Source organism: Eptesicus fuscus, chromosome 10, assembly GCF_027574615.1.
Source record: "Eptesicus fuscus isolate TK198812 chromosome 10, DD_ASM_mEF_20220401, whole genome shotgun sequence".
Classification (NCBI taxonomy): domain Eukaryota; kingdom Metazoa; phylum Chordata; class Mammalia; order Chiroptera; family Vespertilionidae; genus Eptesicus; species Eptesicus fuscus.
This window is the reverse complement of record NC_072482.1, coordinates 21329041-21473219: the sequence shown is the minus strand read 5'-3', so window position 1 is coordinate 21473219 and position 144179 is coordinate 21329041. Positions and strand designations below refer to the sequence as shown.

The 144179-nt window shown below is 44.5% G+C and overlaps 1 protein-coding gene across 6 annotated transcripts; it reads left to right on the top strand.

Moving 5' to 3' along the window:
• The first annotated feature begins 38426 nt into the window (after positions 1–38426).
• ELOVL5 (ELOVL fatty acid elongase 5) lies at positions 38427–139566 on the top strand. 6 transcript variants are annotated; one of them, XR_008557206.1, is made up of 12 exons: positions 38427–38646; positions 94800–94865; positions 98094–98281; positions 112689–112766; positions 113628–113799; positions 115532–115656; positions 117975–118109; positions 118958–119141; positions 127601–127927; positions 135276–135446; positions 135647–135871; positions 139189–139566. XR_008557206.1 is itself a non-coding variant. In XM_054721916.1 (9 exons), exons 2-8 carry the CDS (start codon positions 94808–94810, stop codon positions 119099–119101), a joined length of 900 nt encoding a protein of 299 aa, XP_054577891.1. In that variant the 5' UTR covers positions 38427–38646; positions 94800–94807; the 3' UTR covers positions 119102–119141; positions 121670–121741. The 6 variants fall into 6 exon arrangements, 4 of the variants coding, with proteins under 4 accessions (XP_054577891.1, XP_008138549.1, XP_054577890.1 ...); XR_008557207.1 differs by lacking the exon at positions 127601–127927 and having other exon boundaries at positions 139189–139564; XM_054721916.1 differs by lacking the exons at positions 127601–127927; positions 135276–135446; positions 135647–135871; positions 139189–139566 and adding an exon at positions 121670–121741.
• Positions 139567–144179: the final 4613 nt, after the last annotated feature.

Sequence of the window (144179 nt, the reverse complement as noted above, 5' to 3'; positions counted from 1 at the left end):
AAAGCAACTACCATTCTGAATGTTCCTATTGCTTCTAGTAACCTTTCAGTTGATTTTCTTGGGATAATACTACATTATCTACAAACAGTGATATTTTTCCTTATTCCAAAACAGAGCCACTTATTTCATCTGTCATTAATTCTTTCATTCAACAAGTAATTGAGTTTCTACTGTTTGCCAGACAAGGAGCTAGGCTATGTATGAAATACCTTTGGATATAATTTTCAGCACTGTGTTCCTAGTAGAGTGCAATAATATACATTCTTGTCTTTTTTAGTTAATTTTCATAGAAAAATTAATGTTCTTATGTTTCATTATTAAATGTTATATGGTGTTTTTTTGGAATATACAAATCTTTGTCAAGTGAAGGATACATTATAAATCTATACCTTATTAATTATCAAAAATGGATGTTGATTTTTTAAATGCCTTTTTAGCATTTATTATAATGATAATATGTTCCTTAATCTATTAGTATGGCTGATTGTATAATACTAATCTCATTTTACAATTATTTCTGAATTTCTTCTTTGTTGAATTGTGTTTCAAATTCCATTGCAATTTTTAAATTGATTTTAGAGAGAGAGGAAGGAAGGGGGGAGCGCATGAGAAAGAGAGACATTGATTTCTTGTATGCACCCTGCCCAGGGATTGAACCCCCAACTTTGGCATATCAGGGCAACTCTCTGACCAACTCAGCTCACTGTTCAGGGCCCATTGAAATTTTCATGTAGTCTTTTATTCTATGTACTAATATTTCATTTAGGATTTTAGCATACATGAGATTTATCTATACTATTTTTAAATTATTTAAATGATAATAAAAGTATGCACTCCCTGAAACTAAAGGACATCAATTTTTGTATTTTTGTGCCAGCAGAATCCCAAATTGAGAAGCAAACAGAATAACAGCAGGAGGAGGCTTACACCCTCTACTTGATCTTGACTTAGTGTTGCTCTACAAGATTTTCAATGAGCTTAGTAAAACAGCCTAGCCTTTGATTTACCAAGATGTAAGGGCTAATCACCAAGAAGTAATGCACAAAGCCTACAGCTGAACAGCATGTGTTTCTAGTCAAGCTGACCTGATTTTCAGTCTTAACACAGTCATTACTGGCTCCATGACCTTGAGAAAGCCATTAACCTCTCTGTGGTCTACAGAATGGAGACCATCACTCTAACCACCTTATAGGGCTCTGATGAAGGTGAAACACGATAACACATTCCAGTGGTTAACACAGCACCCAGTGTGTTGACATGCTCAATTAATTTAGCTACTACTATTGGTTAATAGTTTGTTATCGCCACTCTTCTTCAGAACCTTCTAAAGTTAAAGAGCTCTGGAATCCATATGCTGTAGGTTCTCCTAAACTGAAATGCTTACGCCTGCATCTTCTAAGCCCCCTTGGTTAACCATACCACAGGTCACAGGTCACAGCTTCAAACTCTAGTAAGGCATTCTGACTCAGAAAATTTACAAATTTAGAAAACATGGATATTTGCTATTCTTTATTACATCAGCTTTCTTTTTCAGAAATTGAAGCAGCTTTGAGTCAACACCACAGAAAAACAAAAGTGATTAAAACAAGAAATTTAAAACACATACCTAGGCTTCTCTGCCTAAATTAACTGTGAAAGTACATCATCTCTACAATTGGCAATTGAGTAGGCATGGGGTATAGATTTGGCAATGGTGGTAGCTGTTTCAGCCAGTTAGGCTGTTCTTAAGGACTAAGACAAAAAATTGAGTCTTTTCTGAATTTTCAGATACTTCAGATACAAGGTAGGTCTGTAATGACTAACCCATCTTGCTTAGTGAATTCCACAGAAAGTCAGCAGAGCTCAGAAACATTTCTCTCCTTCCAGCTGAACCTGGCAAGAGCTTATCATAGTGGCTGCTTTCAGATGGTTTCCAGAAACACAGTTGAGGTTTCAAGCCTGGGCTCCATTGAAGTGGCCGTGTGCAGTTTTAAAAAAGAAAAAAATATGGAGATGGTAGGCGATTCCCTTTCTTAATTTATGATTCCTAAATGCTTTTTACTTACAGCCAATCAGGACCCTAGAGACCACTGGGTTTGTAAAAATATGACTGCAGCAATTAGAAATGCTGAGCTTATTACCAAAGGAAGATAAATTCTCTTAAAATCATTTTTTAAGGTCTGCACAGATGATTGTATGGATATGTTTAAGGAAATGGCCGCAGTAGTAAGCAATGTAAGCCAGTCCCAGAAAGACAAGTATGAATTTTACACAGCTCCTGGCACAACCTAGGATTGCTCATTCCTATCCTGCTTTGCATAAGAGTAACCAAATTACATATACTAGGCTGTTAAAATAAAAGCATATGCACTGAGTTAGTCTAATCAGTATTGGGAAAGTGGTGCAATTCCCCCTCCTGTGCATTTGCTATTATTAATGAAACTAGAGGCCTGGTGCATGAAATTCGTGCACTGGGGTGGGGGTGTCCCTCAGCCCAGCCTGCACCCTCTCCAATATGGGACCCCTCAGTGGATGTCTGACTGCTGGTTTAGGCCCAATCCCTCAGGGGCATCCCTCTCACAATCTGAGACTGCTGGCTCCCAACCACTCACCTGCCTGCCAGCCTGATCACCCCCTAACCAATCCCCTGCTGGCCCGATCACCCCCAACTGCCCTCCCCTGCTGGCCCAGTAACCCCCAACTGCCCTTCCTTGCTGGCCTGGTTGCCCCTAACTGCCCTCCCCTGTAGGCCTGATCACCCACAACTACCCTTCCCTGCTGGCCATCTGTGGCAGCCATCTTTGACCACATGGGGACGGCTATCTTGTACAAGGACGTAAGGGTCAATTTGCATATTACCTCTTTATTATATAGGATGTGGCCAAAGGTCCCATGATGACCAGACACAAGTGTTTTTTTCTGTCCAGTAAATGTGTAACAGGGAAACAAAGACAACTCCAAAGGCAGTGACCTGGGTACAAAGGATTTGTTGTCCAAACACAAAAACCACAAAAGTTGTTAATCAAAATTAAAGTGAGAAACTATTATATATACATATATATGTATACATAGATGTGTGTATGTGTATGTATGTGTGTGTATATATACATATATATTCCTAACTAATGTATATATGTATAAATTGTGTTCTTATAAACAAAAAAGACAGGAAGGCAATAAAATAAAACATTAATAGTGAGTTGTGGCATAATGGGTAGTTTGAATTATTCTCTTCGAACTTTAGCATTCTACAATTCAAGTTTTTTGGTTTGTTTGTTTTTTTTAAATGTATTTTATTGATTTTTTACAGAGAGGAAGGGAGAGGGATAGAGAGTTAGAAACATCAATGAGAGAGAAACATTGATCAGCTGCCTCCTGCACGCCTCCTACTGGGGATGTGCCCACAACCAAGGTATGTGCACTTGACCAGAATCGAACCTGGGACCTTTCAGTTGGTCCTTTTTCTTTGTTGTAGATAATTAACCTGTTTTATTTTCAGAGTCTTTGTTTTATTTAATCACTGTGAGGCTGGCTTCAGGGGGTACTGATCCTTAAATGCAGACTGAGACAGATCCGGAGGTGTGATTCTGTGTTCTCTTACTAGAGAGAACAAGTCATTGTTTCCAGTTGGAGTGTTATCTGACCACCAGATAGGAACACCTGTACTTTCTTTGTTCAGGTGATAGAGCTGATGCTCTATCCACTGAGCCAAACTGGTTTTGGCTACAATTCAAGTTTTTTACAATAACTATATTATCTTTATAAGCAAAAACATAAAAGGACAGTGGGATTTATTTTTTTTAACTAAACAGACTGTCTACACAAACAGCTGGAACCACCGCACATTCAAAAGCAGACTTAACCTGGAGAGTAGTATGCTAAGCGATGTAAGACAGTCCCAGAAAGACAAGTATCACATGACATGTGGACTCTAATGAACAAAATAAACTGATGAATAAAATAGATCCAGAGACATAGAAGCATGGAATAGACTGAGGAATTTCAGAGGGAAGGGGAGGGCACTTAAGAATGTATATTCATGGAGAAACCAAGATGGCGGCATAGGTGAAACACCTAACCTGCAGCCGGGCACAACAATTTCAAAGGCACAACTAGAGGTCAGAATGGACATCGTCCAGAACCACAGGAGAGCTGGCGGACTGAAATGCCCACAGCTGGGGGGAAGGAGAAGGCCACGGGGACAATCGGGGGAGCCGTAAAAGCCTGAGGTATGGAGAAACTGGCGGAGACACGAGCACGCGCGCCTGCGGGGAGGATGGAGCCGGAGAGGAAGGGGCGGCTGACGGCCTGGCCGGCGTTCACTGGCAGGAAGGAGATAAAGGCTCCGGAGTGCGCTAAGCGCCGGCTCTGACTGCACTGAGCGCCAGTTCCGGGCGAAACCCTGGGAAGCCAGGCGCAGGCTGGGGGAATGAATCTGGGTTGTGGGGCGCAGGCACAGAGGAGCGGGGGAAGGCAGAGCTCCAGAGGCGCGCACGGGAAGGGGCGCAAAGGACGGACTGTTGCCTGCGCCACTGAACTGCCCTAGCGGGAAGGAGACATAAGCTCAGGACCGTGCTGAACCCCAGTTCCGACTGCACTGAACCCCAGTTCCGGGCGAAACCCTGGGAAGCCAGGCGCACGCTGGGGGAATGAATTTGGGCTGTGGTGGCGGAGGCACAGAGAAGCGGCGGCTCCAGACGTGCACACTGGAAGGTGCGCAGAGGACGGACTTTTGCCTGCGCCACTGGGTGGCCCTGCTGGGAAGGAGACAGGGACGCCAGACTGCGCTGAGACCCAGTTCCAACTGCACTGAAACCCAGTTCCAGGCGAGAATCTGGGAGTCCAGATTCATTAGGGGAGGGACTGGACTGTTTGGCAGTGGGCGAAACTCCAGGGCGCGTTTCTCTCAGAGGTGTTTGCAAGGAATACAGAGGGACACAGACACAGGAGCCTCATAGGGCGGGGCTGACAGGAAGCCAAGGTTGTAGGCTCCACCCTGTAGCTCCGCCCCAGCCAAGCTGAGCAGAAGCTTTTTCCTGCTGAGTGCCTCAGGTAGTGGCTGACCCACACTGCATTGGAGACCCAGAAACGAGGGCATCTAGTGGTTGGTGGGAGATGACACCAGATTTCAATCACTTGCATAAGGGAGGCATTCTAGAGGCAGACTCAGTGAGCGCCAAGGCATTGCTGCATCAAGACCCGGCCCACAAACATGTCTCCTGCACAGCAACTCTTCCTATATTGACAAAGAGGGTCCTCACGGCCAATTGGCCTGGAGGACAATTCCTCCCAGTGACACCAACAACAATCAAGACTTAACTGTACAAAGGAGGACCAAGATGGAGACATAGGGCGGCAGCCTGATCGTTGCCTACCACAACAATATTGAGACTACGACGGGAGAGCAGAGCAGACACCAGCCAGAAAGACCGGGGGGCTGGCTGAGCAGATGCTCTACAACTAGAATAAAAGAGAGGGGTACGCAGGATGATGCTGATGCCGGTGACCCAAAGTCCACACTTTAAGAACTATGGCTCAGGCGACACAAGGGTGGCCAGGAACGTGCTCGGCGCAGTTTCCCCGGCGGTCTCCGGCTGAGGGGACGGCTCCACTCGCTGCCGAGCACGGACAGACGAGCCCCTGGGAGACATGGGGTGGGAGACTCCGTGCTTGCTGACCTCCGAGTCCTTCAAGAATCTCAATGCCCCGAAGTGGCCAGGTGCGCACGCTCAGCGACTGGCCACCGTTGCAGACCCAAGGGCCGACGCAGCGACACCGGACCAGCCCACCGCCGGGCACCGGGCACACCGGAGCCTTGCCGAGCCCGCCGCCCAACGAGTTCTGCGGCAGCCGCCCTGGAGCTCTGAGAAAATGACCGAAGGAATTGCTGAGAGGGAATTGACCAACAGGAATTGGGATCAAGAAGACGAAACCCCACTGAGACCCGAGTCCAGGCGAGCCTGCGAGCCTCTGGGCTCAGATGTGGTCACACGCCTCTGGGTCTAGGTGAGGCCTCATGCCCCTGGGTTTGGGTGAGGCCACGCGCCCCTAGGTCCAGGTGAAGCTGGATTCCGGGTTCGGGTGAGGCCATGTGCCCCTGGGTCCGGGCGAATCTGAACCCTGGGTCCGGGTGAGGCCGTGGGCCCCTGGATCCGGGTAAGGCTGGGTCCCGAGTACGGGTGAGGCCGTGAGCCCCTGGATCCGGGTGAGACCACGCGACCAGGGGTCTGAGAGAGGTAACGCGCCCCTGGGTCCGGGTGGCTTCGTGCACCTAGGTCCAGGTGAGGCCACGTGCCCCTGGGTCTGAGAGAGGCCACGCACCCCTAGGTCCGGGCGAGACCATGTGTCCCTGGATCCGGGTGGGGCCTCGTGCACCTAGGCCCGGGTGGGGCCGCGTGCCCCTGGGTCTGGGGGAGGCCAGGCGTCCCTGGGTCCGGGTGAGACCGTGTGTCCCTGGATCCGGGTGAGGCCTCGTGCGCCTAGGCCCGGGTGAGGCCACGTGCCCCTGGGTCTGGGGGAGGCCAGGCGTCCCTGGGTCCGGGTGAGGCCTCGTGCGCCTAGGCCCGGGTGAGGCCACGTGCCCCTGGGTCTGGGGGAGGCCAAGCGTCCCTGGGTCCGGGTGAGACCATGTGTCCCTGGATCCGGATGAGGCCTCGTGCACCTAGGCCCGGGTGAGCCCAAGTGGCCCTGGGTCTGGGAGAGGCCAAGCGTCCCTGGGTCCGGGTGAGACCATGTGTCCCAGGATCCGGGTGAGGCCGCGTGCACCTAGGCCCGGGTGAGCCCAAGTGGCCCTGGGTCTGGGAGAGGCCAAGCGTCCCTGGGTCCGGGTGCGACCATGTGTCCCTGGATCCGGATGAGGCCTCGTGCACCTAGGCCCGGGTGAGCCCAAGTGGCCCTGGGTCTGGGAGAGGCCAAGCGTCCCTGGGTCCGGGTGCGACCATGTGTCCCTGGATCCGGGTGAGGCCTCGTGCACCTAGGCCCGGGTGAGCCCAAGTGGCCCTGGGTCTGGGAGAGGCCAAGCATCCCTGGGTCCGGGTGAGACCATGTGTCCCTGGATCCGGGTGAGGCCGCGTGCACCTAGGCCCGGGTGAGCCCAAGTGGCCCTGGGTCTGGGAGAGGCCAAGCGTCCCTGGGTCCGGGTGCGACCATGGGTCCCTGGATCCGGATGTGGCCTCGTGCACCTAGGCCCGGGTGAGCCCAAGTGGCCCTGGGTCTGGGAGAGGCCAAGCGTCCCTCGGTCCGGGTGAGACCATGTGGCCCTGGATCCGGGTGAGGCCTCGTGCACCTAGGCCCGGGTGAGCCCAAGTGGCCCTGGGTCTGGGAGAGGCCAAGCGTCCCTGGGTCCGGGTGCGACCATGTGTCCCTGGATCCGGATGAGGCCTCGTGCACCTAGGCCCGGGTGAGCCCAAGTGGCCCTGGGTCTGAGAGAGGCCAAGCGTCCCTGGGTCCGGGTGAGACCATGTGTCCCTGGATCCGGGCGAGGCCTCGTGCACCTAGGCCCGGGTGAGCCCAAGTGGCCCTGGGTCTGGGAGAGGCCAAGCATCCCTGGGTCCGGGTGAGACCATGTGTCCCTGGATCCGGGTGAGGCCGCGTGCACCTAGGCCCGGGTGAGCCCAAGTGGCCCTGGGTCTGGGAGAGGCCAAGCGTCCCTGGGTCCGGGTGAGACCATGTGTCCCTGGATCCGGATGAGGCCTCGTGCACCTAGGCCCGGGTGAGCCCAAGTGGCCCTGGGTCTGGGAGAGGCCAAGCGTCCCTGGGTCCGGGTGAGACCATGTGTCCCTGGATCCGGGTGAGGCCTCGTACACCTAGGCCCGGGTGAGCCCAAGTGGCCCTGGGTCTGGGAGAGGCCAAGCGTCCCTGGGTCCGGGTGCGACCATGTGTCCCTGGATCCGGATGAGGCCTCGTGCACCTAGGCCCGGGTGAGGCCACGTACCCCTGGGTCTGGGAGAGGCCAAGCGTCCCTGGGTACGGGTGAAGCCAGATCCTGGGTCCGGGTGAGGCCGTGCGCCCCTGGATCCATCCGGGTGAGGCTGGGTCCCAGGCCCGGATGAGACCACGCGCCCCTTGGGTAGGGGTGAGGCCACGTGCCCCTTAGTCTGGGTGACGCCATGCCCCTGGGTTCGGCCGAGACCAAACCAGAGGGAGTCGGACCTCCATTACCACCATTTGTCCACCATCCAGAGCTGAGGGGTCAGTGCTGACATGTACACATAAGGAACTACTGGACATTGAAATTGGGTCTCAAAAGAACTGTTGGTCCAGGGGGAAGCTCGCTACAGATTGATTCATTTGCCTGTCAGCATAACTATTATTGCTCGTCTCACATTCAGTTCTTATTAGTATATAGCTAGTGACATATGATCTCGCTCATCTAGGGGAAATGATGAACAACATAGACTGAGGAACAAGAACAGAACCAGAGGCAAGGAGGCATCGATCGGACTATCGGGCCTCAGAGGGAGGATAGGGGAGGGTAGGGGGGGGGTGGGGGGAGGGGGAGAGTTCAACCAAAGGACCTGTATGCATGCATATAAGCCTATCCAACGGTTAAGTTCAACAGGGGATTGGGGCATGCGTGGGGAGAGGGGTGGGATGGGAAGGGGGGGATGAGGACAAATATGTGACACCTTAATCAATAAAGAAATTAAAAAAAAAAAAAAAAAAAAGATAGTTTGTCTGCTACTGGAATTGCCTGCCTGACTAAAGGCAATATGTGTATCTAAAATTGAATAAAATATTGGCAGGGCCTGGGCACCAGCGAAGTCTTTTTTCTTGAGAAAGACTCTCTGCCTGGCCCCCCATATTTCCAAATTAAAAAAAAAAAAAAAATAAGAATGTATATTCATAGATGCATAACCTATGGACACAGGCAATAGTGCGGTGAAGGCCTGGGGGGAAGGCAGGTGCAGGTGGAGGGGATCAATGGGGGAAAAAGGGAGGACATCTATAATCCTTTCAACAATAAAGATACATTTTTTTAAAGCTGACATAACCAGCACTCCCTGCTGAAGAGACCTGAGCGTGATCCTCAGCTGAGGCCACCTCTAGCACCCTACCTGAGACCAGCAAAGCCTTTGGCTGAGAGATGCTGGCAGTCTGCGGGTGGTTCCAATAACTCTCCCAGTCCTGAGACAAAAGGCAAGAAAGTACAGGTGTTCCTATTTGGTGGTCAGATAACACTCCAACTGGAAACAATGACTTGTTCTCTCTAGTAAGAGAACACAGAATCACACCTCCGGATCTGTCTCACTCTGCATTTAAGGATCAGTACCCCCTGAAGCCAGCCTCACAGTGATTAAATAAAACAAAGACTCTGAAAATAAAACAGGTTCATTATCTACAACAAAGAAAAAGGGCCAATGGAATCATGCACAATACTCCTAACTCTTCTGATACTAGAGATGTGGAAAAATATTGCCCAGCTGGAAGACCAGAAGCAACTTGTTACTATGCCAAGAAAAGGGGAACGTCTACAAAAGGACAAGGAGAAGAAAGCGCATACTTTGAAACACATTCCTGCTCAGAAAGAGCAAGAGCTGATGTAATACTTGATAAGCACTGAAGTGTTTGCCTCCTCTGAGGCAATGGTTGAATTTTTATTGTTGCTGTTGTTAATCCTCATCAGAGGATATTTTTGCATTGATTTTTAGAGAGAGTGGAAGGGAGTGGGGGAGACAGAGAGATAGAAACATCGATGTGGGAGAGACACATCGATTGGTTGCCTCCCACACACAACCCGACCAGGGCCTGGATCGAACCTGCAACTAAGGTACGTGCCTTGACCAGAATTGAACCCAGGACCCCCAGTCCTCTGGCTGACACTCTATACACTGAGCCAAACCGGCTAGGGCATGGTTGAATATTTTAAGGAAAATTTAAAAAGACACTATTTGCAACTGTACCAGACTCAACCAGGCATGAACTTCCAGAGACACCCACGCATGGGGAAAGAGACAGTTACCAACCAGTTTGTGGCACAACCTGGTTTTCACATACCCCTTACTGAAGGATTTACTACTGACAGTTTTGGAAGAAAAGGCATATTTGTTTTTATCAAATAAACTCAGGAAAGTAGTACTGAAAAATCTGTGAGCTTCAAAAGAGGTTCACCCAAGTATTTACAAAGTCCACTACTGGGCCTAAGGAAGCTGTCCTCATTGGCCAAGTCGCCTGGGAACAGACTGGCTGAAAGAAAGCCTAGACACTCATACTTCAATCAAAGTGTCTGGGAGCAGTAGCAAAAACTTGTCAAAGTGTGCATAGCTCCAGTCTATAGATACATACTACATTAAGTTGAAATATCCCAAACCATCTTTACCAATCTTTTTCTTAGCCCCGTGGTCGGCAAACTGCGGCTCGCGAGCCACATGCGGCTCTTTGGCCCCTTGAGTGTGGCTCTTCCACAAAATACCATGGCCTGGGCGAGTCTATTTTGAAGAAGTGGTGTTAGAAGAAGTTTAAAAAATTTGGCTCTCAAAAGAAATTTCAATCGTTGTACTGTTGATATTTGGCTCTGTTGACTAATGAGTTTGCCGACCACTGTCTTAGCCGATTACAAGATTGGATTTTCACTCATGAATTTTGTGCCATCTACTTAGAAGAAATTCACTATGATTTTCATAGTACATTCACTACACTTGAGAGCACATTGAGTCTATATTTATTAGATGTTTCAGAATTTAATTATTTTAACCCTTAGCACTCGCTTGCTTTTTTCTCGATTCCTTTATTCTAATGGTAACCGTGACAAGTCACACTCGACATCCGAGTGCAAAAAGTTAATGGATATTTTTGGCATTCACAAATACTTGTAATTTAAAAAATAGTTTTCCTATCGTATTCTAACCATTCCAGCTATCCCCTAAAGGACTATATTCTTTTCATTCTTTGGGTCTTGATGGCTTTTGTACCCCTCTTACAGAATACTGTATTTTGCCTTTTATTATTGTTAGTGTTTGTATTTATTTCCTTCATGAGGCTGAAAGCTATTTAAGGCAGGATTTATCTTACCCATCTTTGTTTGATCTCTAACACTTGGGAAGTGGTAGAAACTCTGGAAATATGTATTGAGTTGAATTGAGTATAATTACTTGGCATAAACAATATGCTGTTCTAGATAAGTGATGCAACATATCAAAAATTGCATTAATCATAACATGCACTTCCATCACTCAAAAGCCTGCTCATTGCCCCGCATTTTAACATCACCAGCAGTCTCCCAGATACCTCTCTATTATCTTCACGAATTCTCTCCTTCATTGACCAATGCAGATCTGTTGTTTCTACTCCTGAAGTTTCACTTTCCTCTTCTTGTTTTTTCTATCTTACTATAGGTTCATTATTTTGCAACAGGTTCTGTGTAAGTCCCTCCTAACTTGTCTTTCCCCCATCTGGTGCATCCTCACTACTACCAGGGGAACCTTCCTAATACAGGTAAGATGTTAATTGTTTTCTTCCTCAAAAACCTCAAAATATTCTCAGTTACCCAAAAACTAACTGGCTTCTCCCAAGGCCCTCTACCCTAATCTCGAGCCAACTCTCTGCCTAATTTCTAGCTAACCAGGTCCACAAGCCCCACATTCTAGCTGCATGGGCCATTCACCAGCTCCCAGCATTTTACACACTTTCATCACTCTGTGTCTTTGCCTTGACAGTTCCCTAAAATTTCAAAAATTCTATTTGAAGCTCAGATTTATGCAGAATTTTCAACTGAAATATTCAAGCACAAGTCTAGTGTAACCGAAAAGGGTAAAAGAAAGGCACCTGAAAGTTCTTTACCTATCAGCAATCATGCATTTATTTAGCAGTAAGAGTACAGAAGAACGAAACCCAGAAGCAGACACGCTCAACATTACCCTAATATATACCTATACCATATAGGTATCCAACTCCTCGAATGTGAAAATGTGATTATACACTTTTAACTCTGGAAGGGCAGGGATTTTTTTTTTTTTGTCTATTTTGTTCCCTGGTTTCTCAAGTGCCTAGAACAGTGCCTGCCACATAGTAGAAACTAAATAAATATCAGTTAAGATTCACTTAATGTGTGCCCACTCTGTATCTGAAGTTTCTCTTTCCTCTTCTCACTTTTATCCATGTAACACAAAACCTGGGGACATCGACAGACATAGAAAGCTGTGCCCTGCTCTTGAGGAGCTCATAGTCCAGCACAGAGGGATTATTTGAAATAACTTGAGTGGGGAATCCTCGGTGCTAGGCCTCAGTTTCCCCAACCATCATGGAGGAAAGTAGACTAAATCCTCTACAACTCCTGGCCTCTTCTTATCTTAAACTTGAAAGTTCCTAGAGGCCTTGTGCCCTCACATATCTATATTCCCCACAGTATCTGATGCAGTAATAACTTACAACTAAGTGTTGCTTATTGCTGTTTTATAAATTGACCTGGTTGGGCTACAATCGTCTAACTTTTAAAAGAGAAACAAAATTAGATAGAGAAGAAAACCTCCCTGAGTGTTATATTAAGAAAAGTGCCCCGATAAATAGATCCCAGGGTATGACGTGAGGCAGCACAAAACAGAAGAGGCAGCAAACCTTCCACCCTCAGTGACTAGCTGCTTTGGGCAAATTGCTTAGCCACCTTGAGTCTTGGTTTCCTCGTGAATACAGGGAGAATAATCATACCTAGTCACAGGGTTGAGAGACCCTAATCAGATAATGAATGTGAAGTTGTCTCTAAGTATAAAGAACGTTCACTAACATTAGTCAAGACCTGTGGTCAACAAACTGCGACTCGCAAGCCACATGCGGCTCTTGGGCCCCTTGAGTGTGGCTCTTCCACAAAATACCACGGCCTGGGCGAGTCTATTTTGAAGAAGTGGCGTTAGAAGAAGTTTAAGTTTAAAAAATTTGGCTCTCAAAAGAAATTTCAATCGTTGTACTGTTGATATTTGGCTCTGTTGACTAATGAGTTTGCCGGCCACTGGTCAAGACTAGTCCACTGGTCAGCTCCCCAAGTGTGGCTACAGATCCACCTCATACCCCCACAGCCTTCTTCCCTGGCCTAGTCAACCAGGTAGAGTACGGGAGAAGTTTATCTTTTATCTGTTAACTTCCCTAGATTTAAACTATTAGCTGTCTCACATCTAGAATTTAAAATGTAGCTAAAATCAGGTCTACAATGGTTGGAACTATTTGTTGATTAACACGGGAAGAGAATATAAATATAAGAAAGTCAGGAAAGTATATTACAATTAGGCATATTTGGTTCATTCCACTTAGGATTATGACATAACTGCTGCAGCAGTGGGATCAAGGCAGCCACTAGGGCTGCGAAGGCCTACTCTTGCACAAATTTCGTGCATCAGGCCTCTAGTAATAATAATAAAAAACTATTCAAAGAGGAGGGAAAAAATACATTTGTGTTCACGAAGATATCCATTGCAACATGCTTTACCGTGGGAAATCATGACATTCCTATCTAGAAGTGGAGGAGCTCCAAAGTTATGCAATGTCCTGGGACCTCAGGGAGGCTGCTCGTGGTGAAGCAGAACTTATTCAATGGAAGTTCCTGAGCATTAGATTCAAGGCCTTGAAATTTGTGTTGAGCACCAATGCCTTAGGCAATGGCTGTGGTGCAATCATTTAACAGATATTTTAAAAAAGATACTGTAGCTGATTGGGGGTTGAAGGAGGGTATAGGGAGGATAAATGTGATGGAAGGAGACTTGGGGTGGTGAACACACAATACAGTACACAGATGATGTGTTGTGGAATTGTGCACCTGAGACCTGTATAATTTTGTTAACCAGTGTCACCCCAATAAATTCAATAAAAAGGAAGAAAAAGCATAATGTAACAACATGGAGAAACATTATAATTAACTATTAAAAACAGCAGAACCCAAACTGCACAACTGTGTAAAAGATGTATATTCAAGTGGACAAGAAAGCTGCAAAATAAGTGTGAAGGAGTAGTCTAATTTGCTCATCAGAATATGGAGAGTGAATTATTGTCTCCCTCTTATTTGGAGGGCTGTAATGTTGCTTAGATGATTTTAACCCATTATATACCATAAGCGTCTGTAGATGCAAGCGGCGGACCTTCCCCACACACCACGTGCATCTATAAAACAAATTAAAAAAAAATGTTTTCCCTAAGTGGCAGCCCTGACCAACTTTAAAATCATTTTTCATGAGAATTTTCAACTGAAATATTCAAGAACACCCGAATTGTAATATATTTATTTTTATAATATTCATTGCAAATTGATTTTTTAAATTAAATTCAAAATATCATGGCGTGTGGGGATGGTTTCCATTTTGGACATGTGGTAGTTAACTGGTTAAAATCTGTACTCATTCAGGCAAAGCAATATGTGGACTTGGGAGTTGCTGAACTCTTCAGAAAACAGAAAAAGCTCAAGGGAGAGGTTTCTGTCCTTCCCACAAAGACTTCTAATTAATGTTAGTGCATAAACACCTGCGTGGCTTTAGGGAAATAGCTTAGATTTGTCAGAGGACAAGGGGACAAGACATAATACAGAACCATAACCATTAAACTCTCTCATAAAAAAAAAAAGAAAAAAAACCTACAGTAATTGCTACCACAAATTTAGAACCCAGAAATATTCACACCACGACAATTTAGCGGGCAGACATCATAATCGCATTACGTATAACCCCCATGTGGTTCTCCCAGAGCCATCCGGAAGATTAAAGAACTTGGATATGTATGTGACATAGGTGTTGCTAGATTACAATATTTAGGTATCTCTTAATCCCTTAGCACCTGTAGCTGAAATGCATTCACTGGCATTACAGGCAAGAAGAAATGAGTCAAGGGGCTTGCTAATTTATAAAATAGTAGTTTTTTAAAGGTCTCCTCTTTGGAGACTTTTAGTCTCCATGTCTTAATAGTTCATCTTGGGCAATTAAAGCATTTCTTAGGTGAGTACTTCTTCCCCATACCGCTTCCTTTCCTGGGAATCTGTGCAATGCTCGCATTTCCCAGTGAAGAGGGAAGTTGTGGATACTAGGATCATTATCAAGTCAAGTTAAATCAATTGTTACTTAAGAGATTCAGGCCTAAGTGGATCTTTTTTACTCTCAGAAAACTATCTCTAATTCTTACTTTGTCAATAGCAAACATAGCCATGGAAGCCTTAGATACTATGGAACCCAGAAATCGCTTTCTTCTCAGAACTGACAAAAATGAACAGTTTACTAACTCAATTACTTGTGATTTCTGAAACGTTATGCAGTCCTAGCCGTGATGTGGCCATCACAGGAGGAGCTAAGGGGAAAGCCGCACCGAAGATACTGTTTACACCAAGACTAGGATGAAGGAACTTAGATGGTATTTAAAATCCCAGACTCCTTCATCCCACACCAGCAACAATGCTGTAGACAGCTGGTCCAGGAACTGATTTTGATAACTATTGGAAGGGTTAGAGCTCAGGCTTTATGGGGATCTTTTTAAAAAACACCAAGCCACACTAATCGAAAATAGCAATAAACAGAAATAGACTAAAAACTTATTTGGTGCAAACTTTTTAGCAGTTCTGTGCTTCTGATTTCATTTGGGCAGAGAATGTCCCTGCATTTTTTGTAGACTATTAAACATATTCTGAGTATATATATATATATATATATATATATATATATTCCCCCCCCCCCTCTGGTGAAGTTTTAATTATGGAGAAGCATAATCTTTCTGAGTAGGGTGGACCTGGTTTTCTGGTTCCAGCCTTGACCATTCTTAATCTGGGACAAGGCCAAAGACATGTTCGTTACCTAGACTGTGTGGAGGGCAGTAAGGATGTGCTGGTTGGGGGCAGGTGCCCAGTGGGGCTCAAATCCCCGAGAACCCACAAGATCAGCCCTGTATCACATATCTCACGCTGGCTTCCCTGAGCGACAGGCTAAGTTGAATTTGTCTCTCGCCATTGTCCCCGCACCTTCTCACATACCTTAGTCCTTGGGCCCAGCGCACATTTCTGAGGTTGAGTCAGTACCAGCTTGGCCTCTGGCTGGTGGAAAACCTCACAAATAGCAAGACGGTGCTGAACACGTGAAGACAATCGTTCTCCAAGAGCAAGATTCTTAAAGCGATAACGGTGCAATTTTGGAGAAGTGGGTTTCTATAGTTGGATCGGGGAGTCATAATGGATGAGCCTTCTCACTGTTCTATATAAAAGATAAAATGTGTGGCACTGGTAGAAAACTTCCCAAAGCTAGAGCTTCTGATGGAAAGTATCGCCACGAACACACTGGAAAATCCCGTACTTGTGATCAAGGTTACCTGTGCCTCACCTGTGCCTCTCACCAACCTGTGCCTCTCATCTCAGATTAGCAGGCTCTTTCACACATGGTACTCATTTGATCCCACAACAATTAAGGAACACCGTGCTGGGCTTACCGCCAAAGTATCCCATTACAGCAGGGAACACACTATCTCTAGAACATTCTCACTTCAGATGAAAATAAAGCCCTTCCCAGATTGAATGTTACTGTGCATTCGCCCCTCCCACCCAGGCTTTTCCTCACATGCCTCTTTCTCCAAAACATATCCCACCGAATCCTAAATTCTTGGGTTTACCACCATCTGCTACCCTCTTGCCCTCCCGGTGCCACAGACATTATGGAAACCTTCATCACAGACAATTCCTCACCCTCTCTCAGGGTTCCCAGTTGCCCAAACCAGTGCTGTCCAATAGAAATAGAATGAAAAAGCCACATGTATAATTTTAAAGTTTTCAGTAGACACAATGAAAAAAAATCGAAGATAGTAAGTGGAATTAATTTCTTAAAAAGACGTATTCTGGCCCTGGCCAGTGAGGCTCAATGGTTGGATCCTCCGCTTGCATACCGAAGGGTCTCAGGTTTGATTCCCAGTCAACGGCATGTACCTGGGTTGTAGGTTCTATCCTCCGGCCTGATCAGGGTGCGTGCAGGGGGCAATCAATTGACATGTCTCTTTCACATCAATAGTTCTCTCTCTCTCTCTCTCTCTCTCTCTCTGTCTCTCTCTCTCCCCCCCCCCCCTCAAAATCAATGAAAAATATATTCTTGATCTTGAGTGAAAAACAAACAAACATATTGTGGTAAAATTTACATAAAATTCACATTTTAACCATTTTTAAGTGTACAGTTCAGTGGCATTTAGTACATTCCGTGCAAGCATCACCATTATCCATTTCCAGAGCTTTTTATCATCCCACACAGAAACTCTGTGCCTATTAAACAGTAACTCCCCATTCCTCTCCACTCCCACCGGCTCCTGGTAACCTCTATTCTATTTTCCAGTTCTATGAATTTGCCTATACTAGATATTTCATATAAGTGAAATTATCAATTATTTGTCCTTTTGTGACTGGCTTATATTTCACTTAGCATAATGTTTTCAAGGTTCATCTATGCTATAGCATGTCAGAATTTCATTCCTTTTTAAGGCTAAATAATGTTTCATTTTTATACACACATACCACATTTTGTTGATTGATTCATCTGTTGATGGATACTTGGGTGTTACCACCTTTTGGTTATTGTGAATAATGCTGCTGTGAACATTGGTGTACAAGCATCTGTTTTAGTCCCTGCTTTCAATTCTTTGGGTATAAACCTAGAATTAGTCAAATTATTTCTAAAAATATATTTTACTTAACCCAATATATCCAAAATATTATCATTACAACATGTGATCAATAGAAAAAAAGAGATATGTTACAGACTTTACAATCCATTGTACATACAGTACTTCTCAATTCAAACGATATTCACCAAAATTCTTGATCTGTATTTAGATTTCATAAAATTTATAGTTGGGAAAGTAAATTTACATATCATGTTCCAAATATACTTTAAAATGTGTAAATTAATTAAAATTAAATCACATTTAAAATTCAGCTCCCTAGTTACATTTCAAGTGCTCATTGCCCCCATGTGGTTAGAGGCTTCCAATATTGACCAGTGCAGGGCTAACCGACTGGGTAGAAATGTCTCTCTCTGGCCCTCCACAGTCAGGCTCCATCCTCCCTTACTCAGCCTGCCTCCCACTATTCCCCAACATCTATTCTAGATCAACTGATCCCGACCATCAATTCACCACATCTGTATGGAGCGCTGGCAATGTGCCAAGCATTGTGCTACCCCTGGATGTAATGGCGGGCAAAATTATGTTTGTGTGGAGCTCCAAAACGGTGGGGCCAGCAGACTAAAAACAGGTAACTGCACGAGTAAAATATACTGTAGACTGTTATAAGCCCGGTGGCGGGAAAGGGTGCAATAACAGGACAGATGGGTATGAAAAAGATGACCACACAAACGGTGTCTCATAGATACAAGGGTAAGTGTGTGGGGGGGAGGAAAGGGTCCGATGAGAGTTCTGGAAGTGGGCTTTGTTTAGGAGGGAAGCTTCCCAGAGGGAGCAACTGAAGCTGAAGGACAGGTGAACTGGGGAAAGGGGGACCGAAGGGGGCAGACATGGTAGTGAAAGGACAAGGAGGCGGAAGGGTGAGAAAGCGTTTACCTCTGAGAAGCGAAGAGAGAGCAGTAAATGCCAGTGTAGTCGGTGCTGCCGCAGAGGAGGTAAGCAGGTCAGCAGGACCGGCTCTTGTAGCTCTTCACATCTTACTAAGGATTTGGGATTGTAGCAAGTGCCATGGGAAAGCTATTAAAAGATGTTTAAGGTGTCGGGTTGGCATTTCTTTTTAAAGACCACTCTGGCTGCTCGGCAGAGAAAAGCCCTGACTCCTCAGCTTGGAGTCTGAAGGGACCTCCTGTCCTGCCTCTGCCTCTGGACCAGTGGTTCCCAGCCATTGTTTTGGCCATGCCCCACCTAAGCATCTCTAAAATCCTGATCCCCCTCCCCCCCAACCCCATCCCCGTGACTTATAATTCTTATTATTCAAAAAGTGAACTGTTCGTGTGGAGGAAGCCTAAAAGGCCATTAACTTGGTCTAAACAAGCTTCCAAAGAACATGGCATCCACGAAAGAGAAAAACAAAAGAATGAAAGGACAGTTGAAGTACTGAGGAAGGAATCACTAAGAAATTGTTTAAAAAATAATAATAATATGGAGTGATATGAAAAATACCAAATAAAGTTTCAAAACATAATAAAGAACTGAAATGTATGAATATGTCACAATATATGTATTTATATACTGTATATGAGGCCCCTAGGACCATAAGAAATGCAAAAAAAAATCACTGTTAATAACTTATTTTCGAATTGCCCCCCTTAAAAATCAAATTGCCCCCTTGTGGGGTATGTGCCCCACCGTGGGAACCACTGATCTAGACCCACACTGCTGAGTCAAAGTTCATCACATCCACCATCACTCTTGCCTTCTATTTATTGTCATTTTAGGTGCTGCCTTCCTTTACTGTTCTTCCTATACTTGACTCACTAATGCACTTCACCCCAACTGCAATCTTTTCCAGTGGGCAGGAACAATTTCTCACCTATCCTTACGTGCCCACAGCCTGGAACAGATATTCTGGGCCAATCTGTTCAATCGGATTAAGCCTGCTTACAGTTTGCTACTTTCTCTCCCCCCCAAAGCATTCTGTGACCTAATTAACTCTGTCTTTGATCCAACTTTTCTGTGCTCCGCTGGCCACAAAGGCTGAAGTCCTTGAACAAGCCTTGGGCAGCCCTCCAGCACGTGGGCTGGTAATACTGAATTACGAAAAGGGGTTTTGTTTCAGGTCAGGCTAGGGCTATGAAAGGCATCAGCCCATAAGTGACCTAGCTTTTCAGAGCTTCAAGGAACCCTCCTCCTACCCTTCAAAGTCCTGGCATGAAAACTATGCACTTAACAGAGTTCTCAAGAAATTCAAACCCATCTCCAAGAGGTGCTTGCACTTGGCTACTCACCATCCTTAGCTAAGGACCGAAAAAGCATTGGATTCCTTTCCACCTTCCATTTACAGTGGATTGAAATTTCATTATCTGGGGGAGGGGGAAGAAGGGTGGAAAGGGCCCAAAGTTTGTCACTTACAAATTGTGACCTCTGAGCCTGTTTTGACATCCAAAACGGGTGATAATGCCTACATCTGCAGACTGGGTTGGGAGGATTATAGGAGAAGTGAAAATATCTAGCCTGAGTTGTGGTCAAACTGCTTTCTGTGCCTTTAGGGCTTTGTGGGGGGTGTGGGAGGGTGGGAGGAAGTGGGGAGTGACCTTTGCAGCCAATAGAAAAGCTACTAGGTTTCCTCTTATTCTTCCTGGTGAATAAGACATTATGAAAAATATCTCGGAAGGGGGGGGGGGATTCCATTTATGAAACATACTAAGATAAATATTTTCAATATCACACAATTTATGATACAAAAAGTAAATATAATTTTAACATCAACAAGAGCAGCCTTTTATTTTACCCTCACTCTCGGCAGCCTGGATGAGCATTCACAAAATATACAGTGCAGGGCTAATTCACGAATTATAAACGAAGACTGTGAAAGCTGAGTAAGGATTTAAGGCTCCTCTCCGGAGGCCCTTCCCGAGCAGCAGACTTGGGCCGGGCTGCCCACGGAGACATCATTTCTTGCTGCCTCATCTCCACGCGCGCGGCCCGGGACTGACAAAGTCCTACGCGCGGATCTGGCTGCTCTGACCTCTGGACCCGACGGGCGTGGGACCACGGCGAGTCAAGGCCACTTCCAGTCTCTCCCCAAGGCCGCGGCCACCCTCCGATCCCAGGACTCCGCAATCGGGTTCGCGCAGCTCTCCTCTCCCTCGCTGAGCGCCTCCCCCATCCCCATCTCTAGTCCCCCGGCGGGGTCAGCGCGAGGACGAGGGCCGGTCAATGCCCGGGAGTAACCCTGCCCCGCAGCGAGCTCCGGGCGGGGAAGGGGCGAGCGAGCCCGCGAGGCCCCGCCCCATCGCCAGATGCCGCGTCGCTCGAGCGTGGTGATTGGCGGGTGCGGCCGCGGGATGAATGGGGTGACCGCGGCGGGGGAGGAGACGGGGGGCGGGGGGGGAGGACGCCGAGGGCGCAGGCCTGGGGGGAACGCCCGAGGGCCGGGGGAGGCGGCTCCGCCCTGCGGCGCAAGCGGTAAATGGTCCCCGAGCCCCGCTAGTGCGGGAGGGGGGTCGCGGGTGTGGAGGCCGGGAAGTGCTGTGGGCGCTGGAGGGGCATCTGTCCAGACGCAGGGTGGGAGCGGCCGGGAGGCGAAAGCAAGCCTCGCCCATCTCTGAGGATCCCTACTGGGTGCTCGGAGTGCAAAGATGGCCCCGCTCATTGGAGAGCTAGTATTGGAATCCGCGTCTGGACATTCACGTTTGGACACCCAGCTTTTTTTTTTCATCCCTGCACCAAGTACTCTTTTATGACTTAACATTTTATATTCGGTCATTCAAGAAATAGCTATTGCACGTAGACTTTATGCCTGCACACCCAGTGAACAAGGCAGACTTGTTTGTGCAATCCTGAAGTTTAGATGATTGGGGAAGTAGGGATAAAAATAAGTAAGACAATTACAGATTGTGAGAAGTGCTGTAAAATAAGTATAAACTAGTGGCTGAGGAAGGGGAAGTTAGAGAGGAGAAACTGCTTTAAGCGAGCATGATATATTGGAAAGACCAAAATGAAAAGGTGACTTTTAAGTTGAGGCTCAAAAAGAGAGAGATGAGCAGTTTTCTGTAGAGCTCTATCCTTGGCAAAGGCCCTGCTACTCCAATCCCCCTTTCTCATCCTTTATATCTGAATTCCCATAGCACTTTGTTTTTTTGGGGGGGAGGGGGGAATGGAGCACTTTTTACGCCAAGTACTATAGTTTTATTATCTCAATACCTAGCACATAACAGGTCTCCAAAGAATATTCAGTAAATATATACTTAGCATCCACTGACTTCTAGATTTTCCCCGTCCTGCGGGGTCTTCTAACGGGGGTACCGAGGCGGCGCACCTAAGAGAATGAGAAACAGACAAGGGACGCAAAGAATGGAGGCAAGACAAAGGGGTTTCTGATCAAGCCTCAAAATTTTATTTTTACAGCGTTCCTTATATGTGATTTCTAGAAGGGTGGATGCCTAGGAGGGGTGGGGGCTGACCTAGATAATCGGCTAAAGTCGTAACTACAGATAAAGGGTGTGGCGGTTGAAGTGCGGCTACAGAAGGAATGCTTTGTCCTCAGGCAAGAGGAAGTGGGCCTAGTTTCAGTAACTTACTGAAGGTCAGAGTTAATCCTTTGACCGACTCTTGGTTCCTGACACTAGATACCCTGCTAGGTGCCCAGGATAATAAAAAAAGAAAAAGTGAATGGCCCGGCCTAGTGTGGCTCGGCTGTTGAGCATCCACCCAGGAACCAAGAGGTCACCAGTTCGATTCCTGGTCAGGGCACATGCCCAGGTTGCAGGCTCAATCCCCAGTAGTGGGCGTACAGGAGGCAGACAATCAATCATTGATGTTTCCCTCTCCCTTCTCTGAAATCAATAAAAATGTATTTTAAAAAAATAATTAAAAAGTGAATATAGAGTGTTCATGAATGTTTCCCAAATATTTTGTCCTTTTATGCTTATCCTATACACCCACTGTGTCACCCTTTATCCCCAGTCTTTGGGAATTTTTCTTTATTATATAACCACAGCCCAACTTTCCAGGCTTTTATGCTCTCCGAGCTTAGTTACTTCTTAACTGGCTTATGTAGTAAACTAATTGTGCCTACCCATCAGTGAATAAAAGTACAATGCATTATTCTTCCCGTGTAATGTTTGTGTTCATTTTTGTTTGTGATTTAATGGTAACCTGCAGTGCCTTGATTTAAAGGAATAAATGAAATGAAAATTTGAGGTAATTGACTAGCTCTTTGAGTTGAGAAAATGTTTATTGATGGGTTGGAAATAAGGGTCCCTTCCCACTAAACCTTCATTCAATTAAACAGAATCTTAATTTGTTTACAAAATGGCCTGCCTTCTTATCTACTGCCTCCTTTTCAAATTTGACAACTTACCTCATATGTGTAAATGTTTTTCTGTGATATGAGAAAACTATACTGGGAAAAACAAATTCTGTAGCTGAAATATTGACATAGTTATCAAAATACTAGGCCTATCTTGATTGTTCTGACAAGTAAAGTAAATAAACTATTTCAATTCTTCTGTCACTGATTCTGTGTTTAAAAGTAAAACTATCGATGCCATTTGTGTTAGTTATGTATTGCTTCGTAACAAATTATCCCAAAACGTAGTGGCTTGGAACAACATTCTTTATCTCAAATTTCCTGTATTTGAGGAATCCTGGCATTGCTTCGCCGTTTCTCAGAGACTGCAATCAAAATAATGACTGGGCTTGTAGTCATCTCAAGGCTTTATTGGGAAGTTCACCTCCAAGTTCACCTATGTGGTCATTTGCAAGATTTAGTTCCTTATGGCTGTCATATTACTAGTTGTCTATTAGCCAGAGGCCACCCATCGTTATATGAGCATCTCCAATACGGCACCTTGCTTCATCAAAGTATGGAAGCCAAGAAGCTATACAGAGAGTGCCAGTAAGATAGAAATCACTTCTTTTCTACTGAATCTTGGGAAAAAAATCATTCCATTATTTTTGTCAGATTCTTTCTATCCTTTATGAGCAAGTCACTAGGTCCAGTGCATCTGCATGAGTATCAGGCATCAGAGATCACTTTCAGAAGCTACCTACCCTATTATCAAAACCTTAACTAATTAAATAAATTTGAGATTCCAACAGTCTTTCTTGTATATCCTGAAACAGTCTATGTCTCAATTTGCTTTCTTTATCATAAAGAAAATAGTCTTTTGAGAGTCTAGTTCAATAAATATTTGTTGACTTCCTACTATGTAACTGGCATAGCACAATGTTAAAGGAGCAAAAATAAATGATACACTTTCCAGCCTTGAGTTGGGGAAAAGTTTAAGCCAATAATTATAATATTAATATTATAAATGATAAAACAAAGTGCTCTGGTTATGGAGAGAATAGGAAAGAAACGTTCTGTTCTAGGTCACATTTAGAGAAGTAAAAAGTGTAGGGAGAGATGGAAAGAAAAATGAAATATTAGGTAGATTAAGACTATGTAGAAGCAAGGCACTTTATGACACAGTATGCATATAACTAAAACATTCCATGACCAAGAATGACTAAATCTCTACAGCTAATATTTGGAAAGCTTGTTTCATAAATAATAGAATTAGCCAAAGTATATCCTGTATTATATCATCTTCTCCAAAATCATATAGAACATACTTCTCAACAACAAAAACCACAATACTACTCTGCCTTTCACATACTTTTTGTTAGAAGTTTGGTTTCTACTTCCTAGAAATCTTTAGCCTTTTATTTTATTTTTTTATTCCTCACATGCTTAGGGAGAGGTAGGGAGAGAAAGAGAAAGAAACATCAAGGTGAGAGAGAAACATTGATCAGTTGCCTTTCATACATGCCCCAACTGGGAATCAAGCCTAAAACCCAGGCATGTGCCCTGACCAGGAATCAAATCAACAAGCTTTCATTGATTTGTTGAGCCACTCTGGCTGGGCTTTAACTCTTTAATATGTTATAGGATTAAGTCAATTATGAAATTTATCTTTTGATAATCAGCAAAGTAAGACACATTGAGAATCTGTCCTGGTTTAATATCTTGCATTTAACATAGCTAAGCTCTGGAGAAGTTGAGAACTGAGACTTGAATTCAATCGTAATTCTGCACTAACTGGCTCTGCAACCTTGGGCATGCCACTTAACTCTTGTCATCTCATTATGTTGCTGAAAGCATAAAGTTAGAATGTATTGGGAAAGGCCTTAGAAATTTCTGAGTAATAAAAAAAGAAAAAATTAGTACTAAATTTGATTCATCTTGAAATAAATATCATGACAGTTTCTATTGCAAGAGAAAGTGCTTAATATTCAAGATAACTGCTACATTTATAGAAGAGTAAGATATCCCACAATCATACCAATTTAAGACAACTATTTCTCCTTCATGACAACTGTACTTATAGTCTTGCTTCCTGCATAGCACTTTTAAACTGTTAACTATTCTTTGGACCACATTAATTTTTTAAATGTTTACATTTCAGAAAAGTGGCAGAAAAAAACATATTATCTTGACTTTAATGGGGTACAGAAAAATAATACCCATAAATAATAATTTTTTAAATTATTGTAATTGGTATTTTCTTTCTCTTAGACTGAATTTGTGGCTAAGTGGTTCCTAGTAAAAGCACATCTTACTGATTTGCATTTCAATTTTTCCATTCATGTGTTCATTTTTTTTAGCCTTTGGATAAATATTTATTGAGCTTTTCCAGGTGCCAGGCAATGTTGCAAGTGCTGAGGTGGAGGGGGTGCCAGTGTTGCAAAGCCTGTGCCCTCAATGAGCTTAAGTTAGAGGGGGGGTGATAAGCAAAAGTAAACAAACCTATAGGATGTCAGGCAGTGATAAATGCTAAGGAGTAAAATAAAGCAAAGTAAAAAGTTTCCAGAATGTGGGAGGCAAGAAAGGAGATATTGCAAATTTAGAGAATGATCAAGGAGAACTCCCTAAGAGGATGACATTTATGGACATCAAAATGAACCACAGGTATAAGCCTTGGAGCTTTCTGGATTGACTAATCTATGCATTGGGGAAGATTAAGCGCAAAGGCCCTGAAACAAGTCTAGTGCTTGGTGTACTCAAGGAATAAAAGGAGGCCATTGTGGGTGGAAGACCGAACAGCTTTAGAAGGTCAGAGAAATGGTGAGGTGCTAAGCCATGAGGACCTTGTAGGCCACTGTAAGGGTTTTGATTTGTGCTCTTACTGAGATGAGAGGTTGATAGATGGCTTTAAGCCAACAAGTGACATGATCTGGCTTTGCTTTTAAGAGGACCACTCCGGCTGCTGGGTTGGAGGCAAAAGCAGAAGTAAAGGTTGAGGAAGAGGGCTATTACAAAATTCTGGACAACTGATAGTGACTCAAACTCATGGTTTGGAAAGAACTGTGAAAAGTTAACGGATTCTGGATATGTTTTGAAGATTGAGCAGGCAGGATTTGGCGGATGCATGGATGTAGGACATGAGAGAAAGAGGGGAGCTAAACCTAACTCTAAGGTGTTTGCTTTGGGAAACTGGATGAATGTAGTTGTCATTTACAGAGCTGGGAAGACTATGAACGGAGCAGGTGTGGGGGAAATTCAAGAGTTTGTGTTTTATTATTCTCATCTTGAGATGCCTTTTGGACACCCAAGAAAAGGAGTCATTAATAGGCAGTAAAGTACAAGTCTGGAATTCAGGAGGAAGGTCTGAGTTGGAGAAATACATTTGGGAATCAGCAGAGTATAGATGGAATCCAAAGCCATGAAAGGGGGTTGATGATATCACCTAGCAAGTAAATTAAAATAGAGAGCACTGAGGACACGGATTCCTCTTATAGCCCAGAGGTTCCTGGATAGAGTACTAAAGACTGCCAAAGAAAAGACTAGAGAATGCAGGAATAGTTCAAACTGTTCATTCATTCAGCTGATATTGATGAGCCCCCGCTATTTGGCAGAGGTTCTGCTGGCCATAGGGAAAACAACATGGCAGACCAGGCATGCGCAGTGCCTCAAGTAGTTCACATCCACCGACATGAACACCTAAGGACAGCTGTAGAGATAAACCTCAGTACATACTACTAAATAGCAATGGAGAGGAGTAGCAGCAAAGTTACCAGGGGAGTGTGGAATTGACTCCAAGGTCTGAGGAGGAAAGGACTACCTTTACTCTCTTATCTGTCTCCAGCAAAGACAAGCCAGCCCATGGGAACCCCTGGCAACAAGATAACAAAAAATACAAACTAGAAAATGAGAAAAAAAGCAAGATCACAGGAAAGGGAAAAAGAAACCAACGGTGGCTGCATAGTAGCATTCTTAGCATACACTAGATTATACTTGCTCAGCTGCAGTAGCTCAGATGGAGGTACACTGAAGAGTCGTAGTTTGGTTCTGGTCAGGGCACATGCCTGGGTTGTGGGTTTGATCCTAGGAAGGATCAATGTTTCTCTCTCTCCCTTCCTCTCTCTAAGCATGTCCTCAGGTGAGGATTAAACGAACAAACAAAAATATTCAACAGTTTATCCTTTATATCAGGCGTCCTCCAAACTACGGCCTGAGGGCCACATGTGGATGTTTTTGCCGTTTTGTTTTTTTACTTCAAAATAAGATATATGCAGTGTGCATAGGAATTTGTTGATAGTTTTTGTTTTAAACTATAGTGCGGCCCTCCAACGATCTGAGGGACAGTGAACTGGCCCCCCGTTTAAAAAGTTTGAGAACCCCTGCTTTATATGTTAAGTCAACTTTCAAATGTTCAGAGGTAAACACAGGCCTATATCTTCCCTTTTTCAGTTTTTAAATTTTCCTTTTCTAAATTTATTTTTTATTGACAGTATTACAGATGTCCCTCATACCTTTCCGGTTTGTCCCCTTCCACCTAGCCCCTGCTGCACCCCAGGCCTTCACAATACTATTGTCTGTGTCCATGGGCTATGCATATATGCATATAAATTCGTTAGTTAATCTCTTCTTGTCCACTCTCCCCTCTGAGATCTGTCAGTCAACACAAGCATATATCTTATCACAAGAGATAGGTTTCATCATGTCATGCAAATACTTCTTAAGCACATACAGTATTTCATCCTTAAATGAAACAATAGTCACTAATTAGATTACATTCCAATGAAACTTTCGATTGTATTTCTTAATCCACCTACAAATGCAATAGCAATAGAATAAATTTCCCAGGATGTTACATACTTTCTTTCTCAAGAGTGACAGTGAAGCAACCTTCTAATATACTTGGAAGTATGTGGTGGGAGGACATTTGGGACCATTGATAAAAACTAAGAGCAGAAGGACAAACGCTACCAGGGTTTAAATAAAGGACATCAAGAGGAGGAACAGAAGTAGGAAGAAAATGAAGATGATTCAACAATCACTTCTAGGGGGGCTCTACCATATGGATGCTATAAAGAAATGGACAAGAGTTACAGGGTTTTGTTACTGCACCCTAACTGGGTTCATTTTCGATAGGGTGGTTATAAGGACTGAGATGACTCCAGCACAGTGTCTAGACCCCAAAAGGCCAAGAATCTGATTCTGATGCCAACTAAAACACTTTCCTTGAACACTGGCATTGAGTCCTAGGCATTCTTTTGATTTATTACGAGTTAAGTTGAGGAGTCATTTCAGTTCTACTGCTTCTCTTGCAGCTTTATCATGAACGTAATGGTGCTATGATAAGGAGCAATTCATCCAGTGGTCACGATAATTAGTTTACACTGTTGGCTATAAGATGAGTTGGAGAGGGGTGATTCCTCCTAACATATATGTATTGGGAACCCTACGTCTTTTGTTGGGGGAGAATGAGAACATGATCTTACTAATTTAGGTTTGAGAGGAGTCAATAGTCCTGGGACATGATTATCATGAGAGGGTTGGAATTCTGGAGCAGAAAATGGAAGCACCAGAATGATGATGGTAATGGGGAGGGGAAGTAAGAGTTCACTTATTCAAAACATATTTACTAAGCTCTTATTATAAACCAGGGTCTGCACTAAGATCTACAGATAAATAACCAGCAAAATATAACATATGCCCCTCCAATGCTTTACAATCTAAAGCAGTGGTCTTTAAAGTGAGGTACAAGCACTCCATTGATTGAACAAGAGGTACAGTCAGGAAATAACTACAGTGCTGAGTGGAAAACGCTATAATGGAAACCAAAATACATAGATCAACTAAGAGCTATCTATCACGGGATATGTGAAAATGCAACCCTTGGGGGACAGGAATAAAATATTAGAACTTTATATTTACTTTTGTTTTATTTTTTAATTTTTTTAAAATATATTTTATTGATTTTTTTACAGAGAGGAAGGGAGAGGGATAGAGAGCTAGAAACATCGATGAGAGAGAAACATCCATCAGCTGCCTCCTGCACACCCCACACTGGGGATGTTCCCGCAACCAAGGTACATGCCCTTGACTGGAATCGAAATTGGGACCTTTCAGTCCGAAGGCTGACGCTCTATCCACTGAGCCAAACCGGTTTTGGCTTTACTTTTCTTTCCCCGACCTGCGGGGTCTTCTAACGGGGGTACCGAGGCGGCGCACCTAAGAGAATGAGAAACAGACAAGGGATGCAAAGAATGGAGGCAAGACAAAAGGGATTCTGATCAAGCCTCAAAACTTTATTTTTACAGCGTTCCTTATATGTGATTTCTAGAAGGGTGGATGCCTAGGAGGGGTGGGAGCTGACCTAGATAATTGGCTAAAGTCATAACTATAGATAAAGGGTGTGGCGGTTGAAGGGTGGCTACAGAAGAAATGCTTTGTCCTCAGGCAAGAGGAAGTGGGCCTAGTTTCAGTAACTTACTGAAGGTCAGAGTTAATCCTTTGACCGACTCTTGGTTCCTGACATCTCCTCCCTCTCTGTTTAAGAAACGGGAGTGGGCATTAATTGACCGAGGAGACATTGACCTGGTTCCTCCCGTGGGCTTTGCATACCCACCGTGTATGGCTCTTGACATCTTTTGGGGAGGAGAGGCAGAGCCATTATTTTTATCGATGTCAACCTCTATGCAAACCAGGTATACTCTCAGGGAAATCCAGAGGAGGTTGGAAAAATATCCCAACCTTCCCTTGCAATGCTTTGCTCTGCACCCGGTTCGATACCCATACCTCTGGCTCTGGCTAGAGCGTAGGTAAGCATCCCTCTGGTTAAGATGCTGTCCCCGTAGGGAAGGAGCGAGTCTTGGTCCGGAGGTGCTCGTGCTCTTGGTAAACCGAGCCCCACCTATCAGCCATTTCCAGGCGTTGATAATGAATCTGAATGGGTTTTGCTAAAGCTGAATCTATTTGCTGATTTACGAGGTCGGTTATTTTTCTAAATGCCCAAGGGCCAAATGTAAGAATGAGGAGAAAACCAACAAGGGGACCAAGGATGGGGAGGAGGTAGGGGAGTCCATTAAGTCCACTCCAGAGCGGGTTCTTGTAGCTTCTTGATCTTGTCTTGGACAATGCCAGACTTGTTGGCGTAGAAGCAGCATCGTTCCTGTAGAGCCAAACATATCCCTCCCTGTTCTGCCGTGAGCAAATCTAACCCTCAAATGCTTTCCTTGGGGGCCTTCCACACAGTGGAAGGGATTACTTATAAATTGCTGCCAAACATTCAAAGAATTAATTTGTAAGTTTGGGATAACTGTACAATATGCTGTTGTAAAATATCAAAAATTATAATGAAATTGTAAAATACCATGTAAGAATATTCTTTGTTCTAGGCCATGGCAATTCAATCTCAAACTGGCTATCAATTTCTTTTTGTATAGAAAAGGTTTTAACCAGTTAAAGTCTCCTAATAATTTCTAAAAGTCATTTAATCTTTTCTTATCTACACCTTCTGAGGCCTAATGCATTGGTTATCAATTACAATCTGTAAGATATTTGAAGGAAGCCTCTTTATTTCCTTCCAAAATAATTTTCAGGTTACAGAGTTTCATTTAAGATTTTTTGTCTTTCTTTTTATAACAAGCAAGCAGTATGGTTACAGCTTGAAAGGCAAGCCTCAAGCGACTAGCTAGCTACATTACAAGTACTCTTACAGTAAGGCTGACTACTAATTTACTTTCAGATTTAACATTTTAACAATAAATCTTAGTTTACACTGTAAATACTAGTGAAAGAGAATTTAAAATTTTAAATTTCTCTTTTTTATTAAATTCATAATTATATTTTTAAAGTATCCTCTTAGGCTTATTTGCATATACAGAGGGATCATGGGAAGACTTCAGTAACTTCTTAGAAGATTTATTTAAATTGCTTACAAAGATATTGGCTTATTTAAAGAAAGGGGTTGGCCTTTGTTATTTCAAGATGGCAGGCAGTAACCACGTGGCCAGAGGGGCAGGCAAGATGGTGGCTGCCTCACAAGCTGCAAATGTTGCCCGCCTCTAGCTTAATTAAAAATGCAGGCGGCTACGAGTCAGGATTCAATTACTTATAAAAACATTGGCTTCTCATGTAACTTAATTTATATGAGACATTGATTATATTTTAAAAATCCAATTTATAAGGTAACCTAAGTAGGTATCTTTAATTTAAAAAAGGAAAGAAGCCCTGACCTGTTTGGCTCAGTGGATAGAGCATCAGCCTGCGGACTGAAGGGTCCCAGGTTCGATTCCTGTCAAGGGCATGTACCTTGGTTGCGGGCACATCCTCAGTAGGGGGTGTGCAGGAAGCAGCTGATTGATGTTTCTCTCTCATCAATGTTTCTAACTCTCTATCCCTCTCTCTTCCTCTCTGTAAAAAATCAATAAAATATATATTAAAAAAAATAATAATAAAATAAAAAAATAAAAAAGGAAAGAAACATTCATTAAACTTATTTGATACTTTATTGGTCTGACCCAAAAGTATAAACACTGTTCCACCTCCAGCCGATTCAAAAATGCAGGCTACGTGAGGCTTTTGTCTTTCTATGAAATTCTACTGTTGTTGAAAATTTTGGCTATATTTAAGAAATATATATTGTTTCCGCCTTTCTTACAGGTGAAAACTTTCATAACACTTAATATATATGTATGTAAGTAAAATATATCAATTAATTTTTATTTGATAAAGCTTTCCATGCAATTTCAAGTACTTAAATTATCTTAAAGAATATCAATTAAATTTAAACTATATCACAGAATTCCCTTTTTAAAATCAGACCAAGAAGTAACATATTTTGAATTTCTAATTATTTAAGAGAAAACATTTTATTTTCTCAAAAATACGTTTTTATATTTTAGGTATTATTACCACATTTATATAATTTCTCTCAATTTAATTTGCACTCTAAATTTTCAGAGCTTGCAAGTCAAATATTAGCAGTTCTTTGATTAACAGCTCTTTTATATTTTTAATAATAAATTTCTAAAACACAAGACATAATCAAATAGATTCAATTCTGTCTTCTAAATCTTTCATGAAGCAAATTTAGATTAATATCTTAGCACTTTTCCATTTCAAAATATCTAGATATTTAATAAACTTTTATTATTTATATAATTAAGCAAACTTTTAAGATTTTAAGCGCCAAAGCCAAACCTATTTAAAGATGGCGGAACAGGTTTGGTCTATTCAAATGTAAATGACATTCTTAAAAATGGCTATTGGCGGGAACTTGCCTTCCTGAATGCTGGGGGAAGGGCGACTACACCTTCCTGCATTAACAAGGGCATAGCCAGTCTTTATCTGGGCTACTTTAGTTTCAAATCCAATTCCAATTGTTTTAAGGCATTTACTTTGGATAAATTTTGACTTGAAGACCTTAAGGTTAAATTTTTAACACTTTCCATTAGCATTTTAAAAACTACTCTTGATTATGGAAATGCCAATCAGCTGCTGAACTAGCCTGTTTTTTCCTTTTGGTCAAATCCGCCATTTTTCTTAGGAAAAAAGGTTCTGGGTTTTTCATTTTTGTAGCCTTTTCATGGTTAGAAAAAAGACTTAAACTTTCAGAGCTTACTTGGTATTTCTCAAATCAATAAAACTTTTACATTTTTAAGGATACATTTCAAATAAAATATAAGGCATATTTAATTAACTTATATCATCTAGACTTCATACTAGGCATACTCAGATCAACATTTCATTATTTTAAATTTCAATACATTTAGATCATTTAAACTTAAAAGTTTTAAATTTCCAGCCAATAGGCCTGGCACAGCTGCTAAATTTTTAAAAGAATTTTTCCTGCTGAGGAAGTCAAGAAACAAACCCATAGCTATTCACATGTAAACTTGCTTTCTACTTCCTGGTGGTTACCTGCCTCTGGGTGGGAAATTTCAAGAGAGCCTTGGGAAGCCTGCCTATATCTCTTTCCCCGGTTCATCTCCGCCATTTTTAAGGCCAAAACAGTCTCGGGTTTTTATTCTGTACACAGCAAAAGGTCAAGTTCCAGCTCAAAACTATGCGCACTCATTTTTAAACTGGACTTTTCCCCTTACATGTGCACAGAAATCCCGGATGCATTTATGAATTCGTAAAAGCTTTAAGTCATTAGCTGGAAAATAAATAAAGATGGCGAAGAGGAGGCCTTTCAAAGTGGCTTTCTTGGGGAGTGGCGTCCATATTGGATCGCCACGTGTCTCCCTTCCCCCACCTCCTTCTTAGGGGGAATATTCAGTAATGGTCTGGCATCTGTTTTTATTTTCTGATCTTCCGGGGAGAATTTATCATCTAAGGGGGTCTTTTTAAACCTTTAGGGATTTTCTCTGGGTCAAAAGTCTACTCTTTTCCATCGCTTTGAATCGATGGTGCCCACTAGTGGAAACCAGGGACATGCCTTTCTTTTTACCCTTACTCCTTGCGTCCTGAGGGACTCCTTGAGCCCACCGAGGAATACCTTGTGAGAACAGAGAGGTGCCCATGTTGATGTGGGAGCTTCTCAATTTTTTGCCTCCTCCGAGTAAGCCTCTGGGACGTATAAACCCCGTGCCAGGTCAGCCCTGAGTTTCCGATGCCTAGGACAGTTGTCTCGTCAACGATCTCTGTTTGCCCAAAGGCCCCTGCTCACGTATCATAGGTCGGGATGTATAAGCCCCATGCCAGGTTAGCGACCACTAAGACAGAGTGAGCTCAGGGTTTGCGAGAGACATGACGAGGAACCAACCAGAGACAAGTTACTCCTCAGGGTGATTCAGAGTTCTCGCTCAGCCAGATCGCGGTACCCTTAACACTTCCCGGATCGGCGAGACGAGTGCTTATTAGCGGACTGGAGGTTGAATCGAGAAGCTCAAAGTGTAGGAAATCCGTCAAAGGGCACAAAAACTCATCCTCACAAGGAATTCACTCTTAAATCTTGTCTGAAAAAATCATCTGCAAAACTCAACGGCAATCAGATCATACTCACAGACGGGTAGCTCCGCGGCGATCAAGGGACAGAGTCTTCACTCGCGGTGTTCCGCGGCGACTCAAGAGGCGAGTCTTCACTCACGGGAGTTCCGTGGCGACTCAAGAGGCGAGTCTTCACTCACGGGAGTTCCGTGGTGACTCAAGAGGCGAGTCTTCACTCGCGGCGTTCCGCGGCGACTCAAGAGGCGAGTCTTCACTCACGGGAGTTCCGTGGCGACTCAAGAGGCGAGTCTTCACTCACGGGAGTTCCGTGGCGACTCAAGAGGCGAGTCTTCACTCACGGGAGTTCCGTGGCGACTCAAGAGGCGAGTCTTCACTCACGGGAGTTCCGTGGTGACTCAAGAGGCGAGTCTTCACTCACGGGAGTTCTGTGGCGACTCAAGAGGCGAGTCTTCACTCACGGGAGTTCCGTGGCGACTCAAGAGGGTGTCCGGCCGGACCGATGTGCAGATGTTCCCCGGAGAGCTGACTCTCGTGCCCCACGTCTGGGCGCCATTATTTCCCCGACCTGCGGGGTCTTCTAACGGGGGTACCGAGGCGGCGCACCTAAGAGAATGAGAGACAGACAAGGGATGCAAAGAATGGAGGCAAGACAAAAGGGATTCTGATCAAGCCTCAAAACTTTATTTTTACAGCGTTCCTTATATGTGATTTCTAGAAGAGTGGATGCCTAGGAGGGGTGGGGGCTGACCTAGATAATCGGCTAAAGTCATAACTATAGATAAAGGGTGTGGCGGTTGAAGGGTGGCTACAGAAGAAATGCTTTGTCCTCAGGCAAGAGGAAGTGGGCCTAGTTTCAGTAACTTACTGAAGTAAGGTCAGAGTTAATCCTTTGACCGACTCTTGGTTCCCGACACTTTTCTTTTAAAATAAGAAAAATATTTAAAATTTAATGTATGACTTGACAGTTATGTAAGTCAGTGATTTTTTTTTTCAACCTCTTTCATCTCATGGTACACATTAACTAATTACTAAAATTCTGTGGCACAACAAAAAATATATTTTTTGCAGATCTGACAAAAATAGGTATAACTTTGATTGATTTACCAAAAAAAATTAATAGTAATTACCTACACTTATTGCTTCACAGTAACATTTTTTAGAGTGTTCAACTGTTCCACTTTATTGATTGATTGATTGATTTATCTTAATCCTTAGCCAGGATATTTTTCCATTGATTTTTATTTTTTAAAATTTTATTTATTTCTTTATTGATTAAGATATTACATATGTTTCCTTATCCCCCATTGTAGAAGGCCGCCTGGGAAGGCACATGGGCGTTTTCCTGAAATTGTCAGCTGAGTCTGAGACGACTGGCAGAGCCGAGGCTCGGATACACATTTCCCCCAGATGGCGGAAAGTGTAATCAGCTTGGCCTTCATATTAGCCCAGGTGTCGGCAGGGGCAGGACTAGATATGTAAATCCAGGCATTCTAGGGCCTACTTAAGAATGCAAATAAGTTGTGATACTTCCTGGTATCCTACCTAATAAAATAGTAATATGCAAATTGACCGCACCTTCGCTACGCCAAAACCACGCCCACCAACCAAAGCCACGCCCACCAGCCAATCAGGGCAAGTATGCAAATTACCCAACAAAGATGGCAGCTAATTTGCATACGCTGAGGGAGGGAGGAAGACAACTTAGAAGGAAGAGGGAGGAAAATCAGAAAGCAAGGTGGCTGCCAAAGGGAAAGCCCTGGCGGGGCGGAGTGGGGCGGGGCGGAGCTGGGCAGGCGGCAGTGGCGAGCGGGTGCAGGCGCAGCAGCTGCAAAGGCGGCGGCAGCGGCAGCGCACGGCCCCAACGGCCACTTGCAGGATTCTTCCTGCAAATGGGCTACTAGTTAAGGGTATAAAATAAATGCGCTGGGAGGGGTCAGAGTCGTATTTGCAGCCTCTCCATCAGAGAGGAAGGATGGCATTCCCACCCAGCTCCCAGCTTTATGAATCTATTTCTGCGTCTTGCTTTCTTTCTTTCTATTATTTCTCAATCCCTGGCCGCCTCCACTTAGAACCAGTTCATTCATCTCTTTCCGTGCTGGACACAGAAAAGGGAGATCCCTGCCATGTTTGGCCCCCGCACTCCATAGCCCCCCTCCCCGCTCATGCCCTCACCCCCTTAGTGTCTGTGTTCACTGGTTATGCTTATATGCATGCATACAAGTCCTTTGGTTGATCTCTCCCCCTTACTCCCACGCTCCCCTACCTTCCCTCTGAGGTTTGAGCATCTGATCGATGCTTCTCTGTCTCTGGATCTGTTTTTGTTCATCAGTTTATGTTGTTCATTGTATTCCACAAATGAGTGAGATCATGTGATATTTATCTTTCTCTGACTTACTTATTTTGCTTAGCAAAATGCTCTCCAGGACCATCCATGCTGTTGCAAATGGTAGAAGTTCCTTCCTTTTTACAGCAGCGTAGTATTCCATTGTGTAGATGTACCACAGTTTTCTAATCCACTCATCTGCTGATGAGCATTTAGGCTGTTTCCAAATCTTAGCTATTGTAAATTGTGCTGCTATGAACATAGGGGTGCATATATCCTTTCTGATTGGTGTTTCTAGTTTCTTGGGATATATTCCTAGAAGTGGGATCACTGGGTCAAATGGGAGTTCCATTTTTATTTTTTTGAGGAAACTCCATACTGTTCTCCACAGTGGCTGCACCAGTCTGCATTCCCACCAGCAGTGCACGAGGGTTCCTTTTTCTCCAAATTCTCTCCAGCATTTGTCATTTGTTGATGATAGCCATTCTGACAGGTTTGAGATGGTAACTCATTGTCGTTTTGATTTGCATCTCTTGTTGTTTTGTTGATGCTTTCTTTTGCTGTGCAGAAGCTTTTTATTTTGATGTAGTCCCATTTGTTTATTTCTCCTTAGTTTCCATTGCCCTTGGAGCTGTATTGGTGAAGATATTGCTTCGGCATATATCTACTATTTTGCTGCCTGTGGATTCCTCTAAGATTTTTATGGTTTCCCGTCTCCACAGTAACTTTTAAAACTATCAGGTGACTATCCTTGTATATAAAGATTTCTGGTACCAATAATTAACTAATCAGACACACCCTTATTATGCAATGTGACCGATAAGATGCAACTCTATTATATGACCTATATATTTATGGTTCAAGACACGGCATTCACACCCTGGCTGTTGTTGTGTTGCCTGTTGTCATTATTTTATTTGACAGTCTAAGGGAAATGAGGTCAGTGCCCCTAACTAAGTAGTCAGGTATTGCATGTTAAAAAAAAATTATTGCAACACATTGGCTGAAAATCACTGAGGTAAGTCCATAATTTGAAATATAGATATTTTGGTTGTAGTGGCTTAAAGTTTTGGATGGATGAGCACAATAAAAACAATTGAGTGTGACATAAAACTTGAGATTTTTGGAATATCAAGTTAAATTTGAAAATTTTAAAACCTGGACAGATAGAACTTGGAAGGGCAAAACAGAGCTGGCCTTGGGCTATTGGCAAAAAATTCTTAATCTGTGTGTACCTTGGCTTCCACTGTAGCATTTACCACTCTGCACAGTAATTGTTTCCTGACCATATCATTTTACAGGCAGAGGGGGGTCCTTGAGATTTTTTTATTTCTAACACCTAGCATAGTATCTAACAAACTAAAGTCACTCAGTGTTTGTGCAGTCAAATGGCAATTGTCTGCTAAAAATCTCATTTGTGTATGTTTAAATGATCTGATTTGTATATAGTCTGTACACCTGCTTTCCTACTGCAAAGGCCCAGTGTCTGAACCACAGCTGGCACACAATAAACATTACATTGTAAATGTAAAAAAAAAAAAATTGTCTACATTAAATGCTTAACTAAGTTGGATCCAAGGACATGGAGTAGTAGAAATATAGCAAGAGGGCACAAGGAGAAAGACTTTTATTTCTGGGACTTAATATGGCAAAAGTGTGGGATACTAGGATAATAAAAAAAACCTCAATTTTCCCAAATATCAGTGAAAACCAGCAAGGATCTGCTATTTGTGCCCTGAGCACAAAGCATTTTGTCTTAAGTGCTTAAATTTCTATAGCTGAAAAGATGTCACTTACTCCATCACGGTTCTTCCTTTTACAAACCTTTGGAATAATTCCTGGCGTAGAAATGGCATCAGAATCCCTGAGAAAAAATCAGGGTAAATCTATCCACGAGGGAGTGAAGCTATAAACACCAGTTCTGAGTGGTTTTTGTTATTGCCTTATCTTGTTCAACTGCAGACCTTACCTGCGGTGGTCTCCGCAGGCATTTAACCCTTTTTAGCTACAACCAAGGAGAACTAGATCCCTTTCAGAACCGTACAAGGGACGGCTCCGAGAGGGGGTTTCTGTCGTCCAAACGCGACCACACAACCACGCCACGCCTGGCACGGAGTGAATCAGAGTTCAGGGCATCGGGAACCTCACAGCCGCTATTGCGCAGGCTCTGCGTCCCACGCAGGCTTATTAGGAAGAAAAGGGACAACATTGCCTAGAGACACGTGAACCAAAGGGGACCGACCCGGGCCTGGGCTCCCCACGGCTTGCGAGTCTGGAATTTACAATCACGAAAGTTCTATTGTCTCGCGATTGGCTCCGGGGCCGCATGACATCATAGCGCTAGATTCAGCCTCGGGGCTCCGATTGGCTGGCCGCGCCATTGTGACGTCACGGTCAGCCCACGTTCTGATTGTAGATACCCGGCGCCTTCCTCTTCCCATCGCCGCGGTTCTGGGCGAGCGGTGCCTCCCTCCCACGTCGTCCTCGGCTCGGGCTGGCCACGGGCGCTCCCGCCGCCTCCTCGCCGCTTCTCCGAGCTGCTTGTGGCGCCTGGAGCGAAGAGGTAAGCCGGCAGCTCCTGGAAACTTCGCCTGGGGCCGCCTCTCGGCCATGACACTCGCGCGAGCTCGTGGCCGGGACGAGAGGGCTGCGAACCGCCGTTAGGTCCCGAACCTGGTGCGGAGGGACAGCTGCCGGCGCGGCCCGCGCTCCGCCGCGGAGGCTTAGGCGCCCGGGTGGCCCGCGGCCGGGGGGGGCCCCAGCCCGGCCCCCCAGGACGGACGGCGGGCGCGGCGAGAGCTGTGCGGGCGCCTCGGGGGGTTCCGTCGTGATTCTGGCTCACCTGCTCCGCGTGTGCAAGCAGCAGGCGTGTAGTTTTGTGCACTTAGAGGCGCCGCGGGAACACACACGGCGCCCAGCCCGGAGGCGGGATGGATGGGTCGGTGCGCTCAGATCCGCCCGCCCGGTCGGGATGAACTCGCGGGAGGGAGGTCCGGGGAGGCGCCTTCTGAAATAAGAGAGCTTCCTTTGGGAAGGACAAAACCTGGGTGAGTTCGGAGAGTCTTCAAGGATCGGGGATCGCTAGTCTGATCGGCCCCGAGACCCAGGGCGTGCCCGCCTCCGCCCCGCGCTGAGCGGGCAGTGCCGGTGCCGGGGACTCTCCCGTCTTGCCTCTGCCCCCACCCCCCAGGGAGGGAAGCCTGCTAGTCCCGGACCACTTCGGTGTTTATTAAAACCAGATCGTTCGGGGAGGGATGAGGCCGGTGCGAAAGCGAGGGGGCGGGGACTCGAGAGGGACCGGGCGGCCCTTTAAGGAGTTGGGGCGCTGGAGAGGCGGGAGCGGGCGGCAGAGAGGGTGGCGCGCGCGGCCCGGGAGTGGCTCTGGGCCGGGGGAAGCCCTTGGGTAACGTCTCTTGCGAATTGTAAGTAAGACTCACCCCTCTTGCTCCCCGGACTCCCCGAGTCCACCCGCCCTCCTTGGGGGTGGAGGGAGTCCTGCCTGGAGCAAGAGTTGTTCTTTCAAATTGTATCCTGCATCCGTTCTGTGCTATTGCACTTTAAGGGTGGTGGTTTCCCCTCCTCTCGGTCGTTTGTTAAGCTTATCTTCCAGCTTCTTGATTGCAGATTTAAAGAATGCATTTGGCCAACTTTGGGGTGGGGGTGCGTATGGATGAATACCGTGCATGACGTATTAGCTGGGCTGGGGAGCCGGCGGGAGAATTGTGCGGAGCCAGCAGCCTTAATTCTTTAATAGCGGGATCCGTGGCAGGAAGTGCTTTACAGAGTTGTACGGAAGAGCTGGTGTCGCTTGTTAGGCTTTGTAACTGTTCCCCTAATCGCTTGGTAGATAACCTGTTGGTTTGCCCTTGTTTTTTCTGGAACGTCTCAGCCAACAGCATTTGATGCAGAATCTACAGATACGCACATGCAGAATCTACAGATACGCACGCGGCCGGTTCTGCACTCCACGCCCGGGGAGGAACACTTTTACTTTCCATCTGTGGTGGGGTGGGGTGGGTGGGGGATAACTCTTTTGGTCAGCTTGGCACTGCCTCGGATTCTCCAGGAAAGCTCCACACATGAATGAGAAATATCACTCGTGTCCCTTTGAGATTCCTACCCCCAGGTTATAACTTGTCCTTGCCAGGAATTTTTCTGTAGTGTTTTCTCTTGCATTTCCTTTTCTTTTCCATTTCTAACTGAAGGCAGAAGGGAAAGTGGTTACAGATGACTAATTTTACAGAATATAGAGAACTTTGCCGAGAAATTTGATTGTCAGATTTTTAAGAAAAAACACCTCATAACTTCAGACTATCCTCATCCCCAATTCCGTTTCCTTCTCTGTCTCTAAATGGGGTGTCATGTTACAGAATTGTTGATTTCAAGAGATGATGCAAGTGAAAGAGCCTACCATGGGTCTGCCAAATGTTTCCTTCTCCACTTATTTTTTCTTCTTGGGGAAGGGGAAGTGGGGTTTAGGGGATGTGGCCAACAATGACAGCCGAGAATCTCAAATAACTGGGAAAATATTCAAAACTAGGTTTTCATGAACACTGATTTCATTATCGCTATGAAGTCACTTTTGGAAATGAGGTAAGTTATCTCATTCCCTGGGATGAATAGAGTTTTTGTTTTTTATTAGAGACCTTGATTTTTGGATGTTTGACATTTTCAAGGACCTTTCAGGAATTTTTTTTTTTTTTTCATCACCACCTGGTTTGCTCTCAGCATAATTATTGGTTGCCCTCTTGCTGCTATAGATGAGCATATCAGTCCTTGGGTGTCTTATTTCCCACTTGAATTATACAAGTCAAGGTAAACCTGGTAACCTTCCTTTAGGGTAACTCTGATGCCTAAGTAGATAGTAAAGAATTCGAGGAATGACTTTACTTCTTTCTTACTCCGCCACATTCTTCCTCCCCCCTGAGAAATTTTGTAATTATTTTGAATTTGAGTTCCTCTTCGTTGCCTACCAACTCTTCTGTTCCTGATGAGGTAATCTTTCCGTTACCCATAACTAAGTCTTTACATGCATTCAGTTTCAGATAATTTTGATGTGAGTACCTTCCTTTAAATAGTTGATTTCCATACATAATTCTTATGCCATCCTGTTAAAAGTGTTATCCCTACCTCCTTTTAAAGAATGAGAACTAAGGCCTAGAAGTGCCAAGTGATTTTTCCAAATTCACAATTCTCTCTCTCTCTCTCTCTCTCTCTCTCTCTCTCTCTCTCTCTCTCTCTCTCTCTCTGTATTATACCTACCTGCTCCTTTGTCTATCCTTGCACTCCTAGGATTTGTTCAGTGGGCTATGTGCCATTTATATAACTCTGTTACTCTGTAACTTACAAATCTAACCCCATGTTTAAAGGACCATCTTGAAGCCATCCAAGATTAACAATTTGTCATCATTCAAATCTGCCTAAAATCTATTCCCTTCCTTTTAGCCCATATTTTATTCATTCTTTTTACTCATTAACTTGTCAGTTACTGAATATGGTGTATATGTGTGTGTGTGAGAGAGAGATTGCGGGAGAGGTTGTATACAAGTTGACTTCAAAGGGCTTTCTGAATTAGTTTACACTTTAAGCCTGTTATACTCATACCTAATCTGCACCTTGGGCTGAAAGGAGGTCAGAAGCAGATTTCTGGAGGACTTGTCTAACTATACCTGATAAAGCGTTATGACAGAGCTATCCATATTAGACACATCAGTGCCTCATACTCTTGAATTGGTTAGGGTGGTTTTTGTGCAGGAGACAGAAAACTCAACTCAGATGGGCTTAAATGAGCACCTGACCCGGAAAGTCCTAATGGCAGAACTTTTTCTTATTTCTCTGAAGTGTTCTCCAGTGTTGTTATATTCATAGTCTGATTTTGCAAGGTGACTGTCAACAACAGTTTAGGCCCTCCTGTTACCATATTCTCATGTGGGAACTACCTTCCACTTTCAAAGAAGGTCCTTGGCCTACAGGTGATTGACTTAGGCCATGTTTACCTGAAGAAATTAATAACTAGAACAAGATAAATATGATAACCTGGGATCCATCCTAGAACTGAGGAAGTGGATTTAAATATCACCTCGCTGTAGGCATTTGGCTCAGTGGATAGCGCGTTGGCCTGCGGACTAAAGGGTCCCAAGTTCGATTCCGGCCAAGGGCTCATGCCTGGTTGCAGGCTTGATCTCCCCAGTGGGGAGTGTGCAGGAGGCAGCCAATCAGTGATTCTCTCTCATCATTGATGTTTCTCTCTCTTTATCTCTCTCCCTTCCTCTTTGAAATCAATAATATATATCTACCTGGCTGCTATTACATCTTAAGGAAGGGCCTGTGTCGACATGGGGGAAGTGAGCCACAGCGGTGGCAGTAAAGGCCTCAAAGAATGTCAGTAGTAAAGAAACGATTGGATTAAACTAAATAGAATTGAACCAACATTTGAATTTAGGCTTACATTTCATAGGAGGAATCTTAATTCTAGAGATAGAGGATAGGCATTTTTTGAGAGAGGGAGTTTGGAGAGTAAACAAGTGTAGAATTATTGAGCAAAAGGCAAGTAGTCCAGTTGGCAGAAACTGATAGGGCAGAAATGGAAGAAAAAATTAGAAAGGCAAGTTGTTGATGATAATAATAATGGTTAACTTTTACTGAGCTGCTATTATGTGTCAAACTCAGCACTGAGCACTTTTACATGGATTTTTCTCAATTACTAATGATTGTTACTATGAGCATTTCCACTTTACAGGTGAGGAAATGGAGGCTCAGAGAAGCGTAGACACCTGCTCAAGGTCACAAAGCATTCCAGCCAGGTGGTTGTATCTCCTAGCTTGCTGGGAGGGTCTGATAAAGTCCACTTTGAGCCCTGGCCATGAACACAGACTGGAGAGAGCTAACTGAACTAGCTTGTTGCTTGGATAAGATCTATGTGACTTGGAAACCAATTGGAATTCAGGGCCAACAAGAAGGGCACTCTTAAGATTGGGTGGCAGAAGAAACATGGTATCATAAAGGGAGGAGAGGAAGCTTTGTAATCAGGTGGAAATATCCCAACAGTCCAGATACATGTCCATACAAATCATTTCTTCTTCTTGAGTCTCAATTCCTCCTCTTTGCAGCCTCTCTTGGCTAACTTTTTTGTTGTTTCCCTTTTGCAAGTACATGTTTCCACCACATTTCATTCATTTTCAGACAGTTTTTCACATTTTAGCATATCTGGGTAGAGATGCAGCTTATAATCAGTGGCATCTTCAAATCACTACAAGCATTTTCCACATTTTAATATTACTAAATTAGGATGCTTAGTAATTAGTAATTAGGATGCTTCCCACCTTCTAATGAAGCATCACTAGTGAGAAAAGGCAGATCCCAGTATTGCTAACGCTCATGCAGCCAGTTGCTGGTGGATCCAAGAGTAAGAACCAAGTCTTTTGGGCTCCTTCCATCAGCTAGGTTACCTCAACTCACATAATAGGTGTTAAAATAAACGTTGCCTCATGATACAGGACTGTAATAAAGCACATGCACATTTATTTTTTGATTGCAACTAAGGTAATGTGAGAATTTTGGAAGGCATGGTTGTTTAAGGTAGGATGCCTCACCCTTGTATAGAACCTAGCTGCCATGGTTTCTTGTTCCAACTTGCCACCAACCATAAGAAAATCAACTCTGGGCATTGGCCTTTTGTTCTTTAAAAATACAAGATTTAAACTAAGGTGATTTCCAAGGCCCTTTCAGAAGTAAATTTTTTTCTTTTTCCTTTTTCCAAGAGCAAATCCTTTGTTTCTGTTTGACCAAGGACAGGGAATGAAAGTTGAGATCACTCAGGTCTTAGAAAGGTAGATGTCAGAATCACTACAGTTTTCTCTTTAAGTGATTAAACACAACCTCGGGAGATGTTTTGGCCTAGCAAAGTGAATTGTTTAGGAAGATAACCTGGCCTCATTTTGAGTTACTGTAATAGGAACTCCCATCCATCCATCCATGCCCCCAACCCCAATATCAACCCACAAATTTTATTATTACTAAACTATTTGTTTCCTACTGGCCTCCCGCTGGCATGTTTTGTCCATGGGAAAATTTTTATTTGACTTGTAGGCATTCACTTTTGGACTTGTGTGCCTGGGGTTAAAATATTCGTGCATGGTGAGTGTTCAGAAAAACACAATTCCCACCCTTCCTCGTCCTCCCCCGCCATTACTGTTTGAAGTACAGCTGTGTGTAATGTGTTTAGTAGTCCTTGTATCTTAAGTTAGACTTTTGTCGTCTTGCTGACTGGGATTTAGGAAATAGTTTTCTTTTCAGATTTTTAGTGCTGGTACTGTCACCTTTTCTCCTTTAGGGGAATAACCACTTCTTGAAACATAACTGTAATTTCTAACGATAATCCTTATACTGGGTTAGCACCCTATTGTTAGTACATGCTAGTTACAGGTTCCATCTCTATTAAGTTCTACCTTTGCCCTTTCCTTTCCCCACTGTCAACAACTTCACCCTGTCAGAAAGAATCTTTTATAAGCCGATACTGAACAGACCTCATAAAGTCATGTTGGAGAATTGGCCTTTATTTTATGAGTTATTCTGACCCCCAGATTACCTATTCCCCTTTTTCTTGGTCCAGCAAACAGTACTACAAAGTAATTGTTATGAATTTTTCTTTCCCCAAAGAATAGTTCTCATGATACCAAATTCAATAATTATTAATTTGCTTCCCTGGGAGGTTGGCAGTGTGGTGTCTGTCCCTAGGGGTAGTGTTCAGGGTACCTCTGCTTCAATCTTTGGCAGAAGAAAGAAATTACTTTAATATTTAAATTACCTAAATATTTAAATTTGACATCTCCATCTTCCCAATTTGTGAGCTGATACATGCCTCTGTAAAAATTTGAGTTTACTTCTTATGAAAATTCTGAATATTTATCTCTTCTGTGGATCTGAGGTTCATTGATAAGAGCATTTACTGTGCTATTTTTAATTTTTATTATTATTATTTTTTAATTTAAGCTGTAGGAAGCAGATTGAAGAAAGTACCTTTCAGGTTAGCAGCTACACATCTGGATAGGGTTCCAAATCTGCCACCTATGGCTCTGTTGGCTCTGGCAAGGAGTTATTCCGCCTCTTTGAGACTTCTTTGTAGAACTTGGAAGTGATTTTACCTGTGCCTACTATGAAGGGTATTCAAACCATCAGTATTATACATGAAAGTTATCTAGGGAACTGACTTAATTTGATGATCATGGTAAAAAGATCCCTCTATTGTATAGGATGTTCACTGAAGCATTGTCCATAACAATGCTTAAGATCAAGAGTAAACGTCCTAAAGAAGAGTAAATTATGCAACAGCTGGGCAATGGAATACTTGGCAATTTATGAGAAGAATGAGGCTGATCTGTGGGTACTGAATACAGCTGCTCAATACCCATACTGGGCACTTTTCTAAGGTCCTCTATATATATTTATTTTGGCCTCACAAACCCCCTAAGGTAGATGCCCCAGTTTTGCTGATGAGGGAACGAAGGCACAGAAAGGTTAAGTGAATTGTTCAAGGCTCCACAGCCAGCAGATAGCAGAGTCAGGATTCAAACTCAGGCAGGCTGGCTGCAGTCTGCTCTTTACCACCTTGGCATGCTGCACGCAGTTAGACCTAAACAGTAATCTTTGCATTTGCAGCTCTTGATACAGAACTAGAGGAAACAAAGCTGAGCTTCTTAGTCATCATTACATTCTGGAGGTTGACAATATATTCAATATGGAACTTTTGACAGTAACTAACCGTTAGGGAAAAGTAAGCTAATAGGGGAATAACCTTTATGATCAGTCCTTGAAAAGGTGACTGTTTTGTTTTTTTCCTGACTCCTTTTATAGAGATTTTGCACTTAAGCCCTTTTGGTATAATCAGAAGTGCAAACACAGAAGAGCTCTATAATTATTGGTGTAAGAAATCAGTGTTCAAAGCCCAGTTGCCAAATGGCTGGACTAGCATGACTGGCCAAGGACATCTGGCATCGGTTTCTTTCCCTGGCCTCACCTGGGTTTGATTTACAGAGTGGTAAAACCTGAAAGGTATGGCCTGGGAGGGACGGGCACCCAAATGCTCTAGGGAGCCTCTGTCTCCAGACCGTCTGATTTCCCTTGGGTGGAGGTGTAAGTCATGTATATGAAAACATCTACTAGGACCGTGGTCGGCAAACTGCGGCTCGCGAGCCACATGCGGCTCTTTGGCCCCTTGATTGTGGCTCTTCCACAAAATACCACGGCCCGGGCGAGTCTATTTTGAAGAAGCGGCATTAGAAGAAGTTTAAGTTTAAAAAATGTGGCTCTCAAAAGAAATTTCAATCATTGTACTGTTGATATTTGGCTCTGTTGACTAATGAGTTTGCCGACCACTGGCCTAGGTCATCTGACACAGGTGCCACTAAGGGCCACTTGTTCAGACTGAAGTTAGACATGTTTTCCACCACCTTCAGTTCTCTTGGGTTATTAGACTCTGTTAGAACATCTTTATTTTATTTCTGGGTGTGGTCACAGGTCTGACAGCATTATGTTGGCTATGAGTACCATAATTCCTGAAATAAGAGAATCACAAAATGCACAGAATGGCTAATATATTAACATGGAATATGACAGGTGATAAAACAACTTCTATAGACACATCTAGGAAAGAGATGAATAAATGATTATTAGATTGTGCTTGCTTTTTAAAATGCCACAGTGTAGCCTGGCCAGCATGGCTCAGTGGTTGAGCGTTGACCTATGAACCTGGAGATTGTGGTTCGATTCCCGGTCAGGCACATGCCCAGTTTGTCAGCTTGATCCCCAATGTGGAACGTGCAGGAGGCATCCGATCAGTGATTCTCATCGTTGATGTTTCTGTATCTCTCTCCCTCTCCCTTACTTTCTGAAATAAATAAAAACATTTTTTTAAAAATGCCACGTTGTAGCAGGCTTTTTCTTAAAAAAACACATTTAACTCTGCCTCTCCCTCTCCTCATTCACCCCACACTCAAACAACATTTATAAAATGTAGGTGTTTAGATTAAGTTTTTTTTTAAAAAAAATGTGTTTTTATGTCACATACCTTTATTTATATTCCACAGGTTTGAATTTATGTTTCTCCACCCTCTTTTAATTTCTACCAAGGCAACAACACTGCCTTTGTATATTTTGTACAAATGAGCCTGGAGAATATGATAATTTATTTTGAATATTCAAGTAATCACATCAGCTAAGAGATGGCAATCAGATAAGAATTACTAACTGCGTATAGCAGAAAATGTTGCTTAAAAGCCTCTTAAATGTTACTCTCCCAGCTATTTGTAATAACAGTCTAATTTAATGCTAGGAATATGATTGAAGTGGAGCTCAGCCTCTTTCAGGTCTTCAAGGGACCCGGGAGAGGCATGCTTGGGATCTTGAAGCCCATGGCCAGTGCTTTGGCATTGACTGTCTTCTCTGTACGTGTGCTTCAGCCAAGAAGGTGGTGGCCCTGTGAAACAGGTCAGAGTTTCTCCAAAGAACCCCCTGCAAGATAGTATCTCAGGACTTCCCTGTCCCCAAGAGAATGCTATAAATACTGTGCTTCATTTTCAGAGCAGCTCTTTTTTGTTTACTTGGCAAGGAATGGTGGGTTTGGAATAGGCTCAGTGACCCCAAAGGAAGATGAGTGCATTGCACAGTGGGGGAGATGCTTTTCACTGAGCCCTGGCACCGCGCTTCATGCTTGAGTTTCTCATCTTTTTAAGAAATAGGACTGGCATATTTTATTTTAGTTTTTTTCTTTTAATTTCTTTTCTTTTCTTTTCTTTTCTTTTTTCTTCTTCTTCTTCTTTTTTTTTTTTTTTTTAATTTTTCCTCTTTTTTCCAGGTCGGCGGGTGGGAGGTGGGGGCGGGAATGGGACTGGCATATTTTAAAGGGCTTTCCAGAATTTAAGATTTAGTTGAATAGTATCAAGGTACTGTTGGAAGACCTATTTCTTTCCCTTTTTTAAAAATTTAAATTCTTTATTGTTTAACATCTAATCTAATAATAGACAAATATGCAAATTGACCGCACCTTCGCTACACCTAAGCCACGCCCACCAGCCAAGCCACGCCCACCAACCAATCAGGACGAGTATGCAAATTGCCCCAACAAAGATGGCAGCTGATTTGCATATCAAGACAGTGTCGAAAGAAGCCAAGAGCTGCAAAGGGGAGTAAAGCTTCGAAGAAGCAAGCAAGCCAGGGGGGCGGGGGGAGGAGAAGGGAGGGGCGAAGTCAGGGCCGTGGGCGAAGGGAAATGAAGGCGGGCTGGAGGAGAAGGCGAGGTGGGCGGCAAGGGCGGGGCGGAGGCGGGGCCGGCTGGAGGAGAAGGCGGGGCCGGTGACAAGGGCGGGGCAGAGGTGGGGCCGGGGGCGAAGGGAAACGAAGGCGGGCTGGAGGAGAAGGCGAGGTGGGCGGCAAGGGCGGGGCGGAGGCGGGGCCGGGGGCGAAGGGAAACGTGGGCGGGCTGGAGAAGGCGAGGCGGGCGGCAAGGGCGGGGCGGAGGCGGGGCCGGGGGCGAAGGGAAACGCGGGCGGGCTGGAGGAGAAGGCGAGGTGGGCGGCAAGGGCGGGGCGGAGGCGGGGCCGGGGCCGAAGGGAAACGTGGGCGGGCTGGAGGAGAAGGCGGGGCCGGTGACAAGGGCGGGGCGGAGGCGGGGCCGGGGGCGAAGGGAAACGCAGGCGGGCTGGAGAAGGCGAGGCGGGCGGCAAGGGCGGGGCGGAGGCGGGGCCGGGGGCGGAGGGAAAAGCAGGCGGGCCGGAGGAGAAGGTGAGGCGGGCGGCAAGGGCGGGGCGGGGCGGAGGCGGGCGACAATGGCGGAGCAAAGGGAAATGCGGGTGAGCTGGAGGAGAAGGTGAGGCGGGTGATAAAGGCGGAGCGGAGGCGGGGCCGGAGGCGAAGGGAAATGCGGGAGGGCCGGAGGAGAAGGCGAGGCTGGCGGCAAGGGAGGAACGGAGGCGGGGTAGAGTGCAGCAGGAAATCCCATTGCAGGAATTTTCCTGCAACGGGAAAGCTAGTATTACATAAGTCTCCTCTTTCCCCCATTGACCACTCCCCGGCTGCCCCCACCCCCCAGCACATTCCCTCATTCCCCCCCCCCCCCCACTCCCGTCTGTATCCATTGGTTATGCTCATATGCATGCATACAAGTCCTTTGGTTGATCTCTTACCCCCTCACCCCCCGCCTTCCCTCATAAGTTGGACAGTCTGTTCAGTGCTTCTAAGACTCTGTTTCTATTTTTGTCTATCAGTTTATGTTGTTCCTTATATTCCACAAATGAGTGAGATCATGTGATATTTATATTTCTCTGACTGGCTTATTTCACTTAGCATAATGCTCTCCAGGACCATTCATGCTGTTGCAAATGGTAAGAATTCTTTCTTTTTTACAGCAGCATAGTATTCCATTGTGTAGATGTACCATAGTTTTCTAATCCACTCATCTGCTGATGGGCATTTAGGCTGTTTCCAAATCTTACCTACTGTAATTGTGCTGCTATGAACATAGGGGTGCATATGTCCTTCTGATTGGTGTTTCTAGTTTCTTGGGATATATTCCTAGAAGTGGGATTACTGGGTCAAATGGAAGTTCCATTTTTAATTTTTTTGAGGAAACACTGTACTGTTTTTCCACAGTGGCTGCACCAGTCTGCATTCCCATCAGCAGAGTAAGAGGGTTCCTTTTTCTCTGCATCTTCACCAGTGCTTGTCATTTGTTGATTTGTTGATGATAGCTATTCTGACAGGTGTGAGATGGCACCTCATTGTTGTTTTGATTTGCATCTCTTGGACAATTAGTGACTTTGAGCATGTTTTCATATGTCTCATGGCCTTTTGTATGTCTTCTTTCGAAAAGTGTCTACTTAGGTCCTTTGCCCATTTTTTTTATTGGATTGTTTATCTTTGTTTTGTTAAGTTGTATGAGTTCCCTATTAATGTTGGAGATTAAACCCTTATCGGAGATAGCATTGGCAAATATGTTCTCCTATGCAGTAGGATTTCTTGATGGTTTCTTTCACTGTGCAGAAACTTTTTATTTTGATATAGTTCCATTTGTTTATTTTCTCCTTAGTTTCCATTGCACTAGGACCATGGTCGGCAAACTGCGGCTCGAGAGCCAAATGTGGCTCTTTGGCCCCTTAAGTGTGGCTCTTCCACAAAATACCACGGCCTGGGCAAGTCTATTTTGAAGGAGTGGCGTTAGAAGAAGTTTAAGCTTAAAAAAATTGGCTCTCAAAAGAAATGTCAATCGTTGTACTGTTGATATTTGGCTCTGTTGACTAATGAGTTTACTGACCACTGCCCTAGGAGATGTATCAGTAAAGATACTGCTATAACATTTGTCTGATATTTTGCTGCCTATGGCTTCTTCTAGGATTTTTATGGTTTCCTGTCTTACATTTAAGTCCTTTATCCATTTTGAGTTTATTTTTGTGTATGGTGTAAGTTGGTGGTCTAGTTTCATTTTTTTTTTTTTGGCATGTATCCGTCCAATTTTCCCAACACCATTTATTGAAGAGACTGTCTTGACTCCATTGTATGCTCTTGCCTCCTTTGTCAAATATTACTAGTAATTGAGCATAATGGCTTGGGTTGAACTCTGGGTTCTCTGTTCTGTTCCATTGGTCTATATATCTGTTCTTGTGCCAGTACCAGGCAGTTTTGAGAACAGTGGCTTTGTAGTATAGCTTGATATCTAGTATTGTGATTCCTCCAACTTTCTCCTTCTTTCGCAGGATTGCTGCAGCTATTCGGGGTCTTTTTTTATTCCAGATAAATTTTTTGTAGAGTTTGTTCTAGATCTGTGAAATATACCGTTGGTATTTTAATGGGGATTGCATTGAGCCTATAGATTGCTTTGGGTAGTATGCACATTTTAATGATGTTGATTCTTCCAATCCATGAACATGGTATATTCTTCCATTTGTTTATGTGGAAGACCAATTTCAATGGGTGACCTAGTTGGATTCAAGTATCAACCCACCCACCCACCCATTACCCATCTTAGATATTTATTTCTAACGCTTCTTTCCTCTAAACTCCAGTCTCATAACTTTCATCAGTGAGGTTCACCTGGATGCCCTGCAAATCTCTCTCTCCTGTTGGCCAACATGGTCAGGAGCACCACCATCCACCAGTTTTCCCAAGCCATCAAGCCAGCAGCAGTACTCGGGTCCTTCTCTCTCCCATCAACCACATCCTTCTCCCACTCCCTCCACCTGTACTCACCACATATTGTCCATTCAGGCTTCTCTGTCCCTCTCTGTCACCCCCTTCCCCTTCCACTGTCTGCTCCTAGAGGCACATCAGTCCCTTCCTTGATGATAGCAGTTTCTCCCTGTCACCCTTCTGTTTCCCTGTGTTCTGGTCCCTAACCTGTTGTCACAGTGGTCTTCTGACAGGTTAATGGGATCATTTCACTCCGCCCTGTAAACTTCATTTACTCTCTCTTTGGGGCCATCCTTGATCCAGCTTCATTTCTTACCACTTTCCCGCCTGCACTTCTAACTGTGAGCACACCACAGACTTTATTTCCCCAAATGTACCTTGTCTTCTCCCATCTCTATTCCACATGTGTTTGGATGCTTCCTCATCAGTTGCTCCCACCAAAAACAAAAACACAAAAGCAAAGCAAACTTAATGGGAAAAGTCCTGTTCTTCATAGGTCAAACACTCACACCCTAGGACCTTTGATCCTTCTGACCAACTTAGATGTTCTCCCCCTTCCTACTTATGTAGCCTGGTTCAATACCTAACCTTCTTGTGCCTCAGTTTCATCCTTCTTAAAGTGAGAATAACTAGTACTTTTCTCTTTGCTCAGTGTCTGGCACATTAATCTTTGTATTCTTGGTACCTTTATACCATCTGGCATATAGTAGATATCTAGCAATTATTTGCATGTATATCTCTCTAAATATGTACCTTTGAAGTGTAATCCATTCAGTAATCTGTGCTAATGGCTCTGTGAAGGTGAGTGTACTTTGATAGCCTGAGAATATATAATATTTCATGAATGGGGAGTCCACCTGAGCCTGGGACTCTGGAGGGCCAGCTTTCCTGCCCAGTGTTGCAATTCTTCCCTCCAGAGTAGAGCAGCAACAGCCTTCAGGCCATACGCATTGCTAGACATCCCACATGCCCAGGAGCAAAGGTGACTCATACTTTTATTTTAAAGGCTCTTATTTGCATATTTCCTTGTAGAGCATTCAGGTAGAATATGCCAGTAGTACACCACACTGGTAGCACTTGCCCAAGCAAGGAAAATCATGAACTTTTCCATGATATTTTGGTTGGCCACAACATTAAGTCCAGTTGGAAACAGACCATATAGGTTGGACAGAGTCTACCTGCTTCATTAGACACGTGGTCACTAATTCATTGATCATTCACACTCACTCACTGTTAAGGGTTTCTGCTAAGGAGCACGGATCTTGCAGTGACAATACAACTATTGGCAAAGAGATTATAATCCAGTTGAAGAGGTGAGATGATATGTACTTGAGTCAACAGATAATTATTGGTACTGTGGATATGATCATGTGCATTGTACTTAGGTTTGGCTGCAAGTGATGGAGACCTCAAGGTAATAGTGGCTCCCATAATGGGATCTTAAAACAAGGTTGAAGTTTCTATCTCCTATAAAAGGCTAGGGTGGGGATGGTGGAAGGTCCAGAGCTGGTATGACCTACCATAGGCTCCTTCTAGCTCAATGTATGACAGGTTTAGAGTGTAGTGCCATCCTCCAGGCGTCAGGTGAGAGGAAGAGACAAAGTACAAAGGGCAGAGGATTCATTCGTGTTTTCTTTTAGGGGAAGTTCCCAGAAACTGCCCCTGTACAATCCTGTATGTCTCCTTGGTCAAGACTTAAACATGGAGCTGCAAAATAAGGCTGGGAAATCTCATCTTGATTCTGGGTGATTGTGGGCAACCGAAAAGCGCTGTTACAGAGTTCGGGCATCAGCCACCAGTTGTTGCTAATAGTCCCACCCACCACCCATGTGGAAGTTGGAGATCAGCTGCAAAAGCCCAGTTGCCAAGGAAGCACAGGGAGCACACCGAAATCAGATTGAGAGGTCAGGAAAGGTTGCCTGGAGAATAAGCAGGAATCTGGTGGAAAGAGGAAAGTTCAAGGAAAGGATCTGAGGTGAAGGGGGCAGGGAGCTGGGGGGTGGAAGGAGTATGTGAGGAACCAAAAGAAAGTCAATGAGGAAAAAAAAACAAAGGAGGAAAGAGACCCTGATCATGTGGGTTCTAGGGGTCACATTGAGGACTTTGGACATTTTCCTAAGAGCCTTTAACTGGCTTTGAGGAGGGGAGTAACCTAGAAAGATGCTTTTTAGGGGGTGGGGAGCAAGACAAGACCAGAGGCAGAGAAGATCCATTAGGAAGGGAGAGTATTTATTAGTTGACGTGAAAGTGGCCTTGGCTAGGTAGCAACTTTCGGGATCAAAAGAAGTGATTAAAAGTCCTCTCAGGCCCTGACCGGTTTGGCTCAGTGGATAGAGTGTTGGCCTGCGGACTCAAGGGTCCCAGGTTTGATTCCAGTCAAGGGCATGTACCTTGGTTGCGGGCACATCCCCAGTGGGGGGTGTGCGGGAGGCAGCTGATTGATGTTTCTCTCTCATCAATGTTTCTAACTCTCTCTCCCTCTCCTTTCTTCTCTGTAAAAACATCAATAAAGTATATTTAAAAAAAAAAAAATAAAAAAAAAAAAAAATAAAAGTCCTCTCAGTTTCAGAGAGCTTAAGACCTGGGGAAGAATTTAGCAATTGGTCAGCCTTTTCACTCAACAGATGATGAGACCAAGGCTGAGACGTGAAGTGGCTTGCCCAGGCTCACACAGCTGGCTGTAGAGCAGCACCAGAAACCGTTCTTCTGCCTAAACTCTTATCTTGTTACTGCTAAATGTGCCAGTTTGGGGGAACAGGGCATTGTGGGCACTCAGAGAAGGCAGAGAGATACTGAGGGTGGGTGGCGTTGGAGCTGGGCCTTAAAAGATATGTATAATTTGGACAGGGGAGTGGAGGGGCCTGCTAGATAGAGCAGGTTATGTGAGAATGGATGTGGAGGAGAAGCCCAGGCGGGCTCTGAGTTCTGCAGTTGGAGTACAGTAAGCACTAGGGCGCATCAAGGAAGATAATGCTACTGAAGGGAGAGCATCCTGGATTGTCCAGGTGGGCTCACTGTGATCACCAGGGTCCTGAAATGTGGAAGAGGGAGGCAGAAGAGACTAGAAAGAAGGCAGCATGAAGAGACTTGGCCCAGTGTTGCTGACTTTGAAGATGGACAGAGGGGCCATAAACCAAGGAAAGCAGGCAGCCTCCAGAAAAGGCAAGGAAGAGGATTTTCTTGCAGAGCCTGCAAATAGGAGCGCAGCCCCCTGGCATCTTGATTTTAGTCCAGTGAGACTTGTTTGGGAATTCTGATCTGAAAGGAAGATAAAGGTGTTGTTTTCAGCCACTGGCTTGTGGTAATTTGTTAGAGCAGCCTCAGAGAACTAATGCAGTGGTCAGTATTTGTTTGAAGAGAGTGAATAAGAGCTGTGCTTTGAGACATCAATATGGCATTCATTTATGAGTTGGATTGGATAGGAAGAAGTTCTGGAGGCCAAGCAGTGCCTAGAAGACAGTTCTGGCAAAGAGGTGATGAGGATGAGACTGGAGAGGGTTGGGTGGAGGTAGAAATGGGGGCCACTGACACTGCAGCACCATCAACAGGACTGGAAGCCTCAGTAGCCCCGTGTCCAGTACAGAGCGAGAGATGGAGCATGCGTGCTTTCAGGACTGGATTCCTGGGAAGGCTGTGGGGTGAGTCAGAGAAATAAGGGAGTCAGAAGGCAGAGAAGGTTGTGAAGGGAGTGTGCTGAATTCAGTTTTTGACTAGTTGAGCTTGAGTTCAGAAGGACCACATGTATGTAGGTGGAGAGAGATCAGATGGAAACGGGCCTTTGAGGTTGGGATTGGAGACACGGGATCAGGTGTCATTGCTCATGATGTGGCTGTACTCTTCAAATTTCTCCAGCAAAACGACTCAGCAACCCTTATCAGGAATACAAGATGCCACAGTCCTTAATATTAACAAGTTTTTCCTAGTGTCTCACCTAAATTACCTTTGCTGCCATTTGAATTCTGTATACTCTTTAAAAAAAAAAGAAATTTATCGATTGATTTTTGAGAGAGAAACATTGATTTTGTTGTTCCACTTATTTATGCATTTATTGATTTTTTTCTTGTATGTGCCTTGACCAGAGATCAAACCCAAAACCTTGGTGTATAGAGATAACACTCTAACCAAATGCGCTATCTGACCAGGGCAAATTCTGTATACTCTTAAAAATTATTTTAATGAATAATACTAAATAAATAGCATATTTAAATAAACTAAATAACATAATTCTGTAACCCCATCCCTCCTTTGCATATTTTATCTTGTGTTGCAGGTCCTGTTCCCAGAAGCCTGTCTGCCTCTGATTGGTCTCTGTCACCCAGCTGGCCACTCAGGGTCCTATGCCCCTCCCTCTCAGTCCTGACACTGTCAGGTCTCACCCAGTGAGTCAGAGAGGATGGAGCCCTAAACAAAACTTGGCTTGTGCTGGGAAAAGGGAAATGGATGCTGTTTGCTATAACACTTCCACATCTGTTTTTAAAATACCAATTTGCCATCAAACTATATATAGACTTGTTTTAGACATGGTTACATCCTGGAAGTTCTTGGTTTCTGAATTCCTTTGTTCTTCATAATAAACTTGGTTGTAATGATTGAAAGTCTAGCCTATTTCTTGAGAAATGGGAGAAACCATTTCAGAGCAACTGTGTAGAATGTATTGACTTCAGAGATTTTTTTTTTCTCCCTGTGGCACCACATTGCCAGTCTGTGATGTTGTTTTATCTCTCTTTAGTCACTGCCCTTCTACTGGGTGGCATTATTGAAACTTACAAGTGAAAAGATTATTTTTTTCTATTTTAATTCTCACATGCTTAGAAGGAGGGAGGGAGGGAGAGAGGGAAAGGTGGGGAGAGAGAGAGAAAGAGAGAGCTAGTGAGCTGCGAGAGAGAAACATTGTGCCTTCTGTTCGTGCCCCAACTGGAGATTGAACCCCTATCTCCCAACCCAGAATCGAACCAGCAACCTTTTGGTGCTCAGGACGATGCTCAATCAACTGAGTCACTTCGGCTGGGCTTGAAGAGATTTTTTAATGAAGACTATGTGGAATATACTTTAAATAATTTTAAAGCCAATAGAGATATGCAGTAGGACTAATAAAGTCATGACTTCCATAAACTACACCTTAAATTCACTTTCAGTTTCAATGAGTTGCTTATATTTCCTTCTCCAGGAAAGGAAATAAGACTGAAACAGGAGATCCCATTCATTCTAACTTGACCAGCTAAGCTTTCTGTTCTCCCTTCCCTTTGATTTGATTAAAATAAGATTCATGTGTGCAGAATTCTGGGTTGTCATTTACATCAATCAGTATGCCTGTAAGAAAGCCCCCTAAACATCCAGAAAGCATAAACTGAGTGCCACATGATTAAGCCATGTTAGAAGGAGAGGGAGGAGGTGTTAGCCCTGTACGTCAGTGCCCATTATTATATTTCAACTCGACTGTTTGTAGAGAGAACCCTGCAGATGCCTCCTCTGTGTGAGTGACCACAAGGTGAGTGCTCTGAGCTATGGTTTGAAAGCATTGAGTGTCTCCCTGACAGACAGGCCTGTGTAACGTACCTTTATAGTGAGTACATGTTAAGCTTCACACAGGATTTCTTCTCACTGACACAGCTCTCTTTCAAAGGAATTAGCTTCAAAACGATGGCAGTCATGCTCGGAGAGGTGAAATGTCACTTAGTTATTTGGGAGGAGGCGGGAGTGTCATGTAATTTTCTTTCTCGTATTCATATTCATTCTGTCTGTCTCTTTCGCTGTCGCTTTCGCTGACTTGATTTTCTTCCTCTGCTTTCCAGTGTCAGGGCCACACCAGCAGCAGGCACCCCATTTAGAGGAAGGAAGGAGTTGAACCCATAGGCCCCAGGCACTGATGCTGGGTGTAGATAGTGGCTGGGGCTGCAGCCTGCAGGGGAAGCTGGCTTTTCGTCAGAGGAGGCTACCTTAGGAATTTTTAAGAAACTTTCTACACATTGTTAATTAGCAAAATAAGTCAAAGAAACTGGGACTTGATGAAAATTGGACAACTGAGGCGATCGATGGCAAATGGAAAGTGTGGTTTCTAAGAGGTGCTTTGTTGTGGCAAGTTGAAATCAGGAATATGAATTTTTGACTTTGATTCTGAGCTAGCATGTTCTCTCTCTCTGTGTATTAGTAAGTAAGCACTTCAGCTTTTGTGTAGGTTTGATGAGAGTGAATACATTTTCTCTGAAGTTCTACCTAATGTGAGTTAGCCACAGGAAACTTGTGTCTCTCATTATTTATGACTTAAAATTTTAGTTTTTGGTGATTAAATGTTTCCACAAGGAGTAGCCTCATTTGGGAAGAGGGAAGTATCATGCTTTGACTAAAGGAGCTTTCAGAGTTTTTATGTTCATACTAGAGGCCCGATGCATGAAAATTCGTGCAAGAGTAGGCCTTCCTTCCCCCAGCTGCCAGCAACAGCTTCCCTCTGGCACTTAGGAACAGGGCTGCTTCTGTCCTTTGGCTGCCGGCAACCGGGATCCGGGCTGCTTCCCTCCTCCGTCTGCCCGCAGGCACCTGGGACCTGGGCTGGCTTCCCTCCGGCCCTGGCTTGGTCAGGAAGGATATCCGGAATGATGTCCGGTCTAATTAGCATATTACCCATTTTTTATTGTAGTCATGCGAACACAGCTCAAACTATTTCATCGTTATTGAGTTTCTCGTAATAACATACTACATATAAGTTGAGTTTGTGGGGAACCTGGAAGAACTTAATTATTTCATAGAGTAAAATATTTCTTGTAAGTTTTGTTTGTTATTGTTATCTTGCTTTCAAAATGACTATATATCAACACATTTCAAGGATTTAAGTGTTCGTTTTTTAAACTCTATACTCCAAGTTAAATTTAACTCCTAAAGTTAAGTATCAAGACACTCTCTTTTTGAAGTACTAGTATGTTTAGATATTTGCCTTTAAGTTGGGAAGCTAAATTTATAATGTATTTTTAGAAGTACAATCTTTTTTTAATGCAGCAGCTCTCAAACTTTTTAGTTTTAGGACAAAAATTGAGAACCTCAGCTTTTGTTTATGTGGATTGGTATTTTTACTCTATTAAAAATTACATTTACATTATTTTAAAATAAAAATTTAAATAATAATACATCTAAAAATAATAACTAGCCCATTATATGATAACACAACCTATATGTTTATGAAAAATATATTTTCTAAAACAAAAAAAAATTGTGAAAACAGACATTGATATTGTGACCAATCTATTATGTATCTGGCTTAATGAAAGACAATTGGATCCTCCTATCTGCTTCTGCATTCAATCTTTTGAGATCATATACCATGTAGCCTCTGGGACACTTTACAATGATGAGAGAGATGATACTGAAAAAGAAATCTCTTAGTAGTATTACGAAAATAGTGTTGATCTTATGGAACCTCTGAAAACAGTCCAAGGACCCCCCGGTTGTCAAGGCTACACTTTGAGAATCTCTGTTCTAACCATATTCTATTTATTGTATTTTTAAATAAGGACCACCATTCTGCTTAGCTATGAAATGATCTTTCTTCTTCTTCTCTTCTTCTTCTTCTTCTTTTTTTTCTTCTTTTGTCTTTATTCTTTTTTCTTCTTTCTTCTATTGCCTTTTGTTTTCTTCTGCCTGAGTAAATTTTTGATTTATGCCACAGGATCTCTAAATGCCACCTTCGTACTTGAAATTCATCAAGTGGCTGGTTTTACCATTGTGTCTAGTAAGTGTATCTGCAGGGTACCCTACATAGGTAGGATGATATTTAAAAATAAACTCATGTCTTCTAACAACACTGGTTGCTTGCCTGGATGTTCTATTGGAGGACTCTAGTGGTCTGTTTATAAAATAAAAATGCAAACCAGAAAGGAGTGAGTGAGTACCAGACTGAGGTCTCGGCGTAGCATAAACAGCATTTTAGATGTTCATTTCATTTTTTTTTTTTTTTATCCCATTCTCTTCGCTGGCTATCCATTCTCTTTGGGCCTTCAGAATGGCTGTTTTTAAGAATAGTTTTAAAAATAGCTGCTTCCTTTTTTGTTCATGCCTGTTTGGTAAATACTCCTTGACCTTTCTTTATTGTTGATTTTGGGCAGTGCTTTGCTTTAATAAAAATTTGCTGCATCCTGTCCCACTCTCTGCCTTGTTCTATTTAACTATTTAACCTTTATCATTTCACCATAGGCCTAGTGCATGAATTCGTGCACAGGTGGGGTCCCTTGGCCTGGCTGGCGATCAAGGCTGATCGGAGCTGTAGGAGGTTGGCTGGCTGCCCCAATCAGGGCCATCGGGGCCAGCCGGCTGGGGCGAGGGGCCATGGAGGTTGGCCGGCTGTGGGAGGTTGGCTGTGGTAGTGCACTAACCAGCAGGGGGCAGCTCCAGCGTTGAGCTTCTGCCCTCTGGTGGTCAGTGCGTGTCATAGCTACCAGTTGACCGGTCGTTCAGTCGGTTGGTTGCTTAGGCTTTTATATATATAGATATGTTACAAAAAGGTTCCTCTGGCCTTTTTTGTATAATGTCTGATCATATAGAGCTGTGCTTTAGAGATTAGTAAATACTCCCCTTTAGTTCACTCTAGGGAATTCTGTCAAGATGTTTAGGATCTCAGGTTCTGTTATCTGAGTCAGGAACTAATACGCACTGAGCTGCTGTGTTTCTAGATACTGAGATTTTTCTATGGGACACATTTTGCCCTGTCAAATATAATAGTCACTGGCCGTAGGTAGTTACTGGGCACTAGAAATATGGTTCCTGCAACTGAGATTTAGTTTAATTTTAATTAATTTACATTTCAATTAGCCTCATGTGGTTCCTGTCCCAGTTATTGGATACTGCAGCCCTAAGGGTTTCTGGCAGAGTCTAAAAGACTCATGCCTGTCTCATTCTTGGCCTGAATTTCATGCAGGTTCATCCATTCATTTTTACAAGAGTCTATCAATTTTAGAAGTGTAGCAGGTAGGTTTCACTATCTCTAGATTTCAGCTTATCACCAGAAATGGAACTAGAAAGGAATATTGGAGCTGGAAACGTGGAGGCTATTGATATTGGCTGCTTTTTATGACATAGCTCTTGAGACAGTTCTAGATGAGATTCGAGGGAAAAACAGGATTAAGGGAAGATATTTTAGGTTGGGGAGACTTGAATGGATTTGTTAGCAGAAAAAAAGCAGCCTAGCAGGGGTGGGGAACCTTTTTTCTGCCAGGGACCATTTGGATATTTATAACATCATTCACAGGCCATACAGAATTATCAACTTAAAAACTAGCCTGCTGTATTTGGTCAAACATTTAATTAACTCACCTCTAATGCCTTGGCTGGGCCAGACCAAATGATTTCGTTGGCCTTACACAGCTGGAGGGCTGGACGCTTCCCACCCCTGCAGAGAGAGGGAATTGAAGATAAATGGGGAAACGTTCCAGAGTGGGAGGATGGAAAGCTACTCTCTGAACTGGGAGGGAAAGGCTGACTTTTTAAAAAGTGTTTGAATTGTTTTGAAGTGAAAGTCACATGATATAAAATGTATTTTAAAGTGGTCCCTTCATTGACTCTTAGTTCATCCACAGTATTGTGCTTCTATTGCTTCTGTCTAATTCCAAAACATTTTCATCACACTGTGCCCATTCCCAGTTACTCTCTGTTCTCCTCTCCCCTGCAGCCTCCAGGCAACCACTGATCTTTCTGTCTATGGATTTGCCTATTCTGCATGTTTCATGTCAATAGAAGTATACAGTATGTAACTTTTGTATTTGGTTTCTTCCAATTAGTGTAATGTTTTCAAGGTTCACTGAGTTGTAGCATATAAAAGTAGCATATAAAAAGTGACGTGACATTTTAAGGAGAGGGAGTTTTAAGGCATTCATATTGGCAGCCTGAATCTCAGCAAAACTTTATCCAGCTGGATTTACCTTAGGCTAAGACTCCACAGAGGTGGAGTATTTGTGACATGGTCGACCAAGAGGTCTAGTCTGAGCATGGGAACATCCCCAGGAGCCAGAGCTGGGAAACTAGGGCAGTAAAGGTCTTGAGCTGATGCTGGTATCTCCAAGAGCAAATTGACTGCCAGTAGGGGCTTGGAGGGGAGGAGTGAGTGGGAGGGGAGGAACTTGTATTGAGAGGTGGAGGAATGTCCTATTTCAACATGGGGTAAATTGGGGTTCTCACGTTAGAGTTTGCATGTGGAAACATGAGCCCACCTGAAGCCCACGTGAGCCCATCGGTTCTGTTTGTAGATCAGGATCACCCATAGCTGCCCACTGCAGGTGGACAGACCAGGCTTCCAAGGAGGCAAGTGAGGTGGGAGACTGTAGTCTCACGCTGCTGGGTGGGTGATGCTGTGCTGCTCCTCTGAGGGCTCCTTACTCAGTTGGAAAGCAGACCTTGAGTTTCCTTTGGCTTCCTTTGATGAAAGCTGAGTCAGCCATTCTGGTTGATGCCAAGAGCAGTGATGGAGGCCAGCAGTGTCCACAGAAGGCCAATGCCGGAGCTGCCTTCTCCCGACTGCCTACAGAGTAAAGGTCAAAGGACTTGACTGGCTTTCAAGGTTTTCCCATTTTGTGCCTGATCCATTCTCCATTCATTCCTCTGATATGTAATGGGTACCTGTTGTGTGCCAAGGGCTGAGTAGGTGCTACATGACAAACTCGTCCTCAAGAGCTTAGACACCACCAAATGGCATTGTGTATTTGGGGTGTGATTAGAGTGTAAACAGAGAGACCTAACCTAGCCTGGGGCTTTGGGGGAGAAGTCAGGGAAAATTTCTCTGGAATAAGTAACCTTTCAGCAGAGGTTTACGACATAAATATGAGGTAAGTGGGAAGTGGGCAGGTGAGTAAGGGAGCTTTTCCTGCTTGGATCTTCCCCAGTACTGGGTGCAATGGAGAAGGTGGGAGGAAGCAGGTGTGGTTGGGGGACAGTGAGCAGGAGCGAGTGCAGAAGTTGGGCTGGAAGCAAGTGCAAGTCTGTACAAAGGGGGCTCTAGGCAAAGTAAGGGATTTTAAGTTGTATCCAAAGAGTAGGGGGACTTCGGGTAGGAGTGGCCCGATCACTCTGATGGGTTTAGAAAGATTACTGTGGTGCAGTATAGAGATAAATAGGAGGGGACAAGAGTGGCTGCTAGAAAGCCAGCTGGGAGTCCATGTGAAAGAAAATGGTGCCCTGGTCTGGGATGGTGGTAGGAAAAAGTGGATTTTTTAAAAATTTAATAAATCCTTATTGTTCAGATTATTACAATTGTTCCTCTTTTTTTTCCCCATAGCTCCCCTCCATCTGGTTCCCACCTCACCCTCTGCCCTTACCCCCCGCCCCCACTGTCCTCATCCATAGGTGTACGATTTTTGTTCAGTCTCTTCCCACACCCCCCACACCCCTTCCCCCCCCGAGAATTGTCAGTCCACTCCCTTTCTATGCCCCTGATTCAATTATATTCACCAGTTTATTCTGTTCATCAGATTTTTAATTCACTTGATTTTTAGATTTACTTGTTGATAGATATGTATTTGTTGTTCGTAATTTTTATCTTTACCTTTTTCTTCTTCTTTCTCTTCTTAAAGAATACCTTTCAGCATTTCATATAATACTGGTTTGGTGGTGATGAACTCCTTTAGCTTTTTCTTATTTGTGAAGCTCTTTATCTGACCTTCAATTCTAAATGATAGCTTTACTGGGTAGAGTAATCTTGGTTGTAGGTTCTTGCTATTCATCACTTTGAATATTTCTTGCCACTCCCATTTGGCCTGCATAGTTTCTCTTGAGAAATCAGCTGACAGTCGTATGGGTGCTCCCTTATAGGTAACTAACTGTTTTTCTCTTGTTGCTTTTAATATTCTCTCTTTGTCTTTTGCTCTTGGCATTTTAATTATGATGTGTCTTGGTGTGGTCCTCTTTGGATTCCTTTTGTTTGGGTTTCTGTGCGCTTCCTGGACTTGTAAGTCTATTTTTTTCACCAGGTGGGGGAAGTTTTCTGTCATTATTTCTTCAAATAGGTTTTCAGTATCTTGTTCTCTCTCTTATTCTGGGACCCCACATAATTCTGATGTTGTTACGCTTGAAGTTGTCCCAAAGGCTCCTTACACTATCTTCAACTTTTTGGATTCTTTTTTCTTTTTGCTTTTCCAGTTGGGTGTTTTTTGCTTCTTTGTATTTCAAATCTTTGACTTGATTCTTGTGTTCCTCTAGTCTGCTGTTAGATCTCTGTATAATGTTTTTTTATTTCAGTCAGTGTATGCTTAATTTCTAGTTGGTCCTTTTTCATATTCTTGAGGGTCTCGCTAAATTTATAGAAAATTATTGAAAAATCTTATAACCATGGTTTTGAACTCTATATCCAGTCGTTTGCTTTCCTCCATTTCTTTCATTTGTGATCTGTTTCTTTGTCTGCACATTTTGGCTGCTTCCCTGAGTTGATAGAGAGGCTTTGTGTGCTAGGTGTCCTATAGGGCCCAGTGGCTCAGCCTCCCCAGTTACCTGAGGTGGACACTCTTGGTGCACCCCTTTGTGGGCTGTGTGCACAGTCTTGTTGTAGTTAAGCCTTGATTGTTGTTGGTATCACTAGGAGGAATTGACCTCCAGGCCAATTGGCTGTGAGGATCAGCTGTGTCTATGCTGGGAGAACTTCTGTGCTGGAGACACCCTTATGAGACAAGACTTGCAAAAGCCTCTGTGCTCAGCTTGGGTGGGGTGGAGTCTCAGGGCGGAGCAGACAGCATTGGTTTCCTGTCAGCCCTGCCCTAAGGCCCCTGGGTCGCAGTGTCCCATGGTAATTGCTGCAAGCACCTCTGAGAGAAAGCTGCCCTCGAGTTCTGCCCACTGCCAGACAGTCCAGTTTCTCCCCGAATGAGTCCAGATCCCCAGAGTCTCGCCCGGAACTGGAGTTCAGAGCAGTCGGGAGCTTTTGTCTCCCTCCCGCTTGAGAAAGCCAGCTGCGTACTCAGTTGCCTGCCCTCTCTGCGCCCGCGCCTCGGTACCTCTTTCATCCGCAGTTCCTCTGCGTCTCAATGTGCTTTTCTCTTTCCTGACAGTCCAGTTTCACCCCGTATGAGTCTGGGTCCCCAGAATCTCACCTGGAACTGGAGTTCAGCGCAGTTGGGAGCTTTTGTCTCCCTCCTGCTTGAGAAAGTCAGCCGCGCACTCACTTGCCAGTCCTCTCCATGCGCGTGTCTCAGTACCTCTGCCTCCTGCAGCTCCTCTGAGTCTCAGTGTGCTTTTCTCTTTCCTTCTAGTTGTAGAATTTCCACTCAGCCAGCTTTCCTGTGCTTCTGGAATATGTCTGTTTTGTCTTTTAGTTGTAGTTTTTAAATTGTTGAGCGAGGCAGCCGTTTAGGTGTTTACCTATGCCGCCATCTTGGTTTCTCCCCAAGAAGTGGATATTTATAAGGTGCTCAGGAGATAGCATCAACAGACTAAGAGATGACTGCATTGCTCTGGTTCCCTGCTGTATCCTTTCATGCCTTCAAGACTTTTTTCATGCTGTACCTTCAGCTTGAAATATTCATCAACATTCCGCCTTGTAAAATCCTTAATAACCTGGCCAAATGTCACTTGTGCAAAGTCTTCCCTGGTCACTGCTCAGAATCAATTCATTTAACAAATATTTGCAGAGCTTTCGCGTGTTTTATTGTGCTTCAGATCATTGCTGACTTGGTTTTCTAGTGAAAGTGGAGTGGTAATCATGTGCCAATCGATTATATGGTTTCTTGATAAAGTTAAACGAGAATTTGAAACATTCTGCAGGCCCATCCACCCAGGATCTCAGTTCTTCACAGAGCACGGCAGCCCACTCCCACCTCCACTCCGAGGAATTGGGATACCCTTCCTGCACTCCTTGGCCTCCCCTTTCCCACTAGTCTTTTAGTGTCAGTTCAAGCTCTACTCCTCTGGGGAAGTCTCTGGATGCCCAGCTCTACATCTCTCCCTCCCTCCACAGCCCTCGCCCCTTTGGCTCCCCCTCACTTTTACTGGGTGCTATTATGGTATTGGTAACTTTCTGTTGTCAACAGAAATAACGTCTAAACCTGTAAAGAATTTTTGTAAGAGTTTTATTTGAGCCCAAACAGTTAACAAGATTATGTGCTCTTGATGGTGGTTATTTCAAAGTTGTGTCAACCACCCAGATGCACAGGAACAACGGACGGGGTTTGCTTAAGGCAAAGAAACCTGTTACTGAAGAAGTCATGCCTGGGGCATGACTACCCACCATGGCCTGCCCAGTTAGAAATGTATGATTAGGTCACCTTGTGAGGTTACCTTCCATAGGACTCCTTTTTTGTCCACACTATGTACTAGTATATGTGATTCCAATTATATTAGACAATTACAGACGCTCTCAGATCCAGTCCACTCCATCCGAAGAGTGCTTGTAAGTGGTTGGCATGCATAAATATCTACAGATGGCTCGTCATCTTCATAATTTCCCATAAATGACAGATAAGATATGGGCAACTTAAACAGCATTTGGATATGTGTCATAATTTGACTTGTGATATAGGAATGGGTATCATGAGAGTCCGGAACCAAGATGGCGGCATAGTTAAACAACTAATCTGCTGCCTCACACAACAATTTCAAAAACACAACTAAAAGACAAAAACGTCTACCACCCAGAACCACGGGAAAGCTGGCTGAGTGGAAGATTTACAGCTGAGAAGAGAAAGGAGCACAATCGCTGAAAAGCTGAGGTACGGAGGCACGCGAATCGGGCCGGCGGGCGGCTGGGTGCGCGGCTTTTCTTCAACCCGCAGGGAGACAAGCTCCCGATCACTCTGAAATCCAGTTTCTGGGGACACTCGGGGACCCAGACGCCTACGGGGAGAAGCTGGACTCTCGGCCATCGGGTCGGAAAGTGAGAGTGACTTTTTTGCAGAGGTGCGCCCAGCAATCATTGTTTACTGCGCTGGAGCGCGGGGCGCAGGGACTTGGAAACGTGGAAAGGCAGAGACGGCTGACGGCAGCCATTGCCGTTGGCCACGCCCCAGCCTAGTGACGCCCTGAGACCCCGCCCTGCCCTGAGGCCCCGCCCCGCACATCCTACAAACCCGCCCAGGCTCCACACAGCGGCTTTTGCATATAAATGGCCTGTTCTGTGGCAGCTTAACCAACTACAGCTCCAGACTGCTCCAAAACCGCCCAAGCAAAGGAGGAGAAAACTAGCCCTTGCTGTAGCTCCTGCTGGGGAACACACAGTACACAAGGGTACACCAAGAGTGTCCACCTCAAGTAACTGGGAGGCTGACCCGTTGAACCAATAGGACACCTAGTACACAAAACTACCCTACCAACCCAGGGAAGCAGAGAATATGAGAAGGCAAGGAAACAGATCACAAACCAAAGAAATGGAGGAGAATAAGCGACTGGACATAGAGTTCAAAACCACGGTTATAAGGTTTTTCAAGAATTTCATGGAAAAGGCCGATAAATTCAATGAGACCCTTGAGGATATGAAAAAGGACCAACTAGAAATTAAACATACACTGACTGAGATAAAAAATATTATACAGAGACCCAAAAGCAGACTAGAGGATTGCAAGAATCAACTCAAAGATTTGGAATACAAAGAGGCCAAGGACACTCCTCCAGAGAAGCATGAAGTGAAGAGAATTCAGAAAGTTGAAGATAGTGTAAGAAGTCTCTGGGACAACTTCAAGCGAACCAACATCAGAATTATGGGGTTACCAGAAGAAGAGAGAGAGCAAGATGCTGAAAACCTATTTGAAGAAATAATGAACGAAAACTTTCCCCACCTGATGAAAGAAATAGACTTACGAGTCCAGGAAGCGCACAGAACCCCAAACAAAAGGGATCCAAAGAGGACCACACCAAGACACATCATAATTAAAATGCCAAGAGCAAAAGACAAAGAGAGAATCTTACGAGCAGCAAGAGAAAAACAGTTAGTTACCTACAAGGGAGCTCCCATACGATTATCAGCTAATTTCTCAACAGAAACCATGCAGGCCAGACGGGAGTGGCAAGAAATATTCAAAGTGATGAATAGCAGGAACCTACAACCAAGACTACTCTACCCAGCAAAGTTATCATTCAGAATTGAAGGGCAGATAAAGAGCTTCACAGATAAGAAAAAGCTAAAGGAGTTCATCACCACCAAACCAGCATTATATGAAATGCTGAAAGGTATTCTTTAAAAAGAGGAAAAAGAAGAAGAAAGATAAAAATTATGAACAACAAATACATATATATCAACAAGTGAATCTAAAAGTCAAGTGAATTAAAAATCTGAGGAACAGAATAAACTGGTGAACTTAATAGAATCAGAGGCATAGAATGGGAGTGGATTGATAATTCTCAGGGGGAAAGGGGTGTCTGTGTGGGGAGTATGGGAAGAGACTGGACAAAAATCATACACCTATGGATAAGGACAGCGGGGGGGGGGGAGGTAAGGGAAGAGAGGGGTAGGAACTGGGTGGTGGGGAGATATGTGGGGAAAAAGGAGAAACAATTGTAATCTGAACAATAAAGATTCATTAAATTAAAAAAAAAGAAATAAAAAAAAAAAAAGGAATGGGTATCATAACCTACAATTTGTGTTTTAGATTGAAGAATAATATCCAGATGGTTCACAATGCCGTATCTATCCTTAAATTGCCCTTGGATAGGACATCTAAACATGAGAAGTTGGAACAAATGGCATTTTGGAGGATAAGTTGTGAGTTGACTACCTGACCGTAGGGTAGGATTTTCGCATTAGAAAGTAGGCCTGGAGAGTGGGGCAAAGTCAGGAGACTGGCTGACCTTTAACACAGTGCTTTTCTCCCTTTTTCAGTCTACGTGGCATAGGGTTATCAGTGTCCAAAAAGGTCCTTGGCCTCAGGTTAATCTGATCTTCCAGTCATTGAACAGGAGTGGGACTTATTTAGGCAGTGAGCCACAGGCCTTTTCTAGCCTTTGCCCATTTCTGAAAGTTCTGCCTTAAGTCACACCTCAAGCGAATACTTCTCCTTTGTGATCCTCTTTGGAGATGGGGAAATTCTTATTTTTTATGATAGCTCATTCCTCATCTTTTTGTTTTGATCTAGACTAGATAGTTATCCCAACTCATTACCAGAGGCCCACTTAAAAATATATTTTTTTAAATTTTACCTATCCATTTTTTTAATTGTGTATTTTAATTATATAAAATTATATAGTTAATATTGAGAGAGAGAGAGAGAGACAGACCTATAACTGATTTTAATATATGCTGCATATCTATGGTTTCAGGGGGTCTGGGAAAACTCATTACTCTATCCTGGCTCTGGAAACTGACCGGTACTGGACACAGTAGACATAGTTCTCATCCCATATCATGTTATCCTCCAGTACATGCAAACCAGAAGTTTCCCACTGAGGTGTTTTTCAGTCATAGCCTCACTGAAATCACTTTATCACTGTCAATTTCTTAGCAGGCCCGCTATCTGAGAATTAATATGGCCTCATTTATGCTGTTTACAGGACACCAAAGTCTATGTAATGGTTCATGTGAGTGGGGAAGAAAAACCAAATCACGTGTGTGTCACATAGACACTGTAACCACTGGCAACCATTGACTCACTGACACTCTATGTTGTACACGCGTTGTCTTGGTGTTAGGTTGCCTGGGGCATAACTTGTTCCTCAGGAAACCTGAGATGATTACTTAGGACCTAGAAGTGTATTACAGGTATTTGTAGGTTGCTAGTTTGATTCACTTTTTTATTTTCCTAGCAAAGTTAAGCTTAGTGTAATTTCACTACAAGAGGCAATTAGAGCCCAGGCTTTGGGGCTAGGCAGCCAAGGGTTTGAATCCCCGAGCACAGGCCGAGTGATTGTCTGTAGTAACTTCTAGTATGTGAGCCTTTATTTCCTCCATGAAGTGGAAAAAATAACTCTTTACAGGGTTCCCAAGAAGAATAAATAGTGTATGTGAAATACACAATATGATGCTTTAGCACATACTAAGTGTTCAATATTAGTTGTTGTTATGATTATTATCATTGTTGTGTTTTCTATTTTGAATGAGGTTATCTTGGAGCTGGGGACTCTGTAAAGGAAGAATACCATGGTTTCATAATGAAATCCTCTTAACTCGTTAGTGAGGCATTCTGCTATATAATGATGCGAGATTTGTTTGATGCTGGAACAGTTAGGCCAGAGTTAATGCCATTTTATCCTATTAGACCTTGGGTAGCTTATCCCAGTGCTGCCTCACATTGTGCTACTGGTTCCTTCCTGTGTGACTTAATTCACAGACAGTGGGCCACTTGTCATCATGAAGATTTTTATGACCCAAGTGGGAGTTGGTTGATTCTAAAGGGGAGCTGCTGGGTCCTATGTCACTGAGCTGGAAAGTGCAGGCAAGGGGACTCTGGGATTTCTCATTTGTGTGTCCTGTGAAATACATATAAAATTTCTCTGTGAACAAGTCAAATATTTTTCTAATGGCTCACTCAGTGCATCCACATGGGATTGGAAAAATCAAGCTGTTTTATGATGCTTTATTGACAATTATACTAACGACATAAACCAAATTTGGCTGACTCGGGCTACTGACTAGCAAAACTGACCTATCTTCTGCAAAATATTATGTACACAGTTAAAAAATCCAACTGAAAGAGTCTTCTTACTTCAAGTTCTAAAAGTCATAAAACATTTGTGTGTGTTTTAAGTTGGTTTTCGGAGCCTCTTTTAATAGAATTGAATTTACTTTTATAGGGCTTGTTTGTGGTTGGGTTTGTAGATTCGGTGTTTTAAAAAACAGCCCATGACCCTAGACCAGTGGTCAGCAAACTCATTAGTCAACAGAGCCAAATATCAATAGTACAACGATTGAAATTTCTTTTGAGAGCCAAATTTTTTAAACTTAAACTTCTTCTAACGCCACTTCTTCAAAATAGACTCGCCCAGGCCGTGGTATTTTGTGGAAGAGCCTCACTCAAGGGGCCAGAGAGCCGCATGTGGCTCGCGAGCCGCAGTTTGCCGACCACGGCCCTAGACAAAATAGGTACTTAGCAAATGCTTGAACTGTGCATTTGAAAATCATTGCTCTCAGGGACCATTATTATTTATGTAGAACGTAATGCTTCTGTTAAGTATTTAAAAATTTGTCACTAAACTTAGTTCCTTGGTTGGAGGGGGGATTTTTGTGGAATGCAGGCCGTTCCATTTACAGGTTTCCCTCGATATATGGAAGAGGAACATTCCTATGAAACCTTTGGTAGGCTGAGATGGTGTGGAGCAAAGAAGCAATCACTGATTTATATGGGGAAAAAAAAAAAAAATGGTTCCCAGACCCAACATTCAAAGCACACACAATGTCTTTATTTCATTCACCATCATGGAAACACTTAATTATGTCCAGTTTTACGCTAAACATAACACCCTTACGAGCTCTCTTAGGCTTCTCTTAGGACACATCTTGCTAACAGATGCACAAAGTGAATTGAGACACAGCACAGATGCTCACAGACACAGAGCAAAGCTTCTGCGCCTTGATGCTGAGATGCTGAGTGTGGTTCCTTTTGCTGCAAAACAAACCTGAACACTATTTTCACTTTACTGTAACTCCTCTTCATATTTCTCCCCATTAGTGAAATAGTTGTACTTTAAAGCCAAGTGGCAGAACGCAAACTTTTTAAAAGTGGGGAACACCTGTACTAATAACCCAAGTGAAAGAAATACTCTTAATATAAGTGATCAGTTAACAAATACCAGCTTATATTCATAAATTAATCCTTTAGAAAGTGGAAGATACACAGAATTTATTACTCATTTTTCTGTTCCGTGCATTAGCCACAAATGGTTTTTTATTTATATAAATTTTCTTTTTTTCGTAATTTTATTTTTCAATTACAGTTGACATTGAATATTGTTTTATATTAGTTTCAGGTGTGTAGCATAGTGGTTAGACAATTATATCATTTACAAAGTGATCCCTCCCCCAAAATTCAAGTACTCACCTGACACCATACATAGTTATTATCGTATTATTGACTATACTCCCAATGCTGAACTTTACATCCCTGTGACTGTTTTGTAACTACCAGTCGTACTTCTCAATCACTTCACCTTTTTCACCTACTCCCCTAACCCCCCAACTTCTACATATAATTGAAACCATATGGTATTTGTCTTTCTCTGACTTATTTCACTTAGCATAATACCCTCTAGGTCCATCGCTGTTGTGGCAAATGGTAAAATTTCATTCCTTTTTTATGGCCGAGTAATATTCCATTGTATATATGTACTGCAACTTCCTTATCCAATTGCCTGTTGATGGGTATTTGGGTTGTGTCCATATATTGGCTGTTGTAAATAATGCTATAATGAACATAGGGAAACATACATCTTTTCAAATTAGTGTTTTGGGTTTCTTGGGATATGTACCCAGAAGTAGAATTGCTGGGTCATAAGGCAGTTCCATTTTTAATTTTTTGTGACCTCTCCATACTGTTTTCCATAGTGGCTCACCAGTCTGCATCCCCACGAACAGTGCACGAGGGTTCCCTTTTGTTTACATCCTTGCCAACTCTTTTTGATTTATTGATGATAACCATTCTGACAAGTGTGAGGTAATACCTCATTGTGGTTTTAATTTGCATCTCTCTGATAATTAGTGATGTTGAGCATCTTTTCCATTGGCCATATTTGTATGTCCTGTTTGAAGAAATGTCTATTCAGGTCCTCTGCCCATTTTTTAATTGGATTGTTTGATTTTTTTTTGGTGTTGAGTTGTATGAGTTCTTTATAAATTTTGGATATTAACCCTGTATTTATACAGATTTTCAGTGTATATATTCAATGTTTGTTTATTCATCCATTGGGATTCCTGTATGATTTATATTTTTAATATACATACTTATAGAGCATTTTATATTAAACTAAATTAGTGGAAAACTTTTTTTTCCTTCATGAGATTACATAATCCTGGCCAGGGTGCAGTTATATTTGTTGCTTGTGTAGACCCTGCTGGTGGGAACATTAGTAGATAAAAATGTTGTGGAAGGAAATTTTGCAGTATATATTAAGACCCTTTGACCTAATTGCCCAGTTTCTGGGAATCTCATCCAAAGAAATAATTTAATACACAGAAATAACTTAATGAACATTTTTGTATGCAGAGATATTCAGTGCAGTATTATTTAAGATCTAGAGGCCCAGCGCACAAAATTCGTGCATGGGTACAGTCCCTAGGCCTGGCCTGAGATCAGAGCCATCTTCCCCAGCTGCTTCCCCCCCCCCACCACCCAGTTCCCCGTTCACCATCAGGTGATCAGAGCCTGCCGGCTGGGGGGAGGAACCAAGAGGTCAGCAGTTCCTGCCCGCTCACCGGCCCCGCCCCTGCCGCGGGTTACCCTCTATGTATGGGGCTACTGGCGGGGTGGGGCCCTTGGTCTGGTGCCACCCGCATCCCCCGCCACCCACCCCTGGCTCCCTGATAGCCATTGGACAATGGGAGCCTGCCGGCTGGGGAAAGGGACCAAGAGGTGGTCAGCGCTCCTCATAGTGACTGGTCGAGTGGTTGTTCTGGTCGTTCCGCCATTAGGGTCAATTTGCATATTACCCTTTTATTATATAGGATAGTAAAATCTTGGAAACAGATTAAATGACTAGTAATGGGGGAATAATTAAAGCATTTCTATAACTATTGCTCCAGAACTCAAATTATTGTCATTCCCATTTCAAGGTGAGGAATATTCCAGGTGAGGGGGAGACTGAGGCTTTCACAGCTTAACTTGCCCAAGAGCACACTGCTTGTACATGGTAGAAGGGGGAATGTGGATTCTGCCACATTCTCAGTTGCTTTTTGTTTTTACTTTAAAATGAAACTCACAACCCAGCCTATATGTTTTAGTGGTTGAGTATCAACCTATGAACCAGGAAGTCATGATTTGATTCCTGGTTAGGGCACATGCCTAGGTTGCAGGCTTGATCCCCAGTAGGGGGCATGCAGGAGACAGCCTACCAGTGATTCTCTGTCATCATTGATGTTTCTTTCTCTCTCTCTCCCTCTCCCTTTCTCTCTGAAATAAAAAAATAAAAAAATGAAACTAACCAAAAAAGCTTTTCTCTACATTCTAGATTTTTTTGTAATAGACATCTTTTTAAAATTTTTAGGGTAACATGGGGAAGCAAGTAGGTGTAGTGGTTTAAAGAGCAGGCTCTGGGTCACTCTGCATGCCATTGGTGTGACCTTGGATAAGTGACTTAGTTGCTCTCTGCCTCGGTGTACTTCTGTGTGAAAACGGGATGTGTAGCAGGACTGGCATGAGGATTAAGCAAGATTATCCTTGTAAATTTATAGCAGAAAGACTACTGGCATATATTAAGGACTGAGTGTTAGTTATCATTATAACCATTATGATCTTCAAAGAAAAGGTTTTGAAATTTTTAAATCATTTAAAATGGGTTAGGTGAGGTTCTAAACGGTTATTATATTCTCTTGGAGAGATATTAATCTGATAGAATGACTTTGGAGAGCTTCCCTATAGCACTCAGTCATTAGCAGCCCATTTAGTGAAGGGAAATAGGAATTTGTTAATAATTCAACCTCTCCAAGTATGTAATTCATGGTAGAGCATAGCTGGCTCCATGTTTTCTTAGGACAACAAAAGTATATAAATCCTAAATAAATATGTGGCTTAGGTCCCGGCTTAGGCTTGAACTTCTTATATTTAACAATTTTCTCCCTATAAGTGAGCATGTCAATACAGTGAATTTTCACTAATTTGCACTCCAATAATCCTATATAATAAGAGCCTAATATGCTAAGTGTCCGGTCATCTGGTCGTCCATTCAACCAAGCAAAGCATAATATGCTAATGATATGCTAAGACTACTCAACTGCTCACTATGACATGCACTGACCACCAGGGGGCAGATGCTGTGACTGGTAGGTTAGCTTGCTGCTGGGGTCCAGCCGATTGGAACTGAGCAAGATGGGCCGGACACACCCTGGAGCCCTCCCGTGGTCCCTCCCAGCTGGCCAACCTCCACATCCTTCCCTGGCCCTAATCGTGCACCGGTGGGGTCCCTTGGCATGGCCTGCACCCTCTCACAATCTGGGACCCCTCAGGGAATGTCGGAGAGCCGGTTTTGGCCTGATCCCGCAGGCCAGGTCAAGGGACCCCAGTGGTGCACAAATTCGTGCACTGGGCCTCTAGTTCAAAATATATGGCCTACCTCCTAACTCAACAGGCATATATGAAACTGTGTAACTGATCTATTATTGATAAGATTAATAGCAGAACAGTTCGTTTCTAGACACTCAGGACTTTCCTTGTTCCCTTATTCCAGCCCGCTTGCCCCTGTGCTCCCTGATTCATCGAATAGCACCCCATCCAGGGTGCAGAGTGAGAAGCCAGGAGCTTGGACTTCTGTCCCTCACCTGGCCCACCCCTCCCCTGCCATGGCCTTAAAGATGTTCTCCATCTTGCATGTGGGCTGTTGCAATAGTTCTCTGACTTGATCTGGTTCACACTTTCTCTCCGGCCTCCCCCACACCCCACTCTCAGGCCCCTCCCCTGTTTAAAATCGAACACTAGAGCCCTTACCCACTTCTCCAACATCATTTTTCTCTCCTGTCCAGCCCGCCCCCACTGGCCAGCCTTAACTCAAACATTACTCTGAAGCCCTACTTGAGTTGTCCTTATGTAAAATAGACTGTTCTTTTTTATCCCCCCATTTTCCCTGTACATACTTTACCAAGGCACCTCACTTTGTTGTAGTCATTTATCACTTCTCTCTCTCTTGATAGACTCTGTCTTGTGGATTTCAGTGCCCCAGTGCCTACCACAGTGGATTAAACTACAAACAGTTGCCGATATGTGCTGATGATAATTTGAAAAAGAGCAGCCACGAATTGAGGTGCTTATGCATTGTGCTAGGTGTGTCATAGACACACATTTAATCTTCACCACAACCCCATGTGGTGTAGGTATTATTATGCACATGATTACAGATCAGGAAACTGAGGTCTATACAAGTTTAGCAGCATACCAAAGATCATGTTACAGAGTTCTGTCAGAGCCCAGGGGAGTGTAGCCCAAATTATACATACAGTAGATTCTGTTTTCTCGTATAAAGAATGAGAATCTGTAATCCTATAGGTACCACTTCATTATAAATTAAGTAGTTTAGGGCTCACCTGGAGATCTATCAACCACATGTAGGTATAGTTCTTAATTTGAGGACTGAGGGGCTCTAGAATTTCGGGGACTCTAAATGTCAGTTTTAATCCGGCCTCTTTGTCATTTGGGGATAGAGAGGTCTCTTTTGTTTTAATCAATTTTTACAATTAGTGTAGAATCCCCAAGAGGTTAAGAACTAATATAACAATTTCTATAGAAAACAGAGTCAGAAAATAGAATTTTCCAAAGGCCAGATGACTAGTTTACACAGTAACATCTGGAAACACAACCCTTTTGTAAAGTAGAGATTATGTGTTTTGATAATTTGAATGACTGAATGAAAATGATTCACTTTACAGACAAGGTTTTTAAAAAGTAGCAATTTTCTCTAGACTATAAACAGGGAGTCATTCCCTTTATCTTTTAAATGGAGAACTACCTCTCTGTTATGGACCAAATGTTTGTACCTCCCCAAATTCATATGTTGGTTGAAACCCTGACCCCAGTGAGATGGTATTTGGAGGCGAGCCTTTGGGAGACAATTAGGTTTAGATAAGGTCATGAAAATGGGGCTCCCATGATGGGATTAGTGTCTTTCTGGGAGGAGGAAGAGACCAGAGCCCTCTCTTTTCACCTCATGAGGTTGAGGATACAGCAAGAAGGTGGCTGTCTGCAAGTCAGGAAGAGAGCCCTCACAAGGAACTGAATCTGCTGGCACTTTATCTTGGATTTCCCAGCCTTCAGAACTGTGAGAAATAAATTTCTGTTGAAACTGCCCAGTCCATGGTATTTTGGTATAGCAGTCTGAGCTGACTTAGGACACTCTCCCCTCCCTTCTCTCACCTAGTGGCATATATATTAATGGTCCATGTAGATGAAAAAGAATCACTGGAAAACCCATAATATTCTTTAAACATGTAGTCACATTAATTTTCTTCAAGTAGTTGTTTTCATTTTGCTTCTGTATAGGAAGCTTTTCCAAATCAAAGTAGGATAGGTTGTGTCATTTTGTATCTGTCTCCCTCCCCCACCAATAAAATATTCTTACCTTTCAGAGGGGGGATGTGTGTTGAGCTCTTAAGGATTTGTGCTGCATTTCTCTGTTTTAAAATGAGCTAAAAATATGGATTCCGACCCTGGCTGGATGGCTCAATGGGTTAGAGTGTCGTCCTGATATGCCAGGGTTGTGGGCCTGATCCCCGGTCAGGGCACAAATAAGAATCAACCAAGGAATAAGTGGGACAACAAAAATTGATATTTCTTTCTCTTCCTCTCTCCCAAATCAATAAATAACATTTAAAAAATTATTTTAAAAAGTATGGATTCCATCTGGATGACGACCTCCCATAATGCCTTAAACACACTTTTTGCTCAGTAAAAGCATGTTGTTAAACAATGATATATGCCATTTACAATCTAACTCTTTTCCCTAAGATTTTCACCTGATTGACTTCTCCAAGAAAGCATTTTTACAAGGCCTATACACAAATAGTTAATTTTCTTTTTGTCTCCTTAACTATGTCCTTCATTTTCATTTTGGGACCTGTCTCTCCGTTGGTGTTCTGGCTGTAGGTAGGCAGCTAATTGGCTTCATGTTAATTTGATCACTGGCTTCCCTTTCTTTACTTTGTTACAGCAAGGTGGCTTTCCTGACAGCTTGGAGTTGAATATTGGTACTTGGGGAGAATCGAAACGAAGGGAAAATCTTGTTATTTGCCAGTCAGAATATTCAGTTACATTAATATGACTTGCTAAAATACTTGCAGTTCCACTAAAATGTAATCACCTTAGGGCCTAATTCACCGTATTTCACTTTTAGTAGTTGTCAGGGGGTTAAACACAGTGGCACATTTGTTGAAAGTGGCACTTGGTGAAAAGAAGAAAAGCATTGCTAAGAGGAGATCTAATCTTGCTGGGCCATTTCCAGCGAGGGTTACAGAAGCCATCATCTCAGCCTTTTCTGGAAAATGTCCACTGTCATCTGCAGAGCCGTGGGAGCTGAGGGGCTCCTTCGTGCTGACAGGCAGCAAAGGCCACTGCAGACACACTGCTCGCCCCAGTAAACTGTGGGTCACATAACGACAGGACCCCTCCAGATCACAAAAGTGCTGCTTCAACCACTGTGTGTGGTTGTCCTAGCGGATTGACAAGAAAATGATCCAAAGGATAGAAGAAAGCACAGTTTTTATATTTCATAGTGCAAACAGCTTTTATTAATATTTTTATTATCAAAAACATCTCATGTGGTGAACAAAATGCATTATAGAATTGTACACATGAAACCTATATAATTTTATTAACCAATGTCACCCCCAATAAATTCAATTAAAAAAATCTCAAATCTCACAACCCAATACTATTTACCTAAAGTTTTCTAAGTGTCATTTATGAGAATGGAAAGTGGCAAGGGAACAACTGATTGCAGGAACTTATGATTTAAAGCATAGATCACAGATTTACAGATTTATCTCAATTATCTACGCCTAGTCATCCACAGTTCTGTAAAACAGGACTTGGCGTTCATAATTCTGACGCTGAAACCCTTCAAGATCCCAAAATGTCTCCAAATCATCAAAGATCAAATTTTATTCAGGAAGATGTTATTTGATATATTTAGTTATTTTTTTGCTCTACAAAGACTGGCCTGCGTAAGATATATGATCCCTTGAAGTGAATCAGAACATTAAATGGATCAAAACAGTATTCCCCATCGCTTGACTAGTCTGGATAACTGTTTACTGGGAAGCTAGATGGCTATGAAAATGTAAGCAGTGAAAACACCAACATGTAGGTGAAGGAAGGGTTAATGTTTCATGAATGGACTCATAGTTCAGATTGTTCCTTTCCAGCCCCAACCTGCTTCCTTTACAAGTATTTACAGATGCCCCAAAATCACAACCATGTATCATTGGGTCGGGGGAGGGGAGACTGATAGTTGAATTTTTTAAAAATCAAAGGCTTATTCGTGTTCATTGATTTGATTTCCTCAACTTTGTAGTTTTTTTTTTTAATGTAACTTCTCATTTTGAGATAATTCTATATTCATAAGCAGTAGTGAGAAGTAATACAGAGATCCCTAGCACCCTGGCCTAGTTTCTCCTGATGGTAACATTCTGCAGACCGAAGTTTGATATCGTCACTAGAATGTGGACATAGTTACAGCGAGATACAAGATACAGAGTGTTCTATCATCCCATGTGCCCTTATAAAAGCCACATCCACTTTCCTCCTGCCTTCATGCCATTGTTAACCCTGGCAAACACTAATCTCTTCTCCATCTCTATAATTTTACCTTTTTAAAAATGTTATCCTATATAATAAAAGCCTGATATGCTAAGTGCCTGACCGTTCGTTTGACTGTTCAACCAGTCACTATAATGTGCACTGACTATGAGGGGGCAGATGCTTCGACCGGTAGCTTGGCTTGCTGCTAGGGTCCGGCTGATCGGGACTGGGCGAGACGGGCCAGACACGCCCTGGAGCCAATCTCCCACAGTCCCTCCTCGGCCTCTAAAATATTTCTTCTAATTAATTTCCTTTCAATGTGCATGAATCCGTGCACTGGGCCTCTAGTCTACACTAATAAAAGAAATATGCAAATTGACCGTACCTCCACAACACCCACCAGCCAAACAGGTGTGAGTATGCAAATTAACCCAACAAAGATGGGTTAATTTGCATGCACAGGCACCAAGCGGCCAGGGCTGGGATGCAGGCGTTCTGCACAGCCCCAGCCGCTCCAGGCCTCTGGGCAGTGTGGGAAGGCAGAAAAGTGGCTCTGGGCCAGAGTGAAGGCAGAAAGGCAGCTCCGGGCCGGAGCAAAGGCAGAAAGGTGGCTCCAGCCAGAGTGAAGGCGGTGCTGGCAGCCAGGGGAAGGAAGGCCCATTCTTGCATGAATCTTTGTGCATCGGGCCTCCAGTGTTATATAAATGGATTGGCTTCTTTCACTCATCATAATTCTCAGGAGATTCATCCGTGTTGTTAAGTGTATAGTAGTGTGTTCTTTTCATTGCTGAGCCATGTTCCGTGGTATGGATGTACCACAGTTTAGTCATCACTGTTGGTGAACATCTTTGTTGTTTCCAGTTTGGGGCTATTACAAATAAAGCTGCTATGAGCATTCATGTACAAGTGTTTGTGTGAACATTTCTCTGGAATAAATGCCCAACAACTTTAATGATAGTATAATATTTAAGTATATGCCTGTACCATAATGTATTTTAGCAGATGACTTTTAGATAGCTATTTAAAGGTGCCTTTCCCCCTCACCATTTTTCAGCTATTGTACCCCCGATGACAATCTTATAGGTCAATTTTTAACGCACATCTGCTTTTTATCTTCTTAGTATAAGGATTTCTAGAAGTGGGCTTGAGCATGCAATATTTTAAAGCCTTTTAAAAAGTACTTTTTCATTTTTAAAGTTTATTTTTAAATTTTTTAAGTGGATCTAATTTCAGAACACTTTCATTACCTCAAAATTCCATACACGTCAGTAGTTACTTCCCATCGCCCCTCCCCCAACCTTTGGCAACCACTAATGTACTTGCAGTCTGTGTGGATCAGCCTGTTATGGACATTTCATATAAATGGAATCATACAATATGTGCTTTTTGTTTCTGGCTTCTTTTACTTAGCATAATCTTTTCAAGGTTCGTGCATGTCGTAGCATATACCCATACTTCATTCCTTTTTGTGGCTGAATAACATTCCATTGTATGGATGTACTACATTTTGTTTATTCATCCATCAGTTGATGGATAGTTGGTTCGTTTTCACTTTTTGGCAAAGTTTATTTTTCCCCATCACCATTGATCCCTCCTATACCCTTTTCCACCTCCACCCTCCAGCTTTGTTTCACTTTTTGAGACCCACCAAACTGTTTTCCATGGCATGTGTGCCATTTGGCAATCCCACCAGCAATGTTTGAGCATTCCAGTCCCTCCATATCCTTGCCAACAGTTGTTATTGTCTGTCCTCATGATTATCACCACCCTGGTGGGTATTGTGTGGGTCTTTTTAAAAGAGAAAGGGCCAGAGCTATCTGGGCTGTGCCAACTTGCTGATAGTTGGCCCTCCTGACCTAGCAGGTATGAAGGCCACTTGTGCACGCTAATGTTGGAGATCCCGGTGGCTTTAGCTGGCTGTCTCTAGGCTTCTGTAGAAGAAAAGACTGTGGACCTGTCTGCCTCTCCTGCCGGAACCCCTGACTTGGTGTGCAGTTCTGCGGGGAGCCACCCGATGGGCCGCAGCCCTTGGAGCCAGCTGTGCTGGGCAGGCCAGCAGTGGAGGCCCGGGGGAGTACCTGTCTGTGCTTTGTCACTGGATTACTGTTTTGAAACACAAGTTTGCAGAAATTCTTACACAGAAAAATGTCCGTGCTAGTTTGTGTCATAACAACAGCAATTGTTTTGCTCTTTCACAGAAAAACCAAAAAAAGTTTTTCTTGGATATTTGTGAGATAAAGACTAGAAAAGCTTGTGGTTTTCATTTTCATAGGTGACATTTCAAAATTGATTGCAGATGATAAACTGCCAAAATTATAGCTTTAAAATGTGCTTAAAAAAAAATCAACTGTGTGGTAAAAAAAAAAAAAAAATCAGCTATGTGGTGATTTTTAAAGAGCACAATATTTGGACATTGTAGGGTAACCAGTGTCCCCGGGACTTTCCTGATTTTTTATTTTCCTTGATTTTTTACATCCTGGGAAACTCCCAGATTCCAATAAACCAGGACGGTTGGTTTATATGTCATATAAACCTCCAGGTAACTCAATGGCTCCATTTGTTTGTTGTTTGACCAAGTTACTTAAAATCTCAACTTCAGTTTCCTCATCTATAAAATGAGGATAATTCCTTATTGAGCCTTTGAAAAGCTAGGTATACAATAGATGATAAATGTTAGCTCCCTTGTCTGCTAAGCTTCAGGCTAGTAATGTGTTGTGTTGTTTTCATAACCAAATTCTATACTTTAGATAACAGGCCTTTTTATTTCCTTCTCAGTTTCAATTAAATCAAAAGGGGAACATTTATTTTTTTAGGGCCATGCTTCTAATTGGTGCCTTGATTATGTGCAGTAACCAAAAGGAAAGCTAGCAAGGGAAAGGAAACTTGAGTTTTAAGAACCTCTTTCCCCACCCCCACTGACCTCATTAGTTTCTAAGTCTGTAATCCATGGCTGAGTAACAGATTACCGCAAATTTTTAGCAGCTTAAAACAGTAAACATTTATTATCTCACACAGGCTCTGGGGCTCAGGAAGTCCAGAGAGGTTTTGCGGGGGTGGTTCTGGCTCAGGGTCCTTGTTGAGGTTGCAGTTGTGGCCGAGGTCACCTGAAGCTGACTGCGGCCGAAGGATCTGCTTCTAGGTTCAATCAGGGGGTCATTGGCACAGGGCCTTCCCAGAGGGCCGATCACAACAGGTCAGCCAGCTTTCCCCAGAGCCCATGATCTGAGAAACAGAGAAACATACTGCTGACCAAGATGCAAGTCACAGTGTCTTTTTAAAAATATATATATTTTATTGATATTTTACAGAGAGGAAGGGAGAAGGATAGAGAGTTAGAAACATCGATGAGAGAGAAACATCAATCAGCTGCTTCCTGCACACCTCCTACTGGGGATGTGCCCGCAACCAAGGTACATGCCCTTGACCGGAATCGAACCTGGGACCTTTCAGTCCACAGGCCGACACTCTATCCACTGAGCCAAACCAGTTAGGGCCACAGTGTCTTTTATAACTTGATCCCAGAAGTGAGATACCATCCTTTGCTATATTCTGTTGGTTGCTCACGCAACCCTGGTTCAGTTTAGGAGAGGATCACTGGGGACCAGCTTAGAGGCTGGCTCCCACAGATACCAAATTCAGTTGAAACCTTGATCCTCTAATCCAGGTAATGAAGCTAGTAGAAAGTGGCTCAGTTTGGAACTGATGATAACGGGGCCTGAGCCAGAGTCCACCTCTCAGCCAGTGTCCAGATTTCTGCCCATTGCTCACCTTATCTCCTTCCAAGGAGTACCAGTATGTACAGTTGGCTATGGCCAAGTGTGTGCCTTGATTTCTGGAAGTGACACCTCACACCACACAGTTTATATGGATTTAATTAAATTCCTTCTGTGTACTAAGAACAGCTGCTGGGGGTCACACCGAACAAGATAGATATGTTCCCCGCCCTCACTCAGCTGTTGCAAACGTGGCCACTGACACCTGGTTTTGGAAGAGGCCGGTTAAGGATCTCTCCTGCCGCGACGTGGTATTCTTTCCAACAACATTCCAGAATGGAGAAAGAGCTTGCACTGCTTAATGCATACTGGTTATACTTGGTATGTATGGTGCAACATGGTGCTTGATAGATAGGAGAACTGGTCTCTAGCTTAATGGGGCTTTATTTCAGCTTGAGAGATGGTTTGAAAGGAAATGATAGTGGAGTTAACACAAGTGGAATTATAACTGAATTTGTAGGAATGAAATATTTTATCTTTGACCACCAACCCAGTCTAGACTCTGGGAGTGTAGTGCTATCAGTATACGATTACTGTCCAAGTGACATAACTTCAAGAACTGCAGGGGATTTTATTCGAGTCCCAAAGTGAAATTTACATCTACAGCAGCGGTTCCCAAAGAAGGCCGCTCATCTGCTTTACCCAAGGAACTTTGCAAAAAGACAAATGTCTCAGGCTCCAGACTGTTGAATCAGAATTTCTAGAAATCTGTTGTTTGAAGCGCCTCAGTGATTTGAGTTGCTGACAGATATGGAACTGAAAGGCACGAAGGCATGCATTCTTACACTCATTCATTCGTGGTTCCAACCAGTAATTGGCACCCTGCCAGGCCTGGATCCAGGCTCTGTGGAGATACAAATGGGAACATCAGAGGTTTTGCCCTAGAAGAATTGCTTAGAGCTTAATGGGGATTGTGAACAAATGAGCAGATAATTACAGCATAACTGATAATTATGACACTTACAAAATAAGCCTATAATTTTATCACTGATTGAGATAATGGAAGTGATGATGGGCATGAGAAAACGAGGCCAAGGAGGATTGCCACCCTTTTCCGCCGTCTTCCCATATAGGTCTTAATTTCTAAGGCCTCTATTACCAAGCATCATAGGTGAATGCAATCTTTTTTACCTTGATAGTGTCATTTAAAATTAAGTTACTTCTGTATCTTATTCTCGTGGTTAAAGCTGCCAGTTTGGCTCAATGGACAGAGCCGTGGCCTGCGGACCAAAGGGTCCCAGGTTCGATTCCGGTCAAGGGCACCCCCCCAAAAAAGAGCTGTATGAACTCAAACACTACTAATACATATTGTCACCATCCTCCTAATAATAACTGTGTGAAGATGCTTTCTTGGAAAGCCACAAATGGGGTATTTTAAGAATGGTAGGTAGGAGACCTGGGCTCAAACTTTGTCTCTACCCACGCCCTGTGACCTTTGTCAACTTGGCCACCTCTCCAACTGCAGTAAGTGAATAAACTCATCGGGCATCTACTATGAGTTAGGTGCCGGGAGTATAAAAAAGCCATATCAGATAACTGTCCTGGTATGAACACTGATCTTCTCTTCTGCTCACAAAGAAGTCAATGACCAGCATCCCCTTCACGTTCTAGAGTACTGATTTTCAACTGATGTGCCACAAGAATTGTGAAACATGCAGTACCTGACTAGTCAGGGGCACTGACCTCTTTTCCCTAGATTGTCAAATTAAAAATGACCACAGCCAACACAAAATGGCTGATCATACGTGGTAACATGTTGCTTGATAGATAGGAAATACATTTTTTGGTGTGCCACAGAATTTTAGTAATTGGTTTCTGTGTGCTATGAGATGAAGAGGTTTGAAAATCGCTGTTTTAGAGGAATGTATCTAGTGACTCTTAAAAATCCCTGATTCACAAGTATTACTATGTGATTCCATCCAAAGTGGAGAATAACAACTGTTATTCACACAGAAACCAATTACTAAAATTCTGTGGCACACCAAAAAATGTATTTCCTATCTATCAAGCAACATGTTACTACGTATAACCAGCCATTTTGTGTTGGCTGTGGTCATTTTTAATTTGTAAATGTCTGTGTTTAATTTGTAAATATCTGTGTTTTCCGATAGTCTTAGGCTCTACAGTCGCGAACCACAGGTTGAGAACCTCTAGCAGGGTCGCCTAAGACCATCGGAAAACACAGATATTTACATTACGATTCATAACAGTAGCAAAATTACAATTATGAAGTAGCAACGAAAATAATGTTATGGTTGGGGTCACCACAGCATGAGGAACTGTATTAAAGGGTCACGGCATTAGGAAGGTTGAGAACCACTGCTCTAGAGCGTGTGCTCCTAACCACTGCTACCCAAAAGAGAATGACCCACAGGTTTTACTGCTTTACGTAGGGCAGAGGTCATGTCTGTCCCTGTCATCGTCGTTTTTCTAATGAGCAGTACATAGCCTGGCACATAGTAGGCACTCATAAGGTCTTTGGTAATTTAGTGAGTCTCTGCCTTTCACATGACTGGAAGAGTGAACTCTGAGGATGTCTGGGGAACATAGAAATAAAACAAGTCAAGGGGATGACACGATCCCAGCACTCGGTGGACCTTTTGCCTTGTCTCACCGCAGCCTTGCGGGATTAATTAGTTACTGTCAGCAGGCTGTGTGTGAGAGCTGAGATCTAAGTCCATCTGTGGCAAGCTGGCCTTCATCCACCAGCAAGGAGCATTCTGTGTGTGGATTAACATTGTTGTTGTTTTTTCCAAATGACAGTGTGCTTCAACCCGAGCAAAGTCATTACTGCTTCTCTTGTTCTTGTTTCAGATGGAAATTAGGCCGTCATCTTTAAGGCAATGAAATTCTACAAGAGTAGTTTTCTGCAGTGAGCCCCTCTCCAAATGCTTGTTGGTTAAGTGAATGGGGGTGTGGGGTTCTTATCTCCCCCTGCTGAGAATTGGAGGAAGAATTTTGAATTCGATGGTACATTTTGTTCTTTAGCTGTGAGAATTCCCCAAGAATACAGTTCTAAGATCATATTACTCTGCCTCTTCCCGCTGCTGAAAAATTATCTACATGTGAGTTTCTTAGACCACATATATTTATGTATTACCTTCCAAAGTAGAAAAATATATCTCCCTCTCTCTGAGTAGGGAAAGCATAAAGCATTCTTTGGAATGTTTAAAGGGTGTGTGCGTGTTATTCTTTTGGTGTTTGTTTCTTTCACCCTTGTAAAATGCCTTTACTGGTGATGTCATAGACAAGAGTAGAATATCATTGTTAGAGTTCCAGACCGCTAGCGTGGAGGACTTCTTAATTAACTGGTGCAACCAAGGAGTGGGAGGTGGGGGCTTATCTTCTAACCTTGTCCGATCTTATTCTTGCCGCAACATTTTAAAAATTTCCCCCACATGTTCATTATACCAGAATGAGGTTGGTCGGCCTCCTTTGACCTTGGAGCTATCCTGTAGCAGTACGTTATGGTGCATATCAGTGCACCACAAATTTTGCAGTTACTTATCTAAGGCCCCAAATAGGGCTGTGTTCTTTCTCTACATATATGATCTATGCAGGAAAAAATGACTCTTACCAGGGAATCGTCATTAACAAGAGTTTGTTATGGCCTTAGAATGGAGCAAGAATTCTATGAGGGGGGAAAAATAAGCCTAGATTTCCGGAGTGTCAGAAGGACCATACACCACTGTTGATGTGGCAGGTACTTCTCTCCACCCAAGATTTAATCTGGAGCCATTGGGTTAAATGCTGACATTCTAAAGGGATTCTGTTGTCAATGTACTTCCATAGCTAAAAGTGTGCCAGCCCTTAGATGTTTCCCTTAAGGTCTTTAGGACAGTGTTTTATATTTTAACATTTCCTTCATTCCTGGAGCTGATTTTCTCCAACCTAGTAAAACCTTTTTTAAATTCAAGCCTTGTTGTGACTGCCAAGTTAAAGTGCCATTTAATTTTTTGTGTTATTGGCAGCCAGTCTGGAGAATGTTCCCATGCCTGCTTAACACAAGCTGACTGTTGAAAAGGATGGATGGTCGGAGAAAACAGAAAAGGGAGGGAAATTTTATCCTGACCTCTTGTCACTTGCAAGGCCAGCTCAGCTGACTTATCTTTAGATCAACTGTGACAATTCAAAACATAAACTCATAAAACAGGATGTGATGAGGAAGTTATGCTAAACAGTAGGTACACGTCTGCAATAAACACATTTTTAAACCAAAAGCAACGTGACTTGACTGATTTCACAGGAAGGAGGCTCTCAAAGCAAACTGACTGTTCCCCACTACCACCGCCTTAGCAGCAAGAAGACCCAAAAGGTCTCTACTGCTCAGCTTTGGAGTCAGCAAATAGCCTAGTTGTGGGTTTAGGAAATTAACTTTCTATACTATAATAGTTTCTTTTTAATCTTGATATTCTCTAAAGCAGATTTGCCTTTAGATCCCAGTACTTTCATTTGCCAAGTAGCTTTCTCCTGCTTCAGATATAAATGGTCAGAATGATTAGCATTAGCATTTTTTGTATTTTTTATTTATTTTTTTATTTCAAATCTTTATTGTTAAGAGTATTACAGATGTCCCCCATTTCCCCACCCCATTGACCTCCTCCAGCTAGTTCCCATCCTTCCTCAGGCCTTCATCACCCTATTGTCTGTGTCCATAGGTTATGCATATAAGATTTTTAGTTACTCGCTTCCTGCCACCCGCAACTCCCTTTCCTCTGAGATTCATCAGTTTGTTCCATATTTCCATGCCTCTGATTCTATTTTATTCATCAGTTTATTTTGTACATTAGATTTCTTGTTCATTTATTTTGATTTGTAGATTCAATTGTTGATAGGTATTTATTGCCATTTTGTTGTTCATGTTTTTTATCTTTTTTTTCCTTCTTCTTCTTCCTCTTAAAGAATGCCCTTCAAAATTTCATGTAATGCTGGTTTGGTGATGGTGAACTCCTTTAGCTTTTTCTTGTTTATGAAGCTCTTTATCTGTCCTTCAATTCTAAATGATAGCTTTGCTGGGTAGAGTAATCTTGGTTGTAGGTCCTTGCTATTCATCACTTTGAATTTTTCTTGCCACTCCCTTCTGGCCTGCATAGTTTCTGTTGAGAAGTCACCTGACAGGTATGGGCGCTCCCTTGTAGGTAACTACTTTCCTCTTGCTTTTAAGATTCTCTCTTTGTCTCTAACTCCTGGCATTTTAATTATGATGTGTCTGGTGTGGGCCTCCTTGGGTTCCTCTTGTTTGGCACTCTTTATGCTTCCTGACTTGTAAGTCTGTTGCCTTTTTATCAAGGCAGATAACTTCGTATGTTGCTCCCATCATAATTCTCAACTTCAAGTGCCCATCAGTAGATGAGTGGATAAAAAAGCTGTGGTACATTTCACCATGGAATACTATGCAGCAGAAAAAAAGAAAGAAAGAATCTTTTACCCTTTGCTACACGGAGGGACCTAGAGTGTATTATGCTAAGCAAAATAAACCAGCCAGAAAAAGATAAGTATCACATGCTCTCACTCATATGTGGAATCTAATGAACAAAATAAACTGATGAGCGAAATAGATCCAGAGACATAGAGGCATGGAACAGACAGTGGAATCTCAGAGGGAAGGCAGGGGTGGGTGGGTAGGTGGGAAGAGATCAACCAAAGAACTTGAATGCATATATGCATAACCTATGAACACAGACAATAGGGTGGTGAAGGCCTGGGAAAGAGGGGAGAGGCGGGCTAGAAGGGATCAATGGGGCCGGGGGGGGGGGGGGGTTGAGGCGTGAAAGGGGACATATGTAATTGTAATACTTTCAGCAGTAAATATTTTAAATAATAATAATTCTCTCAACTTCATCTTGAGAATTGTGATGGAAGCAACTAACTACGCCATCTCTCCTTAACCCCAGCAACCTTCTCCCTTTGGTGCCTGCCCCCATTCCTCTCACATTTTGTTGTCCCTTTGGGGAGCCAAATGGAAAGAAAGGGGGAAGGGAATGCTATAAAGCTTATTATGGTGTCTTTTTCCCCACAAGCCTCCAGCAGACTCCGTTTGATATTGGATCAGAGTGAACACTAATGCTTGCTTAACCTCATGCGGATGATTCACCTGGGCATGCCACTCCCGCAGAGAGCTAACTAATAGACAGATGGATTTTCCGCATGAGCACTGCTCCCTTCGGGGATTTGGTTTTTGCCCTTTTGTGTTCTGCTTGAGTCAGTATTTCCAGGTCTCTGTATCTTTGCTATGGTAGTTCCAGTGTTTCTTTTGAATTGAGGCCCGATGCTCACCTCAGCCCTAAAACACTTAGTTCTGTGTCCGGGGCAAGTTCCTAGCACATGTACTAATACGTACGTTAGGTGACAGTATGCTGAGCTCTTGCTCATATCACTCTTTTAATATAGGGAATGACCAGCCCCAATGAATGGCTTTTCTTAAAGAGTTACAATGAGGCACAATTATAGCACAGTTGCATGGTTACCAAAACACTCCTGAATTTGACAGTGTGAAGTGGCTTTTGAAAAATGTATATAAAAGAGGAATCCTTTAAAATTAATTCTAATTTACTTACCTGTCTCTGTTTTCTACCCTTATCCTGTTTTCATAGTCATCATTTTCTGTGTGTCGCCCTTGAACTAGTGAGTTAATAGCTTTTGGATACTGATGTGATTAGAACTTTTTTTAATGGATCCTATGACTCCCTGTCACCACTCCTGGCTAAAGAGGTGGGGACGCCATGCTTGACTTGGTGTCAGCATGAGGAGGGGACGCCATGCTTGGCTTGGTGTCAGCACGATCTGGTTCCTGGGAGGGGCTGACCACCCCTGTTCCTGTCTGCTTGTGGGGAACCAGCCAGATCAAAGAATGGCTTATTCTTTGGCTGCATTTCAGACCACAGCTCCTCTTCCATGGTCCCGGCGCCTGGGCTTGGTCCTTGCTGGTACAGTTGCTCAGAGCAGCTGTGTTCCCACTTGGCCCAGGTCGCCGAGCTGCCTGGAGAGCGACACAGGTTATTGAGAAGTGATGTCACTGGTCCCCGTGCAGCTGGGGAGATGGGCACTGTAGCAGGCAGGCAGGCTGCAGCCCTGGGCGTGTGGTTGACATTTTGTGCAAAGTGGGTCATGCTGTTCCCATGATTCCAGATCAATAGGCAAAGTATCAAGGGTTTTGCAGGGCCCTGTGCCTCCCCCAATTCCTTTAGAAAAGTACAAAACAGTGTGGCTCGGCCCACAGGCCGCTCGGCCCACAGGCAGCTCAGCAAGTGCCCCATTCACCCAGCGGGGTGGGCCGGGCCAGCCTGGCAGTGAAGAATTCATCTGCTGACACCTTTTGTGCTGCTCCTGTGGCACAGCAGATAGGCTCAGCGAGGGAGACGAGAAGGAAAAGGGCACAGTGCTGTCAGGCAGTCTGCAGCCTGAGCAAGAGGGGATGGTGGCAGTGAGCAGTTAAGGGTTGGCAGTCTTCTGTTCCCAGCCTGTGGCCACATGCTCTCTGCAAGTCACACCGCGTGATTGCTATCTGTGAACCACCTCTGAGCGAGGTCGGGACACCTGGCAGGGAGTGGAGGACAGGCCGCCCGAGTTGCAGCCTGCCCTCTACCCCTGGCCTGGCCTGGGGTCCTTGAACATGCCAAGCACCCCTGACCTTGGGACTATGCCACCCACCGGTCCCTCTCTTGATAGGTGCTCGCGCTCTGCATCAGGTCCCTGCTCTGTTGTCACCTTCTCTAACTGCGAGTTCCAAAGTAAATTCGCACTCTGTGAGCCCAACCCCTCAGCCTGCTTTATTTTTTTCTTGCCGTCGGTTACATTACATAACCTTTTGTATGTGTGTGTTTCCACCCCAGCCTGGATTTTTTGTTCCCTCGGGGCCTTAGTAAGGCACCTGGCTTGTTCTCTCGGGACCTTAGTAAGGCACCTGGCACCCAGGAAGTGTGTGATGTGAATGAAGAAATGTGCACACGGGAGCGCGGGGTGGGAAATGTGTAGCTGACTAGACAGAGATGACATTGTGTGGCGTGAAGGATGGGAGAAAACCTTTGGTGCTGGTCTCTTGGTGACTTGTGTGAAAACAGTCCTGTGTAAGAAGGTCACCGTGCATGTTGGCTGTGGGCGTGGCAGGAGCACAGTTTGGGGAAAACCTTCAACACGGCGGAGGCGGAGCCCAGCACAGAAGCAGGCCTGTCAGCCATGGGATCAGGACTCCGCTGGTCAATACGCCCGGCTCTGGGCATCCTCCTTCCTTTCAACACAGACGTTTCAGCGATTCTCTCTCTCTGAAAACTATCTTTATTTCCCACTCATGTCTTTTCAGAGGCTGTTTTACTAGATTTTTTTTTTAAAAAAATACGTTTTTATTGATTTTTTAGAGAGAAGGATGAGGGAGGGAGAGATAAAAACATCAAGGATGAGAGAGAAACATTGATCAGCTGCCTCCTGCACGCCCCCTACTGGGGATCCAGCCCAAAACCCCTGGCCTGTGCCCTGACCAGGAATCAAACCTCTTGGTTCATGGGTCAACACTCAACCACTGAGCCACGCTGGCCGGGCTCACTAGCTATTTTAAGTGCTCCCAAGTTTGACTGTGAAAAGTTCTGCAAGCCTGAGAGAAGCTTCTCCAGCAGAGAGAAATGCACTGTGAGACAGATGTTCTGTTGCTGACGACCACCCCTCAAGTGTGCTTTTGTGTGGAGATGTTCCTTCTGAGAGACAGGAGTCTCCTGTGCCTACCAGCTTCCACAGCTTGAGATGGGTTTAGATCTAGATTATTCAGGACAGATGGTTGTAACAGAACTCTTCAGTGCCTCCAAATACTAAGTTCCACACTCTTTGGCTGCCTGCTGCTGGGTTCAGTACACTTGGACTGAAATTTCGCCGTATGTTTCATCAAGCTGTTTTTCTGTTGCCGTGATGTTAGCCTAGTTTCTCAAGTTCAACTTTGTCCTGGGCATTGTCCTGGTAATGACAGGACATTTGTACCACTTTCTTAGGGACCTTTTTTTTCCCCCCCTTAAGTCTACTCATGTTTTTCCCTCCTCCCTAACTCCTTCGCTACAGGTCTGTTTTTTATCATTTTAAAATATTTCTGTGCTCCTGTTTCCAGCTTTTCTGTTTCCTCCTTGCATGGAAACCAAAACTGGCCACAGCTCTCTGAAAGGCCTCTTAGTTAAAAATCGTCATGATCCCCTGACTGCCTTTGTCAGGGATCTTCCGGGTGCTAGATCCCAGGATACTGTTACGTGAATCTTATTTTTACAGCGTGGTATCAAACGTGTATATGCAGCTTGTTTTAGTACGCATCATTCTAACAGCTACTCTTTAGCAAACTGGATTTTGTGTTTGGCTCACAGCGTCCTGAACGTCTGGTTTGTTTGGAGTCTCCAGGAATGCTCCTTTGTGTTTCTCCCGGTTTGACAATCTTGTGCACCGTAGGTGTTTGGTATGTGTGCATCTAATTTGCATGCTCATTTTAGCCCCGTCTTTCCTGTTTGGAGAATGTCTCCCGAGGTGTTAGCACGCCTCCACCTCTGTTGCTGTGCCCCTGGGGGTGATGGGACTTGAAGTGGACAGTGTGGGTTATCACAAGAACTGGGGCTTGCTGGTGGCATTTCATGGACGGGCCAGGGACAGAGTGCCCCCGGTGCCCATGGGTAGTTGGCAGTATTCATTGTGGAGTTGAGCCTGTGGCAAACACAGTAAGAAGCCTTTAGGGTGGGCTTCCTGCACGCCAGGCACTGCCCTGAGGGCACTATTTGACCGTCTTAACCTTAAGAGGCATTACCTGTTTCTCCCATTTTGTAGATAGGAGGTTAAATAACGCGTCCAAAGTCACATTGCTAGTAAGTGGAAAAATAAGTTTCAAACCCAGATTGTCTGATGAGAGGGCAGCACTGAACTACTACTTCATCACCTGCAGCCTGGTATGCCTGCTCTCAGCTCCTTCACGCTGAGTACCTGGGTATTAGGCCCACCAGTAAGCGGTGCACTCATCCAGTCCTAGCAGGGTCTAGATTTGAAATGTCTTGGAAGGTGTTAAGTCTGTCCCTGCTAGACAGCTTGTCCATCAGCAGTTAGTTCTCCCAATAGTCATGGTGTTTATGACCTTGTTCCTCCTTGAGCAGTCTCTATTTGCTTTCGATTGAGGTGCAGGGGACCCTGTGCCTTGCATATGCAGGGCCTACTCCATCTCAGACGAAGCTAAATTGTGTCAGAGTGAGTTCAATTGCACAAAAACATGATGGTTGTCTTCCAAAATTTGCATTTTCTAGATGATTTTCAATAGATTAAGACAACATAGATGCAGTTATCTTTTTTTTTTTTAATGGCAAGGTTTCTAGCAGCCTTTAATAGATAAAACATTTCTTATTTAAGCATGGAAACATTTTAAAGAAAAATTCTGCTGAGGAAATGTGAAGTTTAACAGATTCTTCTTAAGATGCTCTAGAATTTTTGTCCCCTGAAGAAGTTCAGTCTGAGGGAGGAATGTGACTCAGGATAAGAATGGTCTTAGGAATACAGTATGTTAAAGAGCTGTTTATTTTTTAAATGTCAGAAGTGACCTAGTGGCCTGGTGTATAACTATTGAGGGACAAAGGTGGTATACCTAACTGCTGGCTCTGTGGTGGCTTCTTGGTTTCTAGCCATGGTCAGAGCAGTGAGTCACCTCCCTGACCAGCACCCTGGTAGCTGCTGCTTGCAGTGTCATTGTGGCTTCGCCTGTCTCTTATCTCACAGCCGGGCTGGAGAGAGCCCATTAGGTAACCTAATATTAGCCAAAGAACACGTATGCTCCAGTGTGCTGAGCTGAGGAAGAGGGATAGCATTAAATGATTAACAGCTGGGTTAATAAAACTGATGCTTGCCTTTGCTCTTGGAAGGTAAAATGTTTGTGGTTATATCTGTAAGAGTAATGGCCAGGAAAGTTGAAAATGTATGTCTCCTGTAGTTAATATAGAAAATCTAGACAACTTGTGTATAAAAAGTTGCTTAGCTGCCCTATAAATGTCAATCTTGAATAAGGGTGAAATGAAGGGATTTATGAAATCTTGGAAGATGGAGTTAGAGATGTAACTATTGATTTGATACTATTCTCAAGATGTTTTATTAAGTGAAAACAAGTAATATATACAGCAGGTCCTCAAATAACATAATTTCGTTATAATGTTGATGAGATGCCAATGAGAACTTAACTCTTATTTTTATCAATTAGCCTATGGTAAAATTGGTTTCATTTTGCCATAGTTCATATTGAGGATGTTAAGTGAGGATTTACTGTATATACTTCTCGGTATAACAGTATTTTTCTAAGTTTCTTTTTTTCTGTGACACCGCCCTCCCCCATTAAGAATGTATTTTACATCATAGCTGAGTACATCATACTTAGAAATATGATACAATAACATTAAAGATTATGAAACAATATTCATTCTCACTTTCATTATGATCAGATTATTATTTTTAATAGTAAGTTAACTTGATCATCTACTAATATATGATCTACATCTACAATCCACAATTGTAAAAACACCCATTCAGTATGACCTCTTTTGTGTGCAAAAGAGAAAAATCTTGGGAAGTATGCCCCAAAATCTCACCATTAGGTTCCTCCTGACAGTGGGGCTTCATGGATTGTGGTTGGAGGGAAGTGATAAGATTTTTTTACCACCTCTTTTAATTTTTCTTTCTTTTTTTTAAGATAGTCTGTCCACATACATTCTTTTTTTGTTCCATTTATCCATTCTTGTTTGTACTCTTTTTTAAAATATATTTTTATTGATTTCAGAGAGGGAGGGAGAGGGAGAGAGAGCAGAAACATCAATGATGAGAGAGAATCACTGATCAGCTGTCTCCTGCATGCCCCTCACTGGGGATCACGCCTGCAACCCAGGCATGTGCCCTTGACCAGAATCAAATCTGGGACCCTTCAGTCCTCAGGCCGAGGCTCTATCCACTGAGCCAAACCAGCTAGGGCCTCTTTTCATTTTTAATATTTGAATTTTTTACTGTGGGCATGAATGAAGTATTAAGAAAAATAATAAAAGTAACTAACAAGCAGAGAAAACCACCTTTTCACTGTGGCATTCCCTCCTTTGATACAGCACTTCCTGTCTTTGTCCTCTTGACTCCGCCTTGTTCTTGCCGGGATGGGATCCCCTCCTGTCTGCCACCTTTCCTCCAGTTTCACTCTTCTCCCCACTGAGATTTCAGCTTCACGGGGTGTTTTTGTGGAACTGAGAGAAGTTTAGACTGGCACTTGTAAAGTGAATTCACGGGGTTGTGTCTTTCGTTTTCATTTTCAAATTAGAACTAGCACATAAGTTACTTCTGTAAGTTTAAAAAAACATTTTTGCATAAGGAGTTTAACCTTGTCTATAGCATATTCTTGGAAAATTTGTTCTTTTAGGAAATATACTATGTAAAACATTTTGAGTAGAGCTTAATCAATGTCTTTTTTTTCTTAATAGGTTTTAAAATGGAACATTTTGATGCATCACTTAGTACCTATTTCAAGGCATTGCTAGGCCCCCGAGGTAAGGTGGTTTTTGGTTTTGCTTCCTTTCCTCTCCCTATCCTTCCCCCCCTTCCTGGATATAGCCACTTGCAAATATTGTGTGATGATGAAAACATTAGCATTTTCTATGATAAGACTAACGCCTTGTCCTGGGTAACTAGGGGCTTGGAGAAGTCCTCTGACGGTTATTGAAATGGTGCCGTGTTCCAGCTGCTGGAGCAGAGACACAGCTCCTGTGACCCTCTGCTTGTTTCAGCAGGAAATCAGATTATGCTATCAGGCTTGTAGCCTGAAAATGCCAAGATTTCACCATTATCACCTGTATGTTTTCCTCAATTCTTAGGAGTCTCCAGCTGAAACTGGCTTCCAAAATGCACTATTGCAACTAGGAGTTTAAAACTCTTTCCCTTTGACCATTGTCAGGGCATTTTAATGTCCTTCCACGTTGTGTCACATCAACAAGTAAATATATACACATGCACTCATATTTTACACATCTCTTCATCATTTATTATCTCTTAGGAAGTAAATCAGCTCCTTGATTGCCTTCCTTTAATGTCATCAAAAATGTTTCTCAGTGTCTGATCTATAAAAAAGGAACTTTTTAGGTTCACAGAAATAATGTACAGGGAAACTGCAGTTTTAAAACAGATCTTTTAAAAGATTCTCGGTTTCACTCATGATTTTTAAAACACAGAAGAAAGCAGTTTATTCGTATGGCAGAGATGAAATCATGTTTGATGTCATTTGTGACAGTAGTGAGGATGTGGAGAGAGAGTCTAAGTTGGTGTAACCTCTCTGGAGAGTAGTTGTGTTTTCTGTTGAAACTAAAATGCACATGCCCTTTGACTCAGCTGTTTGACTCCTAGGAATTTATCCTACAACTAATCTTGATCAGTTTTGCAAAGATGAACATCAGGATGCTCTTTATGGCATTGCTTGTCAAAACTGAAGTAACCCCGCCCTAACTGGTTTGGCTCAGTGGATAGAGCGTCAGCTTGCGGACTCAAGGGTCCCAGGTTCGATTCCGGTCAAGGGCATGTACCTTGGTTGCGGGCACATACCTGGTGGGGAGTGTGCAGGAGGCAGCTGATCGATGTTTCTCTCTCATCGATGTTTCTAACTCTCTATCCCTCTCCCTTCCTCTCTGTAAAAAAATCAATAAAAATATATTTAAAAAAAACAAAAACTGAAGTAACCTAGATGCCCATTCATAGGGGCCGGGTTAAATACATTTGTGTACAGCCCATGAAAAAGAACGAGTTAGATCCACCTGTATGCTTGTGTTGGGACGATGCCCCACTTTAGCTTTACGGGACCCCAAAATTCCATTTTCACTAGCTGAAACGATAATAAAACTGACCAGTTTGCATTGCAAGATCATCAGTTCCTGAGTTATTTCAGGGGCTGAATGCTGTTAAGCAATCCCTGTTCTTGTGTCATCTTCTACTTTGCATCCTCAGTACAGCAGCAGCTCTGTCCTCAGCACAGGTCCCCCACCTGTCATGGTGGGATGGCTGCAGAGGAGGAAAGAATCTCATGTGCATGGGTTTACGAACAAGGAAACCCTTCCCAGAGCCCCTCACCAGCTGTCATCTTCTCAAAGTTCAGTGGCCATCTTCGCTTCACATGTCCATGTCTGCACCAGTCACCAGAGAGTGGGTGAGGATGACCCTGATTAGCTAGGTCCCAGCTGCCCGGGAAGTACTAGGTTCTGTGGAAGGAGGTTGGATACTTGCTAATATAGAAAGATGAAGATCTGTTATAAAACTTAAAAAGCAAGGTGCAGACACAGCTTTAAGTAAAAGGAAATGGGAGATTTCTGTGTGTGCGCGCTTACTGTGTTTGTGATACATAACACACACGCAAACATCTGATGTTAGTTGCTAAATGGGAACTTGTTTTCTCAGAATTGACAGCTGAAAACAAAGGTTAAGTTAGAATCCCCTTGCTGAGCTCACTGGGGCCGGCCACTTCCCTGAAGGACTTCTGAGAACCAGCAATTCTACAGAACTGGTGGTAACACCTTCTGCCGCACTAGCCCAACTCTAGGGGGAGAGGGGAGAGGCCATCTCTCTCTGACGCCAAGGAGGAAATCCAGGAAACCTGGGGGAGAACTTAAGGTATCTGCAGGAAAGCAGGCTGACAGTAGGTCCTCCCAATACACTTAGGCTTGTCCTATGAGGTCAAGGGAAAAGCATTGGAGAGAAGAGCAAGGTGGTCCAGCCAGGAGGTCAGAGGAGCTGAGGCTGTCCCTTTCAGCTGCTGTGACTCAGAAGATCCAGGATGTGAAACCTGCGTGTGCTTCTGAGCTCCAGAGGAGGGGGCCTTGGAGAAGCCACCGGATTTGGGGGCTGGCCAGGACAGGATACCGAGGGGAACAGGCTGCAGAGGTGGCTTCCTGGGAGTCGGCCAGAAGAGGAAGTTGAATCTTGCAGTAGACAGATAACACCTAGGGGATGTGGCTTCCAGGGAGTTGACGCCCATCCCAGGAGAAGGTTGTCATTGCTGCCGGCAGCTACTTAGAACTAATTTTCTTTTCCTCCTCATTCCTGCCTAGGAAACGGAGTGGGAGCAAGGGAGTTCTCTCCTAGACCAAGTAGCTCCCCGGAAACCATGTAGGTCTTCTCAAGCCTCTACTCCTCACGTGGTTCCTTAATACCTTAAATAGTCACTTGCTGGTCATTGCTGCTTCACCCTCACTTCAAAAAACCACCGTGCCCTGTGCTGGTGACGGTTGCGCTCCCAGCAGATGCTGCCTGTCGAATCAGTGACTGTCATTAAGCTGGCTAAGTGGCACGTTGCCTCCGAGTCTGCATGCTGGGAGGGCTTGCTGACTCTTGGCTGAGAAGGAGGACTTCGGAGTTCAAAGACTGCCGTGCCTAGGGTTTCATTACCCCGTGCATAATTTAACAAACCTGGTTGATAAACCCAGTTAATGGACAATTTAGCTTTCTCTCTCTCTCTCTCTCTCTTTTTTTTTTTTTTTAAGGTTTTTTGGAAAGGATTTTTTAAATTATTATTTTACTTAGCAAAAATCATGAGTAATATACACATTGTTGTTCAGAACATGTACCAGGGAGCTTCATCTTGGATGGCACAGACCGAAAACTCAGCGCTTCCTCTTGTTGCTCCGTTGGTAATAGGAACATTAGTATTAGGGAACTATTACAAAGTTGTGGTTAGAGAAAATTTTTGATATTTGAAAAATGTGATCACTAACTATTGTTCCTTTATTATTTTCCAGATACCAGAGTAAAAGGATGGTTTCTTCTGGACAATTATATACCTACTTTTATCTGCTCCACCATATACTTACTAATTGTATGGCTGGGGCCCAAATACATGAAGAACCGGCAGCCGCTCGATTGCCGAAGAATTTTAGTGGTGTATAACCTTGGGCTCACCTTGCTGTCTCTCTATATGTTCTGTGAGGTAGGTCTGAGGTTACCACGGGCTTCCTCTCACTTAACTCTGCTCATATTGCTATCCTGAATTGTGTTCCTAAATGAAGACGGTGGTAGGGGAACTGGGAGAGCAAGTACATTAATACACTTTGAGTATGTTTGAAAATTGATATTTCAAAATGCCAGCGTTGTTTGCCCTCTGGAATATGTAAAATAGAAGCCTTTGCTATTGATTCTCATGCTTCGTATTATGTTTAGAAGTAAAATAAATATTTCAGAAATACTCTTATGCGAGCAGAATACAGAGTGGAAAATGAACAAAACGTGGAAAACAGATCTGTGAGCATTTTATTATAAGTATTTAATAGATGGCTCTTGTTTGGGGGCGGGGAGGAAGGAAGTGGGTGTTACCAGTGTTTGGTTGTGTTTGTGGTAAGTCAGCCTCCATCCTGATCTGATAACTGTAAATAGGTTTGAGATTTGACAAGTTATTTTTTAAAAGCTAAGAAGACTGGATAGGTTAAGGTTTGAATGGTCTGCATATATTCAGACCCAATTATTTCTTCTATATAACTGGAATGTTGGAGACCACATTGATGATCTCAAAGTCAAATGTAGCTTAAATAAAAATGAAAGACAAACCAGAATCGATACTATGTCCTTCCTATTTTGCAAAGTATAGTAATACAGCTTTCAAAAGCTGAGGGAGGGCGGGGATGGGGTGGGGGCTGCCCTCCAGTGGTAAGCACAATTTTAGGGGAAGGACTACACCTTTCAGGCTTACAACACAAGTATCCTACAACACAGAACTATTGCTACATTTGTGGGGTGGAGATTTAAGCCATACATAAAACAGACACTTTTAAACAGTCCTGTTCAGATTTTTGACCTTTTATTGTGACTTTAATTCTCCAAGGAGTAGTGAATAAGATAAAGGGGAGAAGGAAGGGAGTGCTGAAGACAAATCTAAAATTAAGTGTTTAAAGAAAGAATAAATTTGGGTCAGCCTCAGGCCGTGATGTCTCCCTGTCTGCGTGTGGCTGGCTGTGTATGAGAATGGATGTGGGTGTATAAGCTATTGGGAAACATTGCATTTGATCATCAGAGATATTGTAGCTGTGGGAAGTCTGTGTCTTGTTCTCCCACACGTATTTCATAAGCCATGGTAACGATTTTGTGACTAGAACGCTAGATGCTACTATCATTACTTTTATGCTTGACTCTCTGTCAAATGCTTGCAACTCCTCGTTTGCTTTGTGTCTGTCCTATTCTAGAACAGGGGCAGTTTAATTAGCCTGCAAGATGGAGATGGCAGGACTGGAGGCAGGGCCAGTGCGCAGGAGGGACTCCAGGCCCCAGCACTGCACATCGCTGTGTGTCCAAGGGACACAACCGCGGCCAGCTGGCAGGCTTTTTAGGCTGAACCGTTTACTTCCTCATAATTGATAGATGCGAGAGCTATTTCATTAAGAAAGCTCTCACAGGGTTTCTTACTATACAGCAATCGTCTAGAGAAAAAAAAATATGTAAGATTATTAAGTCTTATAGGACTTAAGCACCTGGTGCCTTGAATGTTTCTCTGACCCTACGATAGAGCAGTAGCTTCATCATGTAACCTCTCTTAAACAGATCACTTCTTGGTGAAGAGAGGGGGGAAGTGCTGCATAAATTGCTGCTTTGTATAAATGAGTGAAAGCATTATAATAAGTATAGATTTTCTTCTGACAGCTTCATGAGCACAATAGAAGGCATTGAGCAGTGCCTGTGCATTGACTATGGAGGTTTAAGAAATATACAGAGACGGAAAATAACAATTTAACTCACAATTTAAAATACACAGAGAAGTCATAGATAAGGGGGTGGGGGGCAATATTCCTTAAATCAAATTAAGATTATAAACTGTACCCAGATCAGATATGCCTGAGTTTGAAATAAGCCCTGGTACTCCAACTTAAACGATAGTTACAGTTGGCTTTTTTCCCCTCTGTACTAACATAACCTCATCAGAAATACCATGATAACATATCATTTGTCAAGTTTTTCCATTTCATTTTCGCTACCGGTTTTTCTCTTTGTACTTAGCACTTACATTCTAGGGGCTACTAAAGCGGGAGGGCAGCCGGGGAGCTGCAACAGAAGGAGCTGAGGCGGGCGTGGAGCCCCGCGGGCCCGGGCTTCAGAGCAATATCCCAAGAGTTAGAGTCATTTGCCTGTGGCCACACAATTGACATGGTCGTGATCGTTAATCTTTACCCTCTTGCTTATCTACATATTTGGGTCTGTAAAGAATTTTAAAAATAAATGTTTAGTCATTGATATTTTTGTTTATTTAATCCTGTGGTGTGAATTCACAACTGCCTTTGCAAGTTCTAGGTTAAGACAAAAAGAATTGTCACTAAAGCAGACCAAAGAAATCTTGAAAGAAAATAGATAAAAAGGAAATGGGGGGTAATCACAGAAACTGTAAAATTTCTAGAAGAAGGTAAATACATGACAGTTTTAAAATCGAGTAACTGAGTTTAAAATGTAAAAAGAAAGGAGACTTGTTTGTAGTTTATGCATTTGTTAGGAAGAAAATTAAAAAGAATCATGGCATTATTTCTACTTATCTCATGAATTTGGTGTTTATTTCCAGGAAAAAGGTCATAGATCCCTGATTAGAAGTATATTTGAACAGTGAGATGTTTTAGATTGAAAGTATAGGACTGTATGGCAAGACTTTTAGCTTTTACTTGTTAAATTAGGGGTTGTCTAAGATACAATCAATAATGATCTTATTTCTTATTCAGAAATAAAATTTGAAGTTATAAAAGAAAAACAACTTCGTTTGCATTAACTCAGCTTTGTAAAAGTTCCCCCGTAGCAAACATACAAACCTTGTGTTCCTTTCTATCCTCAGAGAGGGCATATGTCATCTGAATAAATGCCGCGCTGTGTTTGTTTGTTTAACTATCTACTTGTCTTTTCCCTGGTCCCAAACTCTGATTGGGAATCCCCACCTACCCAGTGCGAAACTGTGGCTTTTCCAAATGACGAGGCTGCACTTGCATTTCCCTTGGCCCACCCAGCAAGCTGTCCGAGCTACTTCTGACTCCTTTGTGTGCACGTATCAAACATGAGGTTCCCACTTAGGCAGCTGCTCTGTCCTGATGTGGAAACATTTTGGTGTGTCTGCTATCTTCTCTTTGCCTCAGCCTCACCACTAAGCAGAGGGGATCTAAGTGCTTGACTTGTTATAGTCCAAGAGGGACCATCCCTGTTTAGCCCGCTCCCTGCACTGATCCTGGGACTCTTCAGTAGCTGCTGGGGTTAGTATTGCACAGCCCACATGACTTTGAACCGAGAGAACTGCCTGCCAACCTCTTCTTAGGAGGAACCACTGAGCTTTCATAACCTGTCCATTATGCCCAGCTCTTCTCAACTGCCCCTGCCCCCTCCAGCACCAGGCTCTTTAATTCTTTGGTCCCTACCCCTTAAAAATTCCCTCCTTTCTGACCTAGGCCCATTTCGGTTTGACAGCCTCTATCTCATTTTTGAGGACTCAATTCAAGGATCATTTCCTCTGTGAAGCTGTGAGGGGACTGGGCTATAGGCAGGATTTTTCAGCGTAGTTTGCTTTCCCATTCCCAAGGAACGTGACACACATTTTTCCATTAAAGGGCTCTGGTGGATGTGCCCACTAGCATCTTCTCACACAGATCACAAGCTTGCAGGATGACTGTCCTGACTGTTTATTCCGCATCTTTTTCTTCCCTGGTTGGTATGGTCCACCCAGTGTGTCCTAAGCATTAGGATAGAGGAAAGCGAATGCCAGAACCACAGTTTACTTTATCTAACAAAGACAAGTCACAGATTACAAAAAGATTATTTTTTTAGTATTTATATGTGTTTATTCCCTTGCAGTTAGAAGTGTATGTTGTGAGCAGTGGGAGAGAATTCTCTGACACACACACATTCAGGCATTTAAAGTGTAATTTTAAAACAGTGATTGACAGCTATGCATTTAGATTGGCACAGATCCAAAACTTATTCTTTCTTTCCCTTTGCAATTTTCACATTAACTTGTAATTTTGGAACTACTTTAAAATATGGAAAATAAAATCACATAAATGATATCTATGCACCTAACAAATATTAACATTTTCTTATTGGTTTGAATTTTTTGTCTATAAAAGAAAACAGTACAAAATGCATTTAACTTTCTTCTAAAGTTCATATGTTTCTTCTCTGGATATATTTTTATGCTTTTACTATATATGTATGTATACATGACAATATATAGTATGTTCTGAGACAGTTTTTTTTAGTTTACATAAATGGTATACTGTTTATACTCTTTTTCAAATAACTTTTTTCAGTTGACATATTTTGAGATGAATCCATGTTGAATTTTAAGGTTAATATATTTGGTTTAACTTCTCTGTTATTTCAGTGTTAGAATTTCTTATACCATTTTATCTGTGTGATTTTTTTTTTTTATGGACGTAAGGTTTCCAATTAATAGTTATGTTGAATATCCTTGGATATGTCTCCTTGTGCAAATGTGATTGTTTTGTTCTGTTTTTACCAGATACTCATATGGGAGTTCAATGGCCCATTCTGACAGTCTCTTGTCTTTTAGTGGGGAAATTTAGTCCATTTTCATGTAGCATATTAATTATTTGGAATAATTTCTGTCTTTTTTGTGAGTGTACATATTTTCTTTGTCCTTTTTTTTGGTTTGCTTTCTTTTGAATTTTATATATTTTTTCATTTTACTGATTTAAAAGTTATTCATCTAATAATATTAGTTACCCATATTTTTTATTTTTTTGTTAACCCTCACCAAGAATGTTTCTTCCATTGATTTTTTTTTTTTAAGAGAGAGAGACAGAGAGAGAGACAGAGAGAGAGAGAAATAGAGAGACATTGATCAGTTGCCTCCTGCATGCACTCCAACTGGGGCTGGGATCAAACCTACAACCCAGATACGTGCCCTTGACCAGGAATGGAACCTGCAACCCTTTGGTGTGTGGGCCAGTGCTCTAACCATTGAGTAACACTGGCCAAGCCTTAACATACATTCTGAAGTTAATAAAGCCTAAAGTGATTCTATTTTCCTAAATAATACAAGAAGCTTAGAAAAGTTCATCTCTGATTCCCCATCCTCCATGTTATTGTTAGCAAGTGTTTAGTTCGACCTTTTCCTAAGGTCCTAACCAACCATCATTATCACAATCAATGCATACTGATTTTTTTCTCTCACTATTGATCTGTGAAATCCATTCTTTACTTTGAGGTTCAGTTTCCTTTTGAAGTAGTTCTTTTCTGTAAAGGATACATTCTATGAGTTTCTATTTGACATCATTTTATTTGTATTTATGCTTTGTATTTATGTGTTTAGCAGGGTGTAGAATTCTAAATTATTTTTCCTGAGGACTCTGAAGATTTATTCCAGAGAATTATGCTGCAGTCTCATTTTTGTACATTTGTAGGTCATCTTTTTCTTTCCAGGTATTTTAAAATTGCATTTAAAAATAAAATAGTGTGCTTAGTCATCCACTTTTATTTACCTCATTCGGGGCCGTGTGCCTGCAATCTGAGAATTTGTTTCATTAACTTGGGAAAGTACTCAGCTTCTTCTCCTTAACCGTCTTTCTCCCTCCATCTCCAGGGCCTGCTCGAGCTCCGTTAGACACGTGTGGGACTCGGACTCCACATGCCCTCTCTTTTGTATTTTTTTGTAGCTGTCTATCTCTCTTCTGCATTCTTCTAATTCACGCATACTTTCAATTGTCTAATCTCTTATTTCATTCATTTTTAGTTTCAATGACTATATTTTCTTTCTAAAAGTTCATTTCTCATTCTTTTTTCATTCTATAAAATGAAACATTATTGTTGTTTTTCTCCATGATAGAGATGTAAGACAGTGATCTCCAAACTGAACCATTGCTATATTGCTTTTAAAAATATTCTTTGAAACGGTTTCTTTCGGCTATGTCTGTGATGCCATGCCTCTGGTAATAAATATTAAATCTACATTAAATTTCTTTACCATTTAAAAAAAAATAGAATGGTTTGTTGGGCATTCTGTTAAGCATCTCAAACTAGCAGTTACCTGGGTCATCTCAGGTAAATGTGTCTTCCCAAATAAAAGAAAGATTTTGAAAGGACTAACTTCCTCTTTACAGAATAATTTTTTTGGGGGAAAAACATCACCTTGTAATTAGGCATCAATGCTGTTGGCGTATTTGGTGATTCATGTAGCATTTCTGTGTTTGTGTCAGTAGTGGGGGAGTTGGTTTTGCTTTTGTTCCTTTTGCTGCCTTGCTAGGACCAGACATCAGTGCTTTCTGAGATTCTTTTGAAGATTTCTGATGCTGCATTGTTGGAAAGATGAAAGAAGCTGAGCATTTGAGGGGATGCGTGTTTTGCTTTCTAGCCTCTCTAACTTGGGGGGTGGATGCTGTTGGAGTAGCTCCCCAGGCACCTGACAGGAGTTCCTCCCAGGGCTCTGCTTTGAGCACCCGCTTAGAACCACAGAGCAGTTACTTTGGAAACATTATATTCTAAAGGGTCTTGTTTTTCTTTCCCTTCAGGCTTTCCTAAAATAGATACGTTATTGTGGGAAAATGACATTTGGAAAAACACTGAAGAAACCTTGCAATTGATTATTGAGTTTTATAAAAAATTTTATTTTGTTTGCCAAAATCCTTTGAAAAAGATGTTTATTATTCTGCTTTTTTTTCCCCCAGTAAGAGAGGTACAGAAAAGCTGAAACATCTGGTGAGATGAATACTTCTGAGGCCTGAGCATTGCCTGAAATACTTCCCACTCTCAGTTCCCTTAACAGCTGAAATTCCTTGCTCAGAAAGAACCCTCTCAGGGAGTGGCAGACTCCACTGTTGCTTGCCCCTTTGTGTACCTGGGTCTGCCCTGAGGGAATGCCATACCCGCGGGGAGAATGGAGAGAAGGATGTGGCCCACACAGCCTTCTCACCCCTCACACCCAGGAGAAGAGTCAGGAATGCCTTCCAGTAGAGAGGCAGCTTGGGGTTGGTCCAAAGCCCGTCTAGAGTCCTCTAAACTGACCCTCAAACCTGTGGTAACACAGCTGTGCGGCTGGTGTAACAGGAGCACATCACTCTGCAAACCCTCAGCTGCAGCAAACCGAGGCTGCAAAGCCAGTCATTGGGCTGGAGGTCTCTCTTTAAATTATGCAAAGGATGCTCTGGCTGGGGCTTCTGGACACGGAAGGAGCAGCCCCACTTCAGACCTAGTCATGGGCTGTTGAGTGTTGGAAGCTGTTTTGCTATCGTTTGGTTAGACTCATAGCAAAGACTTCTATAGAGCCTGCCTCATACCAGGTGCTGGGCTGACTCATTTAATGTTCATCGCACTATTATTACCCCCTTTCTACACAGAGACAGCGCCTGGGTGGACCTGGGACCCAAACCACTGGGCAGCACTGCCTCAAAAAGCTAAGTCTTCGCTTGAGGTTTTCCTCTCCCCAGCCACTACCACCCCCCATGAAATATAAAATAAGTGCTTTTTTCTGGGTATGTGGAAGCAACCTGCCTGAAACCACCTCTCAGGAGGCCCGAGCAGGGAGAAAAGGACTGTCAGCAAAGAGGGCCGGGCCTGGAGTTCAGGGAGAGATGCCAGACATACCTGTTCCAGGTTGGGCTTGAGGACAAGCCTTTTCTTTGTGCTTTGTTCTAAAGAATTCTCTAGTATACAGAGCCTCTCCTTATAACCTAACCAAGAGTATTCCATTCAGCTTTAACCCAGTGGTGTTCCCCGTCTTAAGGGGAGTGAGACACTTTTGGAGGTCACGGGTATAAAATTATCTTAATGAGCATCCTGTGCTCCGTACATGAACGGTTTGAAATTCAAAACCACATGCTTTGACCTGACCCTCTTCCGTAACAGCACTGCCGAGATTGGCCAGCTAAACCCTAGAGGGAATAGGTACATTTAATTTTGGAGGAGCTGATGGTTAATTTTAAACCAAGCATCTGCTAAAGATAAAGATGCAGCTAAAGGTCTACTTTTCCACAGAATTGTTCATGGGTGGAGTAGCCACACTGTGCGCACGAAGGTTCACACTCAGACAGAGAAGGGCAAGGGAGCTAGGGACCGCTGTGTGACGTTGCATCTGTGCTGAGAATCAGGATTCCTGGGTGCTGGTCCCAGCAGTGCTTCCATGAAGCTGTATGACTTCAGGCCACCCCTTTCTTGCCTCCGTTTCCTGATGAAAAACATGAGCTTCTACTAGGTCTAAAAATGTACACTTGGAAGTTCACCTAGAAACCAAGTTGTGAAATTGTCAACCCCACACACTTGGTGGTATTGCTTAGGAATGTCCCTCGATACATTTGAATGCCAGTGTGGATTGTCTCATTGCCTCTCATTGCATTTCTGTGTATGGGGATAATCCCCACACAGCTCATCAAGCCATTATCACCGAAGGAGTTATCTTGCTGCTCTGACATCTTGGGGTGTTGTGGTGAATGACTGATAAGGGCCACCCAGGATGACATTTTTCTGCTTATTTTTTAAGTGTCTCAAATCTCCTTGTGCCTGGAGCTGCTTTGGTAGCATTCCGGAAGATACCATAGAAATGGATATTATGCTAAAGGTTATACCTCCTTTGTGGTTAAATGTGGTGTCCGTTGAGAAAAGTCCACTCTCAGCAGTAGAAATGACTCACTCCATGAACTGCGTCATCCCAGACCCAGCTGTGGTATCCGCCTAACTTTAATTGAGAAGGTGCATGAAAAAAAACCACCTTTGGTTATCGAGTTTGTCTCACAAAGAGAGAAGAAAGCTTCTCACTGGGCGTTAATCATAGCTCTTCGCATGCTTATGGCCTGATTCAAGCTTGCTTTATTTACTCTGAGGAAGGAGAGAGCACATGGGGTTTGCATGATGCTGCTGTATCTCTGTTACCTGGGAGAAGCCAGGTAGAGCGTGGTGCTCCCCTGCAGTGGTCAGCGGTGTCCAGGGACCTGGGCAGGTAGTGGGAGCTGCTCCTTGTGGCCTCTTCCATGGGAGTACAGTCCTGCCCTCTTCTGAGCTGATTCCCAGAAGCCTCACCTTTGTGCAGCCTCCCGGCCCTCTCCCCCTGTGGTGAGTTTCCAGGGACCTACAGAGGCAGCTCTTTGGAAAGAAGCCCAGCCTGAGCCCTGGAGGGAGAGTGGCCGAGAGATGAGATGTTGACTCGAGCATTGTCTCCTCGCAGGGCTGGAGGGAAGGCCAGGACTTTGCTTGGAAAGCCTCTGGGGTCTGTTACTCACAGTCATGAGTCACCACAGGGTCTTAAAGCCCAGAACTGTGTGGTTTCCTTCTGACGGGAATGGGGGGAGAGGATGCTGTCCTGGCCGCTTTATGGAGGATGCTCTGAGACTCTTAGATGAGTAAAATTTAACTCGGGTGTTGCTATTCTAACCCTTCTGAAGCCACGGATACTTAAGAATTGAACTTTCCACTGGTTTTCATCTTGTGAACAGAATTCAGATAAATGTCACGTTCGGACCTCATTGAGACACTTTCTTGTATTCCAGTTCCTCCATTTGCAAAGCAAAAACAAAGCCTTTTTTTTTCCTATAAATAAAACATGAGACCTGGATCTGGGGGACAAGAGCAGCACCCTGAGCTGCTGTCGGTTCCGCTAATACTTGTTGGGCACCTCTGTGTACAAGTGCCCGCGCTGGATTCCGTGGAGGCCGGAGCCACAGGCACCGCTGAGCTCTTGCGCAGCTGCTTCAAACAGACCCATGAACTAGGGCCGTGGTCGGCAAACTGCGGCTCGCGAGCCACATGCGGCTCTTTGGCCCCTTGAGTGTGGCTCTTCCACAAAATACCACGGCCTGGGCGAGTCTATTTTTGAGAAGTGGCGTCAGAAGAAGTTTAAGTTTAAAAAATTTGGCTCTCAAAAGAAATTTCAATCGTTGTATGTACTCTTGATATTTGGCTCTGTTGACGAATGAGTTTGCCGACCACTGGCCTAGGGCTTAAAAGGGAGCATGTGAGCGAGTAGGTATGAGTCACGCAGAGTGAGCTTGGAGGAAGAATGGACGGCAGGCTGGAGCGCTGAAGGGAGCAGTCATGAAGAAAATAGTTTTAACTGAACTTTGAAGGTTAGACGGGATTTTGAGAGCTGGCGATGGGGTACGTGGTTGCAGAGCATCCCAGCTGAAAGGAAGAAAGGGAAGGTCGTTGCTTACCTTGGTTGTGCTTACCCTGCATTCCAGGTGGGATAAAAGAAGCATTGCTCACTCCATCTCCTTAACTTCTCAGCCTTATGAGGCGGGACTATTATTTTTATCCTCTTTGAGCAGTGAGGAAACTGAGGCCCAAAGAGATAAAATACGTTCCCAAGGTCACCCAGCTAAACGTAGTTGATCAGCGAGGCGTCAGCCTTGTTCTGGCTAGTGCCCACACCTGCGCTGAGTTAGCCTTGGTCTGGCTAGTGCCCACACCTGCGCTCTTCCCCTTAGTCGCGTGCGGTGGCTCAGGAGAGGCAGGCTTGGAGGACGGAGGTGGGTCGGGCCTGCTGTTGGCCAGGGAGAAGGATTAGCGTGGAGGATCACTGTGGAAGAACGTGTATTTCTGAATACTGTGCCTAGGATGGGTTTCATTCTGAAGTCTGACGAGTCACCAGAGGGTTTTGAACACAGAATTCTCTGGTTGGAGTGGCAGCAGTGATCGGTCCAGGGAGTGTTGCAGTGAAGCCTGGTGGAGTGCCTGCAGGAGCCTCTGACGTAGATGCGTGGTGGGCTCGGCAGTGAGGTGGCCCAGTGAGAAGCTTCTGGCTTGTGTACTTGCATTATGCTCAGTTCACCACCCAAGACCTAAGTTTGAGTTCTTTAGCCTCCAATAAGTGTTTTAGGCAGATTTGTTTTGTTGTCATTTATGAGGGGAGCAAATAGGATTTTAGGTTAATTAGCTTAGAGTCGAGGCAATCCCACCTGGATTCCTTGTGAAAGACATTTTAAGAGAAAGGAGGCATGTGACAGAGAGTGCCTTCTGCTCGAGTTAACAGACCCCTCGACCCGTGCCCACACTTGAGGTTGGGATGTCAGTGGGATTATGGGGAAGAAGTTAATGTAGAAGAAGCAATAGGAGAGAGACAGAGAAAAAAGGGGGCCTTGGAGATAGGTTCAGGGAGTAAGCCTGGATGAGGTGCTGCTGCCCACTGCTCTCCTGATTGCAAGTCTCATGGGGTACCTTCGAATCTAGGAGAAAAAGAACAGAGATACAAGGCATGGGTGTGCTCTAGCCATGGGTCCTGCAGATGGCTACCACTTGTGCTGGACTTGGAGGTGGTATCCAGGAGAGGCCTAGCTGCAAATCAAGGCTGGCTGCTGCTAGTGCTGAGCCTGTGGCCACTTAGCGAGAGGTCCTGGACATGCCAAGGCCAGATGCTTGTTTGAGAGATTTTAGGAAAGTCTGAAGCATGAGCCAACACAGGCCATTTGTATGGAAAAGCCACTGGAAACTGCTTGGGTGGGTGGGGTCTCAGGGAATCACCAGGGTGGCAAACCGTGTGAACCAGGTTGGAGACTCAGAAATGGTGCCTGCCTGCCAGCTCTGTGGGGAAAGAGCTCAGCAAAGGAGCAATGGCCTCTATCTGCACTTCTGTCTGGGAGAAAGCTGCCCCTCTGCTTCTCACCCTGAAGCCAGACAATTCACTTCCTCCCTGTCTGTCTCCAGTTCCTTTCAAGCTGCTCCCTAGAGCTGGAGCTCAGAGGGAGTGAGTCTGAGTAAGTCCGTGGGCAGGCCCTTTAAGAGGAACTGCCTGGGACTCCAGAAGCCTTCCATCTCACTCAGCCTCAATCCCTGCTGGTTTTTACATCCCACAGTTATGGGGACTTCTCTTCCCAGCTCTGGAACCTTGGGATGGAAGGGGGGGACTGTTGTGGGACTGGGACCCCTTGCTCCTCTGGGGGGACCTCTGCAGCCAAGCTATCCCTCCTTATTTTTATCCACCATACATGGGTGTGAGACTAACCCATTCAATGCCTCTGCCCCTCCTGTCAGTCTTGATGTGGCTTCTCCTTTCTATCCTTAGTTGTAAAACCTCTCCCAACTGCACTTTGGACTCGGGCTTTTTATCTTGATTCCTGGGACTTCTGATAGGTCTGCATGTAGTATGCTTATCTGGCCATAACTTTAGAGAGTTGTATAAGATCAATAAGATAGTATACCTTCTAATAAATTACCTTGTGGGCGCTGGTCTTTCAAAGATCAGATGAAGAGATCTTAACATAGAGATTGTAGAAAATTAGAAGGGAACCTTGAGAGATATTTAGTCCCACCTTGTCTTTTCACAGTAAAAAACAACCAAGGACTAGCTGGTCCTGGGCGCCTGGATGGAGAAGGTTGCCTACCTGGCCCTGGCACTCTTCTGCCTCCTGATCCCGGTGCTTCCATCATAGAATGATACCTCCCCTCCTGTGCTCGAAGTCTGTGTCGACCTTTGTCCATGGAAAACAGCCCATGGAAAACAGCGTTAACTCGTAATGCTTTCTTATGTATAAAAGATGACAAAGCAGAAGGAAGCAATAAAAAAGAAGTGAATAGAACAGTCAGGTTCTAAGCAGGGGGTTCAGTGGGTACACCCACTGCCGGGATTTACTTCTGAGGTCAGACTGGGGAAGGTTTAGCAATGTGTCTTTAGACCCTTGCAATCCTTTGTTCCCCGAGGGAGCTGCTCCCCCAGTTCAACTCTGCTCAAAGGCGGGGGCCTGGGGGAGGCTCTGGAGTCCTGTGTTCTCAGTTACATCTTTCTCAAGGCCCTGGGATGCGAATCCTTTCTTATTTGAAGTTAAGGAGCTCGAAACCAGTGGTCCTAGTTACACATCAGAATTACCTTGAGAGCTTTGTAAAAGGCTCCTCAAAACTCTGGTTTAATGGTCTGGAGGAGGCTAGAAGTTAGCAGCTGTTACAAGCTCCCAGGTGATCCAGTTATGCAGCTAGAATGGGAACTACAGCTCCCAGCTAGTGGTTCAACTAGTGGTTCTTACCCCTAACTGCATCCGATCACATGGGAAGCAACCAACCTATTATTGCACCGCTGGGCTTCACACCCAGAAATTTCTGACTCAGTAGAAAGTGTGGTGTGGGGCTTATGATTTCTAACAAATTCCTGGGTGATGCTGCTGCTGCTGGCTTGGGACTGCACTTTGTAAACCACAGTATTAGATTTTCAAAGGTTCTGTGATCCAGGACTTGGAGGCCCTGCCTTGATGGTCCATCCTCAGAGTTTTCCTTCTGAAGGTCTGGGGTGGGCTCAGGAATTTGCGTGTCTTATAAGTTCCCATGTGATGCTTATGCAGCCGGACTGGGGAACACACTTTGAGCACCAGGGCCAGTCCTTGGGTTGGACACTGGGATGAGATCAGGCACAAGGCAGGCCACCTCAAATCTCTCCCCACATGGTGCCAATTGGCCACCAGAAGCACCATCACCAGGAACATTCGAGGTTGCCCTAAGCTTTAGGAGGAAGCAGGGACCTGCAGTTTACCTGGACAAAGAATAGCATCTCAAGAGTGTTTGTCTAGAATGTAGTAAACAGTGGACATGCACAGTGTGGTCAAATCAGACCTGGAACGTTGGAGTGGGTCTGTGGGTCTCCTCTAGGCCAGGTGTGTCCTCATTGTGTGCACAAGAGGACACTGAGGCCCCCACAGTGAGCTGCCACCTGGAGCTTGCACCCCAATTCTGGGGTGCTATCCCACTGTGCTGAGGTGAATTCTGAGGAATGGGCACGACTTCCTCAGTCTGTAGAGAGGTCTAATGCATGGATCCAGCAGATGCCATGGCCACAAGAAACAATGATGAGGCTGGACTAAATGACCCCTAGACTTCTGGCAGTGGTTCCCGAAGTGTGAGCACTTGTTGGAAATAAGAATTCTTAGAGCCCTCCCCGCCCCCCCTCCAGGTGGCCTGCTGCTGGATCAGAAACCCTGCCAGCGATCTGTGTGGTAATAGGCCCTTGGGGTGACTCTGGTTGGACACAAGTTTAAGCAGTGGCTGAGGGAAAGCCAGTGTGGTGGTGTGCCCTGAGGCCCTGGGGGCAGGGCTGGGAGCCTGCGGTTGGGTTTATGGAGGCCTTGGAATTGGCAGGGCGCTTGTGATGGAGGAAGTCAGCTTGGAGAGAAGCTGCTTGGAGAACTGCAGCCAGGAGTGCTCCCGGGTGCACTCCTCCTCCTCTCACCTGGTCCACCTGAAATGATCGAGGCTCAAGTCATTTCAGCTTAAGCTTTATTCACGCTCCCCTGTCATTATGTGTTTTGCTCAGAGCAAACTTGCCTCAGCCAGCCCAAGATCTATTTTCAGTGATTCTGAAACTAATGAACTTTCATTGATTAGGGCTTTAATGTTCTGATAGTATTGGTAATTGGTTTTTCTTCTTCTTCTTCTTCTTCTTCTTTTTTTTTTTTTTTTAGTTAGTGACAGGAGTATGGGAAGGCAAATACAACTTCTTCTGTCAGGGTACACGCAGCGCGGGCGAAGCAGATATGAAGGTACTGTCCCTCTTTATTTATTTTAAATCGTTTTTTAAATTTAAAAAAATATTGCACAAAAGAACAAAGACAAAACGGCTTATAACCTCACTGTCCAGGTCTTCCCTGTTGACATTTTTAAGAGACCCTTAAAAAAGCAGTATGTACACATAATAATGAAATTTGAACAACATGTAAAGGTACAAAATGAAAGCTAAAGTTTCCTTCTCTGCAAAAGTAAGTCCTATTAACAGTTTCCAGGGGGGAAATGCATGCATTTACCCATAGTTATGCATTGTTTCTGTAAATGGGATCATAGAATAACGGCTGTTCCTCTGAGCGTCCTCTGCCTGGTGGCCGGCAGATTCTGACGCCCTCCCTGCGTGTTTGTTCTGACATAAAAGGAGGAGCGAGCTCCGCAGGGGCAGCCATCTCCTTAGAGCACCCTGTGACACCCAGGTGGGCGGGGACCTGACACTGGAAGTTCCAGTTCCTTTTTTCTTGGCCTCGTGCCCTGTCCCCTGCCCCACGCCAGCCCCTGAAATCAGGAGTCCCTCTCAGGTGGCTTTTCTGTCCCGATGGCTCTGCAGGCTCCAAAGAAAACAGGCCAACTCCAGTGTTTTGAACTATGAAGCCTCCTGGTATTTAGTCTTGAAGGGTGTCAGTGGCCCTTTTAAAACCTCCCCTGCTGTTATTTCAAACCTCCCCACACCGTGCTCTTTGGTTAAAGCCACTTCTGAGCGACCAGCAAGTGGCTTTAACCAAAGGTCTGTAGGGGCCAGCAGGGCGCTCGGGCTTCTTCGAGCCAACATGGGGCTCTGGGGTGTCGGGAAAGGTGTCAGGGGAGATGTCCCAGAGAAACACCGATGGCCTTCCTCCTAGATTATCCGTGTCCTCTGGTGGTACTACTTCTCCAAACTCATCGAGTTCATGGACACCTTCTTCTTCATCCTGCGCAAGAACAACCACCAGATCACGGTCCTGCACGTCTACCACCACGCCTCCATGCTGAACATCTGGTGGTTCGTGATGAACTGGGTCCCCTGCGGCCACTGTAAGTCTCACGTAGCGGGGGCTTGGGGACAGGTGTGAGCAAAAACTCCCAGTTGAAACGAAGGCTCGTAGACAAGGAGCCGTTTCCATAGATTTCTAGGTCAAACACTTGAGTGTTGTGTCGGGGATGCTTCTAACCAGAGTCTGTGTGGCCTGTGCGCCCAGTACGCGGCCACGACCTCTTCCTAGTTTAGTGAATGGTCTGTGCTGATCTGGGTAGCAGGAGCGAAATAAAAAATCCCCAGCCTGGGGCATGTTAAGAAACAGGGACAGTGTTCTCTGCCATGCAGGGCGGCAGTTCCAGGTTATTTCTGATATTTCTCTGCCACGTGGAAGATGTTTGACTGGCGGGCAGGCCAGGAAGATGCAGTCACACCTTGGAGTGAGCGCCAGAGAACAAGGCTAATTATGAAATAGAGCTTTTGCTACGGGTTGCATCAGGGAATCCGCACATTTTCTAATGTCATGACCCTCACGTTCCATGAAATACATTAAGCAGGTTGTGGGTGGCTTTGGGAAGCTTATGATCGGAACTCTCCTGTTACTGCCAGAGAGTAAGTTGTCACCTTCAGGTTCAGCATGGGAGTTCTCACAAGTGTCGCAATCAAAATTCCTGTCACCCGTCACTGACAGATTTGACTGAGAACCTTGATTCTCTCTTTTTTTTTCTTCTCCTGGGTTAGCACTGCCCTTAATTAAGTCGGTCCACCAAGATTCACACAGTCATGGAATTTTAGAACTAGACAGGACTTTCCACACACAGCTCCTTTCAGCTGAAGAGAAAACTGAGACAGTAGGAGGGTTGGTGCAGGACCCTCGCTAGTCTTGTTTCTTTCCTCACCATCGATACTCTATGGCTGAGGGTTAACTGACCTAACTTTCTCACGGAAACGGCACCTCATTACCGTTGAAGAGTGTTTTACATTTTCCAAGAACTTATAGGACGACAGATTTTAAGCTGGCCCATGAGAAACAACCAGAGAATGAATGTGACTTGTCCAGGGTCACACAGCCAGGTGCTGTCGTAGCCAAGGATACAAACTCACTCCCTGACCCCAGCTTTGTTCACCTCCGACTGCACGGGGAAACGCCAGGCGGCTTTGTTTGGTTGCCTGCTGTGGAGGAGGAGGAGGACAGAGAGTCTAAAAACAAAACAAAAAGTGAATCCTACTGGAAATTAAAAATCATGTGATAAAGGCGGGCCTTTCATCTCTAAGGAACTGGACTCTTATCTGCATTAGCAATAAAAATATATGGCCTCAGTACTGCAGTCCTGGGAGTAATTAGGAAGTGACTTCAAAGGCCTCTCCAACGCTCAGCCGTGTGCAGGGACAGCCAGCTTTGAGCACAGCGCCCTTCGCTGTCTTCCCAAGCCTTCAGCGCAGCAACCTGGGGCCCTGGGCTCGCAGAGAAGCAGCTCCCTCAGGCAGTGGGTGAGGCTCCGGCGGCAAAGCCTTCTGGTGTCAGAGCAGGGCAGGTGCTTTCATGGCGGCTGCGTTAGATGCCCACCGGGAAGCGACAGCTGAGCCTGGGCTTGGAGCCCCTGATGCTGCCCGGCCACGTGGAAAGTGAATTCCGATTACACATCTGAGTAGTGTTGCTCAGTGTTGGCTGGCCCCTATTTAGAATCCTCTGATTTTCAGATTTAAAAAGAATCTTGGGTTTTATTTTATTACTTGTTATGTATAAAACACTGATGCATCCTCCTCTCCAAACCCTCTCTGTCCCTGCAGCTTATTTTGGTGCCACATTTAACAGCTTCATCCACGTCCTCATGTACTCATACTACGGTCTGTCTTCTGTCCCTTCCATGCGTCCGTACCTCTGGTGGAAGAAGTACATCACTCAGGGGCAGCTGGTGAGTGACTCAGCCTCTGTCCCCAGCACTCACTGCCGGGGTCACAGAGCTCTTCCCGGGGGTGCTCTTGCTGCCTTCCTGGCGTGATTGATGTTTAATAGCACCCACACTATGCCTTTCCCACCCTTTCTCATTTGTTCCAATTAAACATGGGGAATTTTCTTCATTTCAATCGATGGAGCAATGGTGCCCTTGGGTGTACAGCTAGTTGAGCTGCAGAATGAGGACTAGAAGCTAATTTTCTGACTTCAAGTTCAGTCCTTTGTTCTTAGTTTGTGCACAAAGCATGTGTGTATATGTGTGTGTGTGTGTCTGTCTAGGTGTTTTCTAAATATAATCCAGAATCCAAAGTGAAAGCTGTCTGTCTGTGTTCCCAGGAGTTTGAGAAGGAGCCGTGGAGTGGCATGAATGCAGGGTGCTTGTAGCTTAGTAGGCAGCGAGGGTATTTGCTAAGGCAGGTGCGGCGACCTCTCAGCTCCGGGGTGATGGAGCGCCTGGGGTGAGAATGACACCCGCTATGCTCTGCAGCCCCTCCCAGGGTTCGCAGTGCCCGGGACTGTCACACCTGCTGCTGATTTCTCACCATCCTTTCCTTAAGCTTTCCCTAGTTGTCAGTATCTTATAGACCCCTATTCCTGTCCCCTCGTGAATTCTTCCACAAGCTCATTAATGCTATCGCGACTAATGATACACGCTGACATTTGTGGAATCGACTATGTCGGGCACTCGTGCTAAGTATAAGTAAGCAGTTTGACATGAATTGTTCCAGTAGCCTGACCTCATGTTAATATCCCCATTTTGCAGAAAAGGGCCCTGAAGCAATAACTAGCTGGGGGGAGGAAAGTGAGGGGGACGGACTTAGACATTACACCCGCTGCCCTGGCCCTGCCTGTTAACACAGTTTTCTAAAGAAACCAAGCGGATTCAGATCCCTCCAAGTCGATTGAGATTTTTCAATATTTAAAAATAACAATCTGGGAAAACAAATCAGAGAGCTGAGCCCTTGATGTGTGTGGCATTTCATTATCACCTCCTGCCTGCGGCTCTGCAGTCCTTGTGAGCTTTTCCTCTCCCCGCACCCCCAGGAGGGATAATTGTTCCTTCATCTTCTCGTTAAACTCGAAGAGCAGCGAGGAGGAGATTGGCGTGTACCACACAGCCGCAGGTCCGCAGAAGCAGAATTTAAAAGAACCAACCGGGGACCCGGGAAGTGGCCTCCTAGGAGGCTCTGCCCTTTGGGGCAGAAGGTCGTACCAGTTTGCCGAGATTTATTTTGAGCACCTCTCCTAGTTATGACTCAGCCTAGAGTTCTTACCTTAAAAAGGAGAAGAAGAAAAAGAAGAAACCAGTTTTTTATTTAGGAACACCGGTAGCTAGGCCCATAATCCAGCGGGCAGAGCCCCGCCCTCTGTTATTCCTCCTGAAGATGCCTCCTCCAGCAGCCACACTTTAACACTCTTGCCTTGGTTTCCCAAGCACTTCCACATGCTTTTCAAGATTTACTCATCAAAAACTCATCGTTTAGTCATTCTATGGACTTCCCATTATGTCCTGATAAGAGTTTAAATCTACTTGTCAGCCTTCACCAAACCTACAGGGAACAGAGACAAGGAATAGGGAACGTGTCCAGCGGGATCGGACATTCTGCAGTGACATCACTGGTTCCCTTTAAGCATGCGCCCCACTCCCTTCCTCCCTTAAAGAAGCAACTTGCATCTCTCTCTAGTATGTCCCTCAAGTTTCCGTGTGTGTTTTGGTTGTTGTTGTTGTTGTTTTAACATTTTCTTTTTGTCTCCAGCTTCATTGAGACATAAAATATTGTATACGTTAAAGGTGTACAGCAAGCATGTCAGACTCAAAGGCTAACACAGGCCAAATAACCAAGACGTGCAGCCCAGGGGCCGCGAGTTTGACATACAATGATTTGATAATATGTGTGTTTTATGAAATGATCACCATAGTATGTTCATTTAACATCCTTCACCTCGTGTAGTTACATGATTTTTTTCTTGTGATGAGAACTTTAAGAAGTACTCTGAGCAACTTTCAAATACACAAGACAGTATTGTTAACTATTCCCTGAATTGCAGGAAAGGTGGTTTAAGTAGCTTGGAGGGGAGGAAGAATGTACATAAGACAGAAAGATAAATAGTTTGGGTAGTTTGGGATGAGTTTAGTGTCTGCTTCGTGTTTGTGGTCCCTACAGAAAGGTAGATAAGTGTAATTCACAAGTGGGGGTGCAGGGTAGGGAGCCAGTCTGGCATGGCCCCGTGTCCACGGCTGCGCCCCAGGCTCAGCTGTGTCCTCTCTCTCCCCAGCTTCAGTTTGTGCTGACAATCGTGCAGACCACCTGCGGGGTCATCTGGCCATGTTCGTTCCCTCTTGGTTGGTTATATTTCCAAATCGGATACATGATTTCCCTGATTACTCTCTTCACAAACTTCTACATTCAGGTAAGTCTCCCTCCTCGGTGGCAGTCGGGCTGTGGGGCTTTATCAGCAGAGGCCGTCGCCTGTTTGTCTAAGGGGGGGCGGGTAGACTCCGGGCAGTGGGCACTAACTTAGTCACAGTGGCAGGGCAGCCCCTGCCTTTGGGAGCGGAGGGTCCCTGCTAATGTAGAAGATGCTAAATCTGTCCCGGACCTCCCGCGTTCTAGATTTTGGCAAGGGAGGTTTGGGATTTATGTGGGAAAGCAAAACTGTTCAGCAGGTTCCTGTGTCGCTTCCCTTAAGACCTGCGGCAGACACGTGGTAGGTGATTTTCAGCCAGAAGTCTCACAGCCCCGCTGCTCTGAACCTCACGGCTAAATTAAATGTCCAAAGAAATCTCCATCACAGTCCATCAGCTATAGATAGAAATCTGCCCTTTGTCCCAGTTTTCTTGCACATCCACTTCTCGTTTGCAGCTCAGCTCATTTCCAAGGGCATGAGGTAATGCAGGTTCTTGCTCACAGAGGGGTCCACTTAGGGCCGATTATCTCCGGTGGAGTCTGACCACTTTGCAGCCACTGCTGGTTCCCCAGCCTCCCATCAACCCTGGATGACGTGTGTTCCCGCTCCCGGAGGCAGTATCTGGTTCCAGGGCAGGCACAGGAGGTCAGGAGCAAGGGCAGAGGCCACAGAGGCCCGGGCAGTAGCGCCTGGTCGTGTCTAGCAGCCACCTGGCAGCTCAGCCACGATTCCGCTTCCCTGTGCTCCCCGGTACCTTGGTTCGCACATACCTGGAGGGAAACCAGGTTAGCGTTAGGGTGCCAGCCTCGCATAGCGCGGCCACGTGCTGCTATCTGCCCTGTGTCTTTCAGACTTACAACAAGCAGGGGGCCTCCCGGCGGAAAGAGCACCTGAAGGACCACCAGAACGGGTCCCTGACCGCCGCCAACGGACACACCAACAGCTTTTCATCCCTGGAAAACAATGTGAAGCCGAGGAAGCAACGGAAGGATTGAGGTCGAAGAGTTGCAAACCTCCCAACCACGTCGTCTGATTGTAAGCACAGTATGAGTTGTGCGCGATGCTCGTTAACAGCTGCTGTAACTAGTCCGGCCTACAGTAGTGTGATTCACGTAGGACCTCTTTCATCACTTCAAAACCCCTAGGAAATGTATACAGATTTAGACAAGTAGGCATAAGATTTTTAACATTTCTGGGCTCTCGCCGACCCCTGCGCCACGCCGCGGAGGGAGTGTTATTGTAGTATACGACACTGCTGTTGCCTTATTAGTTATAACATGATAGGTGCTGAATTGTGATTCACAATTTGAAAACACTGTAATCCAAACTGTTGTGTTTTTATTTTTACTGTAGATCATGCATGTGATTGTAAATTTGTACAATGTTACAGTAGAGAAACACACATGCCTTAAAATTTTAAAAGCAGGGCCCAAAGCTTACTAGTTTAAATTAGGATACGTTTCAAGTTTTGATTCATTTTCAATAGCTCTGATTAGAAAAATCAAAGACCGTGATTTATGAAATTAGCGTGTGACACATTTTCAGGTGACTTGTGTGTGTGAAATCAGAAACGGCACCTTCGGTTTTGTAATACTGGCTTTAAATCAGGCAGACTCAAATCTAGTGGAACAGTCAGTTTAACTTTTTAACAGATCTTATTTTTTTATTTTGAGTGCCACTATTAATAATGTAAAAAGGGGGGGAGCTCTAAAGCAGTCTTGATGAAACTTAAATATATATTCTTTATCTTCAGGATTTTAGGGAGTGTGTAGGATGAGGAGGCTATGTGTCATTTCGGAAGTGCTAAGTGTTTTCATATGGGAAACACAGCCCATTTTGCTTTCCACTCGTGAGAGAGAGGAGATCAGCTTTTCAAGCGGGAGGACTGATTGTGTGACATTTGACAGACTCCCACAGATGAGCAATGGTTGCCAGGGTCCAGACGCAGATTGATTTCTGTACTGCTATCTGTTTTGACACAAACTTCCTTTTAAAATGTGCCTCGCTTACCAAAATTAAAAAAATAAAGGAGGGCGGGAGGGAGGACTTCCATAAAAAAAGAAAAATGTAAGGTAAAATTAAACAGATAGCTATAGCATAAGAGAACTGGGAAATTGGCTAGAGATCATTTGTTTAATGTAAATCTAACAGCACCTGTCGTTTTTTCTGCTTAGAATCTAAAGGTTTGTTCAGAACCGCTTGTTTAAAAAGAATTGAGTACTTGTAAAGTCATGTCTCACACTTGTGAGGAGGCAGTGGTCAAACAGATACGGACTATTGTGTGTGTCATTTTAAAGTGTTGGGATTCAGTCTTTGAATACCTTCTCCATTGGAGGAAAAAATATTCCTTGAACCACTCGTGACCATCTTAGAAAGTCATTGACAATGTATAAATGAATTGTTGGTTTGGTATTTATGTAAATATCATGCTTTAATTTTGCACATTCATATTTTAGGGAGCCAGGTGGTTCTCTTATTAGTCTTGTGGGTTTTCTGTTTGGAAGGAGTCACAGCATCTGTTTACATTTACCTGATCAAACCTAGAATGTGTATATTTGTAAATGTATGTCCTCCTAGGTACTAGTTTGCGAAAGTCTTTACCTATTTCAAACAGAAACTATAACATTCGGTAGTGTGCTGTCAAAGTGTGCTTAGCTCATCTGGATATTCCCACACTGTTGCAAAAGGTCCGAACATTAATCATTAAAACATTTTTGATTACCTGTGCTTGCGTTCTACATTGTTTCTGTGCTGCCAATTATTGAAAGACTGGCAAAAAAGCCACTTTCTTCACCTTCTCAGACCTCACCCAGATAGATGTCAGTAATTTGGTGTGAAAGGTTATATTGCCCAGCTCACATGATGAGGAGGGATCGCCACACAGAAAGGCATGGTGGTAGTCCCCCGCTAATTCCTTCCTCTCTGCCTTTTCCCACAAAGGTCCTGGCTCTAAGAATACTCCTTTTTCCTTTCTTCCTTCTCTTCCCATTCCTTTCCTCACACTCCAGGCTGTTACTTTCCTAAGTCGAGACCAGAGCCTCACATGTTTTTAGTGTAGAGAGCCAGATAGTATACCTGGTTTTTAGTGTAGAGAGCCAGATAGTATACCTGGTTTGCTGACCCCCTACTCTAAAGTACTGAGGTCCCGCCTTGGTCCCAAGGTTGTATCACTTTCTTTGCCAAAGACCATTTCTTGTCCCAGATCCTGGCCCCTCCCAGCCCACCCCACTGTGGACTTCCAGGTCCATCCATGTCCACCGTGGGAGTGATGACATGAGGGGCCCCTCTTCCTTCCATCCACTTCATACCACACAGACTCCTGTGTAGGCTTGACCCAGGCTTCTGAGTGCCTTTAGTTTGTCAGTATCACCTTTAACCCTTTGTACGCCGTAAACGTCTGTAGACCCAAGTGGGATGGTTTCTGTTTTGGACGCAGTTAACTCGTTAAAATGTCATCAGAAACTGCACTTGGTATTTGGGATATTATCCGAAAAGTACAAAGGACAATTGGAGGTTTGCTGGTGATGATTAATCATATCCTGTTTTCCCCTCTTTACGTCCAGAACAAATTAAAAAAAACAGGACATAGCAGTCAAACTAATGGAAATCAAAATAGCTCATCTCTTGCTGAGACAACTGGATTGATGAAGCTGAGATCACAATAGGGCTCAATACCCTGACTCACAGCCCTGTTTACATAAGCTTACCAGGACTGGACCAGCCACATCGGTTCCTGGCCTGCCTCTCTTCTGATTGCTGGTCTGGTGATGAACTGGTAATGGAAATACTTTGACTATCAGCCCTGGGATTGACGCACTTAAACTGCAATCTCCCCTTGTAGTCAAATTCTGCCCCGATAACCTTGCCATGCCGAGAGAGTGTGCTCAGTGGCCTCTCCTGGTCTTGGCAATCAGAACATCGCCCTCCTCCCCTCAGAGAAGTGAGTGGGCAAGATGTGTGCCCACACTTTTCCCTCTCCTGTGTGGAAGAGAGAGGGCACGTTCGCTCACCTGTACGGAAAAGGGATATTCCCATTTCCCCTCTTTATCAGCCTTGCCATTCATGTGGAAAGGCAGGATCGCCTGATGTGAGAAGCAGGATTTGGGGGTCACATTGCCTGATTTTGGAATCCTACCTGTATGACCTTGAGACCCATTGCTTTTACTTTGCCGCTGTGTTCTCGTCAGCCAAATGAGAATAATGTTAGTACCTACATCATAGAGGATTAAATAGATAAAGGATACAAAAAGCCCTTGGAATCATCTCCTCTAGCACAGAGTGAACTATTGAAAGTGTTATATCTGTTACCTTCAAGATTGTGTTCTGCTCGATCCACCTCACTGGTCTCTACACTCTCAGCTAGCATTTTACTGGTATTTCCTTGGCTGATTGCTCTAGCGATTTTATCAGAGAGGGAAGGAAGTTAGCTTGGTATGACACTTTCTTTGTTGAATCAGGATCTGGAAAGAAACCAACAATCGTTAGGAGTCAAAATGCTCACCCTCTATATTCTAGATTTGGCCGGAGTTTACCATTAACTCACCATTCTGGAGTGTCCGGAGTCTACTTCATTTCCCCTTTGGAAAACAGGGTGGTGGCTTCAGTCCCTGGTCTTCTCTTCATTATTGCTCCCCAAGTTCTGACAGCGAGACAGCCGACACCCACAGGTTGTTTCTGTTTCTGGAAATGTTTCCTCTGAACTCATTTTCAAACACATGTCTCCTACTATCCCCTCCTCAGCCTGAGACTTCAGATGCTAACCTGCCTGTTCTCTACACTCTTTATTTGGAGAAGAGTGTCTGATGGGGAAGATCGTGTTTGTCTTTGTTCTCACCAGCCACTAGTTCTCATTACGAACATTTAAAATGCATTTTTGTCATCCTTGACATTCTTAGGAGCTCTTCTTCTCTCTCTTCCAATCTACTTATGGCACTCACCCAAGGGGAGAAGGTTTCTGGGCTGATTTTTGCCATAGGTTGTGTGGGATGCCTATACCGGGCTTGTGGTCCAAGGTCATGGGAGACGTGTTGGGCTCCCAACTGGAAGCTGCAGGAACAAGCAGAGAGGAACCCAGTAACTGAAGATGCAGTGGTGGCAGAGGTCTGATTACACAGTTACCCCCTTTCCCAGGTCATCCAGACTCTCCTGAACGGGGCTTACTGTCCCCTCTGTTGCCCATATATGTTCTTGAGTTGACCAGACCTTTGAAGAATGTGCCTGCTCCCCTGGGGAGAGCGCTTGGTACAGAGGACTGAGCCAGATGGATGGAGCAAACCGGGGTCAGTGAGAAATGACTGCAGTCCCCGCAGGAGCCTTTGCTGCTTTGGGATGAAACATGCCCACAGGTGCCTTCAGCACCGGATGGTTTGTGGCGAGTGCCATGCAATGAACAGAAGCCAACTATAAGGGTCCAGGAGAGAGAACTCTGCTAGCAAGGTACGAAGAAGAGCTCTGTGAAGGAGTGGGCTTGATCTGAGCCTGCAAAGCCAGTCTGGGTTTCCGTAGTTGGTGACAGAAGGTTGCTTGGGAAACAGCATTGCAGGCATGAGTGAATGAGCTGAAGGCTGAGTCAGTGCGAGCACATGTCACTGAACTATTGAGTGTGTGGGGAAACTGCTTATTTTTAAAATGAGGTAAAGAGGAAGAGGGTGAAATTCGGGTGTTCTCATTGATGAAAGGAGGAGAATGTTGCTCCGCGTCCCCGGGGGAAGTAGTCATTATGCCTTACAGACTCATCCTTAGCAACGCCTCCTGCCCAAATGCCCTCCTGCTAAGGAGGAGCAGGAAGGTGACTTGCCAAGACGTGGGACTCATGTCTGAGTTATGAATCGACAGCAATCGACAGACAGATGCAAAGGGGGCCTGAGCCCTTCTGAAAATCCCTCCTCACCAGACATGGCATCTGAAGTCTGAAGACTTGGAGCACTGTGTTAACACATATCACCACTGGCATTCTTGGTTCACATGATGGGCATATACACAGTGGAACACTACTCGGCCGTAAGGACGAAATACAATTTGCAACAACATGGATAGACCTTGAGAACATTATGCTAAGTGAAATAAGTCAGACAGAAAAAGCTAAGAACCATATGATTTCACTCATATGTGGAATATAAAACTGAAACTCGTGAACACAAACAGCAGCGTGGTGGTTGCCAGAGGGAAGACGGTAGGGGTGAAGGGATCCTAATATAAGGTGGCAGGAGAAGATTGGACTTTGGGTGGTGGGCACACAATGCAATTCACAAATCTTGTAACATAGAAACCCACTCCTGAATCCTGTATGACCATATTAACTAATGTCACCCCAGGAAATTTAATAAAGAAGGGAAAACGTAAAACACTCTAAAAAATGGGCATAGAGGTGGATTTCCCTGATCGATGAATTTGACAGTGTTTTTTAATCAAGGCAAATTGTATGCCTTCCCCTTGGCAATGTTTCCAATCCGACAAGTGCCTATCTGTAGCAAACCATCAAGGCCCGGTTCCGCCAACCTCATGCCTTCCCGTGCTCCCTCATGAAATGCTAAGGTTGCCAGTCATGTGGAAGGCCACGTGACCAAGGGTTGACCCACCTGGCTGCTCACTGTACCGTTCACGTAGAGCTCCGGCCCTCTGCCCTAGGAGTCCTGGTAACTGTTGCTGGGGAAACAACAATGAAAAGATAACCTTATTCTGAAAGACAAACAAAATAATTATAAATTCTAGGAACTATTCTGAAGGAAACAACCAGGATCCTGACACAGAATAATCTTAGTTATTATTTTGAGGCATAAGGAAGGACATTGGAATTTTTATGTATGTGTGTAAGTTGCTAGTTCATCTTTTTGAACTGAATAAGATATTGGAAGTGTCACGTCTTCTCTAGAAAGTCATCGGGAAGCTGTGTATAGACTGTTTTCCACGCAAGGGACAGCCCCTCGCCATGCATGAGTGGGTCCTGCACTTGGCTCTGGTGACTGTGGGCACTCAGGGACTTGGCGATTGCTGCTGCCCTCGGTTGCATTGCCCACGCATGACGGGCAGGCTTGTGCATTCATAACCTGTCATGTTAACGTGCCATCATAGGGTTATCTCTTTGATGATTTTTTAAAGTGACAATTAAGGATCCAAATGTAGGTGAAATTCAACTGTAGGTGAAATTCAACTGTAAGCACCAATGTCAACCGAGGACAAGTAGGTCTATGGATGCTTTTCATGCATGGCGATGGCACACCCTGCCTGGCAGCTGGCAAGGTTCTTTCATGAGAATAAGGCAAATCTCCATTTCAGAAAGTCTAAAACGGTGTGTGTGTTGGGAGGGTGTGTCTGCATTATAACCTCACTACATTCTGGGAGATGTAGTAGGACTCCAGGCAGCCCACTCGATTCTAAGACACTTAAGGGCAGGAACTGTCTCTTATTTGTATCTACATCCCTAATGTGTGTCCGGCACAGTGTGAAACACACAGCAGCTGATCCATAACTGTTTTGATGAGTGAATGGAAGTCCTCAGGAAGGATTATACAATGTGGTGCAAGAGTAAGGAAAACAGGCTTTCCGGCCAGTTAGATCTGAGTTTAAACCCCACCATCACTTAATAACCATGTGTCCTGTACTGAATGTTCATGTCCCCTTCAAATATATATGTTGAAACCCTGCCCCCCCCATGTGATGATATTAAAAGATGGGCTTGGGGAGGTAATTAGGGTTAGAGGAGGCCATGAGGGTGGAGCCCTTGATGAATGGGAGTCGAGTCCTTATGAGAGTCACAGGAGCTCGTGATCGCTGCTGTGAGGATTCAATGAGAGTCAGCCGCCTGCAACCCGGAAGAGAGCCCCACCAGGCCCCGGGCATGCTGGCACCTGATCTCAGATTCAGCCAGAATTGTGAGAAAGAAATGTCCATGCTTTATAAGCCAGTAGTCTATGGTACTTTGTTACTGCAGCCCAATCTGACTACAGCACAATAAGACCTTGTCAAGTTTCCACCTAAAACTCAGCATGGTTCTCTGGGATTGGAGAAAATACATATAGATCTCATGGTCCACAGGGGGAACGCAGAAGGGATTCTGATCCCCATGTCACAGTTGATGGTGATGTGAGGTGGTGTATGGCAGGGATAAAGTCAGCTGCCATTAAAAGTCTCATCCTAGTAGACCTAGGAAGCCAGAATGGCTCATCGAATTGTAAAACCTCCAAGAGGGGGGGCCTGCAGCTGTGTGACCATTTTACAGGACCCAGAGACTCACCCCAGAAGCCCTAAATACTTCCAGCTTGTCATGAGGGGTACTTGGGAAAGGGCATGGACCCCTTGGGGCCACTAGCTTCCCTCTGCCTTGGGGTCACCTCTAGATAATTGCTTCACCGCAAATAATGTCCTACATCTTTCCATGACCTACCACCCTCCCATGGTTAGAGGTGCAGAGCAATGAGGAATAATAGTGTGGAAGCCCAGGGAGAGGAACAGAATGAGAGCACAGGAAAAGAAAACTAACAGTCACATGAAGTTATATATTCCTCAGGTCTGCCTCCCTGTCCCTCACTCGCTCAGTGCATTCAGCTGCCCTCGCCTCTGCTGGACCTCTCCTGGGGCCCTTCCCGTCTAGAGGCCTCTGTCCTGCTGCTCCTCCCAGATGGTGTTCCCCATGGAGCGGGTGGCTGTAACGTGGTCACACACAAGAAGGGCACTGTTTTTCAATAGCCCTGAGTGTATCAATAAGGCATCTTAGTCGTCTCAGCAAAGCGGACCCAGATACATTTCGGAACGGAGGGTATGATGGTGAGCAGTGACATCCCACCGATGTTAAGGATTAACGAGCTGTCTGTTCTCTGATGAGCAATGTATAAATGCTGCCGCTCTGTGCCATTCAGAAAACGTCTGACTTGTTGCAGGATTCTAAGAATGGCTTCACAGTGAAGCCCAGGGAGAGGAACAGAATGAGAGCACAGTGGGAGGAAGTGACCTTTGCAGAGGAGACACTTGAAATCGCAGCCTCACCTCTCTCCCTTCCACAGACAGTAGTCAAACCAGTGCCCACGTGCTTTCTCTGTTCCTTCCCCTACTTTTAATTTTCCTCAAACCAAGGCCCAGACAACTCACTTAGTAGAAGCATCACAAAGCACGCCCGGGATGGTGCTGTTTACCATTTAAACCTTGGTAACAACTGGAAAGTCCCAGTGGGTGAAGCACATTGGGCACATCATTCATAGGATATGTGAACAATAATATACACGGAGCCACTTGATAACGGAGCCAGAGCTGCCAGACCGAGGAACCGCCTTGCACGTCTTAGGCCTGAAAATGTTGGAATGTTAAAAACGGCAAAATAACCTTTGGAAGGGGTTTGCAAGGATAACATGAAAGCAGATATTTTGACTACTGGACTGATGACTATGGGCAGGAAAATGTAAAACATTCTTTAGAATTAGCGTCACTGTGTTGGCTTATCTGCAACTATAGACATGCCTTCCTTCTACTAATGTGCTTATTCCCCTTCCCTTTCCCATCAGCACCCTGGCCTTGTCTCCTCATTGGGACAGGACCTGGCCTTCTGCTTGAGTCAGTGCTTCCAGAAACGCCTCAGATGTGTGTGGCCTCCTCCTCTGGCCTCTTACATTTAGGTTAACAGTCCGCTGTGGATCAAACATGCCATGAGAACTTTTACTGATGTGAGAAAATGGTCATGAAAACACCGTGACATGGAAAAGCAAGTTATCAATCCATCCATACCACATTTTTTTCCAGTCTGTTAAAACATGTTCATATATGTCTGAAAAAAGACAGGAAGGAAACATCAAAATGTCAACAGCAATTATATATGAGCGGGAGAATTACAGGTGATTTCTATTTTCCCTTTTGTGTTATTCTAACTTTTCCAAAGTTTCTGCAATAAACATTATTTGTATAATGGGGGAGAGGGGGTTGTTAACTTTTTTGAAAGGATCAAAATTACCCAGTGATTCAATCTCTCTGACCTGAGTGCTTTTCAAAAAATGGGAGGAACCTTTTTCCCCTTGTAGATACTGCTGCTCCTGGTTTCTAAACCATGCTTTTCTAGGAAATGTTTTTATTTTAGAGGGAAGCAAGTAGCCATGTGATCTTGCACAAGTCATTAATTTTTAAAATATATATTTTTATTGATTTCACACTCAAAGGGAGAGGGAGAGGGAGATAGAAACATCAATGATGAGAGAGAATCATTGATCGGCTGCCACTTGCATGCCCCACACTGGGGATCGAGCCCAAAACCCAGGCATGTGCCCTGACTGGGAATCAAACCATGACCTCCTGGTTCACAGGCCGACATTCAACCACTGAGCCACGCTGGCCGGGCAAATAATTTTAAAATGAATTAACAAGTCAAAGGTCCAAGTTCATGCTCTGCCCCTTGGAACCTGGGTGAGACAGCCCCCTCACAGTCAGTTCCCCCACCTATAACAGAGGGCATAGCTGCTTTTCTGTTCACCTCGCCGGATTAGTATTGGGTCCAAAGAAGCCCACATTGCATGGAAAGTAAGGTAGGGTGTTCTCTCAGAAATACAGTCAAGACTCTTTTCAACATAGGGGATCTTTTACTAGAAAGCTGAGGGCAGGCTGGTTCTGATAGATGAATCCTTGCAAGGAGCAAACTGCTGGAGACGAGCGGTGAGTCACTCTGAGTCACTGAGGCGATGGCAGAGGAGCCAGGAAACATCATCAGACAGGAGCCCACTGAGGTCTGCGGCGGGAATGCAAGTTCAGCCTTTTCCCAAACACAGCGTGGGCTTTGCAGCTAAATATTTTGACTGCTCTGCCATCTGGCAGTATCAGTTTGCAGCCAGCCTGGTTCTGAATCTCTCTTCCACGAGCGATTCCTGGCCATCTCAACACAGAAACGGGGGAGAACCGGTTTTCTGTTGAGCCAACATTCAGCTTTAGGGTCACAGCTAGGCAAACTGCTCAAGTTGCCAGCACTTGACATCAGCACCCCAAATTTCCCTTTTTTATTGTCCCATCTTTCCTTGACCCACATGCTCTCTTCTTCCTCACTTTGAAAATACTGCCTGGTAGTCATTTACACACTAGTAAGAATTTGAATCCCGAAGTCTCCTCTCCCAGTAGCATTGTAAGCTCAGTTCTTTCGGTACAATGAAAATGGCTCTATCCAGTGCTAGGAAAACTGAAGATAACAGTGAATCGGATGGAAGGAGGTGAGGAAGGTCAGGTGAATTTAGAGGAAACACTGTCCACATCCCCCCAGGGCAGGGGCCCCTACTCGCCCATCCTAGTCTGGTCTGAAAGCAACGTTAATGGTACCTGCTTTGGGGGAACCCATGCTAGACTGGAATATTCATGGAAATGAGTGATTGTAGTGCGGAAGGTGTGCCATAAGTTCCACGGGGCAGAATAAAACGCAAACTCTCAACACTGGCCGGGGCCTCACGTGATCTAGCCATTACCCACCTCTGTGGGGTCATATCTATGCCATCCCCCCTCCCTCTAGTCCAGCCACGCGGGGCTCTTCCTGAACGAGCCAAGCTCGTTTCTGCCTGGGAAGCTTGGCACGTCCTGCTTCCTCTCCTGGAACACTGCCTCTCGTTCCCTGGAGGCGGGGGAGGCCCACAGGAGTCACAAGATCAGATCAGAACACCCAGTTATATTTGAATTTCAGATAAGTGACAGTTTTTAGTACATATAGGTCCCAAATATTGCCTGGGACACACGTATACTGAAAACGCATTCGTCGTTTATCGGAACTCAATTTTACCTGGGTCCCGTATTTTTTATTTGCTAAATCTGTTAGCCCTGCCTGGGAAGTCTTTCCCAATCACCTCATCCAGACACTCTCCCCACCCCAACGGCCTTTCGCTTTCATCACTCTACTCTCTTATCTCCTTACCCTGTTTCTTTCTTTCTTTTTTTTTTTTCTTCTTTTTTTTTTTTCAGAAAACTAAGAGGCACATGAAGGTATATATTTCTTGTTAGCCTCACTCACTAGTCAAATAGAAAGTTCCATGGTTCTATGCAGAGAAACGTTAGAATACTGTTCCTGGCTATCTCTCTGGTACCAGGAATATGATAATTAAAATTTCATTTGGGTGGATGGATGGATGATGGCTGGATGGCTGGAAGTATAAATGTGTTTTGCATACATACTTCCTTTTCTTGAATCTTTTACTTGAGGAAAGGCAGATAACTTCCAACATGAGTTTTCAGTTCGGGGTTTTCTGCTTGCTGCCTCCTTAACTCCCAGTGCTTCCCTCATCCGCCACTAGGCCTCTTTCTCTGACTCTGCCTCTTTCTGAAACGCCCAGCCTGCTTTCCCCCGGACTTGCCTGCCCACCCCCTGGCATCCTTGCCCCCCAGAGCGGGTCCCACCCCTCTCACCTAACTTCGCTGGCATCTGAACATGCACAGAGACCCATTACTTCTCCTTTAAGTCTTCAAGATGCAAAGGCTCCCAGGGAGAGAAGGTTGCCCGTTCTCCTTGATGTGAGTGAAAGATCCCAGGAGCAGGTTTTGGTCTAGAGAAATGAGAGGGGGAGCTCCCAGGGCCCCTGGACTGTGGGCAGGAGCCTTGGACAGGAAGCAGCGAAATCGGGGCAAACTTCCACTTTACGAGGCCAGCGCCTTCGGCCTGCACTAACCCTTCTCAGCCCGGGGCCGCCTTGAGGATTGGCAGCAGCCCCGCTGTCCTGCACCTTCCCCATCAGCCCCTGAAGAGAAAAGAGGACGCTTTTGGTCCTGGTTTCCAACCTTGCTAGCTGTCATTGGTCAGCACAGTACACAGCCCTCTTTGTGCGCGAGGTTAGATCCGCATCTCTCTACTGCTCTGGAAGCCTGGGGACAGAGAGAACAATGCCCCCAGGTCAGTCCCAGGCCTGGCGCTGGCCTCAGGTCCCGCGGGCAGTGCCCCAACTGGAACAGCAAAGGAGTCCCGAGTGAAGCGGCCTCGCCGTGGCTGAAAAAACAAGGCTTGCAGTCCCGTAATCAACCGAATTGTCCTGACTGCTTCTGGACTTCTTTGCGAGCAACTTTGAACTCCTGTGTCATATTTGGGTCAGAGCAACACGAGGGACACGTGACTTGCTTTAAAATGAGCCTCCAAACTCATTGTGTAACAGCCCTGGTTTCCACTCAGTGGACTGGTGCTTTGAGCGGCAGGCACGGCATTCGTAATAATAATAAGTCTGTCCAGTGAGTTCTCCTGAAGAAAATCCTTCCGATTCCCCAAGGCTCAATGTTTCCACCTGTAAAATGGGGTAGATTTTGTTTGAAAGAAAAGAAATAAAGGCTAGAAAAATGAAAGTAACCAATACATCCAGCCCACACACAGTTTTTGGGCTTGTCAGCAGATAAGAACAAGCCCTTCCAGATGAAGAAGTTACAGAACAGTCACAGCATGTAAAGTACAACATGGGGAATACTGTCAATAATATTGTAATAACTATGTACGGTGCCAGGTGGGCACTAGATTTATGGGGAGATCACTTCTAAGTTATATAATGTCTAACCACTATACTCTACACCTGGAACTATTATAATATTGAATGTCAACTGTAATTGGGGGTAAAATTACAAATAAATAGTCCAGCTGGCATGGCTCAGTGGTTGAGTGTTGACCTATGAACCTGGAGGTTCCAGTCAGGGCCCATTCCCGGGTTCCTTGCTTGATCCCCAGTGTGGAGCATGCAAGAGGCAGCTGATCAATGATTCTCTCTCATCATTGATGTTTCTAGTTCTCTCTCCCTCTCCCTTCCTCTCTGAAATCAATTTAAAAAAAAATAAATAAATAAATAAATAAATAAATAGACCAAGCCCTTCTAATCTCCAAGAGATAGGGCCATCTTCAGCATCCAGTTAATGTTCTGATAACATAGTGAGCTCAGAGAACGGGTTTTAAGTCTTGAGAAAACAAATTTTTCCTTCTAACTCTTTCTCCCAGGACAGTAAGCTAGTCTTCACACAAATTCAAAATCCGCAGAAACGAAACCCCATCCTGACCGCTGTCCTTCCCCAAGGACACAGTTTCTCCAGATTTCTGACTCCATCTTGACAACATCTGCAAATAAAACCCAATGACCCAGAGGCCGAGCAGACATGAAGAAGTATGTGTGATTGCGTGTGTCTAAAATGTTCCTTCTGACAGAAACGTGTTCCCCGGACCTACTGAGTCAGTCAGAGGAATGGCTGGTTGTAACATAACTCACTTCAGAGGTGGTGGGAAACTGCTGAGGACCAGGAGAGAAGCTGCTGAAAGAATTGGGCCTCTTTTTAAGAAAGGGGACAAAGAACATGTAACAGTCAGCTAGAAACCACCAACATGGGGTTGGTCTCTGTGGAGCTGGGTGTATGACTGGGCAGGAGGCTTCTGGTGCTTAAAGGAGATCTTCGAGTCAGGCAGACCTGGGTTCAAATCCCAGCTTCCTAGCCATGGCCTTGGGTAAGCGACTTGGCTTGTTTTCAACCACACTTTGCTCATCTGTAAAATGGGGATAAGAACAGCACCTATCTCATGAGGCTGTTGTGAGGTTTAAATGAGATACTACTTATCAAAAGGGCTTAGCAGAGTGCCCGGCACATAGTCAAGTTCAATAAGTGCTTAACATTATTAGTAATTATTGTAATTAGCCCTGGTTTCCCAAGGCTGCCATAACAAATTACCCCAAATTTGGTGGCCTAAAGCAACAGAAATGTATTCTGTCACAGTTCTGGGGACCAGAAGTCTGAAATCAAGGTGTTGGCAGGCAATGCTCCCTCTGAATGCTCTTTTCTTGCCTCTTCCAGCTTCCGAGGCTGCTGGCATTCCTTTGCTTGTGGCTGCAGAACTCCACTCTCTGCCTCCACGTTCCCACGGCCTTCTCCACTTCTCGCTTTGTCTCTCCTCTATCTCTTATAAGGACACTTGTCATTGTATTCAGGGCCCACCCGAATAATCCAGAATGACCTTTCCTCAAGATTCCTAATTTAACACAATTGCAAAGATCCCTTTTCCAAACAAGGTCACATTCACAGGTTCTGGGGATTAGGAGCTGGGCATATCTGTTGGGGGGGTGGGGGGAAGGGTGGGCACTATTCACCCACAAACTACTCACTATTTACATGCTTATTTGACCAACAGTGCAGAACTGGCTGCAGACAGGACAGGGGTCCTGGGCCCACTTTAGAAGGCCCTCTGGCACACGCAGCTTACAGACCCCAGTATCTGTCCATCTGCAGTGACTAACATCATTCGGGTCCCAAGGCCTCCTCTGCCTTTTGCCCTGTGTTCTCTAAACAAAAGGTAACGAAGGTGTGCTAGAGCTGACGTGAGGTACAGACACCTCCTTGGAGAGGGAGGAGGCTGTGGCAGCCGAAGCTCCTGGGAGGGAGGAAAGAGAATTAGCGCTCCAACACCTCCTCTCCCCGGCCTGCAGGCAATAGATTCTGGTTTCTCTTCAAGTTCCAATGTGTTTTTCTGGAATTACTCATGAATTAGCACAGTATTCACAACAGTTCATGTTTCTCTCTCTTTCTTTGTCAGATTTTTAAATTTTCTTTAATTGAATTTTTGAGAGAGAGGGAGTGAGAGGGGGAGAGATAGAAAAAAAAATTCTATGTAAGAGCAAAACATGGATTGGCTGCCTCCTGCACACTCCCCCACCCCACCCCACTGAGGATCAAGCTCAAAACCCAGAGATGTGCCCTGACTAGGAATCAAACCAGCAACCTTTCAGTGCACAAGATGATGTCCAACCAACTGAGCTACACTGGCCAGGGCTCATGGTTCTCTTAAATGTATGTATGTGGAGGTACACACATAATACGCATGAAACATGACATCACCTCATTACAATACTATGTGGATCTAGATTTTTTTTTAAATATAGTTTGAAGAGATTTTGAAGATCATGATATACATGATAGTATTACATATGTGATTTAGGATGAAATTAAAATATTTGTAACTGTCTGTGACGGCAATATGTCCTATGAGATCCAATTACAATGTTTGATATATAAAATTCATGGTCCATTTCCCCAAATTAAAGTCTTACTTTAAGAATTTTATTGAGCCCTAGCCGGTTTGGCTCAGTGGATGGAGGGCTGGCCTCCACAGGGTCCCGTTCGAGGGCGCATGCCTGGGTTGCAGGCTCTGTTCAACGTGCAGGAGGCAGCCAATCCATGGTTCTCTCTCATCATCGATGTTTCAATCTCTCTCCCTCTTCCTTCCTCTCTGAAATCAATAAAAATATTTTTAAAGAATTTTATGGATAATTTCAACTACTGCTACCTCTACAGGACAATACTTCTCCAAACTGAATTTTAAAAAATAAAACTAAGATTTAAGAAAGGTAATCTTGCCGTAACCGGTTTGGCTCAGTGGATAGAGCATCGGCCTGTAGACTGAAGGGTCCCAGGTTCAATTCCCATCAAGGGCATGTACCTTTGTTGCAGGCACATCCCCAGTGGGGGGGTGTGCAGGAGGCAGCTGATCGATGTTTTTAACTCTCTATCCCTCTCATTTCCTCTCTGTAAAAAAATCAATAAAATATATCTTTAAAAAAAAGAAAAAGGAAGGTAATCTTGTTTGGCCTTAACATCAGTAGGACCCAATGTATGTGAAAATATAACAACTTAAGTGGTGATTTTGCTGAAATTAAAACAAGGAACATTAATTTTATGGATAAGTATATAATTATACATGAATTGTGTATGTACTTATTTCAGGCTTATTGAAACATGTCAGCCAGTTAACAGAATACCCACAAACATACAGTAATAGTTATTTACAATTTTTTGCCAGCTTTCAGTTATATAAAGCCATAGCTTCCCCCAGCTTTGTTGCTATGAAGATATATTTACCCGAGTACAAGGATGAAGGAATTGTATTTGGCTATTGACATCAGACATGTGGGCCTCCATTCATTCTCTTGCCCAGGCCGGCAAATGTCAGGGGCGGGCCGCGCTTCAGGGTCTCCCTCTGTAACAGGGAACACCTGCACTTGATGAGAGTTTTTGTTTGTTTGTTTGTTTTATTGATTTGAGAGAGATTGACTTGTTGTTCCACTTATTTATGCATTCATTGGTTGATTCTTGTATGTGCCCTGACGGGAGATCGAACCGTAACCTTGGCGCATCAGGACAACACTAACCAACTGAGCTGGGGCCAGAGCCTAAGGGGAGTTTTCTTGATTTGGAATCTCATTCTCTGTCCCTTGGCAGGATGACATCCAGGCCACCTGGGAAGAGGGTCGGCATTGCTGGTGTTCCCGGGTCACCGGAGGAAGTCCGCGGGAATGCACGCAGCAAATCAGGATTTGCCTTGGGGAGCAGCATGTCCTAAACTGGAGGCCCGGCTGGGGCCGTCGGTGCTGGAAACGGGAGCGCTCTGAGGTCTACCCTCTCTCCCCAGAGTACAGCTCTCTTATTTATCTCTGCATCCCCCTCACCACCTAGATCTTCAAGTCATAAATGCATATACAGGCTCCTCCAGCCAGTCACACAGAGGCAATTCGGCACGGCCTCTCCTAGCTGCGCATTTTGCCTCTTCCTCCCTTGGAATACGCTAAACCACCTTCTACTCATTTCTACAGAACCTGTTGCCTTTGTTTCTGACCACGTGTTGTATTGAAATGGAAACTTCGCTGGTGGGAAAGTTGAGGACCTCTCCCAGCTAGGGGCTCTCCAGTGGCACCTCTGACCCCCAAGGTTTGCAGGTGGAAACCTCTGTCTCCCGTGACGTGCAAGATGCAGTGTGACCGCCCCTGGGAGCTCGACAGGTGCTCACAGCACCCAGCTGAGCGGGGCCAGGGCTGCAGGTGAGTGCCCTCTGCTCTCCTAGCCCCGCACCTGACCACACCCCCCTGAACCCCACCCGCAGGGACACCTTTTCTAATTCATCCACCAGGAGTGCCCTTTGTCTAATTTGCATACACCGGCCTGCATAGGCCTGTGGAGGCATGTCTTTCCTCCCTCCTCTACAAATCAGTGTTCAGCACTCGCAGTTAACCTAGATGAAGTGGAACAAGATATAGGACCCAAGCTGTTTATCCTGCAAACAAGCATATCACCTACCCAGGTGAGCTGCCTTCCAAAGCCTTGCATAACAAATGGACAATAGACAGGGTGCAAGCCCTGAACAAACTGTGCCTGAGCTCTGCTGACCTGGAGGCTGCCACAGCCAAGCTAGAGGCCAATATGCAAACGGGTCCGCCCATCCTGCTGGCTCCCTGCCAGCCCAGAGCTCCAGCAAAAGGCCCCATAAAAGGGTCCCTCCTGCCATGCCCTGGCAGCTGAGACTCACTGCAGGCTCCTGGGCTCCACCTGCTGGCTCAGGGCTTCCCCTCACCTGTTCTCAGTCTATACCAGCGGTTTTCAACTGGGACCATTTTGCCCCTCACCTCAAGGGACATTTGCCAATGCCTCGGGACATTTTGTCTGTCACAACAGGGGGAAGGGATGCTACTGGCATCAGGTGGGTAGAGGGCAGGGATGCTGCTAACCTGTCTACAATGCATGGGACAGTTCCCCACAGCAAAGCATGATCTGGTCCAAAATGCCGAGAGAGTGCTGAGGCTGCGACAGCTCAGTGTGCACCTTCGCTTGGACCCCTGTACCTGGGTCAGATTCTTCTGCATTAATGGCGCTGGGACAGATGCTCCGGCCTCCTCTGGACCCAAGCCCACTCTCGGCAAGGATGCAAATGCCCCGTTCCTTTCTTTTTATTTATTTAATATATTTTATTGATTTATTCACAGAGAGGAAGAGAGAGGGAGAGGGACAGAGAGTCAGAAACATCGATGAGAGAGGAACATCGATCAGCTGCCTCCTGTACACTCCCTACAGGGGATGTGCCCGCAACCAAGGTACATGCCCTTGACTGGAATTGAACCTAGGACCCTTCAGTCCACAGGCAGACGCTCTATCCACTGAGCCAAACCGGTTAGGGCTGCCCCGTTCCTTTTTGCTCTTCAACCAGGAGCCACCAAACAAAGGCAAGGCTGCCCTCCCCATCACCAGGTTCCTGCCGATTCCTGCAACATCTTCTGGGGTTCTGCAAGGAATCAGGCTCCCACCACCACCTTCCACCCCCAAACGTCGAGCGAGGCCCTACAGGACCAACTTAGTCAATGCTAATACAATCTTGCTTTTTAAATGGTGTGTGTTAAGTTTTTAGTTTGGCTTTGAGAAGGGCTGATATATAACAGAAAAACAAACCAACAACAAAAAAAAAAAAAAAAAAAAAAAAAAAAAAAAAAAAAAAAAAAAAAAAACCAACAACAAACACCCTAGTAAGCCTCTGCTCTTTGCAAAGGATCAACGTGCTTCTAGCACTGTTAACTAGTGTTGTGCTATTTTTGTTGTAACTTATCTCCCTTCTTAGATTTTTTTTCATATCCACCCTCTCTACCTCCTTGTACCTCATGAGTTGTTAAGGCTAATTTCAGTTTTTCATCACATCCTTTCGTTTCTCCACACCTGCACTTCTTTTAACAACAGCGTTCATCATATGGTAGCAGGATGATGCCCCCCTCCCACTGTTATCCCCATATTTGTAAATATGCTGCTTTACATGGCAAAGGGGACCCTGCAGATGTGGTGAAATTAAGGCCCTTGAGAGGGGGAGTAATCCTGGATTATCTGGGTGGCCCCAACCTCATCACATGCTTCCTTAAAAAGGGAGGACCTAGCAGTGCAATTTACAATAGCTAAGATTTGGAAACAGACCACGTGCCCATCAGCAGGTTGAGTGGATAAAAGAGCTGTGGTACCTTTCCACAATGGAATACTATGCAGCTGTAAAAAAGGAAAGAAAACTCTTACCATTCGCAACAGCATGGATGGACCTGGAGAGTATCATGCTAAGCGAAATAAGCCAGTCAGAGAAAGACAAGTATCACATGATCTCACTCATATGTAGAATCTAATGAACAAAATAAACTGACAAACAAAATAGATCCAGAGACAGAAGCATGGAACAGACTGTGGAACCTCAGGGGGAAGGCAGGGGAAGTAGGTGGGAGGGAAGAGATCAACAAAGAATTTGTATGCATATATGCCCACAAATGGACAGACAATAGGATGCTGAAGGCCTGGGGCGGGTTAGAAGGGGTCAATGGGTGGGGAAAAAAATGGGACATATGTAATACTTTCAACAATAAAGATTTTTTTGAAAAGGGAGGACTACCGTGGCAGTGTGCTCAATGGTTAGAGCATCAACCTGTGCACTGAAGGGTCATGGGTTCGATTCCTGGGTCAAGGGCACGTACCTGGATTGCAGACTTAAGCCCCTTGCAGGAGGCAACCAATTGATGTGTCTCTCTCACATCGATATTTTTTCTCTCTCTCTTTGTTCTTCCCTCCCTTCCACTGTCTCTAAAAAAAAATCAAAGGAAAAAATATCCTTGGTGAGAATTTTTTTTTTTAAGTGGGGGAGGACCTTTCCCAGCTGTGGTCAGAGAGGTAGACATGACAGGGAAGGAAAGTCAGTGGGATGCAATGTTACTGGGTTTCTAAAGCGGAGGAAGGGGACTGTGCGCCAAGGAATGTGTGTAGCCATTAGAAATTGGGAAAGGCGTTCTTGGCTGGGTTGCTCAGTTGGTTAGAGCCTCGTCCGGATACACTAAGGTTCTGGGTTCAGTCCCTGGTCAGGGCACATACAAGAAGCAGCCAGTGAACGCATGAATAAGCAGAACAACAAACTGAATTTCCCCTCACACACTCACTCTCTCCCTTCCTTTCTTGCTAAAATCAATCAATAACAATTTTTTTTTGAAGAAAAGAAATTGGCAAAGGCAAGAAAGTGGATTCTCCCCTGGAGCCTCCAGAATGAATTCGGCTTGCCGACGCCTTGGTTGAGCCCGATGAGACCCATGTTGGACCTCTGACCTCCAGAACTTAAGATACTACGTTTTTTTTAAAGCCACCATGTTTGTGGTATTTTGTTAAGGCAGCCAGAGGAAATTAATACAATCCCATATTTCCCATCCTCCATACTCATTAAGATACTTTTCCCCTTAAGACTATTCTTGACTTCTAAAAGCTTTAAAAAAAAAATCTTAAACATCTTTTATTTCCTTTGTTTTGCTTTCTATTAGCAAAGATTTACCCAGACATCCCTTCTTGTTGCTTCTAGGAGCTGAGAAGTTGCAGGCGTTTATTCCGTCGGGATGCAGCCTGGTGACTTACAGGCCCCATTTTGCAAACAAGAATGGGAAACTCCAGAGAGGGCAAGGGCTTGTCAAGTTCACGCTGTTACCCAACAGCAGGCGGGCACCCCGCCCCATGTCCTGACTCACCAGCTGCTCCTATGCTCACTTCCTCCCTCAAAAAATAACAAGGCCAGCCCATTGACTCGCAAAGAGCGTGCTTGCATTTTCCACGTATGGGGCTCAGGAACCATACTGATCGTTGATACCGTACAGACCATGGTTTCCTGGCAAAAGTCTCATGGAGCTACTCCTACAGAATAATATTGAATGTAAACTGTAATTGAAAAATTTAAAAAATTGAAATAAATAACATTGATGATTCAAAATAGAACGTCTTTATTCATTTGTGGGGGGAAAGAAGTCCCATGGAACTGAGTCTGGGGAGGTACTCCAGGAGAGGTTTCGAAAGCTCCGCAGTGAAGTAAGCTTGGCAGGCAGCAGGGAACGTCATGGCGCACGTACGCAGGATAAGCTCCTCAGAAGCCCTGCAGAAGGACACGCGTCCTAGCCCAGAGCTTGCCCTTGGCGTGTGACACCCATTAGCAGGCAGCAGAAATGCTATTGCGGAGGGCCCTTCCATGTCCTTCTGGGCCCTGCACCTGTGGCGTGGTGGCTTTAGCACCTGAACACACCGCATGGGATCCTCGGAGTCCAGCACGTGAATGCTGAGACAGGGCTCCTTACCATCCACTCTCCCTTTCAGAACCCACCAGCCACCTTGCCCGGATCAGCCCATGGCCAGGCACCAGACAACCAGGGCCAGGCCCTGGGCTGCAGAGCCCACGGACATTATTCAACTACCCAACCCTACGCCTGCTCACCCTGCCCCCTGCCCCCTGCCCCTCCTTGAGGAAGAAACAGCAGAGGCTCTTACCCACATTGTCCCCAGCTCCCTCTGCCCCCTGACCACCCCGATGCTTCCCCGTGTGGCCCCCACGGCGGAGCGTGCCCTTGGGATCTGTGAGTAGAACAAACTGTCTTTTCATTGGTGGTCCTCTCCTGATCCGTGGGCCTTGTCTTACCTAAATCATAATAAAACCTTTGTTTAGAACAGAGGACGCTCAGCAGCCTGTGGAGAAGCCCAGGTGGAGGGGAGCGGGGCCTCCCACCAGCCGTGGGAAGGAGCACCTGCGAGGCAGACCCGCGACTGCAGCCCAGCCCACACCCGTGCACCAGCCCGCGCGGGGAGAGAACCCAGGCCCGCACCGCCCGTCTGAGCCATCCCAAGCGTGCAGCCCACGGAAACTGAGAGGTGGTACCTGGTCGCGTTGGCTGGGTTTGAGTCACTAACTTCCAGAGGAAGCTGTTCCTCAGCAACAACTCACAGGTGGAGGCCTGGGGTTTGCAACCAGGTCCCTGTGACCCTAAGGCCCAGGGGTTTCCTCATGGCCTCTCCCGTGCACCAGCAGGCGCCGTATTCAGATGCTGTGGACTTCGGACTCAAACGGTAGGAAACAACTTGTTATCGCGCGTCACAAATTTTCAAGAGCTAGAGAATCGGGTTCCAGGGTTTATCAGGCGCCGCGGCTGTCCCACCAAGGACCCAGGGGCGTCTCTCCACGTCCCTTCCCAGCCAGGCTCACGCAGCCTCCTGCTTCTCCTTCTCCTTTGCAAAGGCAGCAGAGGCACTGCAACGTGTGTTTCCCCAGAAAGCTTTCAGTTGGCTTCCTGCCATTGGCCGCCACCGCGGCACATGCCCATTTCTAAACCAGTCACCGGAGAGGGCGGAGGGAGCATGAGAGCCAGTGACTGGCTCGCACCAGGCAGGTTTCTCCTCGAGGCTGGGGGCACTCTTCGACAAAATCAAGGTCCTGCGACAAGGACTGTGCAGGAGAAGGGTTGGGGTGGTGCTGAATAACGTAGGTGCATTAACTGCTACAGGAGCCAGCAGGAAGCCAGCTGCACTAGTGAGAAGGGAGAAAGACCCCGAGGGGAGTGGGGAAAAGCAGAAGAAAGAGGCAGGGGCAGGTGGGTCACGGCCCACCTGACTGAGGCTTTCCCTAGAACCGTGTGCCCTTGTCCCATTCTCCTGCCCCAGGATGGGTTACGTAAGTATTGGCACACCTGACCGCTCTCCCACTTTGCCAGTTTGGGTCGGGGTGGCATAACCCAGTGGTCGGCAAACCGCGGCTCGCGAGCCACAGGCGGCTCTTTGGCCCCTTGAGTGTTCTAACGCCACTTCTTCAAAATAGACTCGCCCAGGCCGAAAACCGACTTCTGCGCATGGGCCACGAAGTTTCCATCGCACTGTACGTGCGCGCCCGCACGTGGTATTTTGTGGAAGAGCCACATTCAAGGGGCCAAAGAGCCGCATGTGGCTCGTGAGCCCCCATTTGCCGACCACTGGTAACCCAATTGCCTCCAAAAGCCTCTCGCCTGTGGACCTAGAGCAGACTGTGGACATGTGGGCTGGCTGGTGGCTGCTGACTGGAATTCACCTGTATTCTCTGGAATGGAAGGAAGCAGGACGTGTATATAACCCCCTCCCCCAGTAAGGCAAGAAAGGGCTATTTGCTTAAATGGTAGTTGGTGTCACCAAAAACATTTGGCCGCCTTTATCTGGGTATGGAATCATCCAACCCAGATAATCAGAGATGTAAGGGAACCAAAAGTTTAACTCCTGCCCTGGCCAGTTTGGCTCAGTGGATAGAGCGTCAGTCTGTAGACTGAAGGGTCCTGGATTTCATTCCAGTTAAGGGCACATACCTCAGTTGCAGACTAGGTCCCTGGTCCTGGTCAGGGCATGTGTTGGAGGCAACCAATCGATGTGTCTCTCTCACATTGATGTTTCTCTCTCTGTCTGTCTCTCCCGCTCCCTTCCACTCTCTCTCAAAGTCAATGGAAAAATATCCTCGGGTGAGGATTAATAACAAAAAGTTCAACTCCTTTATTTGGTAGCTGTGGAACGCCAAGTTCATGTTGAAGTGACTTGGCCGGGTCACAGAGGCAAAATTGAAGCTGAAACTGAATCTTGTCTCTTGCTTCAATGCTCTTTTTCCTGACACCTGTGGAAGAAGATTTCATGCCAGATCTATAACCTTATTTTTGAAACACAAAATTGCTGGGAAAATGTCCTAAAAAAAATTGCTGGGTTTCATGTCCATTTGAAAGTGCAAACTACGCTTGATATTGAGACATGCATTTTTTAAAATATATTTTTATTAATTTCAGGGAGGAAGGAAGAGATAAAGAGAGACAGAAACATCAATGATGAGAGAGAACCATTGATCGGCTGCCTCCACAGCTCCCCACTGGGGACTGAGCCTGCAACCTGGGCATGTGCTCTTGACCGGAATCGAACCTGGGACCCTTGAGTCTGCAGGTCGATGCTCTATCCACTGAGCCAAACCGGCTAGGCAAGATATGCGTTTTTAATGTGACTAATTAGACTTTCAAGCTCCACCCTTAAGACATTTTATCTGGTGTTTACCAAAACAGGTCAAAAGTACAGCAAATAATTTTGTTGCTGTTCAATAAATTACATGGAAAATTATCAAGAGTAATTCTTTTCCAAGTGACAGCAAAAATTAGGCACTTGAAGTCTCCAGTTCGGGAGTTCACTGGGCTCATTATTTCAGAGAGAGTATAAACGAGCTTCCCGCGATGATCTTTCTAATATAACTCTTCTCTCTGCCAGCTGACTCGCAGAGCTGACGTTGTGCTTGACACAGATCCCTGTCACTGGGGGCGATGGGCTTAATGGTGTTGGAAGAACATTCCAAATGTTGCTTCTTAGATGACTTTTGCACTTGGCTTCTTAGTTTGAATGAAGAGGTCAAAGGGGAACCTCATATAGCAACTGAGTGCGTCTCCTTACCATCATTGGCCATAGCTTTCCTTTACGAGACCCATTGTGACTTTGGAAATGGGGTGACATTGGTCTTAAGGGATTGGAGTATAGATAAAACCTGCTAAGGTGGCTCTAGGAGAGGGGGGGGGGTGGAGGGAGAGAGAGAGAGTTGGGGGAACAGGGTGGATGAAGATAAATTTTGGAGTTACAATTATAGCAGTTGGAACAAAAAAGAAGTGTTTTAACAGATATCCATAATAAATGTGGTCTTCATTATTTTTAGTCATTATTATCCATCCCCCAAAAATAATTGAAAGCATTCATAGGTTAAATAAATGATTCACAGAATATAATCTAAGGCAGTCTGTTTAGTAACTATTGTTCCATCCTTCACTAATTTTCAGGCTGCCAAACCACTCCCAGGAAAACATTCTTAGTAGTTAAGCAAACTAAGATTTATTTGTCCTGACCCAGTAGGCACACAAGTGAGCAAGTGAATGTGGCCTGAAACAAGATTAGAAATAAACTCTGATTAAATGATTTATTAATCAAATGTACAGTGGACACTTTTATGGACCATGTTATGAGCTATGATAAAAGAAATAGTAAATAGAAAAAGACAAAGGGTTTTAACTCGGTGTAATGCCATGATGGTGACCTGGACAGCAGGGTGGAAATGCACTGGGGAGGGACCAATCCTGATTTGAGCAAAGAGATTGTCTGGAAAGTTCTGAGGAGGAGGAGACATCTGAGCTGAATGTGGAAGGATGGGTCAGGGTTAGGCAGAGATGGAGGTAAAGAGAGCAGGAAAAGCAATGGCTTGGCAGTTCAAAGAGGGACAAGGCAGGTTCAAGGACCTCCAAGTCGGTATGATGAAGGTGTCAGGAGGGAGGCAGGGAGGGAGGAGGTGGATGGGTGCAGAGGGGCCAGGGGCCAGTTCATGCGGGGCTATCAGACTAAACGCTGAGTGCAGTGGGAGCAACTGAAAGAACCATTTCAAGCAGATCAGGTTTATTGGGTGTTTACTGGAGGCTTGGATAGGTTGGTGTGTGTGTGTGTGTGTGTGTGTGTGTGTGTGTGTGTGATAGAGAGAGAGAGAGAGAGAGAGAGAGAGAGAGAGAGAGA

What these genes read in the sequence shown, in the direction of transcription:
- ELOVL5 (XM_054721916.1), top strand. Translation starts at nt 94,808, where the DNA reads ATGGAACATTTTGATGCATCACTTAGTACCTATTTCAAGGCATTGCTA. An exon ending in CTGGGTCCCCTGCGGCCACT is followed by an intron (nt 113,800 to 115,531) that starts GTAAGTCTCACG and finishes CTGTCCCTGCAG; the next exon opens with CTTATTTTGGTGCCACATTT. An exon ending in TCACAAACTTCTACATTCAG is followed by an intron (nt 118,110 to 118,957) that starts GTAAGTCTCCCT and finishes TGTGTCTTTCAG; the next exon opens with ACTTACAACAAGCAGGGGGC.